Source organism: Muscardinus avellanarius (genome assembly GCF_963383645.1).
Source record: "Muscardinus avellanarius genome assembly, chromosome: 7".
In the NCBI taxonomy this organism is placed as follows: Eukaryota; Metazoa; Chordata; class Mammalia; order Rodentia; family Gliridae; genus Muscardinus; species Muscardinus avellanarius.
In genome coordinates this window covers 67,393,673-67,537,851 of record NC_137793.1, presented here as the reverse complement: position 1 = coordinate 67,537,851, position 144,179 = coordinate 67,393,673, and the positions used below count along the sequence as shown (strand labels likewise).

The 144,179-nt window shown below is 38.7% G+C and overlaps 1 protein-coding gene across 3 annotated transcripts; it reads left to right on the top strand.

The window, feature by feature from the left end:
* Nucleotides 1-38,267: 38,267 nt before the first annotated feature.
* Nucleotides 38,268-111,143, top strand: DISP1 (dispatched RND transporter family member 1; the record flags this gene model as incomplete). Of its 3 annotated transcripts, none has more annotated exons than XM_080699520.1 (8): nucleotides 38,268-38,406; nucleotides 50,334-50,878; nucleotides 87,174-87,203; nucleotides 94,941-95,064; nucleotides 96,225-96,352; nucleotides 96,672-96,769; nucleotides 99,091-99,188; nucleotides 107,529-111,143. In XM_080699520.1, the coding sequence occupies exons 2-8, from the start codon at nucleotides 50,364-50,366 to the stop codon at nucleotides 111,141-111,143; spliced, it is 4,608 nt and encodes a 1,535-aa protein (XP_080555646.1). In that variant the 5' UTR covers nucleotides 38,268-38,406; nucleotides 50,334-50,363. The 3 variants fall into 3 exon arrangements, with proteins under 3 accessions (XP_080555646.1, XP_080555647.1, XP_080555648.1); XM_080699521.1 differs by having other exon boundaries at nucleotides 38,312-38,381; nucleotides 50,347-50,878; XM_080699522.1 differs by having other exon boundaries at nucleotides 38,355-38,406; nucleotides 50,347-50,878.
* Between the last annotated feature and the right edge of the window lie 33,036 nt (nucleotides 111,144-144,179).

Below are 144,179 nucleotides of genomic sequence, written 5' to 3'. Positions count from 1 at the left end.
TCACAGGACTTCTGAAAAATACCACTGGACACTTGGATTGTTGTAAAAATATTTTTTACATTGCAGATCCCTTGCAAAGTTCTATGGGACTCCAGGGGGTTTTCTTCTTCCAACGTTAAGGAAGAAAGAGTTGCCATGACTGTCTGTGGCCTCCCAGAGGCTCATTCTGCTTCTCTGGAGAGGTTTGGCAGGAAAATAGGGGCCGATTTGGGGTATATCCATCCCTTCTCTTACTTTTCCTGATTGTGTAATGCCTGGGATTCTCAAATTAAGCCTTGGTGGCACTCTGGTATTCTGTAAGCTACCTAGGTTGTGTTTCTGCTAACTCCAGAAAAGGTTTTTTTTTCCCCTAAGTGAACTAAAAAATGATAAGAATTTGTTCAGTTTTTAGCTTTTCTCTTATAAATTGTTCATATTATTACTCTCTCATATCAAGACAAATGAACAATTAACAGATTTTTAAATTTTTTTATTGGTGCATTGTAGTCATACATCTTAACAGGGTGTAAGATGGTCGAGACATACATGCATATATCACTTATTTAGCCCTTCCCCAATTCCCACCTCATTCCCTCCCACTCCCTCTTTCTCATGTTTGGCTTAGTGATTGACTTTGATATGTTTATGCATGTATGCCATGTACATTAGGGAATTTCTGTCTTCCCCCCTCCCATCCCATGTATTATTGTTAATAGAAGACTTAGAAATAATCATATAAAATCAGAAGCTTGTTTTTTTTTACTTATTGTGATGCCCAGACCCTTGATTGAGTTTTTTGTTTTTTATTATAGCTGCAGTAATTTTTCCTCTTAAGGAAATTATTTGGAACTTGTATGACAGAATTAAATATACACCTTGTCTTATGGTATAATATCTCATAAAGAACTGGCATGATATTTAATAACGAGTACTATATTTTGACAGTGGCAAAATACCTGAGATAAACAACTTAAAAGAAAGGTTTATTTTGGCTCATGGTTCCTGTTGCCTTGGGCCTGTGGTGGCACAATAAATCATTGTGGGGACACATATTGGAGGCCTGTTCGCCTCTGGGTGGCCAGGAAACAAAGAAAAGAAGGAGCTGGGGTCATTGGGTCTGCCCCTGATGACCCAACTCCTTCACTAGACCCTATCTCCTAAAGGTTCCACAGTCTCCCAATGCCACCACGGGCTTCTCACCATCCCTTCTAACACATGAGCCTTTGGGGGCAGCCAAGATTCAAACACTAAAAAGCGCTATGATTTTATGGTGTTTTGCCATTTGAATAAGTTTGGAAACTCTTACAGAAGGCAACTTGGAAGATGTATAAGGCTTAATCTGGCGTACCCTATATAGCACATAAGATTTTTCTCTATCTCAGCTGTAAGGGAGACAAAGGGAAGGGGGAAGTGCCCTTTCACTGACACCTCTCCAATTCAGAGAATGCAGCTGATACACAGTTCCTTTTACAATTCTCCTCTGTGTTTTTTCTATGCTGATGGCAAGGAGAGCTAGGCTGTGGAATATCTGAATAGTAAATGCTGAGAACTCAAGGGAAAGGAAGAACAACATTCTGAGATTTATTAGGTAACAGTACTAATGATAGGAGCAGCTACCATACCTGTTTGTACTTGTTTGCCGTCAGATGCAGTCATCCATGCATTGAGAAATGTTTATTTAGTACCTACCATGTGCTTCAGAAGCACATTGAAAGTCAGCAAAGCCTCAAAATACACTTTCAGACAAAGCTCCACTGATTGTATAAAGACAAAGTTTAGATCTTGCTAGTAAATAAATACCTGCACTTCCTCCTTTAGGAGGATTAACTTAGTAGAGAAGGCAACTGAGCACAATTGTCACTGGCTGGGGGCCAGTTCTTTGAAGTTCCTTAACTCACACAGACTAAGCCTGTCAATTCCAAAGGTATGGGAAGTCATAGTGTACTTTGATGTCAGAACTGTTGTGAGAGCCCATCTTATGTTGCATTTCCTTTGAAGAAGAGTGATTCAAGGTGGTCACTGCTTATAGAGGACCCGTCTCTTGACCTAGAAAGTCTAGAAAGAAAAATCCTTTCCCAAAAGGGAGTCAAAAGTAAGCTACAAGTGATTTGTGAGAGACCTCATTTGGAGTTAATCTGTTTTACCTAGAGGCAAAGGATTAGTTGTTCAAAACGATTCTGTATGGGAATTTACAATTCTGTATAATGCATCTCTCAGAATTTTGTTGGCACCAACATGTTTAACTGCACACATTTCTGGGAAGGGGGCAGTTTATTAATAAACACACAACTCTGCATAAACTCAAAGTGTGTAGTTGAGACATTTCTGAAAGCCGGCTAAAAAGGATTTTGAGTAGGGGAAAAATAATCACAGAAGCTGACTTTTAGAGATACCAAGTTATCAGGTTTCTTTCCTGATGTCAGATTAATGGGAAACTGGGAACTTAAAGCTGGTATGCGTTATCCCCTTACACCTTAAAATGATGCTTGTTAAGAGAGATGCATTTTTGAAATACTTGTTTGAATACTTGAAGTACAAGCCCTTATTTTCCTGACTGCTTGTTAACCTTCTTGATTGGCTATTCTTCTAATCATAACCAGAATATGTGGACATTTTTCAGACAGCTGAGATTAAAAGTAACTTGTCAAAGTATTTTTTTCTTTCCTTTAAATTCATATTTCAAAATAGTTCTTAGTTTTAGCCATAATAAATTCCTGAATGAGGTAATTTTTATAAATATCACATTGCTTTTTTTTTCTTTTTTTGGTATTGGGGATTGAACTCAAAGGTATTCTACCTCCAAGCTATATCCCCAGACCAATTTTTTACTCTTTATTTTGAAACAAGGTCTCACTAAGTTGTGGAGGGCCTCACTAAGTAGCTGAGGCTGCCCACAAACAGCAATCCTCCTGTCTTAGCCTCTCAAGTACTGGGATTATCATGCCCAGCTTGTTTTTGTTTTTAATGTTTTTTCTTTTTTTTTCCTTTTTTTGTGGTACTGGGGATGGGACCCAGGGACATTGAGCTACACCTCAGCCCTATTTATTTTTTTATTTTTGGTGGCACTGGAGGTGGAACCCATAGGCTTTTTACCTCCGAGTTTATACTCCCAGACTTATTTTATATTTTATTTAGAAACAGGCTTTCACTAAGTAGCTGCGGCTGGCTTCAAACCTATGCGATCCTTCTGTCTCAGCCACCTAAGCACGGGGATTACAAGCGTGCGCCACCATGCCTGGCTCCCAGCCCTATTTTTTATTCTTTATTTTGAAGCAGATTCTCACTGAGTTGCAGAGGGCCCCTCATTAAGTAGCTGAGGCTGTCTGTGAACCACGATCCTCCTGTCTCAGCTTCCCAAATGCGGGGAATACAAGTATGTGTCACCACACCCAGCTTGTTTTTAATGTTTTTGCATCAATTATTGATGTAAGAATAGCCAGCTAAAAAGGATTCCTTTAAAAGGATTCTTTTGATCTAGCTTCTCAGGTTGGAACAAGGTCTGAAGATCACAGTAGCAGAAAAGTGACACTGCTGAATTATCATTTGATTGTTTAGTCATTTATATCAAATTCTGGGTTCAAGTTAGGATTCTTCCGGGTCTATGGCTACAAATCCCTAAAATTCTGATTAAAAATTCCAGGGGTTCAAAATGTTAAATGAATCTGCAAAATGGATCTCTTGTTAGGAGCAAGTTGGTATTTCATACTTTTATTTCACTTAAGACCATTTCTAGGAGATGGTTTAGCTTTGTAGAATTTCTTGAAATCTTACATCACGGCCCTACTAAAGTTTTCCTCATTCATTTCTAAGTGATGGGTGCATATGGAGAGGAACACTAGTGCTTTTTAGTTTTAGATATAACAGCCAATCATAACAAGCATTGCATGAGAACTATAGGCTGTGTACTAACTACATTGATGTGAATGAGATAACAGCAAATCCCTGAGGATAAACACTTCTTTTTAAGTAAACACATTTACTTAAAGCACATACACATACTCCCTCCTTCTCCCCCACACTCCCCAGACTCCAACTCTCTTTAAACATACATTTTATAGTTTGGTGGTGTATGTTGTGTATTTTGGTTATGGAATATTTTGGGAAAAGGTATTGAGATCCTTTTGGGGTCAAGAAGTTGTAAGGTAAGAATAGAAGAAGACAAACCCCTCAAAATCTAAGCAAACCAGCATTAAATAAATTGATGTTTAATCCTTTGAAAGCCAGGGTTTTGTTTAGTATCCAGTTACCCTCTATGGCTTGTCTGTTGAGCTAATTGATAGGCACATCTGTTTTCCCCAGTAAGTGCCTTTCTGCAATTCTTTAAGACCCCTGTTTAAAAGTAGCTTTTTCAAGAGATTCCCTGATTAAGGTGACAGGATGAAAACAGTAGCAATTGGGATAGTATCTTTTGGCTTTTGTGATACTGTTTTTCTACCATATGGAAGTTTTCTACTGGCTTATCATTTTCCCCATGAGGCTATTTTTCCCATGGTCATAGTCACACGTTATTACAGCTATAGTAACTATATATTTTGAGGCAAAGACTATATAAAACAGAAAAGGAAATAGGATAATGGGCCAAAATAATTTTAATTTTTTAATGTTGCTAGCATTACTTCAATAATACATTACATTCAAAGATACTTTTGAGTCATTATCTTGAAAAAATTCCTTTTAAACATTTTCCATTTTACTTTAGAGATCAGAAACCTTAACCAAGAAAGTAAAAGGTTTTATATCTTTGTTCCATTAATTTAAATAATTTTGAGGTCAGTCATAGCTGAGAACTATTCCTTTTAATCTGTCTTGATACAAGTTTTTTTTTTGGATCTGTTCTTAAATATTAAATATTAACTGGAAAGTAGAAGGAAATTGATGATTTTTACTAAAAAGATTTCTTTAGCATCTGAAAGGTCACAATTTCCAGTCTTTTAATATTTTAAGTGATAAACTTCCTTATAATGAAATACCTATTAAGTAGGTTTATTCATTATCTTATTAGTATATATATATAATTATCGATTACATTCTATATAACCTACTTTATGTTAAGTATTGGAGATATAATAATGAACAAAACAGTATAGTTTCTCCTCTTGGAGTTTATTTATGCATTAGCTTATTTAATAATTATTGAAAACCAGTTATGTATCGGGAACTGTTCATAACTGTGGTTATACTCTGTGGAAAGAGAAGCAATAAATACAAAAGTGATTAAGATCACTTCAGATAAGGATCAATACTTCAAAGGGAGAACAGTACCTGGGCTGATCTATTTTGCACTAGTCAAGGAGATAAACATTCATATAATTAATTTTACGTATAAGTAGGATAAGTGCCATAAATGAAAATCAAGGAATGCTGTGATCGCATATAAGTGAGGAGGTGGGAACTAGTCCACTGTGAGGATAGTCAGGGAAGACTTCCTGAAACAGATGGCTTATGAGCAGCGATCTGAGCGATGGCCACATGGATCAGTTTGTTAGGGCTGCTGAAACAAGCACAGCAAACTGTATGGTTTATGTAAAAGCAATGTATTGTCTCTCAGTTGTGGAGGCAGGGACTCCCAGATCAAGGTGTTAGCAAGATTGTTTCCATCTGAAAGGTATGAAGGAGAATCTGTTCTTCTGGTGGTTTGCTGGCAATTTTTGTGTTACCTGGCTTATTGACATACTACCCTGTCATTGCCTTCTGTTTACATCGTGTTTTTCCTATGTGCACATTTTTGTTCATATTTCCACTTTTTCTTACAACATCAATCATCCTAGATGAGGACCCATCTTGGTCCAGTATGAACTCATCTAAACTAATTGTGTCTGCAACACCATTATTTCCAAATAGGATTGCAGTCTGAAGTACTGGGGGTAGAAGGCACACAGTTCAACCCGCAGCACTAGGAGTTTGGCGAAAAAGAGAAGGGGGAAATCTCTCTCTCTCTCTCTCTCTTTTTTTTTTTTTTTTTTTTTTTTGCGGGTCTGGAGATGGAACCCAGAGGCATTTGACCTCTGAGCTGCACCCCCTGCCAAATTTTTATTCTTTAGTTTGAAACAGGGTCTCACTGAGTTGCCGAGGGCCTCACTAAGTAGCTTAGGCTGTCCGCAAACCGCGATCCTCCTGTCTCAGCCTCCCAAATGCTGGGATTTCAAGCCTGTGCCACCACACCTGGCTGGGAAATCTCTTTTGAGGAGGTGAGAACAGTGTGTGTCTTGCATTAGAAAGATGCAAGGCTCATTTAGAGAGTAAAGTGTAGGTGGACAAGAAACCCAGAGGAAGAGTAAAGCAGTGCTATTGTAGAGAGATTTTTGAATGTTGGACTAGATAGGGCCCCATGACCAGCTGAAAGTGATGTGAAGGAAAGATAACTAGCTGTAGCTATGGTATGGTATGCTTTTCACTTCCAAGTAAGGATATCCAGTAGGTAAGAGCCTGAGGCTAGGAATGAGGATTTGGAAGTCAACTGTGTTATAGATCAAAGCTAGCAGAAATCACTAAGGAACAGTGTTTTCAAATGAAAAGACTGGGACTTGGAACCTTAAAAAGCATCTGTACTTGTAGAGAAGACCAGAACAAAAAGCCAACAAAATTCAGAAGGACATGAAAAACAACATGTGTAAGAAAAGCTGGGTGCTTTTGAGAGGTGTTGATGGCCTCAGCACTGTATGGAGGCCACATCGATGAGACTCGGAAAGATACCTCATTTGCGGACCTGAGGTCACCGGGGCCAAGCTCATAGAAGCTGGGGTTTATGTGTCCAGGAGGAAAAGGCAGATGAGAAAGCAGGAGGAGTAAGTGTGAGTAATCTATTAAGACTTGACACTGGTAGAAGGAAACAGGAAGAGGGCATACAAGTTTAAGAAGATGATCTTTAGAAGTAAAGAGTTGGGGGAAGAACTTGAGTGTAATTGAAAGGGAAGAGCAGGAAGTCACTGAGCAGTCAAAAGCAGAGATTACTGATCCAAAGGAATCTATTGACATCAAGTCTAAAGCAAGAGCTGGAAAGCTGACATGGGGCGTCAGGAGCTAAGATAGTCTCTGGGAGCTGGTCAGAAGCACAAGGGAGAGAAGGTGTCTTGGGGACCGTGTCTGTGGCATGGCCATGTGTTTATGTATGTTTCAAGCCCTGTCTCCTGCTAATGGTGAGTCTCTCTTGCAAATAAGCCTTCATAAATGTATTCACATAGTATACTTTGTATTATTCCAGTGGGTGACATTCCAAAAAATAACACATTTTGACAGAAAAAAAAAATTCTTAAATTAGCATTTTTTTTTATACTGGGGATAGAACCCAGGAGCATTCTACCTCTGAGCTACACCCCCAACTTTATTTTTATTTTAATTCTTTTTTTAAAAACAGAGTCTCACTGAATTGCAAAGGGCCTCACTAAGTAGTAGCTGAGTCTTTCTGCAAACCATGATCCTCCCTCTCAGCCTCCCAAATGCTGGGATTACAAACCACCATGCTGGGTTTAAATTAGCAATTTGAACATGTGAGTCTGTGTAATGCTAATTAACCTTGCTAGGATATCCAAAAGTTACATTATTTGAACACTATATTTAATAAAACTCTCTGTGAGTTTTGCTATATGATACAGTTGTATGTAAATAACAGAAAAATGCAAGAGAAGATCAGAATTTAGCTATGGAAAGCTCTGACATGATTGATCTTAATTAGCAAAGCAGTACTAACTTTAATGGCAAACACCAAAATCAGGGTAAGCATACAAAACATTTTCATTGTTAAGAACATGACCTTAAATGAAGCAAAATGTATCCAACTTGGAGATGACACCAACATCTGTGCAGTATATGGGGTTCAGTGTCTGGAATACTTGTCATGTAACAAAATCAAACCTCTCAGATAGGCAATTGATGTTCCATGTTTTAAGTTAAAGAAGGTAGCTTTTAAATATCAATTATTTTTGTAATCCTCTTTCAATTTTTGTATCACTTTTGACATTTGTGTTAATTTTACTTCATTTAATCTCATCTATTATTAAATGTATTCATAAGATAGAGATAATTCTTACATATTATTAATGTATATACTTTTATCCCAATATTCCAGCAAATTGATATAGCCATGCCTTTATTATTAAGTCTTTTGTGTTAAAGAAAACCTCTAAAATTTTGTGTATAACTTTATCATAGAAAAATTATTCACTATATATAAAATTATTGCTTATTATTTAAAACATAAATAAATCTTTAAAATATAGAATAATGCATGGTCTTGAGAATGCCTGCAGATTCCAATTTCTTTTCTAAAAGTTAGAAATATCATCTAAGAAACTGATTTAACCTAAAGGTTAAGATTAAGGACAGAGATGGAAAAATAGCTGTCTGCTGAAGGACACCTTTTTCTCTTCCTTTCTTTCCTAGAAGTGAGCGAAAATATAGATGACTTTTAAAATCTAAAGGGTGGTCTCAATTTTTTCTCTAAAGAAAAAGTAACTCACACCTCTTAAGTGTGGTGGGCAGCAAACTGGGCTGGGGTACTAGGGGTAGGTTGTTATGGCTTGGGGCAGCTGCTGGGTGAGCCTGAGGAAGCACTGTCTAGGCTGAGGTTATGAACAGCTCCTTGGGGACTTTTATAGGGCCAACCTGCTTGTTAAGTAGTTCATTGATCAAGAGTCGACTTAGAAAACGGACACAACATATTTACCATTACCTTGACATATGTTTATTTTTTTAAGAATAATTGATTATTTTTAAAGAATGGTCAAATGCAAAATTCTCCCATTTTTCTAAATCTGTGAAATTTGTTCTTTTATGAACAGGATGCTGGGAATATATCAGCAGTTGCCCTAGTTCTGACTTCTTGTACAGATAAAGAGGAGATAATGTACATTTTGTCTCTTTAAAAAAATATTACTAGCCAGGCTTGGTGCCTCACATTTGTGATCCCAGTACTTGGAAGGTCAAGACAGGACAAATGCAGGTTTAAGACCAATCTTAGAAATTCAGCGAGACCATGTTTCAAAATAAAAAATTAAAATGGTGGAATGTGTAGCTCAGAGGAATGGCAATCCTTACTATCAAAAACAAATAAAAAATTACTAATAGAACAATGGAATAGAGAGCCCAGAAAGACCCCAACATATATGACTACTTAATTTTTCAACAAAGGTGCCAAGATAATTCAGTGGAGAAAGATCAGTCTTTTTAATGCATGATAGGTTACTGAATTTCTTTGGGAGAGGGGGGAAGAATCTTAATCTCTCACAGTAAATATGAAAATGATCTAAAAATAGATCATAGACCTAAATGCTATAAAAACTAAAACTATAAACTTTCTAAGATAAAACAATCTTTGTTAATGCAAAGATTTTTAGGAGCTTTATTCTATAAGAATATTCTGTAAGATGTTTGTTTTAGACTCCATCATAATTATAAATATCTCCTCTTCAAAAGATGCTGTTTAAAACAAAAAAGGGCTGGGTGTGGTGATGCACACTTGTAATCCCTGCACTTGGGAGGCTGAGACAGGAGGATCACACAGATTCAAAGCCAGCCTCAGCTACTTAGTGAGGCTCCCAGCAACTTATTGAGACCCTGTTTCCAAATAAAATATAAAATAGGTCTGGGAGTGTAGCTTGGAGGTAGAAGGTCTCTGGGTTCCATCCCTAGTACCACCACCAAAAAAAAAAAAAAAAAAAAAAAAGGGAAAAAGTAAGAGAAATATTTTAACACAATGTTTAACAAAGAGCTTATATCTAGGATTTAACAAAGAGCTTATATCTAGCACTGCAGTCTGGTTTCTTTCTCGTGTCTCGTTTTTCCAGCCCTCTTTTTCTGAGTCCCTTGTATTTACATTCTTTGTTTCTCTGCTGATGGTATTTTCTGGCTATGAAAGGCACTGATTTTGTGGTAATAGAGATTGGTTGTCAGCGGGGCTCATAAACCCCACTTTTCTCCGTCGCCATCTTCCCGGAAGTCTCCTGATATAGTCATTTAATGAAATACTCCTCAGCAATAAAAATTAATGAAAGACTTATCCATGTAACAGGATAGAATCTCATAGATATGTTTAATTAACACAAAGAGTTCAAAATATATGATTTAATTAATGAAGCACTGGAATAAGCAAAGCTAGTCTATGATGAATAGAAATTAGATCAGTGGTTACCTCGGTAGTATACGGTAGGGAGATTAAATAAAAATGTGTACAAGAAAACTTTCCATGGTGATGGAAATATTCCATAATTTCCTTAGGTTTGTGGTTATTGGATACATCTGTTCATTAGTAAAAACTTATTACTCTGCATGCTTAAACTCTGTATACTTTATTGAAAGTAAATTATACCTCAATAAAGTTGTTTAAAAATAAGAATAGGGGTTTGAGGATATAGCTCAGTGGTAGAGTACCTATTTAACATGTGTTAGGACTGGGTTTAATCCCCAACACTATCAGGAAATAAATAAATATTAATTTGTTAGATAAAGATAGGATAGAATTCTTTTAAAAATAATTAAAAATATTAACAGTTCTGTTTATTTTTAAGTAATTAAATATAAAATATATAAAATAATTAAAATATCATTAACAGTTCTGTTTAATTTTAAGTAAGCATTTATCAGGTAAATTTATGAGGCGTGTTCTATATCTCTGAAATGATTAGACCTAAAAGACAATTCAGTAACCCTGTTATATAATTTTATTTTACATTGAATAGCTCAGGTTAAATCCAGAAATAGTGAGATTAGTGAGATAGTCCTCATTCCTTCATGGAAAGATTTCTTAACATCTATAACTCCACTGTCATCTGAACATTGTATGTTTTTAAAATATAGGCCAGTTTTCTTATATGTATGTTTTTGCATTTACAATTTTAAGGTAGTTGGCATTTTAGTTAAACATACATGTATGTTCTCAACAGCTGCATGCTTACTTTGGGTTTACTTTCAGAATGATGCTACCTCCTCTGAATCCTGCGACTCTTCTTCCATGCTGTCTTCTCTCTGCAGTCAGGCATGCATTTTTACTGTCATCTTTTCCCTTCTGCTTTGTGTCTGGATGTCCTACAAATGAACTGCTGACATCTGATCTTCACTAGCCATGTTCTTTGAGGAAAAACATAAACCTTCTTGTTAAATCCTCTTATTTTTAAAGTTTTGGTCGATTTTTCAGGGATTATAAGTTATACTTTATGGAAGAAAGTTAACTTCAGGGATATAAATGAAGAATGTTCATTCTAGCAAATACATTATAAACATTTAAGCTGGGAGTAAAATATCTCTTTCAAAAGTAGTAAGGAAAATTTTATTTTTAAAATATCAGGGTCATACAGCCTGCCATTGAGGGAGAGAACATAATTGAAGTGTCAGCTTTGGTTTATGGGGCCTAGAGCATTCTTTAAAGAGTAAAGTGGATACTGTTGAAAAACTAACAATTCTTAATTTCTAATTCTTGAAATCCTCTGGTTTTCTGAAATTTTTGGTTTAATAGTAGCATGAATTTTTTCCCCCAATTATAAGATGCCTAAGCTGGGTATGTTGGATTACACTTGTAATCCCAGCATTCAGGAGGCTGAGACAGGAGGATCGTGGTTCACAGCCAGCCTCAGCTACTTAGTGAGGACCTTTGCAACTCAGTGAGACCCTGTTACAAAATAAAGAATTAAAAAAAAAATGGGCTGGGGTGTAGCTCAGACGTAGAATGCTCCTGGGTTTCATTCCCAGTACCGCAATAAATAAATAGATAAATAAATGAATAAATAAATAAATAAAGCCTAATGGTTTAAGACATTTCAAGCCTTTCACTGTATGTGCCCCACATGATGACTGGCTGCACTTAGCAGAGAAGTCCCATCTTCTATGTTAATATATAGTGGTGAGGTTTTGTTTAGGATTTTGTACTTCATTGCTTTCATTCTCTTATACCTCATATATTGGAGCTCAACTTCTTGATTAGTTTAAATTAACTATCTGGTTGGTGTGCTTGGGCCCTGATTTGGTTTACCTAAACACATACCTAAGTTGTCCTAACTTTGTAATATTTTATCTTCAATGTTTCTGGAAAAAAGAAATATCTTTTAGGAAATAAGTTATGAACTACTACTTAAGGAGATTCTATTTGAAATACTTTATATTAATATAAGAATATATATTCTTTTGTGTGTGTGTCTGATAGAACTCAGGGGATTCTACCTCTGAGCTATACCTCCAGCCCTATTTTCTTATTTATTTATTTATTTATTTATTTATTTATTTATTTATTTAGGTACTGGAGATGGAACCCCAGGGCACTATACCTCTGAGCTACACCTTCAGCTCTATTTTTTGGTCTTTTTAAATTGTTGAAACAGGGTCTCACTGAGTTGCAAATGGCCTCGCTAAGTAGCTGAGGCTGTCCAAGAACCTTGATCCTCTAGTCTCAGCTTTACAGATGCTGAGATTACAAGTGTGCGCCACCACACCCGGCTCCTATTTTCTTTTTATTTGGAACAGGTCTTACTAAGTTGCAGAAGCCCTCACTAAATTGCTGAGGCTGGCCTTGAACCTGTGATCCTCCTATCTCAACCTCCCAAGTACTGGGATTACAAACATGCACTACCACTCCTGACTTAAAAATGTATAGCATTATACAAGAATACTTTCTATAAATAGAGTATTTTACTTTTTCAATTTATTCCTCCAAGGCCATGAGTAAAGCAAGGTTCACAGAACTTCTATTTAATACCATCTTCCCATGTCACTGTGATGTTTCTCCAACATTTCAATTTATTGATGTTAGGCATGTGTGTGTATGTGAAAGGGTGTTTAAAAAATCTGAGCCTCAGATTCTAATATAGGGTGTTTAAAACAGTTTTAATAGTTATTTGTTTATCCTACCTACATGAGAGGCTGTGGTAGGAGGATTAAAAGTTTGAGGCCAGCCTGGCAAGTTAGGCCTTATCTCAAAAAAATAAAACGGGTTGGGGATATTGCTCAGTGATAGAACACTGGGTTCAATTCCCAGTACTGGAAGAAAGATTATTTGCTTTCAGTATCTCTCTGAGAAAGAAATAGAATATATCTTTGTAGTTGATAAATTAACATGGGTGATTTCAAGTTGATGAAATGGTTGATAGCAATTATGGGTATTGAATCTCAGCATTTAAGTGCTTTATATAGTAAAAAAAAAAAAATCTCCCTTTTAATTATTTCCAAAGATTGAGGGCCTTATTTTACATTATTTGGCTTATAAAAATGAGATTATTTAGTCAGAACAAGAGGAAATGCAATGTTAAATACTAAGTACAACTTTGTCTAACTTAAAAAGTTCAAATAATTTACTCAGGAAGTTGGGGTGGGAGGATTACTCAAACACAGGAGTTCTGGGCTAGTCGACGCAACACAGAGAGACTGTTCTGGTTTGGATATGAAGTATCACTGAGGACTCATGTGTGGACGCCTTGGTTCCCAGTGCAGCAATGTTTAGAGGTGGAGCTTTGGGGAGGTGATGGATCGACTTCATCAGTGGGTTAACCATTGATGGTGGAGTACTGGGAGGCAGGGGGTACTGGAGGAGGTGGGACCTAATTCAAGGAAGTAGGTCACTGGGATGGGTCCTGGAAGGTTTCTTTGTCCCCAGCATCTGTCTGTCTCTTCCTGTTTCCCTTTCCCTCTTCCTGGCTGCCACCATGCTGCTCAGCCATGCTGTCTTCTCTCATTTCAGGTCCAGTGCAGTGGAGCTGACTGACTTTGGATAGAAACCTCTGAGCCCTCAGCTAAAATAAATCTTTCCTTTTCTAAGTTGTTTATGTCAAGTATTTTGGTTACAGTGACAGAAAGCTGACCTAAACTGAGACCTTGTCTCTCTCACTTTCCCACTCTTTTTTTCCCTTAGTGGTGCTGGGTATCTAACTCAGGGCCTTCTGCATTTTAGGCAAGTACTATACCACTGAACTACATCCCAAGTCTAGCCCCAAGACCCTATTTCTTAAAAAGTATTTAAATAACTTTATTATAAAGTTTTATTAAAATATGATATGCTATATAATTGGATAAGTTAATAATTAAAAATAGAATATGGGTAGCTTAGTTCTTGAAATCATAGCATACATTTTCTTATTAACATTAATCCTTAGAATTGAGATTAAGTACAGTGAAATTGTTAAAAATTTAGGCTCCAGGTTCATACCGTGTAGTTTTAAATGTGAGTTCTGCCACTTTCTCATTTTAACTAGGTATAACCTTTGTAAGCTTAGGCTGCCCATGGATAATGAGGATAATCATAGTACTTGCCTCTTTAGGTAAGAATGAAGATTAAATAAGATATATATTATGAAAATAGTATATGTAAATGTGTATATATATGTGTGTGTGTGTGTATGCCATATATATACACAGTTACTTGGATTATTTCTATTAGTATAGAAGATACATAAAAAAGAAAATCTAGTTGGTGGTTGGTTTTGACTTCACTACATACTTAATTTGTTGATTTTCAGTGCTTCTATTTCCTGGGTTGAAGCTACTATTGAGTAGTAAATTGTGTTTTGGAAAAATTGTGACCCTCAAAAAATGTAAACTGGATGATGATGATGTGTGTGTGTGTGTGTGTGTATATATATGTGTGTGTGTGTGTGTGTGTGTGTGTGTGTGTGTGTGTGTGTGATGGTTTGAAAGACTGCAACTTAACTGTATTTATACTTTAAATTATGTCAGTAACAAATAACTCAGAGCATACTTTTAAGATAGGATAACAACTCATGAGAAAAATTAGAGATAGGAGATGAAGATGAAAGTAAAGATGATAATGTCGGTTGATTGTAGTGCGATCCCATTTAGGTTAATTATGATCTCAATTAATATTTTGTGAAAATAACAATGAGTAGAAGATGAAGTTATATACTTGATTGGGAAATCTGGACAGTTATTTCTAGGACCAGGGAAAATGTTTTGTATATTTTGTTCTTATTTTTAAAATGAGGAAAAATAAAGACATATTTGTAAGCTGATGGGAATGATCCAGTAGAGAAAGAAAATATAAAAAGATAAGAATTATTTGATGATCTTCTTGAGTAGATGAAGGGGGTAGAATCTACTACACAAGAGGAGGGCTACCCTCAGAAGTTAAGATAAGTGGGATGACAGAAAAATAACTTATGTCCAGATGCTGATACATGACTAGGTCTCATGCTGGTAAATGAGATTTTCTGATTGCTTTTTTATTCTTAGCATATTTGGTGGGAGCACTGGGTATTGAACCCAGGGGTGTTCTACCTCTGAGGCAAACTCCCAGCCCTTTTTATTTTTTATTTTGAAGCAGGTCTGTTTAAATTGCTGAGGGCCTTGTTAGGTTGTTGAGGCTGGCCTCAAACCTGCAATTCACCTTCTGAGTACTGGGATTACAGGCATGTACCACTGTGCCTGGCTATTCCTAGTGTATTCTTAATGAAATTGTTTATTAGTCAAATGTGAGGATGGAAAAGGATTTGTGAGAAATTTAAGGAGCCCAGAAAAGGTATGAAGTACTCATCAGAAAGAAAAACAAAGTATTAACAAAAGATAGGTTCTGGGTATCTACCCAAAAGAATGGAAACAAAACTACCAAAGTAATGCATGCGTATTTATGGTCATAGCTGTACAATTCACAATTACCAAACTTTGGAACCAGCCAAGATATCCATCAACAGATAAATGGATTACAAAATTTTGGGATATGTACACAATGGAATTTTTTTTTTTTACTCAGCCATAAAGAACAAAATTATGTCATTTGTGGGGAAATGAATAGAACTGGAGAACATTATGCTAAGTGAGATTAGTCAGTCACAAAAAGTAAAAAATCAGATGTTCTCCCTAATATGTGGAAGCTAGGGAGAAAGTGTGACAGGAGGAATTCTAGATAAAGAAGGAGAAACCATAGATGAGCAAATAAGGTGACCTAACTGAGGGAAATGGGAAGGGGAAGAGGGAAATTCTCTAATGTATATTATGTACATTCATAAACATATCAAAGTCAATCAGTAAGCCAAATGTGAGAAGGAGGGAGAGGGAGAGAATGGGGTGGGAATTAGGTAAGGGCTAATTGGGTGATGTATGCATGTATGCCTCTACGATCTTGTAACCCATTAAGATGTATGACTACAATGCACCAATAAAAAATTTTAAAAAGATAGGTTATCAGGAATGAAAATTAAGAGTGACAGTATTCAGTTCTAGTAGATTCTGAAGGAAGTGAAATGATATATTTAAAGTACTAAGAAAAATGATATAAAAGTTAGAGTGAAAAAGAGATGTTTTGGAAATTGTGGACACTGAGGATGTATACTACTCGTAGATTTTTTTTTTTTTTTCGGTACTGGGGATGGAACACAGGGATATTCAACCCTGAGCTATACCCCCTGCCCTATTTTTTATTCTTTATTTTGAAACAGGGTCTCACTAAGTTGTGGAGGGCCTCACTAAGTAGCTGAGGCTGGCCATGAACCCCGATCCTTCAATCTACACCTCCTAAATTCTAGGATTACAAGCGTGCACCACCACGCCCAGCTATGTTTTTGCTTAAGGAGCTACAAAAGCTTATACTCCAACAGAAGGAATTGAAAGTATGGAAAAGTATGAGATTCAAAAATGCATGTGATCAAATAAATAGATATTTTTGTATGTCTAAGTATTAATTGTGAAAAGTAAGTATTAAAATTGATAGTTATATATTTAACTAAATCTACTAGAATACTGGAGAATTGTAACGTGTGTGTGTGTGTGTGTGTGTGTGTGTGTGTGTGTGTGTGTATTATGTGTGTGTGGGGGGGTGCTGGGGATGGAACCCAGGGTCATTCTACCTCCCAGCTATACCCCAACCCTATTTTTAATTCTTTATTTTGAAACAGGGTCTCACTCAGTTGCAAAGGGCCTACTAAGTAGCTGAGGCTGTCTGCAAACTGCAATCCTCCTGTCTCAGCCTCCCAAATGCTGGGATTACAAATGTGCACCACCACACCCAGCAGAACATATATTTTAATATAAAATTGCTTAAGTTATTTTTTCTTTCCCTTTTCAAAGAGTGAGAAAACAAAAAGGCTTTGCAAGCTATTTTTAAAGAGTTCACATTGTTTAAAGTGGCTTTGTAATCACTGTTTAGTAACTTTAGATGTAGTGTGACCTTATTCTACTCTGTGTAAAATTCAAAGGTACCTGAGATATTTGACATTCCCTTTCAAGTATGCCGAAGATTAAAGCTCCAAATCTTTGATTTATCAGTACCTAAGACAGTACCAGGCTCTGAGGTGTTTGCTCAAAGGCTATGAAAGAGATCTAGTATGTTAGAAGACTTATGGTTGGAGATCTCCACAGGAGACAGTACAGTGAATAAACACCAAACTTGTGTTTATTTTCCTTGTCTGCTTTACTGTTTGTGTGGCAACAGTACTCAGATCACATAAAATCTAGCATATGAGCTGTGTTCTACAGTTCAAAACCCTTTTATGGAATAGAAAAGTAGTCTGCTTATTCATTTTCCTAATCAGGAAGGATGAAGCTAACAGGTATTGGGTGAAATATAAAAAATATTCTCATGTCCATTATGTAACAGTTTAGACATCTTTTAAAATTATTAGAAAAGGAGAAGATATTTGAGTACCTGCCAATGTGAGTTTATTTTTTCTTTTTCTGTTTCTTTTTCTTTCTTTCTTTTTTTTTTTTTTTTTTGTGGGTCTGGGATGGAACCAGGGGCATTTAATCTCTGAGCTACACCCCCTGCCCTATTTTTTTTTTTTTAATTCTTTATTTTGAAACTAGGTTTCACTGAGGTGCAGAGGGCCTCACTAAGTAGTTGAGGCTGTCCATGAATCGCATTCCTCTGGTCTCAGCCTCCCGAATCCTGGGATTACAAGCGTGCACCACCACGCCCGGCTAATGTGAAGTTTTTTTTTTTTTTTTTTTTTTTTTTGTGTGTGTGTGTGTGTGTGGTACTGGGGTTCCTGGAAGCCCTTCTACCTCTGGGCTACACTCCCAGAGCCAGCACGGCTGGCTTCGAACCTGCGCGATCCTCCTGTCTCCTCCAAGCTCGGGGATTACAAGCGTGCGCCACCACGCCCGGCTTTAATGTGAAGTTTTTAATCTGTGTTTTTTTATTTCCAAAACTTGAAAGGAATCTCCCAAGTTTGATGTCTGAATTACTTGTTAGATAGAAAATATATTTGTGTGAGCTTCCTAAGCGTTTTTTGTTTTTGTTTTTGTTTTGTTTGTTTGTTTTGGTGGTACTGGGGTTCCTGGAAACCCTTCTACCTCCAGGCTACACTCCCAGGCCTATTTTCATACTTTTTTATTTGCAAACAGGGTCTCTTAAGCCAGCGAGGCTGGCTTCAAACCTGCGTGATCCTCCTGTCTCTGCCTCCCAAGCGCAGGGATTACAGGCATGTGCCACTACGCCCAGCTTCCTAAGCGTTTTCTCATAAGTGATCATTTAACCCAAGCCATTACTGAGCTATTTGTTCTGAAGGACGCCAATGATGTTACTTACATATTCATCTACTTGTACTTTTTCATATCATTTAACACTTTGGTAGTCATGGTATTCAAAAGTGGCTTAGCTGTTATTTTTAAATTCTTTGTTCTTAATATACTTGATATAAAATACAGAAAACAGTTTGGCTTATTAAGAGACATGGATTTTACCTAATGAAATGAGTTGTCATTTGATTATGTTATTGAAATATTTTACATTTTTAAACTATACTTTGTTATTAGAATAATGTAAAATTTACTCATGCTGCAAGTATGTTTACTAGGAAATGAAAATCAAATAATTTATATTGAAGTTCCTGTTAACTGACATTTTAGATGGCTTTTATTAGTAGTCTAAAATAAAAAAAGAATTAAGTAGCTACCAAAGCACTATTTAAGAACAAGGCAGAAAAGCAAATAAAAATAAGATGGATTATGACATATCAAGTAGTCTGTAGGGTTAGCATTTTATTTTACAAATAATTATATAATTTAAGAAATATTTTCTCTTAAATTTTAGTTCTAAATCAGACTAGTCTGAAATGCATATTAGTAATGCTTAGAATGGAAAATATACACCTGTGGCCGGAGAGTATGTAATGGTAAATATGTTTATACAGCTGTGGTATTATTATTACAGAGAAGATTGACAGAATCATGTAATGAGCCTCATTTTCAAACAATCATTAACCTTGTCTTAGAAATGGCTAATTAAAGAATAACTTCACTTTTCAAAAGTAGAGTGTACAAACAATATATAGCATCACTGTGGCTGCCCTTTTAACTGAATGGATATATTTGATCATAAAAATATGTTGGCTAATTTCTGGAAAAATTCAGACTTCTTGTAAGACTATTTCTTGTTTAATTTATGCTTTCATTACATATAATACCTACTACTTTAGCACCAGTCTGAGCTTTCATTAAACTTTATTGCACTTACACGGACTCTTCTGTCATGCTTTAATAAAATTATAAAATTGACTTAATTTGGTCTGTATGAAAGCTTCCTTTATCATTAATAAATTTCATTTATTCCATGGGGTTATTTTTTGGATAACTTGCATGAGTTCATTTAGACGTACTAGAATATGAATAAATATTATTTAAAAATTAAGCATGACCAATTTTAAGATGTACTCATAGGACTTCAAGGATTAAAAAAAAATTTGACTCAAAACAGTGAGCAAAATGATGTCATTAACTATGTATTGTGAAATGTTATCTGTAAAAATATTTGAACTGCAAATTTTAACAGACAGACTGTGGATGCCTTTATTCTTGTTTAAGTTTTGGACACTTACTGTATGCCATGCACAAAATTAAACTACAGAATACCAGGACATAAGGCCCTTGAGTAAAAGCATCAACTTGTAATTACCAGAATTACCTTTTTTAGAAACTTACTATATGAGAGGAAGAGCAATGGTATCTTTATTGTACCTTTAACTCTTTAGGACTTTCTACAACAGTTACTAAATTTTAAAAGAGCCAGGAAAGAGAATATCATAGATTCACTATATTTTCATTTCTACTCCTGAAAAAAACCAGTTCAGTGTGATTTAGAGGTCAGTATTTTTTGTTTGTTTGAATAAACAATTATTTTTAGAATGAATACATAGCATTGAGTATTTGAAGTTGATTTAAGGAATTTTGGAAGATTTTTGACCTTGGTCTTTTTTACAGCACTTAGCAAGGTGACTATTACATAGCAAGTACTTCATAAATATTTTATTAAATGAATGAATCGATGGCTGGATGGAAGTAAAAATTGATAAAACAGTGGCCATTGGTTTGCAGATAAGATGAGCCTTCTAGCAGAAGGAGTGAGGTGTTGGTGCCAGCTCAAAGAGTAGCAAGGAATGGGCACACCGGAGCAGCAGCTGGTACTCGTGTGATCTCTGTCTGCAGGCGTAAGCAGCCTGTTTTTTGTCTCTGGGATTCCCAGCACTTCCCTACTTTTTTTTCTTTATGCTTTTAATTAAAATCGATGCTTTGAGATTATAAGAAAAAAAAGGAAAGAAAAATAAGGGCTCAGGGTGTAGCTCCATGGTAGAGTCTGTGTTTGGCATGTGAGGCCCTGGGTTTGATCACCAGCACCTTCACTCACACAAACAGTTGGAACTTCAAGTAGAACCACGGTTTGCAAGAGGGATCAGTCATATCCTCACAGTTAAGCTGTAGTTATATGTAGTGTTTAAGCTGTAGTTATATGTAGTGTTTTGGTTTCTCCATTTGTGTTTTTTTTTCTCCCAATAAATTATTTTAGAAGAGATGGTTATTTCATGTAGCATAAAGTTAGTTATAGCACAAAGCACCTGCTTTTCCTTCTGATTTGACTTTTGTTCACGTTGTATTTTTGCCTTCTCCCTCAGTTTACAACCTTTCCTTTACATTGCCTTAGTTTCTGCTGTGCTTCTTTTCTTCCTTATTATTTCATGTGTACGTCATACATTTATCATATTGATACTACTTGTGGCTGTTTCCAATATTCCCTTTAACATTTGCTTTCTGTTATTTTTTCCCCCTCATTATTCTCTCCTCCTGTATTCCTGGTGTGCCTTGGTTTCCTCCTATGTTGAACTCTTTTTCTTAGAGGTTAATTATGTGGAATTGACTTATAGATTAATCAAAGTGTTTCCTTTTAACTTTAATTTATTTTCAGGGCTCACTAGCAGAAAAACAAAAGCCAAGCACAATATATTCTTAAGCTTCAGTAAACTTTTGTTGAACTTATTTGGTTAGTTGAGGTTTCACTAAAGAATGTGGGCTAGAAAAATAGCAGGGTGATTGGGGAGTGCTTTCATGTCTGACTACTGACGTGTGATGCAGCGGGAGCAGTAATGAAGCATAGTTGCCATATGCAGTGATGTGATCTGGGGAGATGGGACAAGTTGTGGGACTCTCGACCTGTAGGATTCGTTGCTTATAGCAGGAAGGATAAAACAACTTGTTCTTAAAAAACGTCTGATTGGACTTGGAATTTAGAAAAAATAAATGACTGGAACTTAGTATATCAAAAAGATTTATTTTGATATGAGAAGTATGGTCCCTACCTCACTCTCTTGGTACTTGGTAGTCACTTATAGTATCTTATATTCTTAGAGAATTTCCTTATGAAATAGTTAGAAATGAACAATACAATTAAAACTGAATTTTTTAGAGAATATTAAAGATTCAGTAAATAAATTAATGAACTAATTTTATTTTTCATGGCTAAATAGTTAGATTTCATACATTAAAATGTTAACTTATCTGTATCAATAAAGTGGAGATGTTGCTATTGGATCCACATTATCTAAAATAACAACTTTTATGGTAAACTTTATTTGAAAAAGAAGTTGATATTTTCTTTGTAATTATTCTTTTATTTACTTAATATGATATTATCTTCACAAATATCCTTCACTTTCCTTTTTCTCTTTCTCTCTGTTTTACTGCTTAGCTTTTCATCTTAAAAAAAGTCACAAGATAGCCCGGTGTGGTGGCGCACGCTTGTAATCCCAGCATTTGGGAGGCTGAAACAGGAGGATCATAGTTTGCGGACAGCCTCAGCTACTTAGTGAGGCCCTTTGCAAGTCAGTGAGACCCTGTTTCAAAATAAATAATAAAAAATAGGGCTTGGAGTGTAGCTTGGAGGTAGAATGCCCCTGGGTTCTATCCCCAGTATTGCAAAAAAAAAAAAAAAAAAAGTTACAAGATATTAGCATGAACATTCAGTAAACGAGTAGATAAAAAATAAAATAAGTGGGTTTGAGAATTTAGTTCAGTGGTAAAGCAATTGTCTGACATGTAGGGGCCTTGGTTTTGATCCCTAGAACTGCAAAAAAAAAAAAAAATATATATATATATATATATATATATATATATATATATATATATATATATATATGGTTCGTGGAATCCTTCTACCTCCTGGCTACACTCCCAGACCTGTATGTGTATATGTATATGTATATGTATATGTATATGTATATGTATATGTATATGTATATGTATGTATTTTTTAATTTGGAAACAGGGTCTCTTAAGCCAGCGGGGCTGGCTTCAAACCAGTGTGATCCTCCTGCCTCTGCCTCCCAAGCACGGGGATTACAAGTGTGCACCACCACGCCCGGCATAAATATACTTTTTAAAAAGGGAATTTCTAGTTAGCGTTTATATTTGGAATAACTTGTAAAATTTGAAATTCAGATGCTCCTTGTTTTTGTACAAATTTTTTATTCAGGCTCCTTATTTGATACACTTTAGATTCAAGTGGGACAAATTGGTTAAGTCCTAAATTTGGACTTGAGAATAAAAATGCTCTATTTTTTTCAAATATATTCTAAATTAAAATATGGGCAAGGTTTGTTTATGTAACTAATAAATACCATTATAAATTGTTCTTACCCAAGTTTACATAAGCTTTTTCTAGTGCCAGGTGATCTAAAAGATTATTAAAAATCTTTGGCTTGCTTAAAATTCCTTGTTCCTTTATTATAAAATTCTTTGCTCCACTTAATCAAATGACACCATTTAAGTTTTTAAAAAGAACTAAAAAAAACTCTTTTAGGGAGACTTGTGCAAATGCTTAGTTTAACTTTTCAAATATGTTACCAGAATCCAGAAATGAAATATGTTACTAGATACAAATTTCATTGCTTTAGAAAATATATTGCACCAAAAGGATATTCATTTTATGCTTTGAAGTTGGGATCAGAACATTTTTTTCTTGTGACCTGATGAGGTCTGAATATTATTGTTTTGGATTGCAAGTTTTGTCTGGAACATCTCAAAGGACTTTTGCCTTCAGAAACAAGACAGCACAGGCACTAAGACCTTACCGTCTCATCTCCCCCTTTCTTTTCACTTAGCCTCTTGAAAAGTGTACAGAGTCATTTATCACTGTGAGAATAGATACTGCGAGTATTGCTAACACTAAGAAATGTGATGAGAGATTCTATAAAACTTTGACAGTATAAAAATATGCGAAGAAATTAAGATCATAGTAACAAAGACTGAGCATCTTTCCTGCACTGACTTTCTAAAATCTGAGTTCAGTTACAGTTGTCCTGAATGAATACTGCATCTGAGTGGCTTTTGTTGGAGAGTTATTATCAGTAATGCTTATAGTTTGGATCTTAAGTAACACTCCCCACAAAGGCACATGTGTTTAAAGCCTTGGTCCCCAGTTTGTGACTGTTGGGAGGTGGTAGACACTTTAAGAGGTAGGGCTAGTAGGAGGACTTCAGAGCACGGGGCCTGCCCTCAAAGGGGAGCGAGAGCCCAGCCCTTGCTTCTTTTGTGTTCCCCAGTCATGACTCGTGCCTTAATGTGCTGCTTTGCCATAGTTCAAAAGCAGTGGGCTAATTGATCTTGCACTAAAAACCTCCAAAACTGTGAGCCAAAATTAATCTTTCCTCTTCATAAATTATCTCAGATACTTGTTTAAATGACAAAAAGATGGCTGACATAGTAACCATCATTGAAGGATAAGCAAAGATTGTGAAAAATAATTGTTTCTAAAAGTTACACTCAAGTTGGGCATGGTGGCACACACTGGTAATCCCAGTACTTGGGAGGCTGAGGCAGGAGGATTATAGGTTTGTGGCCAGCCTCAGCAATTTGTGAGTCTTTCTGTAACTTAGTGAGTCCCTATTTCAAAATGAAGAATAAAATATGTCTGGGGGTACAGTTCAGAGTTAGAATGCCCCTGAGTTCAACTTCCAGTACCACAAAAATAAATAAGTGAATGAATAAATGAATTAAAAACTAAAGTACTTTGATATAAGTAAAAGGGGACATTTTTAGCTCTATAAGACTAGTGATTATTTTAGAGATTTGTGACAATTCTACTTGTTCCTATAAGGGGACCTGAATCTAGTTCTTCATGCTGGATTTGACTCCTTGCAAAGCCAGCAGGGTGTGGGTGTGTATTACCAAAGCATTGCACTTGGCAGTGGAAGGAGTGACTACTGCATTGCCTAATCTCCCATAGGGATGGGAAGGGGGAGTGCATAATGTTCCTTCCCAGTGATTGAGGGCTGTGTTGACTGTGTAATGCATAAGGGAATGTGACTTGAGACTCTTAAGTAGAGTACATTCTCAGGCATTCTTGGACATTGACTGAGATATCCAGGAAAGCAAATACTGTTGGATGACTCAACAAGGCCTTAACTTAAAAACAAAAGAAAGAACTTAATTTGTTTCTGTGACTTCTTGATTTTTTTTTTTTAATCTTTCATGCTCCTGTAGTATAAGGTACTGTCAATGACAGACTTTTGCAGGGTGTAAATACTTAATATTACTGAACAGTATTGAGCTAAATACAGTTTTTTCACTTGCTTTTAAACCAAAGGTTATTTGGGTGGTATCCTGTTGGTAATATAACTTGGAATTATGATATAATAATCTGCATAATAAATAAATTACTTTCTTGGTAGTTGTGTAGGCTTTATTTTTGTTATTATTGCTTTGTAATAAAAATATTATGATGCTCATCTCCTTTGATGTTTCTTTACCTATTCAGTACCTGAGCCAATGCTTGTTACCTGTGTGGTGTGTCATGGTTATTTTCATCATAAGATTATGTTGTGAACTTTGATATAAAATAATAGAAATATTTAAATTCACCTTAAATATTTTCCTCATTTCAATCTTAGGTTATTTGAGCAGTGCCTGCAATAGGTTAACCAAGAAACTTGAGGACTTTTTGTCTCCAAATACTAAGGTTAGGGATATTTCAGATGACTTCTGTAGGCTTTATCTTGTCTTGATTATAGCATTCTGAGTCTTTGGGGGATGACAAATACAGTAACATACCATCACATCACAGTGCACATGTAGATATTAGGGTTTGAGATAGCTGCCTTGTCATGTCTACACTTCACAATTCTGGAGCTGGAGTATTTACCAGTCTTACTTCCAAAAAGTAGATTTTGGCTGAAGACCCAGAAAAGTCCGTCATTCATGGGTGGTAATTTCAACCAGAACTTGCCTCAGTTTTCAGCATCAGGGCTTGCAGTGACTGTGCCAAAGATACCTTGCTGTAGAAGAGCCTGAGTGTAGAGTATCCCAGTCATCTTGATGGCTTTCATTTCAATGTTTTTTATTATGATTTGTTTTTCTGAGATGAGGTCTCACTGTCTGGTCTCACAGGCTGGTCTTGAACTCTTGGGCTCAAGTAATCCTCTTGCTTTAGTCTCCTAAGTAGCTGGGACTTCTGATGTGTACCTGGCTTCATTTTAGGGTTTTTGTTTTTATGTTGTTTTATTTTTTGTGTGGTGTTGGGGATAGAACCCAGGGGTACTCTACCTCCAAGTTATACTCTCAGTCCTATTTAATTTATTATTTGGAAACAGAGTCTTGCTAAGTTGCTAAGAGCCTTGCTTAGTTGCTGAGGCTGGCTTTGAAACTGCAATTCTCCTGTTTCAGCATCCCAAGTTCTGGCATGTGCCACCACACCTGCCTATTTTAGTGTTTTTGAAGTAGCATTTCTGAGCTTAGTGACAGATCACCCTCAAATACATTAAAATTCCCTTTTACCGTATAGGACTTAATCTACCTTCTAATGAATTCAAGTTATAAATGTATTCTTTCAGCCAGGCCTATATTTTGAGCCTAACAACATTACTATGTTGGGATGTTTTAAAAAAAATTTAAGAGTTTAAAGTAAAATATTCAGTGCTATTTTTTATATTATTGAATTCTGGTATAAGTAAGTATTCTCACTCCCATCCCATTTTCTGTTACCTTCTTATCTTTTTATATCCACCTCACAGAATTTTATTTCATATAAACAAATTTCTGAAGCCAGACATAGCATAACTCTCATACTTTTGAACTGTTTGAACTTCTTAACTAATGCATGTGCTTTTAACATATAAAACAACTCCCTCTGCACTCGTGAAATACCCTAACTCTATGTCTTCTACCTTACAGTTTGGGTAGTTTGAGGTTCTTACCTTGCCAAGTATAATATTGCCACAATATTACGATCAAAGAAACAATAAATAAGTAAATAAATAAAAGTTTTCCAATTTTATTTACTTTTTTACATACAACTTTATTTTATATTAGAGAATGTGATGAGGCAGTAAGGCTTTAGCAGTGGTAACTGGTGTTTTATGCATATGACACATTTATTTTCCTGTAGTCTAACTTAGAAAATTAATTTGCTTGTATCTTTATGATACAAGAAAAGTAAATGTAACTTTCTCCATAGATATTCATAGATAGTTTATGTTCACTTTAATAGCCATAACCTTTCTTAATAAATAATGCCATACTTATTTAGATTCCTTTTTTAGAGTTTGTTAACAAAATATAGCTCTAACCATTAAGAGAATGTTTAAATTAGGTTAGACTCAAGACATGGTGATCATTTTAGGAGTAGACCTTCTGTCAGAGATTTTATTATAAAAATAAAATATCACATTTTGAAATCCTATATTGCAAATCAAAACTATTTTGAAAGCTTTCCAGAGCTCATGAGTACATTATACTTTGTTTTTAAATTCTCATGCATCACAAGATTATATTCTTAGATGATATGTCTATGGTCTTATTACCTTGTTATGGCTGAAATGATTCAGCTTGTTTTTGATATAAAGCTATCAAATCTGAGCCACATAACTATGCTTTGTGTGGGAGAAAGGCTCTCATGAAAGATAAATGTTCACCTGAATTCCAGTGTGAAGCCTATGATACACTGGCCTGTCCAAGTTAGTTTTCACATTTGAAACTTTTCAAAAATATTACTTTTTTTGGCTTGATTAAGGGGGGGGGGACTGGAACTTTTGCCTATTTTTTTTTAGCAATTAAAATTTTTCCCTTACTGAAAAATGAAAAACTACCTCTTCTCTGGAATCTACTGATCTCATTGCAGTTTACTTTAAAATATGTACTTATTTCCGATCTGTTAAAAAAAATTTAGATGGTAGATTAATATTAAGTAAATTTCATTCTAGATGACCAAAATACTGTATTATTGGTAAAATGCATGTGGTTTCCTAGTTTTAATTAAATCAAGCAAATGAAATAAGGAATAAAAATCAAGATTTTCCAGAGTCACTATTTCCAAGATACTATTATAGAAATCATATTTGATACATTAAGACTAATTGGCAATTCAGCAAAATGTATGTAGACTATTACTGTTACATGTAAATGGCTTACTATGGAGGGAAACATATGTATATATATGTATGTATATATGTGTATATATATGTATGCATATATATATGGATATATATATATGTATATATATATATATGGAGATATATATATGCATGCATATATATATATGGAGAGAGAGATTGAGAGAGAGAGAGAGAGTGTGTGTGTGTGTGTGTGTGTATCTGTGGGTGTGTGGTGCTTGGGGTAGAACCCAGGGCCCTTCTACCTTCTTCCTATAGAAGTTGCTCAGGCTGACTTCAAACCTGCTATCTTCCTGACTTAGCCTCCTAAGTACTATGATTATAGGAGTGCGCCACCATATCGAGCTTATATTTTTGTTGCTTAAAAATATTTCTGCTAGCCGGGCGAGGTGGTGCACACCTGTAACCCCCATGCTTGGGAGGCAGAGACAAGAGGATCGTGCAGGTTCGAAGCCAGCCTCGCTGGCTTTAGAGACCCTGTTTCCAAATAAAAATATAAAAAATAGGTGTCTGGGAGTGTAACCCGGAGGTAGAAGGGCTTCCAGGAACCCCAGTACCACCAAAAAAAAAAAAAAAAAAAAAAAAATCTGCTAATGTCAAGGAAAATACTGAGAAGAAATGAAATTTTAAGAACTGCCCAAGAATAAGCTTGTGTATTAGTTTCTGAAGCAATTTCTACTGGTTTAGAAAGAAGGGAGCAAAGCCAGCTGTCAGTCCTTATTATTTAGTAGAGGTTTAGTACTCCGAATTTAAAATCAGAGACTAATGCAACATAATGCTGTGAGATTTAAAATATATTGAATCTTGGCTGTTGTTTCTTTCCCACATCCATAGTGGTAATGGTCCCTAGGGTCCATATAAGTGAACAAGAAAATAGGATTTTCTTTGGATTTTCTTTTGCAGACGACATTTCAATAGTACATTTATTTTGCCTAATAAATTATGTATGTAAGAGTTACAAATTGTAAAATGTCATTTCTTTAATAAACATTTGTCAAGTATAAATTTTTGACCTAGTATATGGTAGAATATACTTTATACCTCTTCCTGAAAGGCACAATGATAATAAACATTCTGCCTTTAAGTGTATATTAAGAGCTATAAGAGATATACAAATGATCATGATAAAAACTGAAACTTCAACATTTGCTGAGTGCTCTAAGAGAGATGTCAGGGTCATTTGATCTAGAGTGGAAGGAGAGAGTTTCTGATTTAGGTAATCAGGGTAAAACTCATGAAAAACACATTGTTTGCCATGTGCTGTAAAGAAAGGATAGGGCTGTGGCACTTGGAAATGTGCTCAAAGGCTGACAGCAGGAAGAGCACAAGTGCTGAGAGTATGTGCAAGCTTGTGTTTAGTAAAGTAAATTCTGTTTGCAAATAGGAACTGAAAAGGCCTTGGAAGTGGAGGATCTTGCATGCCTGCTAATATGTTTAATTTTCATTGAGTAGGCATAGGGGAGCCAGTTGTGTTTTCTGGTCTGAGGAACAGCCTTATCAGATCTATATCTTGTGGTGATGGATCCAGAATCCAAAAGCTCTATGTTGCTTAGATGGGAAAGGTAGGAAACCTTAGATAGGGTCCCAACTCTCAGGCTATTACAATAATTCAGGGGACATTAAAGTAAGAAGCAGAGGGAATAAAATGGAAAGGATGGACATGTGTGATAATGGCTGGGATTTGGAAATGAATGAGCAAACTTATAGAGTGGTGTAAAGTTCAAGTTAATTGGTGGCCTGCTAGCTCAGGATGTGGCACAGATCAGGTGTTCCATAAATATTTAAGTGAAAAATTGTGGGCTTACGTGGTTGAGACAGTGGTTAGAAATAGGAAAATAAAAAAGTTCTTTGACCACTTTCAATATGATCCACATTATGAAACAAAATCAATAAAACTGGGATGGTAAAATGTAAAATAAAGTTGTTTGATGCTTTGTTTGATAACTTATCTTTCAGATTATTGAGTTTGAGCTGCTAGCAAGACATATAATTGAAAGCCTTTAGACAGTAGAACCTGCAAAATGGAACTTAGACATTGAATGTGTTGATATAGGCAGGAAAAAGAGGACAAAGAACAAGACCATTTACTACATTGTTAAAGGCTCAGAATAAGGGAATAAAAAGGATCTGTCAGGAAAATGGAATAGAGTTCCCACTTCTCTATATCCTTGTCAGCATATGTTGTTGTTTGTGTTTTTAATTATTGCCATTTTAATTGGAGTTAGGTGAAATCTCACTGTAGTTTTGATTTGCCTCTCTCTGATTGCTAATGATGTTGAACATTAATTCATACATTTATTGGCCATTTGAATTTCTTCTTTGTGAATTGTCTATTTAGTTCACTTGCCTTTTTTTTTTTTTAAGGTACTGGGGATTGATCCCAGGGCATTCTGCCTCCTAGCTACACTCCCAGCCCTATTGTTTATTTATTTTGAAATGGGGTCTCACTGAGATGCAACGGGCCTCATTAAGTAGGTGAGGCTGGTTGTGAACCCAGATTCTCTTGTCTCAGCCTCCCAAATGCTGGGATTACAAGTGTGCTCCACTGCGCCCAGCTACTTGCCTATTTTTTTATTGGGTTATTTGTATTCTTAGTGGTGAGTTTCTTGAGTTTTCTGTATATTCTAGATATTAGTCCTCTATTGGAAGATTAGTTGGCAAAAAATGTTCTCCCATTCTGTCTGCTCTCTGTTGAGGTTCTTAATAGTTTCCTTTGCTGTACAGAAGCTCTTCAGTTTAATGCACTCCCACATACTGATGCTTCTTTTAATTTGTTGTGCCATTGGGATCTTGTTGAGAAAGTTTTTACCTGTGCCTATGTGTTAAAGTGTTGGATCTTTGCCCTCGTCAAGGAGCTGCAAGGTCTTTTATCTGATTTCCAAGTTTTTGATCCATCTTGAATTGAATCTTGTACAGGGCGATAAAGTGAGGTTTATGTTCATATTTCTGCATATGGCTCACCAATTTTTTAAACACTATTTGTTGAAGCAGGTATCTTTTTTCCAGTACATATTTTTGGTTCCTATGTCAAAAATCAATTGGCTGTTAGTGTGCAAATTTGTTTCTGAGTATTTCTGGTCCATTGGTCTACGTGTCTGTTTTTGTGCCAGTACCATGCTGTTTTTATTACAGTGGTTTTGTAGTGTAGTTTGAAGTCAGGTATTGTGATGCCTCCTACATTGTTGGTGGGATTGCAAATTAGTGTAATTGCTTTGGAAAACAGTATGGAGGATCCTCAGAAAAATGGGAACAAACCTACCATATAATCCAGCAATACTACCTCTGGTTATCTACCCAAAAGAATAGAAGAAAACCTACCAAATCAATGCATATATATGTATGGTTATAGCCACACAATCCACATTTGCTAAACTATAGAACCAGCTAAGATGTCCATCAACAGATGAATGGATTACAAAACTATGGATATGTACACAATGAAATTTTACTAAGCCATAAAGAAGAACAAAATTATGTCATTTGCAGAGAAATGGATGGAACTGGAGAACATTATGCTAAGTGAGATTAGTCAGTCACAAAAAGTAAAAAATCAGATGTTCTCTCTAATATGTGAAAGCTAGGGGGAAAAGGCATCATAGGAGGAACTCTAGATGAAGAAGGTAAATAAGGCAAGATGGGAGGGGAAAAGAGGGAAATTCCCTAATGTACATTCAGAAACCTATCAATGTCAATCAGTAAGCCAAACATGAGAACGAAGGAGGGGAGAGTGAATGGGGTGGGCACTGGGGAAGGGCTAAATGAGTGATGTGTACATGTGTGCCTCTACCATCTTGTACTCCATTAAGATACATGACATCAGTACACCAATAAATTTTTAAATAATAAATAAATAAAATATAAAAAGTATAATAGAGATTAACAAGATGAAGAGTATTCAATAGGACTGGAGAATGAAGAAATGTAAAAAACATGAGTATTAAGAAAAGACTTTAATTTTTTTTTTATACTGGAGATTGAACTCAAGGTCATTCTCCCTCTGCGCTACACACAGCTCTATTTTTGCTCTTTCTTTTGAAACAGGGTCTCACTAAGTTGTGGAGGGCCCCACTAAGTAGATGAGGCTGGCTTTGAACCTGCAATTCTCTTGCCTCAGCCTCCTAAGTACTGGGATTACAAGCATGTGCATCCTGGCCTGGATCTGGATTTCATTTTTGAAGAAGCAGTTTAAATAGATGGTAGGTAAGTAGGAAGAAAAAGAAGGACCCAGAGTGAGCCCTGAGTATTGTCTGGCAATGGAAGGAAAAGAGAAGATCGACTATGTAGCCTGAAGACAAACAGGCCACAGGAAGGAATTTTTTTAGGCTGGGGGAAAACTAAACATTTTTGTAAGCAAATGAAGAAGGAATTCAATCAGTACCTATTAGCAGTTACTCCCGTCTCCCGGTCACTACTCATACACTTTTTGTCTGAATGGATTTGCCTATTCTAAATATTTTATATAAATGGAATCATATATTATAGAGCCTTCTGTTTCTGGTTCTCATTGTAATTTTTGTCAAGATTCATCCATATTGTAACATTCATCAGTGTGTGTGTGTGTGTGTGTGTGTTACTAGGATTGAACCCAGGAGTGTTCTACCTTTAAGCTACACCCCCACCCCTATTTTATTTTTTATTTTGAATTTAGAATCTCACCAGGTTGTTGAAGCTGTCCTTTATTCTGCAATCCTCCTGTCTCAGCCTCCCAAGTACTGGAATTACAGGGATGTACACTACACCCAGCTTCAGTCCTTTTTTTTTTTTTTTTTTGTGGTATTAAGGGTGGAACCCAGAGGCCTTCTATCTCTGGGCTATGCTCTCAGCCCTATTTTTTTTTACATTTATTAATAAATTTATTTGAAAATAACAGTTCCAAGCACAATACTTATGTTAATGTGAATGATACATTTAATGAAGAATATAGTTTTAAAAATAAATACATTTAGTACAAAGAGTAGGACTATTTTAGATTTTAGAGAATTTCCTTAATAGTCTTTCAGATAATTATAGGCAATCCTCTGAGACTGCACACAAACTTGACAAAAATAGTTCCCTAAAAATTAGTTGGAGCCAGGCATGGCGGCGCACGCTTGCAATCCCCGCGCTTGGGAGGCTGAGACAGGGGGATCACAAAGGTTTGAAGTCAGCTTCAGCTACTTAGTGAGGCTCTCAGCAACTTAGTGAGACCCTGTTTCCAAATAAAGTATAAAATAGGTCTGGGAGGATAGCCCGGAGGTAGAAAAGCTCCTGGGTTCCACCCCCAGAAACACACACACACACACACACACACACACACACACAAACACAGACACACACACATATACACACACACACATTAATTGGAAATGGAAATTGAAAATGACTGGTCTACTTTGCATTTTGAATTTTTTTTTATAATGCATGCTATTATAACATTTTCAACTGAAAAAAATTGGTTCACTGGGTTATACAGAACTTCCAAATATTAATGTTTCATTTACAATAACAAAAATTGTATTCATTTATTGAATTACATTTTTGTTGCCATGGATCATATTAGAGAGAAGTTTAAGTACTGAGAAGCTGTCAAGGTCACAGCATAGATAAAGTGTTTCCAAATTTTTAATTTTTTTCTTGAAAGCTCTAATTTTATCATCGATAACAGATGTTATTTTTATTGAAGGAACAGGCTTACTTTAATTTGAAAAGGAATCAGCCAAATATCCAACTCTGAATAACCATAGTTTGTCAATTATTCTTCAAGTAAAAATGATTTTATATGACTAGTTAACTTTTAACACAAATAAGTTTTTCTGAGAAAATCATTGTAGTGGAAGTGGTTTATACATACCTTCCATTTCAAAACATAAGATATTAAGAAGACATTTATTCCAAGGTTAAATTTTTAATAAAAGTAACATTTTTTTTTTTTACTAATCTACCAAGAGTATTCTGAAATTAAACTAACTTCTTTTTAAGTGCATGATGGTAATGAACATAATGACTACTAGCAGAGTTGAAAATCACAGCTTTCATTTATGTTAAGGAATGAGTAGTTTTACCTAATATCCCTTTTGAATTATAAATGGTGACATCCACTCAGTGATAAAGATAGAAGAGTTAGTAAACAACGGCTGGAATAGCAGCAAGTAATAAAATATGCTATTTTCTATACTTTATAATGTCTTTGATATTAACTATTTTCTTTCTTTCTTTTTTTTTTTGTGGTACTGGTGTTCCTGGAAACCCTTCTACCTCTGGGCTACACTCCCAGACCTATTTTATATTTTTTATTTGGAAACAGGGTCTCTTAAGCCAGGGAGGCTGGTTTTGTTTTGTTTTGTTTTTCTATACTTCTTTTGTTATTTATTTATATTTTAATTGGTGCATTGTAGTCATATATCTATCACATTGGAGTACAAGACTTGAGAGGATATACAAGCACACATCATCCATTTAGCCCTCATCCAACCCCCATCCCATTCCCTGCCCCACCCCTCGATCCCATGCTTGTTTGGTGATTAACTTCGATACATTTGTTTATGTACCTCCTGCATTTTAAAGAGGCTCCGTCCTCCACTATTCCATACCCTCTGATTGGTCACATTAGTTGTTTCACTATAGGGCCCTTTCTATAGCTCGACCTCTTCCTGTTGATTAGGGGAAGCATCTGAATATATTTTCTGCGATATTTCTCTGTGCATGCCACGTTGCAAGTACTGATCCCACTCTTGACGGCCCCAGTAGTGGCCTGGCTACCCAGTGGACTGATCCAGACCTCGTTGGCTCAAGCAGCGGCCTTGCCTCATGGGAGGCCCCAATTCTGGTCTCGCTGGCCCCAACACCAGCCTAACCCCTCAGCTGGCTCCGATCCCAGCCTCGGAGGCCGCAGTAGTGGCCTTGCCTCACGGCAGGCTCCAATGCCGGCCATTGGCCCAGGCACCAGCCTAACCCCTCAGCAGGCTCTGATCCCAGCCTCGGAGGCCCCAGCACCGGCCTAGCCTCACGGCAGGCTCTGATCCCGGCCTCTCTGGCCCCAGCACCGGCCTAACCCCTCGGCAGGCTCCAATCCCAGCCTCGGAGGCTCCAGTAGCGGCCTTGCCTCATGGCAGGCTCCAATCCCGGCCATTGGCCCCAGCATCGGCCTAACCCCTCGACAAGCTCCGATCCTGGCCTCGGAGGCCCCAGCACCGGCCTAACCCCTCAGCAGTCTCCGATCCTGGCCTTAGAGGCCCCATCACTGGCCTTGCCTCACGGCAGGTTCCGGTGATGGCCTCGTTGGCCCCAGCCCCGGTCTAACCCCTCGGCAGGCTCCGATCCGGCCTCACAGGCCTCAGTAGCAGCCTTGCCTCACGGAAGGCTCCGATGCCGGCTGTTGGTCCTGGCACCGGCTTAACCCCTTGGCAGGCTCCGATCCTGGCCTTGGAGGCCCCAGCACCGGCCTTGCCTCACGGCAGGCTCTGATGCCAGCCATTGGCCATGGAACCAGCCTAATCCCTCGGCTGGCTCTTATCTTGGCCTTGGAGGCCCCAGCACCATCCTTGCCTCACGGCAGGCTCCGATGCCGGCCTCGCTGGCCCCAGCACCAGCCTAGCCCCTCGGCAGGCTCCGATCCTGGCCTCAGAGGCCTCTGTAGTGGCCTGGCCTCACGGAAGGCTCCGATGCCGGCCACTGGCCCTGGCACCGGCATAACCCCTCGGCGGGCTCTTATCCTGGCCTTGGAGGCCCCAGCACTGGCCTTGCCTCACGGCAGGCTCCGATGCCAGCCTTGCTGGCCCCAGCACCAGCCTAACCCCTCGGCAGTCTCCGATCCCGGCCTCAGAGGCCCCAGCCCCAGCCTTGCCTCACAGCAGGCTCCGATGCCGGCCGCTGGCCCCCCCTGGCACTGGCCTTACCCCTCGGCAGGCTCTTATCCTGGCCTCGGAGGCCCCAGTACCGGCCTTGCCTCATGGCAGATTCCGATGTCGGCCTTGTTGGCCCCAGCACCAGCCTAACCCCTCGGCAGGCTCCAATCCCAGCCTTGGAGGCCCCAGCACTGGCCTTGCCTCCTGTCAGGCTCCGATGCTGGCCATTGGCCCCAGCATCGGCCTAACCCCTCGGCAGGCTCTGATCCCAGCCTCAGAGGCCCCAGCACCGGCCTTGCCTTACGGCAGGCTCCGATGCCGGCCTCGCTGGCCCCAGCACCGGTCTAACCCCTCAGCAGGCTCCAATCCCGGCCTCGGAGGCCTCAATAGTGGCCTTGCCTCACAGAAGGCTCCGATGCCAGCCATCCCAGCCCTATTTTATTTGGAAACGGTCTCGCTAAGCTGCTAAGAGCCTCACTAAATTCCTGAGGCTGACTTTTTTTTTTTTTTTTTACTTTTGAGCTGTTACAAATAAGTCTTCTCTGAACATTCATATACAAGTTTTTCTATAAACATAAGTTTTCAACTTTCTTCAGTATGTAGACCCAATTTTCACTATTTGTGTTTACAAAGTCATTGCAAAGTCCGAATTAGTTAATGCAGATCACCTTTTTCTAAGAGAAATACAGGATTAGATTCCTCTGGTAAGATTTTCATCAATCATTGCATAACCTTCTTTTAGGGTATGTTTCTGTTTAAAGACACTTTATCTGATATATATTATTGATTCATTAATATTGAACTCAACATCTAACAGCATTATAACTTAGCACATGTATTTTTCTTCAAAAGGCATATAACACTTCTGTACTACACTTGGGTCCATTTAAAAATGGCAGAAGTCAACAAAAAGAAAAAAAAAATGTAGGGTTTGGGATTTAGCTCAGTGGCAGAGCACTTGCCTAGTATGTTCAAAGTCCTAGATTCAATCCCCAGCAGTGCAAACACACACACACACACACACACACACACACACACACATACACACACACAAATGGCACTTGATAGCTGCAGAAGGGACATTTGTGACATGACACTTATTTACTGTATGAGAGCGAAACACAAGAGTCACTTCATTTGACTTCAGCAAAGAACATATCATGCAACTCTAGTTTTTCATGACTTTGTACGTTAGCATGTCTAAATGGGTGTGAAAGTGCCACAAGGATTATTTGGGGTTATAAATAAATTATAGCAAGTGGGCAAGTTTTCAAATACAGAATTCAAAATATACTTAGGAATGGGCTTGCTAGGTCTATAATAATTCTGTGTTTGTTTTCTTGAGGAATTGCCAAACTGTTTCTTACAGTGGCTACACAGCATTTACATTCCCACTGGCAGTGTTGAAGGGTTCCAGTTTCTCTGTATCCTTGACTGTAATTGTTATTTTCTGGTTTTGTTTTCCTTCATTATGGCTATCATTGGGGATGTGAGGTGGTTTCTTATTATGGCTTTGATTTGTGTTTTTTTAAATCACTAATGATAGTGAGAATCTTTATATGACCATATTATCCATTTGAATATCTTTAGAGAAATGTCCAAATATTTGCCTCTTTTAAATTGGATTGTATTTTTTGGAGAGGAGATTTTTTTGTTGTTGAGTTATGGGATTTTTTTAACATATTCTGGATACTAGATACTTAAAGATATGATTTGAAAATATTTTCTCTCATTCTGTGAATTTTTTACTTTCTTGATAATGTCCTTTTATCTACAAAAGTTCTTATTTTAATGGAGTTCAATTTATCTCTTTCCTTTGTTCTGACATTTTTAAAAGTGTAAACTTCATATAATTAATCAGCATATCTCACTAGAAGAATGGTTTAGCTCTTGTTAGTATTAAAGTCATAAACAGGCCTGGTTGATGCATGCTTGTGATCCCAGCTACTTAGGAGGATTGTAAGGTTGAGACTAGTCCGGGCAACTTGATGAGACCCACTCTTATAAATAAAATTTCTTAAAAATGCTGGCAGTACATCTCAGTGGTAAAGTGCTTGTCTAGGATGCTAGAGGCCTTCGGTTCAATCCTAGTACTACAGGGAAAAAAAAAACAAACTCCTGAAGAGTTAGAGTTCATGGTTTCAATAAATTATCACTTATTTGCTAAGTTGTGTCATTTATAACTTTAAAACATTTGTAGGTATTTGCCAGGTTTTATGTTGTGGTTGTAGAATTTTAAATACTGACCTCATCAGGACCATCCTTTTATTAAAAAGTATCAAATCCTTTTAACAAATTTGTTTTTGTGTAGAAAATGGAAGAAAAACACTTCTGACTGCTTTGACTAATACTTTCCTCTTTAAAAAATAAGACTGTGCCTCTCTTAAAACTGTGAACTTTCTGCCCTGAAAGCAGTCTCAAGAGCCATTTGTGAAAGAACACAAGAATCCCCGGAACTTGGAAATAAACACGGATTGGTGTTTATTTGTCTTAGTTTAAAAGTAGTAGCCCTGTGTGTCAGAAAACTGAATCCCTAACACTTAAGTTAGGCAAAGCAAGCAAATAATATCAACTAGCATGGCTTCAATCTACTAAGTAACTTTAAATCCAAAAGATCAAAGGAAGTTATAACTAAAAACAGTCCTTGGTGCAATTTCCCTGTAGAAGCAGGAAAAGGCTAGAAATTACATGTCACCTTCATATCCTGGCTTGCTGACCTCGCACGCAGATCAAGCTCCTCTGTATGCCAGCTGTTACCATTATTAAGACCTTGCCCCTGAGGGGTTAAGTAAGAGAAAAACTCTCCTGTCCTATAGGAGAGCAAACACCAAAAGTTCCAGCCCCTGACATGCCTAATTCAAAGCAATCTGCATGTGCTTGTCGTTCAGTCAGTCCTGCCTCTCCACCGGCTGCTCCTGCCAACTCTTGCTTTCTGTTGTGCTCGGTTCCTGCAGCCAGCTGTGGCAGTGGCTACTGTAGTCATTTGCAGACCAAACTGAACCAGAGAAGTTTCTTCTTTTAACAGAAAGGTAATATACTTATTCTTGCTTCAATATATAAGCATTTGTTGTTTTGGAAGAATTTATTTTAAAACTGAACTTAGTTTCTAGGATTGTATTTCAAATTCCAGCTCACTATTTTTTTTTTCCAATGTAAACTTTAAACGGCATTTTAATGCATGAAAATCTTGTGAAGATTACTTGAATTTAAAGTCTCGCACAGTAAGGTTAAGTTGGTTATTTCTTACATTTATTAAAATCTACTTCCTTTGTAAGTTGGAAGGAAACCTAAGATTTCAAATAGTGTGTGTTTTATACATTGAGATTTTTGCTTAGCCACAATTTAAACAGAATATTTGAAAATACATGCTTCTGTCATGACCAGTTAATAGAAAATATAGACGTAGAATCATACGAATCACTTTTGTGAATTAAGCATTTTAAGAAAATAGCAAGTGGCATGTGTGAGCTTATAAAGAGAAATTTGATAAAGATATCCACTTGGGAACTAAGCTTCAATAGCAGGTTTAATTTTTACCAGAGTTCATTTGGAATATACAGAATAGTGCACACCCTCAAGCTGTACCTGAGTTGATGCAGTGTTTCTTGCATTGTAGCATTTTAGTTTTAACAATGATAACTATATCATGTCTGTATTTACTATCTAAAGTTAAAGAATATATTTTCTATATTGACTTCTATTTTAAATGATTTATAAGGGAGTGGTAAAAATGCAAACTAGTTTAACTTATGAAATATTTTTATGTTTGCTAATAAAATGCAAAATTAAAAAAATTAAACAGAAAAGTGTAGTAAAAACGGAAGCATTTTATCTTTATTACTAACCAGAAGTGCCTTTCTTCGGTGATAGTGCATGCTTTATATTTGCTAAAAATTTTCTTTAACAGGTAAGTTTCTTGTTGAAAGAGGAATGAAATACGTTCTTTTTCCTCATAAGATGATTGTTGTAGATTGTAGCATTTATAATTAAGAAAACCTCAGTTCCCTTTGATGACTGGGAAATCACTAAGGTATGTAAATAAGCTCTAAACTAATGAGTATTTCACTAGAGGGCAGTGGATTTACTACTTCCCATGGTTTTAATGTCTGCTGATATGTCTGCCTTCAAAATGTTAAAATAGTCTTTTTGTATTATTTTATTTGTATTTTAGTTTTGCATCTCCAGTAGATCATCTTTAAATGTTTTGTTGCCAAAATACCAAATATTTTGTTGAGTTATACTTCATTTGAAACTTTTGTCTTATACAATTAGAGCAGTGTTTTTGTGTGTCTTCCACACTTCATTAGCATACCTCATGGATCTGATTTTGGAATTGTGAACATGAACTATTTGCATTGATTATGAAAAATATAGTGTCTGAAACAAATGAACCACATAGCAGTTTAGAAAATACCTTCTATCCTAACTGCCTTGAGCTCTGGGACTAGATCTGAGCATTTTTACTGTAGATTCTTAAGCCCACTGTGGGCAATGGGTGGCCTTGACATATAGACTATCTAAACATTTTTTGTTTTAAAAAATTATAATTCCTGATCACATCCTAACAGGAAATAAAATTGAGTTACTTAGGATCTAGACAAATGAGCTGCTTACCCTATCAGTCTCTTAAGGGAAAAAAAATCAAAGCAACTAAAGTAAATTATAAAAGCTAGTCTTGGGGAATAGAGCAGCTCTTTGTTCTCTCCATCTTAATTTCTATTCTCTTATTTTAATTACTGTTATATGGGCTGGTGTACTGTAGGCTTACATATTTATATTGCAAGGAAACTATTCACAAGGAACATAATAGATGCTCCCTAAATGACTGTTAAATAAGGATATTTACATACTTAATTAAAAAAGGATTTAATTACCTTTTTGAGCAAACAAGAATCTCACATCAATAGTAAATGCAATTATAGTTCATCTTATACATACAAGAAAGCATATAGCAGAATTCACAAACATTTATAGTGACAATCTAAGTAAAGAATAGAACAAGATTTATGAAGATGGCCCCCAGGCTTTTACTAAAACGTTAATTTACTGGTCCAATTGAAATAAGAAAAAAAGCCTTTATAAATTTTCTCTTTTTCTATCTTAAAAGTAAATCTCAGAGTTCCTTAAATAAAAGAATATCTTTAATTGTGTTTCATTCAGATACTTTGGTGTTTCACAAGTTGCTCAGTAGATTTAAGGATACCTTTGAGACATTGTTTGCTAGACTCTGCAGGGAAGAACACATTTGGAAAAGTGCTCTTAGGAAATTTGATTTCTACTTCTCAAACTTCACTAAACAGCAGGGAGTGAGGCCTGCCATCAGATACTTAACATTTGTGGGGAAAGTTTAGATAATTCTAAGTGTAGTATTAAAACAAAACACATTACCAACTAAATCAAACAATTTTTAAGTGCTTTATGGTGATTGATCTCAGTTTGGGGCTTTATGAAAGACATTTTTAAAATTCTCTCACATTCTTTAGCCTCACAATATGTGGGAAGAGAGTTTTCTTAGTTTCACTTACCCCCGTGATGGTTTTTTTCTTTTGAACTGCTAAGTCTTGAGGTTTCGAGATGTGTGAAACATTAAACATGGTGTCCTTTGATATGCTGTGGTCTGTTCAACAAAATTAGTTAAGCTCAGCAATGTGATCCTGTTTCTACCAAGGAGACATGTAGTGATACAGATAGATTGCTCAGTTGTGATGCTGCCCATTTGTGATTTTACTTGAAATAGATTCAGATGAAATCTTATGACCTAAAGACTTATCACATCTCGATGCTCCTCCTTATTACCAAGGTATCTTGTTTGGCAGGGATATAATGCTAGAGAGTACGCCTGTCATCCGGAGGCTGCCTCACCCTTGAAGCAAAAGTTTAAGATGCTCAAAATGCAACCAGATTTTCTTTTTTCTTCTCTTCTGCATGTGAAGCATTAAAGAACTATACTCTTCTATTAGAGGAGCTTAAGACTTCATTTTAGAAACTGACCAGAAATTAGGGCTATGCTATTTTTTGGTGGGGGTTAAATAAACTCATTAGTCAGATTAGCTATTTCCTAAACTTTCTGGAAAAGATCCGTAAGAAGGTGAGACTATGTGACATTCATTTCATGTCTCCACATACTATTTAATGTGAACGCTGGAGTTCTCACTTGAGCTAATGTATCATCAGACACTTTTTCCTTACTGCATCCTTTCCCTGCCCTCCCAGCATAAGAAGCAGATGAAGCTGTAGATCACCGTTACCAAGAAAGCAAACTGGACAGAGTGTGAATACTAGGAAGCACATGTAACAAAGAATACTTGCCACGTCCAAATGTTTTAAATAGGCAGCAGTATTTTGTGTTTTGAGCAGTATTTTCCCGAATGCTTAATATTTTGAGTGGTAATTGCTTGCTCTTAGAAATTGATGAGGATTAGTTATATAAAGTATAAACCAGTGGTTTTCAGCCATGGCTGTACATTAGAATCACCTAGAGCTGGACGTGGTGGCGCACACTTGTAATCCCCACGCTTGGGAGGCTGAGACAGGAGGATTGTGCAGGTTCAAAGCCAGCCTCAGTTACTTAGTGAGGCTTTCAGCAACTTAGTGAGACCCTGTTTCTAAATAAAATATAAAAAAGGTCTGGGAGTATAGCCCGGAGGTAGAAAGCCTCTGGGTTCTACCCCCAGGACCACCAAAAACCAAAACAAAACAAAACAAAAAAAACATTAGAATCACCTAGGGAGCTGTTTAAAAAAATACTAATATCCACACTATTACAATATGAATTAAATCAGAGTCTCTGGCCAAAGCCTTGTTTCTATAAAATTTAAAAAAAAATCACCAAAGTGATTCTAATGTGTACTTCCAGTATTAAGGCTAAGGCTACTATAATAGATTTGTGTCATTGTGAATATTTGTTGTATTTATTGCTTTTTCTTCAAGACTTGTATTTGAGTTCAGATAAATGTCTTGGCTGGCTCTTGGGTTAGACAACTACTGATAGGAGGACTTTGTAGAACTTTTTAAAATGACCATTGTTTGATCTTTCTGAGTATAGAAAGCTTCTTTTTTTATTTTATGTATTTTGGCTATACAAATTGGCATAATTCTTCAGACTCAAGATTGAAAAACAACTAATGTAAGCTGGCGTGGTGGCACACGCTTATAATCCCAGCACTCAGGAGACAGAGACCAGAGGATCGTGGTTTGAGGACAGCCTCAGCTACTTAGCAAGGCCCTTCACAACTCAGCAAGACCCTGTTTCAAAAAATAAAAAGACCAATAAATAGGGCTAGTGGTGTAGCTCGGAGGTAGAATGCCCCTGGGTTTCATTCTCAGTACCGCAAAAAAAAAAAAAAAAAGTAGTAGAATTTAAACTCATCTGAAATACAAACTCAAAGATATTAAACCTCTTGTCTTTTTTCTTCTCTCTCTCTTGCTTATAGATACAACATTTATAACAAGTGTGGAGAGAAGTAGTGAGTATTGTATGTAATGATTATTTCTATGGATAAACTTGGAAAATAGGCCTTTGAGAACTGCTTTCATCATTGCAGTACAGTAATAGCACACTTGAAATACATATGGATAAGTTAGGAATTGATCCTAAATAAAAATGTTATTGATATCATTTATCCTAGATTATAAAAGATAAACTTTCTTTTACTCCCAATAGACCTGCTACCAAGAGTACATTAGATATAAAACAAAAAGAAAAATGAGAATGACATTTCTATAACCCTGAAGTTCTTTTCACTCTTTTGCCCTACATGTCTAAATTTCTGCTTTAACAGCCTAATTCATTTCTAACAATAGTGCTGCTTTCCAAATTCAGGATTTTCAGATTTACTCTGCTGTATACACTATATCTTCCTAAGGTTTTTTACTTTTATAACTTTTTATTGTAAATATGGATGAGGGATTTTACCTAGCAATTTCAATTTTTCTTTTGTATCATTAAGCTATTTTAAATGCCATAAGCAAATATTTAATAAAAATGAAACAATATTTATAGTTCATTCTTTTTGATACTTTTATCATTATATCATATATATATTAAAAGACGTTATAGAAAAATGTTAGATGTATTTAATTTTCTTTCTTTTCTTTCTTTCTTTCTTTTTTTTTTTTTTTTTTTTTTTTTGCTGGTATTGGGAGTGAAAGCCAGGGGCTTTCTAAGAAACCTCCGGGCTATACTCCCAGACCTATTTTATACTTTATTTGGAAACAGGGTCTCTCTAAGTTGCTGAGAGCCTCACTAAGTATCTAAGTATCTGAGGCTGGCTTTGAACCTGTGCGATCCTCCTGTCTCAGCCTCCCAAGCACGAGGATTACAAGTTTACACCACCACGCCTGGCTAGGTGTATTTAATTTTTGATGGTGGTATTCATCATCATAAGTTGAAACTACTTACTTGATTAATTTAAAAGTCAAACAATTAGATATAATTATAAAAGTATTAAAATCTTTTACTTTCAGAGTTCCTAGAGTTCAGTTACTTTGTTTTTCTATGATACAATGGAAAGTATACTAGTATCTAATAGGCTACATTATGAAATGTAGATTTAGTCATATAGATCTTTAAAAGTGTAATGTATTTTTTGGAAAATATTTAATATTTTGTTGCACCTTACTTTTATGAAGAATAATAGCAGAAATGCTTTATTTTTGTATAGTTCTTTGCAACATATAAAATGTTTATATGTGATTAGGTAAAGACATAATTGCTATTATTGAAGGAGAGTTTAATGGTAGAAAGTTCATGAACTCAAAGAAAAATAAAAAAATTTTACTTGTTTCAGAAGGAAAGATTAAATTTCTCTGTTTAAGAGTATCCTTTTTAGTTCCCTTAAGTGCATGTTTCTTTGATTAAAGATATATATTTTTCTTCCTTCACAATTACATTATTCTGAAATAAGCCAGATACTACATAACAACAATGATCAATCCATTGCCTTTCTTCTTCAGGTTTGCATAATATAATACATGGATGGAGAGCATCTCCTTAATTTAGTGAAATATGTCTCTGACACTCTTGAATGCAGAATCATAACCTTTTAAAGCTGTCTTGGGAAATATTGAATTCAGAGGCTATTTTTCGTGTGGACCTTTAGACAGAAATTTATATAAGTAGTCTCTAGTGACCCTATAAATACTAGTTAAACTTGGTATCTCCCTGGAGGCCTCTTGAGGTAGTGGAAAACCTTTCCCTTTAGACTCATGCTGGTCTGGGATTGAATCTCAACTATGTGATTTGGGTCAGTCCCTTTAATATTTTTGATCCCTCACTTTCCTCTGTAACAGGTTTAATGTCTTCATAGAGATGTTGTGAGGGAAGTGCTTGACATAATATGATGATAAAAAGGATTTTAATAGTTTCTATAAAACTATTAAAATATTCCTTGTGACTTTTTAAATAAAATATTTCTAGTGCAGTATTACTAGTGACTTTTTGTTATTCTAGCTGTTGTTGTTGTTGTTGTTGTTGTTGTTGTTGTTGTTGTTGTACTGGGGATTGAACCCAGGGACATTCTACCTCCAAGCTACATCCTCAGCTCTATTTTTTATTTTTATTTTAAAACAGGGTTTTGCTAAGTTTGCGGAGGGCCTCACTAAGTAGCTGAGGCTGTCAGCAAACATGCCATACTCCTGTCTCAGTCTCCCAAGTATTGGGATGGCAAGTGTGAGCCACCATACCCAGCTTCTATCCAGCTTTACTAACCCCATTGCAGAAAATCCCCGATGTACAGTTCTTTGTCAGTCTTTTTTGTCATTCAGAGAAGCTATGTATTTCTCTGGCCATAGCATTAAATTTCAATAGGTCAACTTTGTTCAAGTGGTCAGAAATACCACCATCATTTTGAAATAAACATCCATTCCAAGAGTAGCAATTTTATATTAAATCAAGTTTGGTCCTTCCAAAACTGCCTTCATGCCTGATGTGAAAAAAAAATGACTTGAGGTCTCATTATATATGCATCTTCTTATATTTAGTACCATTTGTGAGAACAGCAAAGTACCTCACCCTGTTAACTGGGCAAGGTGCTTCATCCTTATGTATAGATTGCACTAAAAAGATTACAATCCCATGACATGTTATTTCCATGCACAAAACCTGGGGTCATCAGTTAAGCCATAATTACACTTGATTGTCAGAACTTCTGGTAAAGCCTGTCATTTTTCTCTGCCCTAACTTGAAAAATAGGTCTTTTTCTGTCAACTATTGTTATTCCCCCACATGTTTTTGTTCATCCTACATGAATTGTGCATCATCTTGCCATTACTTAGGTCTAGTTTCCTCCTAGCCTCCCCACCTAGTTTTGCAGTTTCACATTGCTATGAAAAGTGTGTGCCAGGGATCAGCAGCACAGATGTGTTGTTGGTTTATCCCTCTCCAGATAGATATATCAGAATCTGCATTGTAACTTCATCCCCAGGATATCTTTATGTTTGGAAGCACTGGGTTAGTGTTTTGTGTTTTAATTTAGTCATCAAACTGTGATCTAAGGAACATCATTTTTCTGAAAAAGATGGTTACCTACTACATGGAGTCTTGGTGGTGATCCAGTCTTGCCATTTGTTCTTAAGTGATCTGAATTTGGTGAGGCAAAGTATTATTCTAAAATATACAATCTGAGTTTATGGAAAGTAGTTTAGCAGAAAGCTCTCAGCCTTGGCATCAGGCTTCCTGGCCTCACCATTTGTCATTGGTATGTGACCTTGGGCACCTTACTTAGAGGCTCTCTCAAAATTTCTTTTGCAAAATGGAGTGATAATGCCTGCCACTTTTTTTTTTTTTTTAAGGCTTTTCGGAGGATCAACCCAAGTGAGATCATGTGTGCAAAAGTGCTTTGGCAATACCAAAGAGGTGTACAATTATAGCTGTTGAAGGGGATGAAGATGCTGTTCCTTCAGGCTATGTGAACCCTGCATTTGTTAAGATAGTGATGGCTTTGCTAAGTGGTTACCTTAGGGATTTAAACAAGTCTGTGTATTCTCTTCAACATTACACTTACATTTTAACTTGGCAGTTTTCTGGCCAAGCTAGCAGTTCTGATTTCCAATTCTCTGTAGCTGCAATCAAGTTTTCTTAATGGTCTTTAGATGTTTTTGTACAATGAGAACTCCCTAAATAATCTGATTGCATCTTAATGGAAAGATGACATGTTAATAGCATAGTTTAGTATATACTATTTTGATGAATAACACTTCCAAATTCAAAGAGATCCTATTATGAGTATATGATGACATTTTCAATAACAAGCTATTTTTTTTGTTTTCAAAGCATGATGATCCTGTATATTTATCAGTGTAAATTTTTTTGAGTTTCAATGAAAGTGGAATTCAATTTTAATCACATGAACAAAAACTGGTGATTTTACAACACAGACACAAACATGGCTTTTTCTTTAACCACATGGATTCATATCATATAGGTCATTCTGTAGCTACTTTATTTGTACATAATGATATTCCTTGGACTTCCATGTATTACATCTGAATCTCATTCGTGTGTGTGTGTGTGTGTGTGTGTGTGTGTGTGTGTGTTACTGGAGATTGAACCCAGGTGCATTCTACCTCTGAGCTATATTCCTAGCTCTTTTTATTTTTTGTTCTGAAACAGGTTCTCTCTAGTCTGCAGAGAGTTTTGCTGAAGCTGCCTGAAATTCTCCTGTCTCAACCTTCCAGATACTGGAATTACAGGCATGGCATCATGCCTAGCTTAACACATCCTTTTTATTGTGCAGAATACATAAATTTGGGTATGATATAATTCAAGGATGATCATTTGTTCTTGGTTTTCACAGTTATAGTGCTGCAGTCAACATCTTAATGCATGGTTCAAGTATATCTATAAAATAAATCTCTAGTAGAATTATGGGTCAAAGGATAAAAGTATTTTAAATTTTGATAAGCAGTGCCCTGTTGCTCTATTAGAAGATTTCACTAATTTGCATTTCACATGAATTTAAGTATGAGAAGAAATCAAGACTTAGAGGCAAGACTCAGACATACTCATACTATTTCTTCTCAGGCATGGATATCTCAGTTGACACTTTAAATATAAATTAGGCTTTTTAACCAGAAGTATCATCCCATGTCTTTTTATAGTCTTGTCACTAAATTAAAATATAATCAATAGATGTTTCTAATTAAACATGATGTTACATACCTGTAATCTCAGTTATTCCAGTAATTTGTGAAGCTGAGGCAGGACAGTGCTAAGTTTGAGACCAGCCTGGACAATTTAGCAAGACTCTATTGCAAAATAAAAAATAAAGGGCTGAGGATATATCTCAGTGATAGAGCGCCCCCTAGGTTCAATCTCCAAGATGAATGAATTAATGGATGGATGGATGGATAGATGAATGGAAGGAGGGAAGGAAGGAGGGAAGAAAAAAGGGAGGGAAAGCAAGCACATTGGTACTTGGCCAAAGACCTAGTAAACTCCAACTTGTTAAGTCATTCAGGATATAAAAATTTCACCTGTGAAATGGATATGAGATTAGTGGCTTTGAATATAATGATATTGGCACATTATATTCATGAACAGCAGGAAGTAAACTAAAACATGTGATTTAATCAACTCACACTTCAAGCCAGTGTCTGAAGAATAGCTTTTCTTTGTCATCCCCTGTGTCAGGGTCTTTGAGAGAACAGGTGGTTTCAACATAGCTGTCTTGAAAAGTTATTCATTATATTTGGTCCCAAAATATTAGTTCCATTATAAACACTGTTGTCACTGCATTTATAATGGCATACCATTATACTTATTACAATAGTTTGGCATAATTAAAAGGTATTAAAATTTTATTTCAGGAACTCCTTATATCATTTCTTTTTATTATGTTTATTCTTCCTTTATCTTGTCCATTTTCCTGTTAATATTCTCCATTCTAGATCTGGACCAGATTTTTTCTCCATTTGTCTCAGTTCTAAAGAAAAAAGATGTTTCTCTCTCTGGGCCTTAGGATCAACTTTTAAGCAGTTGTGTTCTGGTTTTGTTTTTTATTTTTTACTTACATTTTTTTTTTTTTACTTAGGAAGTCAAATTTATTATATCTATTTTATGATCAAAGAAACTGAATCAGAGAATGCTCATATGACTTGCTTCAAATATAAGCCAAAGTTCAAATTTTTCTCAACTATTCACTAATTCCTGCTTCATGACAAAAAGTATCCAAGTTACAAAACAGGTTGTATTTCAGAAATCCATTTGTAGTCAGTTATTTGGCACTTGAACTGCATTTTACCATTTGGGGGTAAAATATTTTAAATGGTAATTAAGTTCCTCAGCTGGCCCACAAGAATCTTTTTAACTCTTGTGTGACTTCAAAATGTATATTTGCATGAAAGTAAAAGGGCATGGTAGTTGTGATTCTGGCTACAAAGAAAAAGAAAAACCATTTTCCCTAAGGACAAGCAGGTTTAATTAGAAGACAGAGTGGTTGGAATTTTTGGAGATGCAAGGGGACTTCGGGGGACTTTGAAGGATGTTAGAAGTTGGTAACACTCTATTCAGCCTTACTTTACAACTCTGAAGATGTTTTGTTGTTTTTGGATGTGACTCACTAACATAACTCACTGAATTGACTGAATTAAATTTGAAAAAATAGATTCTGAGTTAGTGCATTTGCCAACCTGAGATGGTAAAAACCAACTAGCAAACCTTCCTTCCTTCTGTCCTCCTACTAGAAAAGAGCAAGAAGAGTTGGCAGACTGCTCTAAAAAGTAATGGTAAAATTGATTTAAAAAAAGGAACATTTATTTTATTTTATTTTTGTGGTACTTGGGATGGAACCTAGGGCATTCTATCTCTGATCTATACCCCCAACCCAATTTTTATTCTTTATTTTGAAACAGGGGCTTACTTCCTTTGTGAAGGACCTCCCTGAATAGCTGAAGCTGGCCACAAACCTGCAATAGTCCTGTCTCAACCTCCCAAGTACTGGGATTACAAGTGTGTGTCACCATACCCAGCTCTTCTTTTTAAAATATAAGTAAAATATAAGTAAAGAGATTTATCTTACTTATCATATATCAGTAAATTTTGACTTTTAAGAAAATCTCTTTGTACAATATAATTATATATGATAGTGAGATTCATAGTTATGTGAAAAAATGTTCAGTGCTTTTAGCAAGTAGAGAAATGGAAATCAGAATACACTGATTCCATCTTACTCCAATTAGAATGGCACTCACTAAAATTACAGACAATAATAAATGCTGGTGAGGATGTAGAGTAATAGTGACACACTGTAGGGACTGAAAATTCTACATTTCTTATTGGGTGATGTTTATTTAACTGAGTGTGTGTTTGAGGATTTTTATCAGAAAGGTAAATAAATAATGCTAAATTTGATAAATTAATAATGTTAATAATGCATCTTAGTACAGTGACTATCTTCTAGGTACCAGTATTGAAAAGTTGGAGGATAATGTTGGTGTCATCTTTCTTTCCATTCCCAGGATATTTTTGTTTTTAATTGATTCTTATACATTGAGGAGGGGGGAGGAAGAAAGGCACTGAGAGGAGAGAATGGTTGAGGATAGGAGACAGTTCTTAGAGTGTGTGGTACATGAAGTAACTGGAGGAAAGAAGAGAGCCTATGTGTTGACTGGTTCAGTTCCAAATGCTTCTGGGTTCCCACCACTTCCGCATAACTCCTATAAGAACCTTCATGTTCAAAGAATTGTTTTCTTATTGTAAGTTTAAATTTATTTTGACTGATACATAAAAATTATAACTACTTATAGGTACTATGTAATGTTTTAAGACAGGTATATGTTGCATGATTTTTTGTTCATTACTGGCACATTATAATTATGCATAATAGTGGGATTGGTTGTTACATATTTGTACATGTGTATAACAATCTGGTCAATTTTCAAAGAGCCATTTTTTAATATCTTACTTGTATGTCTTAAGTATTTGCCTGCCTGATTATAACTGGTTGACTTTATATAATTTTGTCTCCTAGGGTCAAGACATTGGAGCATGGCTGTGAGCAATGGAAACAGTGACTTTGTGGTTCTCAGCAATGGCAGCATCTCAACCAGTGCTACCAGCCCTAGTCCCCTCACCCTCCCCGATGGAGACCTTGCAGCCCCACAGCTCACACCCAAAGAAGCAGAAAGAGCAAAAGTGAGTCCAAATGGATGCCTGCACCTTAATGGCACAGTTAAATCATCCTTTCTGCCTGTAGACAACCAAAGAACGCCTCAGATGTTATCCCAGTGCTGCCATCCTTGCCCATACCATCACCCTTTGACCAGCCACAGCAGTCATCAGGAGTGCCATCCCCATCCCGAGGCTGGCCTTGCAGCACCCTCTGCTTTGGCCTTGTGTTGCATGCAGCCACATTCAGAGTATTCTGCATCACTATGTCCAAACCATTCACCTATATATCAGGCTACATGCTGTCTTCAGCCTTCGCCATCCTTCTGCCTACATCATCCGTGGCCTGACCATTTTCAGCATCAGCCTGTGCAGCAGCACATAGCCAACACCAGGTGAGTTGTTGTAAGTTTTGCTGTCCTTTAGCATTCAACTAATTTCACGTGTGTGACTACTTGTATTTATTACCCCCAAAGGAGGGGAGAAAAATGTGTCAGGAATAAAAATACTTCTTTGGTGGACTGTGTGAACACTACTAAGATGCAATATATATATATATATATATATATATATATATATATATATATATATATATATATATATATATATATATTATCCATTGACTTTCTAGTCCATTAACTCTCCCCCCTTTTTGTGGTCTACAAAATGATTAGAAATTTCTGCTAGACCTTAAGGTACTAAGGAGATATATTTGTGATGAGGCTACCAGAAGTCCTTTGTTTGCTACAAACAAAGGTCATCTCTTATGAAAAAGAATAAAACTAGTTGGTTCAGTATGCTTTTTTATGGCCATATCCACAATTTCTATTCATGTGGTTTGGGTGACTAATATATTAAGATTAGATTAAAGCAATGGTTGGTCTCATAGCAGATAAAAGCTGAAAATCTGTAGCATAGGGCTTAGGAAAAATATTTTTAAATATCTACAGATCTAGTGCATTGAAAAATATTAGAAAAAATACATTATTGCCAGTTATTATCTCTCCCTCAGCTCATAGGGTTTTGTTTTTTTAACATGATCTTCAGCAAATTTTTCATACTCTGTCACATTCGCTGCAGGTAAACAATGATAATGTATTTTATAAAATTATAAGTATTTTTTAGAGGCCAAGTCTTTCACATTTTAAGGTAGTAATTTTTTAGTTAAAATATTATTTTATTTTTTAAGTTAGGGTATAATTTACATATACATTTACAAAATGCATCTTCAGTATGTAGTTTGATCATTTTTGACAAATGTGTATACTGGTTTAATTCAAAACCTCAGTCTGACAGTAGCACAGTTCTCTCACCCTGGGAAGTTTCCTCTTGCCTTTTCTCAGTCATCCACACTCTCTGCACCGGAAGTCATCACTATTCTGAGTTCTAGTATCATTGATTTGTTTGGCCGGCACCTAGGACTTCATACAATTGCAAACATACAGTAAGTGTTCTTTTGTGTCTGGCAATTTTTGCTCATAAACTTTTTGAGGTTCATCTAATTGCTGTATGTATTCATTTTTATTTTTATTATTGGGTTGTAATCCACTTCACACATATAGCAAATTCCCTCTTAATTAGAGACAGATCCAGAAAGAGATTAGGTTATAAATTCTTTTCACCTTTATCAGGTTTTAACACCTGGTTTTACTCTCTTAGAGATAAGGAGTAAAAGATGAGAGAAAGGGGAAAGAGAAGGTGGGAGAGGGTGAAAGAGAAAGAGTCAATGATAAGAAATTCACCAAGTTCATCAAAGCCACATCCTAAAAGATTCATCCCAACAGCGTTGTGCTACTGTATGACCAGTTTTTTACTCACTCCATTTTTAATTAAACTGTAAATAGTTGATTCTAAAATTATATAATCATAAGTATTGATGTTTCTTAATCATAAATCATGATTGTAGAGTGAGATGAGATGAATAGTTCTGCATTTTGAAACTGAACCCTCCTTTTATAAGGTCTTAAAGTATTAAAACTATAGGCAATAATCAATTCTTTCAGTTTGCCAGGTTTTTTACTTAGCATTTCCTAATAATCTAAATTGAAACAACTGAGAGTATGTATACTGTAAGTAGAATGACATTGGAAAACAAAACTGGTAGGTGGGAGGCTGAGCCATTTTGCCTGTTTTTGGCAGTAGGGCTTCAGCAGTAATAGTGGACTTACTTAAGAGTGTGCATGACTACCAGCTTCATATACTTGTCCTTGTGGGATTTGTTTATAGATGTTAACTAGAGAGAAAGAATGAAGAAAAACTGCCTTCTGGAATAAAATTATGTTACTTAAAATGCAAATGAGAGCCAATGAAGAAGTTCTCTGGAAGTAAAAGGCTGTGACTAAATTACAGACTGTTCACATTTTAAAAGGAGAAATAAACTACTTACTTTTTTACAAATTAAAAAAAAATAGAGCTGGGCATATAGCTATATAGCTTGAAGGTAGAATATCCTTCCATTCAATCCCTAGCATCACCGAGAGAGAGAGAGAGAGAGAGAGAGAGAGAGAGAGAGAGAGAGAGAGAGAGAGAGAGAAGAGTCTAGTATTTAATTTGAATGAAAAAATACTGCTGTATTTGTCCAGCAAGAAAAATTTGTAAAAGTGGTATAAGATGTAGGATATTTTTATATTTGAATTTTTTTCTGAATTTAGGCCTTTTGATTATTTGTTATAAAAACATAGGTTTTTGAAGTTACCTGAAAAAGAGTATGTTCAGTTGTATATTTCACATACTCTGTGATTCAAACATTACTTCCCTAGTTTCTGCATGTATTTATATATTCAGTGGTACTTAACTGAATACTCCTATGTGCTAGGCACTGAGAATATAATTTGAAACATGTTGAGAATTTTGAGAATTTTTTTTTTTTTTTGCCTTCATCAAACTATGAGCTGGTAGGAAAGGAGACAGTAAATCAAACAGACAGCTATTCTGATAAATACCACCAAAAAAGAACACACAGTGCTGAAGATGAATGGAAGTCACAAACGAAGAGAGAATGAAGTGATTGTCTTGCAGATAATGGGAATAGTTTATGCAAAGATTTATAAGGTAGTGTGAGCCTAGGTCCAGCAGAGTTCAGTGTGGCTAGACCATGGAGGAAAAAGAATAGTAGTGAGGAATTACTGGGACTGAGTCCAAAAAGGCATTGGAAACTACATTAAATAATTTTTAGGTTTTATCCTGAGACCAGTAAGGACCTGTTATAGGTGTGTGTGTGTGTGTGTGTGTGTGTGTGTGTGTGTATGATGTGTTTTTTTTAATAGTTGTAAATATACATTACATAAAATTTACCATTTTAACCATTTTTAAATGTATATTTCAGTGGCATTAAGTGCACTCATATTGCTATGCATCCATCACCAGAATCCATGGCCAGAACTTTTATCATCTTCTCAAACTGAAACTCTGCACCCATTAAACCCTCAGCCCCTGGCAGCCACCATTCTGCTTCTCCCTCCACGAATTTGAAAGTTCCAAGTATCGCATATAAGTGAAGTCATATAGTGTATGTCCTTTGGTGACTGTCTTATTTTTCTTAGCATAATATCTCCATAGACATGTTGTTCCATGATTAAGAATTTCTTCCTCTTTAAAGCTGAATAATGTCTTTGTATGTATATGCCGCATTTTGTTTATCCAGTCCACCCCCATGTTTTGTCTACTATGATGAATATGGGTGTACAAATCTCTGTATGAACCTCAGCTTCCAGTTCTTTTGGGTATATGTATAGATCAGAGATGGAATTCCTGGATCATATAGTAATTCTGTGTTTAACTTGTTGAGGAACTGCCATACTGTTTTCCACAGCAACAGCAACATTTCATATTCCCCCAGCAGTGCATAAAGCTCTAGTTTTTCTACATCCTCACCCACACTTGTTACATGCTTTACTTGAAAAGAGCCATCCTGATGGGTGTGGCACTACAGACAAAATGAGCATGGTAAGATTTGCATTTTAGAAAGATCTTACCTCGGTGTAGTGGCACAGACCTGTAATCCCAGTACTTGGGAGGCTGAAACAAGAGGATTTCAGGTTCAAGGATAGCCTCAGCAACTTAGGGAGACTCTCAGCAACCTAGTGAGACCCTTTTTGAAAATAAAAAATTAAGCGGGGTGTGGTGGCGCACGCTTGTAATTCCCGCGCTTGGGAGGCTGAGACAGGAGAAAGAATTAGTTTTCTGGCCTAAGCTTCTGGTGGGGGGAGTGGTAATGCCATACCCTAAAATGGGGACAACAGGAAAGGATCCTAAGTGAACAGTGCAGAGGCATTGGGGAGGATGGGATTTGATGATAAATGGTATTAAATAGGATAAACTGTTATAACAGTAACAGTGAATGAGTCATGTCCCTTGAACTTCCTTGAAAAAATGAGGACATTGGGTAATGCATGACAGTTTCAGGGTGATCTCTCAATGAACAGTGAGGCATTTAGACTTGGCCAGCAGGTATTTATTTAATCTGTTTTGTGGACAAAAGCCTGAACCAGGTGCTGGCATTCTTTGTGCAACCCATAAGATAGCCAGAGTGTGGATATTGACAAAGCTGCTAGAAGGACTCACCCACATTGCTCTCTCCTCTCTTCTAGCAGCTTTGTCAAGGAAGTTCAAGGGAAGAAATTCTGAAAATGAGACTGTCATGTGATGCTTTCTGTCTTTTATGCTACCCAACACTTAAGAACTCATTGAAACAAAGGCTCTAGAAACTAATCTCTATTAGGCACTTTAACTCTCTAAATCTTTTTATTTTCTTTATTATGGTTTGCTTCATGTTGCCTTTTTAAGTCAATAGCATCAAGTACTTAATGAAGTATTGCTCAGTTACTATTTCAGGTGCATTCGTGACCTCGTGTTATTTTAAAGGTTGATCTTACAGTAAAATGCAGAGATGGAGGATCCTGAATGGTTTCAGTTGTTATTGCTACTATTTTTACCTATTCCCAGTAGGCTCACTTGTTTGTTATTTTATTTTATTTTTAACGATTTTATTTATTTATAAGGCACTTAAACCATGGATAATGTTTTAAAGAGTCAGACAAATCGAAATGTAATTTTAACCTAGCCCATTTGCTCCCTACTTTAATATGTTTATATTTCTCTTTCTCCCCCAGTAACACAGTAAGTTCTATTTGTTCCTTGTTGATTCTTTAAGCTCTAATATTTCTAAAAGTTTTATTACTTTCAATCACTATGTGATTTTTTGCTTTATAACATTATCTTTTTAGTCAGGCGTGGTGGCGCACGCTTGTAATCCCCGCGCTTGGGAGGCGGAGACAGGAGGATTGTGCTGGTTCAGAGCCAGCCTTGCTGGCTTAAGAGACCCTGTTTCCAAATAAAAATATAAAATTGGTCTGGGAGTGTAGCCCAGAGGTAGAAGGGCTTCCAGGAACCCCAGTACTTAAAATATATATATATTTTATTTTTTTCCTGCTGGATAAAATTAAGATCATTATAAGATCACATTTATTTTAATACATCACCAACTCTAAAAGAGCATATGTAAATTTTGTTTTAAAGCCTAAAATTTTTTATTTTTACATTTCCATCCTTATATTCACTGCTCAGCCATTAAAGAACATTACTAATTGAGAACAGGAAGTAATTCAAAATGGCAGTCTTTTTCTACCATGAGACTATAGTAGAGAGAGGTACTAAATACAAAGAGATGCTAAATCTAGTTGCCCATCAGAATCATCTGGGGCGTCAAGTAACAAAATAATTAAAATAAGAAGAAGAAATTTATTTTGCAGTAGAAGCAATATGGAATTCTATGAGGTGGAAGAGGATAATGTAGGGTAATGAGGTTTAGGACATTCAGTCTGAAAAGGATGAAATGTTTGTGATCCTTGAAGGATGAGTAGAAAGTAGTAAAGGGACTAGAGGGGAAATTTTAAGGAGAGATCTTGCACACACACAAAAAAAATTTTAGGAAGGAATAAAGAAAACAGAATTGTTGAGGTGGAAGGTCATTTGAGATGGTCATGAAACAGAAAAGGCATATTCTAATTCTACATCCTGAACATGGTCCAGCTGTCTGTCTAAAAGGCTACATGACAGTGATCTGCCTGCTATTCTCTAGAGAGTTGGAAAAAACCTCTCAGGAGCCAGTCACATTCCATGTCTGCTGATTGAAGCAAGTTTTGAATTGCTTCAAAAAATCTTCATTTGAGATCATCTTGCTATATTAAAGTGAGAGGATAATAATATTATTACACAATTTACAAGGAGTTCTACATCCAAAAATAGCATACAAGATTTTTAATCTAAACTGTACTTACTTTTAAATTTAGTGTTGCAAAGAAATGTTCTTGATTGTAACCGAGGACTCCATAAGTGGTACTTGGCAGTGCCACAGACTCATTATCATAATAGGAAACCTGTAGTATTTTGGGGTACCTGCCAAATGCATTTTTATTTCTCTTAAGTGATCTCATAGATAGCTGGTCACTTTAAATATTTCTTGTGGCATACTGGAAAAATTAAACCTATACAGAGTTAGGAATGCTGAGCATAGATGAAACCATGGAACCCTTTTATGAGCTTAACCCCTTAAAGTTAACTGAACATTGTCTCTGCCTTCCCGTACATTGAACTGCATAACTAGTAACTATATTTATTTTCTTTTAAATTTCTTTATTTTTTACTCTTTTCAGAGAAGTGTTTTTTTTATCCCCCTTAGAATAGTAATTTATTTTCCATGAAAGGACATCTTTTTCTTAAAAAGTAACAAGTGAGAATTCACTTGTTATGTTAGAAGAAACAGAATCCACTACTTGAACTCTTGGTTTTTTGTGTGTGTAAATTATACCTTTCAGAGGTAAAATTTTAGCTCTGAGCATCATTTCCCAGCATCTAACTTCCTGCACCTGGTCTATAATGACCTGCCCTTTCCTTATCCCCAGTGATAGCATTGTTTTGTTTAGTCAGGATATTTGAATGAAGAATCACTCTGAACACATTTCATCAGCATGTGTCATGAATATGGGCATTGACATAGATCCCAGATTCTCTGCTTTTCCCACATAGTCCAGAGTCAACCCAGATGCTTAAGATGTTGGAGAAATGCAAGATGATTTATTCACTATTTAACACATACTGTTACGTGCTGGAGACAGAGAAGAAAACTGCATGCCTCATCCACAGCTTCAAAGATGAAGAGTTGAAGTGGTCAGGGTAAAACACAGGTTTGTTTCAGCATGAGCTCACCACAGGTCAATTGTCATCTTTGATCAATACAAATTTACTGAATCACTGATGTATTCTTTGGAGCACAGAAGTTAAATCCCAGTGCTTTTGCAGAGGGACAGGCCAGGTTTTATATTACAAATATAAATTGTATAGACTGTACAATTGTACAAATGCATATCCTCTTCTTTCCTCATCTTGCCATTAAAAGATTACTAATAGTGAAATAATCATTTGTCTTTATTTCTTGATATAAATAAATTATTACTACTTAAGGATTGTTGGGCAGATATCTTCTGTAAGAAAGATCAAACTGCATTTCTCTAGACCTTTGCTGTTCAGTAGCATTCAATAAAATTAAAACTTCAATTCTTGCCAGGTGTTGTGTACACACCTATAATTTCAGTTCTTGGGAGGCTGAAACAGGAGGATTGCAGATTCAAGGACAGCCTCAGCAAGGTAGTGAGCCTTTTAGCAATGTAGTGAGACCCTGTTTCAAAATAAAAAAATATAAAGGGTTGGGGGGTTATCTCAGAAATAGAATACCCCTGAGTTTAATCTTCAATACACACACACAATAACACACACACACACACACACACACATTCATTCACACTAGCCATATTTCATATACTCAATATGTGACTAGTGGCTGCCATATTGAACAGCACACATATAGCACCTTCCTATCATTGTAAAAAGATGTATTGGACAAGGCTACCTTTCTTGATTCTATAAAGCAACTGAGATCCCTTTCAGCCTTCTTGGGATCAAGTGGAATTCATATAATGCAGACTAACAGCAAGATTTGACATTGAATGCCCTTTGTGTCAACATAATTTCAGTTAATTGGGTCTTGATTGCTTTGATTTTATTAAGTATACAACAAATAACAAAAAGTAAAAATCTCTGTTCTTCCAAAATTTGAAGGACTAAAATCCTGTGATAGCAAACATGTATCATGTAGGCCGTATCTTTCAAAATCTTCTAGAGGCCACAGTTACATCCCACAAAAACCACCAGACAACATTACATAGATCTCTCAGCAGTCAAAAGTACTGGCTTATTCTTCTTCTAATTGCATGGGCTTTGGGTAAGTAGAGCAAATTAAGTTACAGTTTTTCTTACGGGTAGATAAATACAGGTAGCCTCTAAAAGCAGTCAGTGGTACTACATTGCAACTCTCCTTTTTCTTTCTCCATCCCTCCTCCTTTCCTCGCTGCACAGTATGATCTAGTAGGAGCCTGGACCTTGGAAGATAAGCTGTGTTTGAATCCTGGCTCTGCCAGGTATTAGCTTTTTGACTGTAGGTAAATATTTAATCTCTCTCAGCCTTAGTTTCCATCTCTATAAAAATGGGAGTAGTAGTGATCTTGCACTTAGCACGATACCTTGTACCATGTATTCATCTCACTTTTCTTTTCTACTTTAGTTTCTTTTATTTTGTTCTTCTAATTTGTTATTGCTGTTTCCTACCTGTGCTTAACCCTGTTGGAATTGTTTCAGAAACAAAGCTGTTACCGAGACTTAACTTAAATAAATATATGGGGCTTCCCTTTTCATTCTTATAAAATGACACACTTCATTCACCCTATCAACATAGAGGAGAACCAATGTAAAAGAGGGTCACTAATTTGCCTTGTGGAAGAGGAAAAAGGGTGTTCAGAAGGCTCTCCAGCCCCAAAGACTCAGAGACAGTATACTTTATATCAGTGGCATAACCTGATTATGATCATTCTGTTTTTATTTTAGAAGTCTGGTAAGACTTAATCTTGGTTTTACTGAAAGCAAGGTTTATTTTTACATTTCTTAAAGTAGTCAAATTAACTTTTTAAAAAGCAATAATGTTTGTAAAATTTTAAATGTTCCAAATATGCTTGCCAAAGTCAGTTTGGCAGTGAGATTGAGTGAAGGCCTATTTTATTAGGAGGACTTTTTTTTAGAGAGTTCTTTATGTTTTAAGTGAGATTTTAGAGTGTTCTGCCTCATGTAATGCACTGCATAGTCTAATACCTTTCAGATTATGAGCCTTGGTCATCTTTTACCTTAAGAATAAATGTCAAGAAACAATGCCTTTTTATTTCCTAAAATTAATTAATAGAACATTTTGGAATGATGCAAATATTTTAATTACCCCATTTCATATTACTAATGGTTGTTTAGTACTGGAGAGTGAATGGGAAAAAAGAAATAAATGGTTTAAACGTTTTTTTCTTTTTGTTTAAAAAATAGTTTTGAAAGGTTGTAACATATTTGGTGAATAGTGAGAATTAATAAAAAAAAAGACATTACAGATCAGTTACATTTCTAATTCCAGGAAAAAGGCAATTTTTATCTATTGCAACTTCTTTCCAAACTTAAGTGGATTGTTAGGTGTAATTTAAAAGAATTTCTAGAACTTAACATTTAGAGGACAATTTTGATTATTGTATTATTTTGTGCTTTTTTCAGCAAAATTATACCAAATTATGCCCCTTTATAAAAATTACAAACCAGGTATTGAACTGATTGTGTGATATTTTGAAATTTCAAACATAGCCTAGCACCTGAGGCATATTTGTACCTCAATAAATATTTGTTGAATGAATGAGTGATTACAAAAAAGTATTTCTCAAGACATCTTTTTAATGAAAAAATTTACAAAACCTTTAAACATATATGAAGTTATATCACTCACTGTGATAAACCAGCTTACAGTCTAGTAGTAGCATGTGTGGGCAAAAAAAAAAAAGAGTAAGTGTTTGAAAGGTTGTATGAGCCCCAAAAAGGGCGATGGAGTTATGGGAAGCCCTAGAGAAAGCATCATGGGAGAAGAGGTGGTTTTTCAACAATGGACAAGAGTCCAACTGGATGAAAGCTGGGAGCAAGAGACCTGGAGGAGCCCTGGGTGTGCCGGGTTCAAAGGAACAGCCTCCTTTGTCTAGAGAATGAGGCGCTGGCTGCCACAGCCTCATCTCATTCAGCCTCTAAAGAATAGTCGCCACAGTTAGTCTAAAGCATTTGCTCCCCTGAAGTGGATTCTGAATGCTATGCAGTAGTCATCATAAAGCGTTGTCTACTTCTTTATTTACAGTAATTGTGTTCTAATACCTTTGACTCATAGATGTTGCCCTGAATTTGCTAAACCATTTTTTCCTTGTACTGTTGTATATCCCAGGACCTAGCAAAGTACCTGGCATTTGGAAGACCCTCAGAAATTAGGTGTTGAATGAACTGAATAGATTATTGAGTATCAATCAAGTTCTTATTTTATGGCATTGATTTGAGATCTTGATTTTATGGCATGATAATTTGATAATAAAAAACCAGGCACAGTTGGTTTCATGCTAATAATGACATATTCCCCAAACAATGAGAGAAGCTATAAAAAGCTTTTTTGTTGTTGATCATTATTGTTGTTTGAGTCTATCTTGGGGATACCTCCTCCTGTTCTTAAAATGTCCTTACCCCAAGTGCATTGACTTTTTAGAAATTGTAGCCTTATTGGTGAAGAGAAAAATAAAAGTAGATGTGCAGTCTACTTCTTCTAGATTCTTCTGTGTTTGATTTCTGGATCCAGTTTGAGGGGATAAATGGAGAAGGGCTAGGAGACTATGTACCCCCAGGGAGAGCCAGCCTGGTAATAACCTTTCTGTTTGCTCAACTCTGGCCACCTGTAGGATATTTGCAAATCTGATGTAAGTGACTTTATAAGATGTCTATAAATTATGAAACTGGGGATTAACCCTAAATTCCTCAATAAAGCATGGGCTTTTCTTTGCTTTAAGTATTCTTTTGAATTTAGAAAGAATAAATTGAGAGAATCCAAAACTAAATATGATGCTTTTTTCTATGTGAATTTGCAGTTAGTTGGTTTAGTTAAAACATTTCCTTTCCATTTGAATGATACAGAGCTTTGATAGTCACCAAGTAGTCTGAGATTCAAGCATGGTGTTTGCTATAGAAATGTAAGCAATTTACTCTCTCTAAGCACCATTTTGTTGTGTCTAGTAAGAAGCAGGGATGGACAGTTAGCACATTCATTCCTTTAGACTCTATTTATGTGTCTGTGGTCACTTGGGCCTGCCCACTGCCCCCTTCTTAAAACACTGCCTTCATTATGTAATTCTGTTCAGAAATCTTCCACAGTTCCCCCCAAGCTCTTGACCTGGCATTGAAAGTTTTCCTTTTAGAGATGGAGTGTGTTTTGAAGCAGAAAGAAAGGTAATTCAGGAAAGAAGAGTCTTCTAGCCCTGGATAGGAACAAGATGACAGATGTCAGTGAATAGATTACTCTTAACAGACTTTTTTTTCACTTGCAATTTAGAAATTTAAACAGAAAAATGACTCTCTCTTAATGTATATATATGTAGATAAGAGACTATATAATTGGTAGTTCTTTCATCACAGACAATAATAAATATTTTGATCTTTGGTTTTGGAGTATTAGTTTGGAACTTTATTTTTGAGCTGTCAGCCATAATCTATTCTATAGACTTCCACAAACTAAAACTGTACATAATTATAAAACAATCCCTAGGAAAGATTTATTTAAAAGTATTGTTTGATTATTAAAAGTTCTCCCTCTAATGCAGAGTTAAACTCTCCATTAAGCTCCAAATCATACTGATTTTCTTTTTTACCTCCTTACCCCTGAACCTCCTCCTCCTTCACGTTTTCAGTGAGAAACTTTGGTGTCTGGTGAGTGTTTTGGCTTGTGGACTGTAGAATTCATTCCAGCATTTCATGCTCTTAAGTTAGTTAAGTTTAATAAGGGTTTTCTGGATTTCTTATGAGTTTTTCTTGGATCTCTCATTAATGATTATTATTCTCATCTTATTAAGAAAACTATATTATACTCTCATTAAGCATGTTTTGTACAGGGCTCACAGCAGCAGTCTGGCATGGAAAGGCTTGAGTTTCAGGGTAAGTACTTTATAATTTAGTGTAACTTTAAAATATAACACATGGGGCTGTTTGCTTTATAACCTCCAACTAAACCATGCAAATTTAATTCATGGGCTGAGGAAGACTGTTTTCTTTTAACCAAAGCTCCTTTCAACCCTTCAAAAATATTTTTAATTAACCAATTGCCCTTTTTAGAATTCTAATTGCTTTAAGCTATAAGAAGGGCATTCTTAGATTCCTCTTTTGGGGTGTGCATTGTACCACCAAATGGTAGTTTAATCTTTTCATAATGCCCTTCCTCTGTCCTCGCTCCCAATAAGTGGTAGAGACAAAATGTGTTTGAAAGTGAATTTCCCATGCCCCACATCTTTCACCTGTCAGTGAAAAGCAGAATAGCCACCTTTTAACTAGTGGGCTGCTAGGCCTTGACACTCATCTGGAGAGTAATTAATAGTGTAGGAGGAAATGACACCCCAAGACTGCCATTCCTGCCATGCCCATCCTGTTTTATATAACACAATTGTTTCTAGTTGGCTTAAATAGTAAACAGCATCGCTTCTTGCTTTCTACTTAGGACCTTGTTATTTGGTAAAAGTTTCTTTTTCATCTAAATTGGAACTGAAGCTGTTACATGAATGAATGTAAAATTGCTTCTGTCCCTTGGAGTGGTTTTGAGTCTGTGTGGGGCAAGAAGAGGTCATGTACAGTTGTGCACAAAACATTTTTCTATTGGAACATCAGGTAGAAATTTCTTCCTGGGCTGCCAGGCTTGGGTGCTAATTGAGATAACTGTTAAGCACGTCTGACGAATGTGCACTTTTGCTCTGTGGCATTTCCATCACACAGACATCCTTCAGTTTTTGGTATTTGTCTTTTTCAGAAAGTTTTGATTGAGTTGGCATGGGGACTGTGTGTACACTGCAGTCCTGTCATTGTTTGCTGCAGCCTTTTAGCATATCTTTTCAGCATCGTTCTTATTGTCTTTAGGGGAAATCTTACAAATTGTTTAACTTAAATTGTAGATGATTTTTCCCACTTAATTAGTAGCCATTGAATGCTTAAGTGGGTGTCAAAGTAGGCAGAGATAAGAAACAGCAAAGTAAATTCAACAATAGGACTGCCAATAATTCAAAAACACTTCAGCAATTACTAACATTTGAAACACATGCTTTATTTTGTTTTAGACTGACATATCTTATCAGTTACAAAGAGAATATAGACTTGTTTAAAGTGTAGACATTGGCTACTAAAGTTAGGTATGGTCATAATTCATGGGTCTAGCTACGTCTTAAGAGGTAAATTCAACCAAGTTTTAAATATGATTTTAGTATCATGTAGTGTAGAAGTTATTTTACTTTCCTTAATTAAAGTAACTAACCTAACTTCTGTTTACAAGTCATGATTTAAAAGAAAAGCAATAATTACTTATTATTATTAAGTCTAAAATTTTAATCGTATTACAGAATACACTTCAGTAGAACATTTTAAGTGTCTAAGTGTCCCATCAGGGCTTCAAAATGGGAAGAGATGGGCATTTTGAAATGACATATCTCCTACTTACTTTTTTGTTTGTTTATCTTTTGTGGTACTGGGGATAGACCAGGGACATTCTCCCTCTGAGCTACTCACCCAGTCCCCATTTTTTAATTGGAAACAAGGTCTTACTAAGTTGCTGAAGCTGATTTTAAACCTGTGTTCTGCCTATCTCAGACTCCCAAGTACTGCAATTACAGACATGTGCCACCACACCTGGCTATATATCTCTTCTTACTTCCAGACAATATTTTTTGCATAAAAAAGCTATAAATGGCTTTGATGTTCATGATGAGCTTGTATCTGGTTATATAAGTAGTTAAGAATATTTAGGTTTACACCAGCATTGCAATTGAGGTTATATAACATTCAAATTATTTCATGTTTTACAATCACATGACTATTTCTTTATGTAACTTGAGATTTTTTTATAAAAAATGACCTAAGAATTTTAATAATAAATTTTATTGTTACTAAAAATGTTCCATAAATATGTATAATAGTCTCTGACTTAAAAGATCTTTTAAAAATTATGATATGGAACTTTGTCAGACACCATACTTGTATTCTTGGTAAAGAAAACAGACGCTAATAGCAAAAAATTACAATTAAAATTTATAATGACAGTATTACTTATTCTAATGAACCCTTGCTACAGGCCAGGCATTGTGCTATATTTTACATAGTTTACATGGGAAACCAGAAATTAAACTTTCTGGTTTCATTTTTTAAACATCCCAAGGAATACAGTGCTATTGTTATCTCCATTTTTAGAAGAAGAAGTAGTGTTTAGAGTATGAACTAATGTAGAAGTGTTTCTCTTAATCATGTCTATATGTTGCTCAAATGTTAGAGAATTATTTTTGCTATACTTTTTTAGTTTTAAGAGATGTTAAATAATATTGAATGCTTACTATATGGTAGGCATTATGCAAGTTTGTTCTTAAAATCATCGAACTGAAGTCATCCTAATCATATTGTACAGATAATCATGAGAACACAGATGACATATCTTTGGCTGCTGTAGTAATTTTTGATTATGGAGACAGTGTATTCACAGTACCACCTTACACAATGAGGAAAAATCCTACCTGATTTCTGTAACCTAATTGTATCATTTCCCTCTCATGCTTAAACATTCCCTGATGTGGAGTGCATGGAGGATTTTTAAAAGTGCTTGTAGTAATAACTAGATTTTCCACATTTAAAATGAAGTTTTGTTGCTCATCAGAGGCCTTTTATAAGAAATTTGAGAGCTATATCTTATATGTTTGAACATATGTTTCTAAAACTACAATAGACCAATTAAGTCTTCCTAAATTACCCTTTTAAAACATCACTGGGATTTCATTTTTATGTATTTTTCTAAACTTAAGCTAAACTGAATTTTAACTGTTTGAGGTTCTACTTAAATTTTTATCTTTAGCTTTCTTGAAAAGGTGATGCTTCAGGCAAACTAATCTGTGGTGCTAGAATCCTGAATGTTGATTGCTTCTGAAGAGCAAGATACAATTGGTTAGGAAGACGCTCAAGGAATCTTTTGGAGTGCTGGGAAATGTATATCTTGATCTGAGCAGTACTTACTTGGACGGATGTATACATCTGTAAAATCCCATTGTATCACACACTTCAACTTTGTGCCTTTAACTGAAGAGTTGAGTAGTTTAAAAGAAGGACAAAAAGGATTTAAGAGCCTCACCCTACCCCAGCATAAAACTTCCTTTTTGGCCATTCCATATATATTTGAAAAGCAAGGACAATACTACATTAATTTTTATACTTCTGGTGGGAAAGGATAGGGGACAGTAGAGGGAGAGGGGGATAACACCCCTTCACGATCTGCATACTCACCTCTTAGTAGTGTCATCATAAACCCAGCCACTCTTCAATTGCCACCTCCACGTGTGTGTGTGTGTGTGTGTGTGTGTGTGTGTGTGTGTGTTTCCCCTGAGTGATGTGACATGACCATATTCATGCATGTGCCTTGCCTTGCTTGCTTTCCCACTTACATCTGTTAGTCTCTCATCTTTCTATTTTGGCACTTGAGACCAAAAAGTGTATCTTTTACTTTTTCAGGGAAAGTAGTTACGTATATCTTTCCTATCTCTCTGTCAAAGATAATATGATAGAGATAAGCCAAGATTATAGAAAGATTTAAATTTTCCATAGAGAGGAGCCAGACTTACGGTTAGGAAGAAGGAAAAGAAAGAATGATTTAAGCATTTATGACAAGAGAGAGCACTTGGAGTCTCCACTGTAAGCCTTTTTTTCTCCCACATACCTCAAGCTATGACATAAGTGGAAAAACTTAGTGTGTTCAGTTGACTTGGGATTACATGTGAATTTACTTTGTAAGAAATGTCTCTGCACAAGGAAAGCAAACGGGAGTTAATGCAGTTGTCCTGTTAGGAAGTTGAGCTGAGTAGCTTTTGAAAGTTCCTTTAGAACCTTTTTGCTCTAAACTATAATTTAGCATGCAAATGACACGGAGAATTAAGGTTCTTATATTAGGTCAGGGGCCCACTTAATAATCGCTTCTGGTCTTTCATTAACTGAAATTATTTCCAAGTTATAAATGTAAGAATATCACAGTAAACTCATTAATTCTATTGCAATTAGAATTTTCTAAATGTATTCTGGGACTTCCCTATTTTGAAGCAAAAATAAAACAATATGATTCTGTAAAAGGAATTGATAGACAGATAGATAGATGCACCAGGACATATGAAACTGACCTAGTATGAATAAAAATGTACTAAAGTAAAATTCCTGGACAACTAAACGAGTTCTTGACCTCTACCCAGCTCCTGTTGTCAGATGGGGCCCAGTTAAAATTCTTCTCTTTTGACAAGCCGGGAAATTGTAGGCCAATTCCCTTTCAGGAAGTAAGGCTGCCTGTCTTCAGATCCTCAAGTTCCCATTACTCTCCAAGACCATTCTCAAAATCTTGCTAACAAAACAGGCACAAGTAACTGAGAGGTTTTTGTTACCATTATTGTAGTCCTGGAAAAAACAGTCTCCAAATCTACGTTTGTCCCACTGCTAATTAAAACCTAGTGAATAGCTGTTACTTGATGGCACCACACCACAGCCTGTTCCAGGACAGATTTGGATGGTTTAGCCAGACCCTGGATATCCAAGCTCCCAGCTGCACAAATGTGCCACAATTCCCTCATTATTCTCACAATATTGGATTCCATATATTTTGTAGAAATGGATTTTTGGATTCTACCCCCCCCCCTTAAAACAAGGCTTTATAGAAGATGGCAACTGAAACATTACAAATAGGGATAGCCTGGATTATTCAGTAAGTAAATGGGGAAAACTGACAACGTCTGGATCTAGGCATGAAAATGCTCATAGAAATTACAAAGGAAAATTATAACTACTGAAAATTATAAATGCACATCAAAAAATTAGTGTAAAAAAACACATATCAGCTGGGTATAGTTGTCCATGCCTGTTGTTCCAGTACTTCAGAGACTAAGATAGGAGATCATAGGTTCACAGCCAGCCCTCTACAACTTAGTGAGACCTTGTTTCCAAATAAAAAATTTAAAAAATAGAGGTGAGGATGTAGCTCAGAGGTAGAATGCCCTGGCTTTAATCCCTAGGACTACATACATTAAAAAAAAAAACTAGGAAACCTACTAGGAAAAGTATTTACCACATTATAATGATTTATAGCTTTAATATAAGGCTTTTATAGCTAAATAAAAAAGATATATAAATTGAGACAAAAAATAATGTAGTAGTGGGATTCCAATTGTGTGATTATAAATAAATTATAGCAAATATAATGGAACAATATATGACTACCAAAAATTATGTTTCTGGAAGATTTCAATTATACAAAAAAATTCATAATTCAAAGTGATGACACGTTATTCATCCAGTATGAGCCTAATTGTATGTATATTTTGTGTCTGTATTTAAGGACAAAAGAAAAAAAAATCCTGAAAGATAATAGAGATGAGAGGTTTTATCTGTAGAGTACATGATTATTTCTTTCCTTCATAATATTTTTCATTTTTAACCTTTAAGTAAATGAACATGTTTGTTTTATAATCAGAATATAAAATGATCATTAAAACAAATATTTCTCCTCAGTAAAGATTTGCTCCTTCTTTAAAAATTAAAGATCACAGTTTAGAATGAACAAGACATAAATGAAAAGCCCATCAAAGGTAAAGTTTTAGAATAAAAAAAGATAGTCATATACTTTCTTTCTGAGCTAGTAGATCAAGACATCTACTAGCTTTTGGAGATTTAAAATAACCCTTTCAACTTGAGTGTTCGTTCATGTTTATGCTCCTGGCAAAAGCCATGCAGTTGGCAAACTAGATCCCTTGTTGCTCCTCACCATGGCGGTCTCTGATAGCCTGGAATGTTTCCACAGCGTTCTGCCTCTGACAAGCACCAGCACAGATGTGTTATTGGCATCATCAATTGATCAGGTCCAGGTTCATGTAAAGTTAACAGATGGGGAGCTCTGCCCATCTTCTTACCCAGCATTTATTTAGCACCATTTTCATTAAACCATCTAATTACTTAAACTTTTTCTGCCTGTTTTCAGAGAAATCTAGCACTATGTTTCAAAGCATTTTAAACTGCTGGTTCTTACCTATATTATGAGGTGATCCTTTTTATTGACTACTCACATAAAGTGTTTTAACACAGAATTTTGATTAGAGGAGCCTGGTTCACCAGCTTTCACCATGGCAGAGTGCTGAAATTCTCCCCAGGAGGCTAAAGTATGTGGTGATTTAAATTATCTAAAATTCCACAGGAAAATTCAATAGCATTTCACAGCAGGAAAGGACCTGAGAAATAACTTAATCTAACTCTATTTTACAGATGAGGAAATTGAAGCCAGAGAGGTTAAAACCCAAGATTTAAAACCCAGTAGGAAGCAGGTCTTTTTATATGTCATCCTTAGAATAAGCTGCTAAGCATTGCACTGTGGGATTCCGGTGTCACTGGCATGTCTGACAGATTTTAGAGTTGCAGATGAACACAATGAATTCAAAGTTTTAGCTGAACTGAGATGTAACTCCGTGGAAGAGTGCACACTTAACATGTTTTAGGCCCAGGGTTCCATCCCCAGCACCGTAAAAGAAAAAGAAATAAAGTTTGAGCCCAATTACTGTCGTGGGAAAGTAGAACAAGGACAGCACTACAGCTTGAGAACATGTGGTCTCAGCAGAGTGAGATCTTCTCATTTTTTTCTGCAGAAAATTCTCATATGTCCTCAGTCTAATTCTTTTAAGTTACTTGATTTTTTTGTCTTGTGTTAGTCTTAGACTGAGAAGAAAACCCTTTTCTATCGATATTATTTTATTAAAACCATGTTAGAGTTTTACTTGGACCTTTATTTAGTAAAACTTTTGACAGTTATATGAGTTACAGAAATATAATATTTAAATTAGAGGATAAACTCAGTAAAGCTAGTGAAGGAAGAAAAATCAGTTTCACAACATACTGTTGTTCTGAAAAGCATAACTAAGAAATTTCTCTAGACGCTTGAGGACATAGTCTGTCCTTCTGGGCAATAAAATGAAGACATCGCAGCAGCTGCAAGGTATTGCTTACACTGCTGGAATTCATTTTGATACAGTGGAGTTTTATTGTTTTTTAACTCCCTCCCCAAAGCTTTTTTTTGTAACAGGTGTGACTTGTAACCCTCCAAACTCAACCCTATATATAATACTGAGTAATTTTGTAAAGGAAAAATAATCCAAAATATGTGGGAAATGAATTTAAGAACTATTAATGTTTTTCTTAAACTCAAACAATAGTTCTTATGTTGAACAAAATATAGAATTAAAGATGAATGTTGGATTAGGAGATAATTGGTAGATTTAGAAAGTATGATTATGTTTATCTCTTGATCTCTGAACTAATTGATTAAAGACCTTGTCCTGCTAATGAATAAGCAAATTTGAGATTAAATCTTAGATATAAAATACACAATTTGAACTTACTGGAAAATACAATACTTTTACTGAGGTTATACTTAACACACAAATTTCTGATTTAGTAACATGTATAGTTTGTAATGGAAGCTCAGTTCTTTAATGAATTACGATTCATTAAATTTTGAAACTGAGTAGTGTTTATATGTTTTTGTTGTTGTTGTTCTGTGTGCTACTGAGGATTGAACACAGGGGCATTCAACCTCTGAGCTACACCCCCAATCTTTTTTGTTTATTTGTTGCTATAGCTAATCTTGAACTTGTGATCCTCCTGTCTTAGCCTCCAAAGTACTGGGATTTTGGCCATGCACCACCAGGCCCAGCTTGTGTCTTTCTTATCTTAATGAAAATACAGAAATGTATTTTTTAACTAGGATTAGTGTAAGCCCTAGATACACTTATAAACTGTGCCCTCAACCTCCAGAGGAGTCTTCTGGATAGCCCATGTGTGCTGTGGTCCAGAGTATCACTAATGCCATTTTAGCGAGCACTGCTACAATTTTTATTCATATATAAACCTTAGGTATGTTAAGCATAATTTTAGGCTTGCTTTTTTATGGTAGTATTGGGGATTGAACCCAGAGGCATTCTGCCTCTGAGCCATACTCCCAGCCTTATTTTTTATTTTGAAGCAGGGTCTCACTTAAGTTGTGGAGGGCCTCGGTACACTTCTCAGACTGTCCTCCAACCTACCATCCTCCTGTACCAGCCTCTGTTGTTCTAGAATTACAGGTGTGAGCAACATACCCCACTAGTTTTAGGTAGTTTAAGCTTTGTGTAGGACCTTGAACCACTGAATCAGATTTCTGAGGAGGGAAATCTCTAATAAACTACCCCAGTGGCTTAAGTGATGATCAGATTATTTGACATCACTTAAACTGTGTAGTAAATATTTGAATTGAGCAGAATCAATTATAGGTTTGTTATTAAATGTATTTTGCTTGAAATTCTTTGAGAATTTATTATCTGGTTGTAATGATACTTTATTTTACCTGCATGGTTAGCCAGCATGTCCCATTCTTAGTTTCTCTTTCAGTGAGAGAAGTTTTAAAATATTTTAGTCTTATGTACATAAATGAATATATATATACAATTACCCTTTCTAAAAATTTTTTTTTCACTCAGCCAGATGTAGTGGCACACACTTATAATTGAAGTATTTGGGAGGCTGAAACAATAGGTTCACAAGTTTGAGGCTAGCCTCAGCAATTTAGCAAGGGCCTTAGCAACTTAGTGAGACCCTATTTCAAAATAAAAAAAATTAAATAGGGCTAGGGTGTAGCTCAAGGGTAGAATGCACCTGGGTTCAAGTCCCAGTGTACGTACACACACACACACACACACACACACACACACACACACACCTCCCTATACAAATTCCTTTTACTCTTTAATTCAACAACTAGTTTGTGAACTACAAAGTAAAACTCACTCAATTCTTTTCCTACACCTTTCCCTTCCATTTTGGTAGACAGGTCTGTCAATTTGCCACATTCTATGCTGAATTTTTAAAATACATTTATGTGTTTTATGTTTAGGCTTTTTTATGTAAATATGATAGGAATTATTGTGACAGTTTATCTTAGCGTGCTCTCCGTTATCCATGTAAATATATGTAGATGTGTGTTATGTTCATGTATTCATTTTGTATAGTGTCCCATAGTGTGGCTATATCATCACTTATTAAAACATCCTCCTACTGATAGATGAACATTGCACTCATTTTTTTCCTTGTTGTAGGCCACACCCACTGGACATCTTTGCATATGCCTCTCATGCACATGTACCATTTGCTATTGAATAAGAAGCTCTTCCCACTCTGCCCTCCTGTTTTCAGTTTACAAGCAATGGCTTATAGCCTATATCACTGGGTAGCTTACCCTTTTTTTAGGGAATAACAAAAAAATAAAAGGAAGGAAGGAAAATGAAGGAGAGAGAGAGAGAGAGAGAGAGAGAGAGAGAGAGAGAGAGAGAGAGAAGGAAGCAAGGAAGGAACAAGGGAAGGAAAGAAAGAAAAGATGGGCACAGACTCAATCGTGGAATTTGGGTTCTAGACCCAGATTTACCATTGAAATGCTCGGTGATCTTGTGTCTTCTTGGTTTATGAAAATGTTAAATGGAATGACTTTCAGGATCTCTTAATTCTAAGGTTTTTACAATTGTAATTAGGATTGTAGGTGCAAGGCCATCAATGTTTATTTTATATTTTGTGGTGTTGGGAATTGAACCTAAGGCCTTAACAAATGCTAGGCAGTAACTCTTATCACTGAGCTCCAGCCTCAAACCCATCAAACTTTTGTTTTGTATTTAGCTGCTAATATCACTTGATTGTACAGTAAATTATGACTGCTCACCATGCTTACAAATAAAGGGGCATTACACTTTAGTCTGCATGAGTCTTCTGCATTACTCTGTGTGTGTGTGTGTGTGTGTGTGTGTGTGTGTGTGTGTGTGTGTACCAGCGATTGAACCCAGGGACATTCTACCTCTGAGCTACATCCCCAGCTCTATTTTTAAATTATTATTATTATTATTATTATTATTATTATTATTATTATTATTATTTTGGTGGTACTGGGGGTGGAACCCAGAGGCTTTCTACCTCTGGGCTATACTCCCAGACCCATTTTATATTTTATTTGGAAACAGGGTCCCACTAAGTTGCTGAGAGTCTCACTAAGTAGCTGAGGCTGGCTTCAAACCTGTGTGATCCTCCTGTCTCAGCCTCCCAAGCACGGGGATTACAAGTGTGTGCCCAGCCTTTTAATCTTTATTTTGAAACAGGGTCTCACTAAATCATGGAGGGCCTCACTAAGTAGCTGGGGCTGGCCGAGGACCTGCAGTCCTCCTGTCTCAGCCTCCCAAGTACTGGTATGACAAGTGAGTGCCACCACCATACCCAGCTTTGTATTACTTTTTAACTGATGCCCAAATACCATTCCAGAAAAAAAAGTAGTAGTAATAAATTTTTTCTTTTGAATAAATGTTCTGTAGTTTGCAGAAAGGTGTTACCCATACCAGCTCATTTTAAAGTATTATTCTTCTCTCACAAATTCTGATAATTAAATGACTTACTCAAGACCATTCAACTAGTGAGTTGTAGAGCCCAGACTTTGCCTCACATCTTTCAGTATTCTCTTAAAGACAATTGCCTCATACTCACAATATTTACTGACCATGTGATAAGTTTTTAAAATATTTATAAAGGGCTTAGTATTTATCTGGTGCTCTTTAAATGTTAACCCTCCACTTCCAACCTTACCCTCCTGCCTTTGAGTTTATTTTGTGTATTGGTTGGGACTCTATTCAGTTGCTTCTAGACATTAAGATGACCAATACTTTTGAGTTAACTTCTCCTAAGCATTCAGGAAATGCATTACACAAATAGTTGTGGTTATTGTTCTCCTTCAAATCACTTGACACAGACTATAAACATTTAGTTCTGGTGCATGAAGAATAGTTGGAGCCAGGCTTAACTTGTCTTAGGGTATCTGTTTCATCTTCACGATAAAACCCGAGTGTGCCAGTGATGATTCATGGAAATACTTCATGATGAATTGCTTTGTTTTTGTTGGAAATCTTTTAAAGAATGCTCATCAAAGTGTAGATTCTGTATTTTCAGATACTTTTTTTCCTAATGAACCAGTACTGAAGTTGTTACTTGCAGAGTACCCTCTTATAAAAAGTCAGTATGACACAATCCAGTGTGACTATTTGAGTTAAAATATGTTACTTTAGGCACTTTCTTGATTAAATTTGGTTAGTACCATAAAGCTCAACGTGTATTTCCTTCATAACATTTTTTTTTTTTTGGTGGTACTGGGGGTGGAACCCAGGGGTTTTCACCTCTGGGCTATACTCCCAGCCCTTTTTTAATATTTTATTTGGAAACAGGGTCTCACTAAGTTGCTGAGAGCATCACTAAGTAGCTGAGGCTGGCTTTGAACCTGCGCGTTCCTCCTGTCTCAGCCTCCCAAGCACGGGGATTACAGGCGTGCATCACCACACCCGGCTCCTTCATAACATTTTAGTTGTTCAGAAATACGTCTTTTTATATGTTTGGTTTTCCTGAAAGATAAAAACTAGTTGAAATTTGTAAAGCTGACACTGTTCCTTTGTAAGTTGTAATATTAATTCTGCAGCTATGTCAAGAATAGAATTCTCCTGACTGATGGAAAGGTACCATATTACATTATTCCCATTTTCTTTCCTTCCAAAAGTTACTAGGAGAGAGAAAAAGTGAGGGAAACAAACACATCATTTTTCTCCAGTTTCTTGTTAACTTTTCTCCTCCTGTATGTTTTTTCTGTTAACATTTTAAAATGTTCCCCTTGCCTCTATATCTCCCTCATTATCTCAGTTGGTGTGCACTTCCCCTGTTCCTTCTTCTGAGGACTTTACAATCTCATTAGTTGTTCCCTTGACCAATATTGCACACATACCACAATTCACTGGTCACCAGAATACGGAGCCAAGATTCTCAGCTGCTATTACTGTTCCAAGTATGAGGTGCCAGGGGCAATTTATTACTAATTATACATACTTGAGTTCATAAGTGCTTTATTTTTTTAGGCAGATTTGAAGTTAGACCTAAAATAATGTCATTGTAAGCCAGTTGCATACAGAAACACTTCATTGAGTGGGAGAGAATGACACTGCAGCTAGCTGACTGTCAGGGAACTGTGGACAACCCAGATTATTTGTCACACCCTCTGAGAGTGTGTTAGGGAACATGCAAACACCATCTCTCATTGTGCATTTTCTCAGCAGAGAAAAAGGCTAAAGCCCCAACAAAAGAGCAGGCAAATGTTCCCACTTAAGATTATTATGCCCGGTGTGGTGGTGCACACTTGTAATCCCAATACTTGGGAGGCTGAGACACGAGAATCACAGGTTTGCGGCCAGCCTCAGCACTTAGGAAGGCTCTCCACAATTTAGTGAAATCCTGTTTCAAAATAAAAAATAAAACAGGGCTAGGGATGTAGCTCAGAGTTAGAATGCCACTGGGTTCAATCCTTAGTACTATACCCCCCAAAATAGACTATTATTGCTTGTGTGAGTTGGTTTATTTGTTTGGCTGGTTTGCTGGCTAGTGTTTTGCTCTTATGATATTAAAATATTAAAAGATGAATGAATCCTTGGAAAAAGAAAGTTCTCTAATAGAGGTTAGATTTGTTTGTTTTTACTAGTTCTTTTTTTAATCAATACAAAACTCTGAAGTTTGGGTAAAAAAAAAAAAAAAACCATCCTGCAAGGTTTTTACTAGGGAAAAAAAAGGAGCAAATCTGAAAGGCTTTACAAATAGAGGAAGATTGGTTTGTATCTCTGAAAGTTTAGGGTGGGTTTCCTTCCTGCCCTCTTTACAAAGTATATTCTGGCAGATGCACAGGCAGAATTAAAGAAGCAACACTCCAAATCAAACAGGCTTTACTTGTAGTATGGTTTGGGTATTCCCAGCATTTGCTTGTCATGTCCACTAGTACCAAAACTTCAAAGGGATTCAGTGTTCTCCCAGGAGGCATCTTTGTAGGAACCTCAATATTTATTTTTCAGCCAATATTGACAATCTCTAGTTATTATCTCAAATTTAACATAAAATGTAAAGTCTTTACTCAAGCAGAAGGGATGTGATGAATCCAAATCCATTTCTATCTCTAGGAAGTAGATTAGTCATAGTCCTATGAATTTCTTAGTTAAAAGAAAAAAGTTGGTGGAAGTGAATGGGAGGAAGGAGAATGTTTACATTTCTTACAACCCAAAATGTATGCAACAAAATCTCATTTTTTTGCTTGTACCAAGTATGATATATCCCAGAATTGTGGCTCTGGGGATCATTTTAGGTCAAAAGATAGCAAAATCTATTAGCTTCTCTTGGAATTCAAGAGATACTCTTAAGGATTGTGTAATTGGAGAAGTAGGGGTGAAAATTAGATTATATGTATAGGTGATTTGCTTCTTTGTTCAGTGCTTACTCTCCCTCTGTAAAAACCCAATTGCTCCTATAGTTTATGAATAGCTTAATCCTTAGAGTTCAGATAACGTGTTCTTTAAAAAGCCAGCGTGTGGTTGCTGGTGCTCTCTGTCCCTCTCTGTACAGCCAATGGGCCTGGCAGCCAGGTGCTTTAGGTTGAGAGGCTGCTGTCTCCTCTAGCCACACTTTTGCCCTAAGCATTTGACGTTTGTACTTACCACACCCATGTGTGGCATTTTGGCTTTTTTTTTTTTGTAATTATGTTATCTAATTAAATTTTTTTAATGTAATCCATTTTATATAGTTACTAATAGAAAGTTGTTTAGGAAAAAAATGTAGCCTTAGGAAAACTAGATAAAGGTAAGTTACTCCCAAAATTACATTGTTGAATTAGGCATGAGAGAAACAACAGTAAAAAATTGTGGAAGAAATTATCAAAATGTAAATGGTATTTGTAGTCAGTATACCCATAATACTCACAAGTATCTTAAGTCCTCTGAAACCAGAAATCAGAGATGATGCAGCACAGGTATGGTTTATTTAAGAAAAAATTGCTAGCTAAGTATATATTCATATTTAAACGATATTTATATGTTTAAGGAATAGCATCTTTTTGTAGAATTTCTCACTTTAACCTTTCCTTTTTAAATTAATTTTTTATTTTTATGTGGAACATATTGAAAATGACATACATTCAGACTATGCTTGGTACCCTTTCCCTACTATTTCTCCTTCCCCCCTCCCAACAATGAATATTGAGGTTAACCATGGTATTTATATTTTAACACAAATTCAGATGTAACTCCTTCATTAATCAACCTCAGCCTTCTTCCTAGGACTTCTATCCTTCTATTCTAGCTTTGGTGAGGTTTCTCCTCCATTGTCTGGAGTCCCTCTGGTATCCCTAATACTCCCTAGTTTGAGCATATTAGAGAAAACATAATTCCCTTCTCTTTCTGTGCTTGGCTGATCTCACTTAACATAATGTTCTCCAGGTCTTTCCATCATCTTGCAAATGACATGATTTTGTTCTTCTTTATAGCTGAGTAGAATTCCATTGTGTATATTTCCCATAATTTTGCAATCCATTCATCTGTTGATGGAGATCTGGGTTGGTTCCATATTTTGGCTAATACAAATTGTGCTGCTATGGACATGGGTATGCATATGTTACTGTAGTTCTCTGATTTCAATCATTGTAGACAAATACCCAGAAGAGGTATAGCCAGATCATATGGTGGATCTATTCCCAGTTTTCTAAGGAATCTCCACACTGACCTCCATAGTAGCTGAACTAGTTTGTACTCTCACCAACAGTGTAAAAGAGTTCTTCTTTCCCACATCCTTGCCAGCATTTGTTATTATTTGATTTCTTTATGTTTGCCACTCTGATTGGGGATAGATGGAATCTTTTTTTTTTTTTTTTTGGTTTGCATCTCCCTGATGGCTAATGATGTTGAACATCTTTTCATGTATCTATTGGCCATTTATATCTCTTCTTTTATGAAGTGTCTATTCAGTTCAGTTGCCCATTTCTTGATTGGGTTATTTGTTTTGCTAGTGTAGAGTCTTTTAAGCTCTTTGTATATTCTGGATATTAGCCCTCTATCAGAGTGGTGGCTGGTAAAGATCTTCTCCCATTCTGTAGGCTTTTTCTTTAGGTTCTTGATGGTTTCCTTTGAAGAGAAGAAACTTTTTAGTTTGATGCCATCCCACTTATTAATTCTTGCTTTAATTTCCTGCGCTTTGGAGGTCTTGTTGAGAAAGTTACTGCCTATTCCTATATGTTGGAGTGTTGAGCCTATGTCCTCCTCTAATAACTTCATAGTTTCTGGTCAAATTTCTGAGTCTTTGATCCATCTCGAGTTGATTCCTGTGCATGGTAAGAGGTAAGGATTTAGTTCAATCTTTCTACAAATAGATAGCCAGTTATCCCAGCACCATTTGTTGAAGAGGTTGTCATTTCTCTAGTGTACAAGTTTGGCCCCTTTGTCAAAGATCAATTGACGATAGATGTGTAGATTTGTTTCTGTATCTTCTGTTCTATTCCACTGGTCAGTCTGCCTGTTGTTGTGCCAATACCATGCTGTTTTTTACTACTGTTGCTCTATCGTATAATTTAAAGTCTGGGATTGTGATGCCTCCTGCCTCGTTTTTATTGCTGAAGATTGCTTTGGCTATTCTGTGTATTTTCTTTCTCCATATAAAATTCATGACTGATTTTTCTAGGTTTATGAAAAATTCATTGGTATTTTAATAGGAATTGCATCGAATCTATAGATCACTTTTGGCAGAATGACCATTTTGATGATATTTATTCTGCCTATCCATGAGCAAGGGAGATCTTTCCATCTTCCAAGGTCCTCTTCAATTTCTTTCTTTAATGTTTTATAGTTTTCATTATAGAGGTCTTTTATGTCTTTGATTAGGTTTATTCCTTGGTATTTTATTAGTTTTGAGATTATAGTGAATGGAATAGTTTTCTTTATTTCTTTCATTGTGGATTCAGTGTTGGCATAAAAAAAAAGCAACTGATTTCTTTAGGTTGATTTTGTATCCTGCTATTTTGCTGAATTGGTTTATCAGCTCCAGTAGTCTTTTGGTTGAGTTCATTGGGTCTTCTAGATAAAGGATCATGTCATCTGCAAATAAGGATAGTTTTAATTCTTCTCTTCCTATTCGAATTCCTTTCATTTCCTTCTCTTGTCTTATTGATGTGGCAAGTGTTTCAAGGACTATATTGAAAAGGAGTGGTGATAGTGGGCCTCCTTGTCTTGTTCCGAATTTTAGAGGAAATTCTTGCAGTTTTTCCCCATTAAGTATGATGTTGGCTTTGGGTTTATTGTATATTGCCTTAATGATGTTGAAATGCGTTCCTTCTGTTCCAATTTTCTGCAGTGTTTTTAATATAAATGGGTGTTGGATTTGTCAAATGCTTGTTCAGCATCTATTGATATGATCATGTGGTTTTTGTTCTCAGTTCTATTTGTGTGGTGAATAACGTGTATTGATTTGTGTATGTTGAACCAGCCTTGCTTTTCTGGGATGAAACTGACTAGGTTGTGGTGTATAATTCTCTTCATACAGTTTTGAATGTGTATAGCTAGTATTTTGTTTAGAATTTTTGCATCTATGTTCATTAAGGATATTGATCTGTAATTTTCCTTTCTTGAGGAATCTTTATTTGGTTGAGGATTATTGTGATACTGACCTCATAGAAGGAATTTGGGAGAATTTCATCTCTTTCAGTTTCCCAGAACTATTTGTGAAGTATTGGGATTTGTTCTTCACTGAAGGTTTTGTAGAATTCAGCTGGAAACCCATCTGGGCCTGGGCTTTTCTTTGATGGCAGAATTTGTATTTCTGTTTCTATTTTTTTGCTTGCTATTGGTTGGTTTAGGCTTGCTATGTCCTCTTGGTTCAGTTTAGGTAGGTTATATGTGCTTAGAAATCTATCTATTTCTTCCATGTTTCCCAGTCTATTGCAGTATATATTTTCAAAATAGTTTCTGATAATCCTTTTAATTTCCTCACTGTCTGTGGTGATGTCTTCTTTTTCATTTCTGATTTTAATAATTTGAGTTGATTCTTTCTTTGGTTAGGTTGGCCAGGGGTTTGTCAATTTTATTAATCTTTTCAAAGAACCAGCTTTTTGTTTTGTTGATTCTTTGAATTTTTTTTGTTGTTGTCGTTGTTCTCTATTTCATTTATTTATGCTCTGATTTTAATAATTTCTTGCCTTCTGCTGGCTTTGGGATTGCACTGTTGCAGTCTTTCTAGGTCCTTGAGATGTGTCATTAGGTTGTTTACTTGGCGACTCTGTTCTTTTCTTTTTCCATATATGGTCAGGTTATTTTTTACAAAGTTTCTAAGAACATTTGGTGAAGGAAATAATAATATTTTCACTAAATACTGTTGAAAAATTATAATTACATGAAAAAGAATAAAATTGGACCCTTACCTAACATCATATACAAGTATTAACTCAAAATAGATAAAAGACCTAAATGTAAATCTTACTATAAACTTTTAGAAGAAAACCTGGGTCATAACACTTCACAACATTGAAATTGGCAGTGATTTTTTGGATATGATTTTAAAGGCACAGACAACAAAAGAATAAACAAACTTCCTAAAAAATAAAAAAAATTTGTACATCCAAAGACAATGTAAACAGAGTTAAAAGTTACTGATAGAGTGGGATAAAATATTTCCAAATGCTATATCTGAAGGAATATTAATATTCCAAATAGAAATCCTAAAAATTAGCAACAATAAAAGCAAACAATACAATTTAGAAATACAATTTAGAAATAGGTAAAAGACTGAAATAAATAATGAATCTCCAAATATTTTAACCTATAAACACATGAATATATTCTTCTTTGCTTAGTTGTCTTCTGGATGGAAAATCTTGTTTCTCTGGTTTTGGTGTGTATTACCTATTTCTTCTTTGTAGTTAATCTCTTTGAGTATTTTCTCTAGCATTGGTTTTGAAGACATAAATTCCTTCAGTTTCTGTTTGTTACGGAAGATTCTTATTTCCCCACATACTTTGATAGGAAGTTTTGCTGGGTAGGAAATTTTGGCTGGAAGTTGTTTTCTTTCAGAGTTTGGAATATGTTACTCCAAGCCCATCTGGCTTTCATGACTTGGTTTAAGAAGTCTGGAGTGATTCTAATTTGTTTGCCCCTGAATGTCACTTGGCCTTTTGTTTTTGTTGCCTTTAAGATTCTCTGCTTGGCTTCCATATTGGTCATTTTGACAATTATGTGGCGTGGGGATCCTCTTTTCTTATCCTGTCTAAAGGGAATTCTATAAGTTCCCTGGACCTGCGTATCGACCTCTTGCTCTATGTTTGGAAATTTTTCTGCTATTATTTCTTTGAAGAGATTATTGATCTCTTTGGTTTCACCTTCTTTTCCTTCCTCTATTCCGATTAGCCTCAGGTTAGCTCTCTTAAAATGGGCCTATATTTCTTCAATGTCAGATTCCTGCTGTCTGATTTTTTTTTTCTAAGTTAGAAATTATGCATTTGGTTTTGGAGTGATCATCCTCTAGGAGCGAGATTCTATTCTCCATGTGGTCTAACTGATTGTTTATACTTTGAATTGAGGCCTTTACCTCAATGATTGCTTTCTTTATTTCTTTTAGACTCTCTCTAAATTCTTTTCCAAAGTCCTGTATTATTTTTACAGTTATATTCCTGATTTGATCTTCTGGAGATCTCTGAATTTCTGAGTTATCAGGTTCTGATAATATGGGGTTGTGGGCATTGTTCCTGTTTCCCATGATTGCAGAATTTTGTGCCTTCCCTGAGTCACTATGACTTCACTTAGGGTGCTCTGTATCTCGAGTCTGTTGTAATCTCAGCCACCACTACTCCTTTACTGGGTTGTATCACAACATCTCATGCCCTGGAAGTTAATCGAGGCTCTGTGATACCGTGGGGGTGACGGGCTGGGCCTTTTCCCTCGGGGAGCTGCAACTAGGGTGTGGTATCTCTACCACTGCTACTCCTTCACTGGATTGGACTGCAAAATATCCAACCCAAGGAGATTATCAAAGCTACGCAAGTCGCTGGGAGTGCAGTACAGAGATTTCTCTTTTAGGGGCTGCAATTTCGCTCACTGTTATTGTACGTGCTGATCTGGAGCTGTGGAGGGGCGTGGTGAACTCACTGTCGCTACTGGCAATATGGTGCCACTGCCACGCCCTTGGCCGTGAGGCTGGCGTATTTCTTTTCTGGTTTTGAGCTCTGTTCTGAGTCCCTGGAAGGTGTGATGAGCTTGGCCACTGGTACTTTTAGACATTCTTTGTGCTGAAAGAACTGCTGAATTACACCCGAATGATCCACAGCTGCTCACTTCAGCTCTATGTTTACCTTTCCTCTCTGGAGCCTGGTGCTGTGAGGGAAGATGGCACCGGTGCAGCTTAGCTGCCGCATTGTGGGCTCGATTTCTGGTCTCTGGTTATTCTTCTAGTCTTTTTTTTTCTCTGTCCCTTGTGTTTACATTTTTTATTTCTCTGCTGATGGTGTTTTCTGGCTATGAAAATTGCTGATTTTGTGGCAACAGAGATCGAGTTTTAGCAGGACTCGTAAACGCTGATTTTCTTGGTCGCCATCTTCCCGGAAGTTTTCGACTCTGTTCTTATGTGGGTACTCAATGCTATAAAATTTCCTCTTAAACTGCCTTCAAAGTATCCCATAAATATTGGTAAGTTGTTTCTCTATTTTCTTTTAATTCCAGAAGTTTATTTATTTCTCCCCTGATTTCTGATCTTACTCACTCGTCGTTCAATAGTGTATCATTCAATTTTCATGTATTTAAATAGTTTATTTTGGGTTTCCTGTTTTTTAATTCTACTTTCATTCCATTATGGTCTGAAAAGATTCAGGGAATTATAATAAGTCTTTTGAATTTGCTAGTTTGCTTTGTGGCCCAGGATGTGATCTATTTTAGAAAAGGTGTGTGGACTGCTGAGATGAATGTGTATTCTGTTGTTCCTAGTTGAAATATTCTTTATATGTCTATTAGGTCTATTTGGTTTATAGTTTTCTATAATTCTGAAGAGTCTTTACTCATCTTTTGCCTTTCAGATCGATCTAGTGGTGTGAGAGGTGTGTGAAGTCTCCCAATGTTATTGTATTTGGGTCTATTTGAGATCTGATGTCCCAGAAGGGTTTGTTTTACAAATGTGGCTGCCTCCACATTTGGAGCATAAACATTTGCTGTCGTTATATCCTCTTGGTAGATTGTTCCTTTTAACAAAAGAAAGTGCCCTGCTTTGTCTCTTCTGATGTGTTTCAGCTGAAAGTCTGTTTTGTTGGATATCAGCGTTACTGCCCCTGCTCATTTTTGGTCTCCATTAGCATGATATATCTTTTTCCATCCTTTTACTTTCAGTCTGTGAATGTCTTTGACTGTAAGGTGAGTTTCTTGCAAACAGCATATATTTGGATTATGTTTTTTAATCCACATTGCCAGTCTATGTCTTTTGATTGGTGAGTTAAGTCCTTTGACGTTCAGAGTTATTATTGAAATATGATTTTTGTTTCCTGTCGTTTTGTGTTCTGTCTTCTGTTTTGTATCCTGTTATTTCTTCTTTACTTAGATGCCCTGCTGATCAGTTTCATCTTTTCTTTGGTTCTGAAGTCTGCTTCTTTTTTCTTCTTTATAGTTTATTTCTTTAAGTATTTTCTCTAGTGTTGCTTTGAATTCATGATTCTTTTTGAGATTCTGCTTATCTTGAAACACTTTTGTTTCTCCATCAATTTTGAATATTGGTTTTGCTTGATATATGAGTTTTGGTTAGAAGTTGTTTTCTTCCAGGGTCTGGATCACATCAGTCTCTCCTAGTATTCATGACTTGGGTTGTATAGTCTGGGGTGCTTTTTATTCTTTTCCCCCTAGATGTCACCTCTCTTTTTTGTTCTCACTGCTTTTAATATTCTTTCCTTGGCCTCTGTGTTGGTCATTTTGATTATTACATGGCGTGGGGAGGTCCTTCTTTGATTTTGTCTTAATGGTGTTCTGTATGTCTCCTGAACATGTAAGTCCAAGTCGCTTTCCATGTTTGAGAAATTCTCTGAAATTATTTCTCTGAAGAGATTACGAGTGCCCTTAGTCTGTATCTCTATCTTTTATTCAGTGCCTTTTATCTGTAAGTTAGGATGTTTCATATTGTCCCATAGTTGTTGGATGTTTAGGTTTTGTTGCTTTAATGACATATATGCTGTTGAATGTGTTTTCGGTTTTGAATGAACTGTTTTCTAACAGTGATATTCTACTTTCCATTTCATCTATTTCTTTCTATTGCTATTTTCATTTCATTTATTGACTCTTTCATTTCATTCCAGACCTCTTTCTGATTCTTTCTTAGTGTTTCTGTTTCTTCTTTCATTTCCTCTAGACTTGTTTTAAAGCCTTTTATCATTTTGTAGATCAGGATTTGGAATTCCCCTTCTTGCATTTCTTGTAGGTCATTATGCATGATTTTCATTGTCTCTTCATTATTCCTAGTTCTCAGGCCTATATATTTTCAAGGTTCTCAGGCCTGTTTTTCTGTTGTCTTTCCATCGTTTGTGGCTATTATGTCTAATCCAATCTTAGTAGTAGGAATTCAGAGGTATCAGCAGGTAAGCAGTGCTTTTTCCAGTGGTAAGGATTGGGTAATGGGGAAGGAGCTGGGGTGATGGGTACAGGATTTGGGTAAGGTAGAAGATATGATTAGGTTGAATAATAATTTAAATATAATAATGTAGTATCTGGATGAGAATGAGAGAAGGTTCGATAATAGAACTCTTGTAGTTAGTAGAGTATTTAAGTATGGAGATATGAAATACCTTGAATATTAAACATGGAGAAACAGTAAGGGAAAATAAAGTTTTGAGGGAAGAGAGTAGATAGGCTAGTGTGAGGAATTTTTTTAAAGGAATGGGGGGAAGGAGCAAATAAACATGAATAAATTAGCAAAACAAGATACAAAAGCTAACAATTATACTTTGAAGGCAAAAAATAAAAGAAAAAAGGACTAAGAAAGAGAAGAGTAAAGAAAAATATAAAGGACTAAAATAAAAAGAACTAGCGACTATGTTAGACAACAAAATAAAACAAACAACCAAGCCAACAAAAAACCATAATAAAAGAAAGAAAAGAGAAAAAACAAAAACAGAACAAAGACAACAAACAAAAAATTTCTACTAATTTATAAATATGGGGCTGGGCCCATATAATATTTGTTTATCTGATTACTGGTAGATTCTGGAATATATTCCAATGTCTCTTATTTGCTCTGTACTCTATCGTCAGCTTTTAAACCCAGTCTCTGCATGATTTCCTCTCTTGCCTTTGACAGCTTTGTGCAGAGGGCATCTAATAGACTTGGCACACACCCCTGTGACTTTGTGCAGGTACCGCACCTTGAACACCTTTCCTGTGTCTCTGGAGGTTCTATCTGGACTAGCCCACTGGTTCCCTTCTCTGAGCACACACGATTACCTGGATGCCTTGGTCTGGGAAGGCTTGCTGTGTTGTGCTACTGGATCCCGAGGCTTTTCTGGGCGTACATGGTTACCTGGTCCTCTTCTGGGTCTCTGGAGGGCTGTGCCACTGTGAGTGCCACCTTTGGTGAGCACATGGGATTTTGGCTTGGGCGTCACTCGCCACTTAAGATGTTGGAGGTCTGTGGCCACTTTCAAGCACTTGTATTATATACCTGGATTTCTTGAGGCTGTCACACTTCGGCTCATGGTTTGGGCCTGCAGCCCGTAGCCCACGATGGCATCAGCAGCCAGTCCACAGCAGGTCAGTCACATGCTTGGGCTTTTTGAACTGTATCTTGCATTTCAGAATTATTCGATTCCTTCTGCCATGGTTCCTGTTTCTGTTTTGGTTCATAAGCTGTATTTATTTTGCTTGTATAGATGCTGCCTTTTCAATAGTTGAACCTTATTTGTTTCAGCTACTGAGATGTGCTGTGTCCTGCAGTCACTATTTTGCTACACTCCTCACTTTAACCTTTCTGATTAACCATCTAAACTAATGGCTCCCATAGCACTGAGCCAGAGGGCCTTTACCATAGGATTCAGAGGAACACATGAAAGGGGAAAATGTTTAGTAAATGGTAAAGGAGATTAGGATTGATGAGAGTGGGCTGAAACCTGTGTGTGCATGTGCGCACTTGCATATATGTGACAGAGAAACAAAGAGAAAATAAAAATAAATTTACTTGTGTTGATGTTTATGCCTCTAGCTTCTTGCTGTTTTTATTCATTCTCTAGTGCTTTCAAAGCTGTCAAGCATGGGGAGCAAAATAACATGATCATTTATTAATCCAGCAAAACTAATTTGACATCGATGGAGGACCATACATTATACTAAGTTGTAAAATATGAACACAAATGAGTTCTCATTTCTCTTTCTACATATATTAGAAATGGAAGTGGAGAGGAGAAATAAGAAAAATAACTTTAGATTTTTAAGAAATTCCAAAGGATGGTTTGGACTACTAAAAGAGTAAGAGCTTGAGGTAAAAAAGCTAGGAGACAGATGCTTGCATTTTGTTTCCTCTACATATGGTCCAGCTGACAGAAAACTTCCAGTGAGGAGAAGGTATGTAGCTAGGAAAACCATCTTTTCAGTCAGCAAATACTCTCATACCCTCTATATGTTGTTAAAGTGCTTCTCAAGCTTTATGATCTCATAAATCCTTTACACATTCAGAAATTGAGAAACTCCAAAGAGCTCTCATTTATATGGGTTATAGATAATTTATACCACATCGGAATTGAAACTGAGAAATTTTAAATTACTTATTTAACTCACTAAAGATAATATTAAATCTATTGTATATTAATTAATGATATTTTCTTGAAAATAAATACATTTTAAGAAGTTTAGCAAAATGAGTATCATTTCACATCTTTGTAAATCTCTTTGAATTTTGACTTACCAGAAGATAGCAGACAGAATGTGCAACCTTTTGCAGTGAAAAGGGCGGCCCTCATAGATCCCCATGAAAGAGTCTCAGGACCTCTCATGAGGTCTTTGGACTACAAGTGGGAACCACTGTACATGGGAATACTGAAACGTGAGCAGTAGATTTTGTTCATTCATCAAATATTAAAAACTTAACTATGGGCTGGTAGATAGAAAAAAATTACCTGGTAGAAATGAAGGCTTTAGAAGTTGTGACTGAGTTTGAAGCTTCTTTAGCAAATTTTCCTTTTATATTTAGGTGGCAGGGTGAAAAGGATGAGAGGGAATAATAACACAAGGTATGGGGAAGACAGGATTCAAAATACAAGCTCATTCTTGTTAGAGTGGGTTGTGAAGTAGATACTAAGAAATTGAAAGAAGAGCAGCTGGTGTCTTAAAGAGAAAATAGAATATTTCTAGTACAAGAAGTATTGATGTCATGTTTTTTGAAAAGTGTTGGGGAGGGGGAATATTAATAAGTAAAGAAACAGTTTCTTTTGGAGAGTTGAGGATGAGGATCCTACTGTGAGGCAGCTTAGGAACTCTGGTAACTATAGATTCTGGACCCCACTGTGCAGTGACCAGGATTTCATCAGGAAAATGGGACTCAGGAGTGGTAAAGCCTGTTTCTGATCATTTTTCTTTCCTTTTGTTTCAGACCATCCAGACCTTTCAAGTTACCAAAAAGGTAAAGTAATTTTGTTATCTTATTAAATAATAAACTTAGCTGCAAGATTTTTCCTTCTAGTTGTCCATTTTCCTTTCTAAAAATTGCATTACCAAGAGTAAGATAGTATTACCTTATATGTAGAAATGTTTTAAGGTTTATCTTTTCAGTACAGAAAATTTTAAATGAATAACAGTTTTTTTTACAAAAGCATTATCTCATCAGATGGCCTTTACACTGTGATTCCACATTTAAGAAACACTTTTTGTGACTGACTAATCTCAGCATAATGGAGAAACTCTAGACGAAGAAGGAGAATCCATAGATGAGCAAATAAGGCAACCTAACTGAGGGGAACGAGAGGAGGAAGAGGGAAAAACATATCAAACGAACATATCAAAGTCAATCACTAAGCCAAACATATGAAGGAAGGAGAGGGGAGGGAACGGGATGGGAATTGGGGAAGGGCTAAATGAGTGATGTGTGCATGTATGCCTCTACCATCTTGTATCCCATTAAGATGTATGACTATAATGCACCAATAAAAAATAAAAAATAAGAGAAACCTGACAAAAAGAAACTCCTATGCCAAAGGAGCTCAAACATTGATAATTTCAAACTCTGAAGTTCTCATCTCTTTAGAATAAAAATACTGCATAAAAACTAGTAAACTCCCATTCCATGTAAAACAATTTTTATTTTTAAATGTGGTAAAAATATATAAAATATAATTTAAGACAAAATATTTTAGATTGTAGAAAAATGTAAAATTGTATTTTAGAGCCAGGTGTGGTGGTGCATGCTTGTAATCCCAGCATTTGGGAGGCTGAGACAGGAGGATTGTGGTTCAAAAATAGCCTTAGTTCCTACTTAGTGAAGCTCTTTTTAACTCAGTGAGACTCTGTTTCAAAATAAAGGATAAAAAGAAAATAGGGCTGGGAGTATATCTTGGAGGTCAAATTCCCCTGAGTTCCATCCCCAGTACCACAAACTCACAAAAAATTACATTTTAAACTTTGTGTGTGTGGTACTGGGGACTGAATCCAGGGGCATTCTTCCTCCGAGCTACATACCCAGCCCTATTTTATTTTTTTATTTTGAAGCAAGGTCCCACTAAGTAAGTTGTGGAGGGCCTTGCTAAGTTGCTGAGGCTGGTGACAAATCTGTGATTCTCCTGTCTCAGCCTCCCAAGCTTTGGATTACAGGCCTGTGCCACCAAGCCCAGCTCATTTGAACCATTTTTTGTTTTTTGAAGCATTGGGAATTGAACCCAGGGGCATTCTACCTCTGAGCTACATGCCAGCCCTATATTTTATTCTCACTATGTTGCAAAGGGCTTAAGTATCTGAGACTGTCCTAGAAAACACAATCCTCCTGTCTCAGCCTCCCAAGTACTGGATTACAAACTGCACCATTTTAACTGTTTTTTTAAGAGTACAATACTGTGACATTAGGTATATTCACATTGCTGCAGCCATCACCTTGTCTATTTCTATGAAAAGATGAGCTTTTTTTTTTCTTATAAAACAAACTCAGCAGGGCATGGTGGCACATGCTTGTAATCCCAATACTTGGGAGGCTGAGACAGAAGGAGCAGGTTTGTACACAGCCTTAGCTACTAGTGAAGCCTTCCACAACTTAGTGAGACCCTGTTTCAAAATAAAGAATAAAAAAAAAAAATAGGGCTAGGGGTATAGATCAGAGATAGAATGTCCCTGGGTTCAATCCTCGGTACCAACAAAACAAAACAAAACAAAACAAAACAAAACTTGAAACTCTGCTTATTAAACTCACTCCTCATTTTCTTTTCCCATAGCCCTTGGTAACTCATTCTGATTCTATGAATTTGACCATTCTACATACCTCTTGTGGGTAGAATTATATAGTTTTTGTTTTTATTGTGACTGACTTATTTCACTTAACATAATGTGTTCAAGTACTGATACATGTCAGAATTTCCTTTCTTACTAAGGCTAAATAATATTCTACTCTATTCTATGTACATAGTAATCTTTATCTAGTTCTATTTTCATTTTTGTGGGGAAAAATTAGGAAAAAAGATAAAAGGAAGATATATGCAAGTAAGTGTGTCAATTAAGAAGAAAATTCCTCATGTCTAGAAATAATAAGGACTTTCTCTGATAACTAAAACTTGTATATTTGGAAGATTCACTGAGCATAGTGTCACATGCCTATAATCCCAGTACTTAGGAGACTGAGACAGGAGGCTCTCATGTTTGAGATCATGTTCAACAATTTAGCAAGGCCCTTGGCAGCTTAGCAAAACCCTGTTTCAAAATAAAAGTAAAATAGGACTGTAGCTCAACATAGAATGAATGCCCCTGAGTTCAATCCTCTCTACCACTTAGAAAGTAAGTAAATTCAATCCCGAGTACTGCTAGTTATTTAGTTAGTAAGTAAATAAATATATATTAAAAATCTCTTTTTTTCTCTCTCTGATATTAGATTGGTATATTTAAGAAGTCTTAGCCAGGCATAGTAGCACAAACCTGTAATACCAGTACTTGGGAGTCTGAGACAGGAGGAACACAGGTTCAAGGCCAGACCCTCAGCAACTTAGTGAGACCTTATTCTATTTATTTTGGTACTAGGGATTGAACCCAGAGGCATTCTATCTTTGAGCTACACCTCCAGATCAATTTTATTTATTTGAAAACAGGGTCTTGCTAGTTTGATTAAGTCTCACTACTTGCTGAGGCTATCCTCAAACCTCTCAGCCTCCTGTCTCAGACTCCCAAGTACAGGGATTCCAGGTGTGCACCACCACCACACCCAGCTGTGTGTGTGTGTGTGTGTGTGTGTGTGTGTGAGAGAGAGAGAGAGAGAGAGAGAGAGAGAGAGAGAGAGAGAGAGAGAGAGAGAGTGAGTGAGTTTTAGGAAAGAAGGGAGGATAGCTAAAAGTTAAATATTGCTCAAGTTAAGAAGGTGCGAACCAGAAAGAGATGGTTGATATGGGCAGTGCAGAGGAATCCTGAGGCAAGGGTGACAGGTGACCCAGAGAGTTGAGGTTTAGGTGATTGATCAGGAGAAGGAGGCTTCAGGTTCGTGACACTTAACCTTTGTAAGGCATGGCTCTCTGCTCAGGGAGAAAGAAGAAAGTTTTCAGACAGGTAGCAAAGAGGGAGGAAAAGTTTTTGTATGCTAAAAGAGGGATATTTATGGTAGAAATGTTACTGAATATAAATGACCCATTTAAAATAGACCTCCATTTAATGTCACTTGAGCATAAGTTGGCCTTGTAAGACAGTTTGCCTTAACAGTTATTTCTGATTTTTTTTTCTGAAGTAAACCAATAGTAAGGTGGCCGAGAATCTCTGAGTTTAGTGAGGGGCTCCCCCTCGGATACCAGCCAGCACAGCAGTTAACAGCCTGGACCAGGGTGCCCCGCAGTATGGCTACTAACTCACACCACAGCATACCCAGTGTCTTCAAGCTCCCCACAGCTGCTGCATTCTATAGAAAGCTGGGTCCCTCAGATATCTGCTGTCTGCAGCCTAACTGTTGGAAAGCTGAAGTGCACACTAACACAGCAGTATCCTAGATGTGCCTCTGGCCCTCATCTCAGCAGCTGCCAGAGCAGCAGGGCCTCAGGGGCAACTGCCATCCAGGCCCTCACTGCGCACTTACTCCATGCTGTAAGCCAGGTGTTATAGAGGTAGACTGAATTTACAATTATATTTATGTACTACCTATTGCCAAAATTAGAACAGGTGGGTAAAACACAAGTATCATTTGGTGTGCAGAAGGACATCTTACAGTAGGAGTATTCTTTTTGAAAAGTCTAATGCACATGTGGTTCCCTTTTCAATGAAAATAGTATTTTATTATTTATTCTCTAAAATACCTTGAACCCAGACTCACCAGAAGTGAAATTAGTGGGAGAATATATATATATATATATGAGTGGTGAGATTTATAGGCCATTTTAAATTTCCTTTTACTTCTCCCAATTTTATTAGATGTTTATCTTGCTGTTACAGCCATTGTCTGGATTTCATATTATACATGAAATTTTTCTTTCCATGTAAAGCCCAAAGTGATGCTATATCTTAGCAAGAGGAGCAGAAATACTCTTAGCAATTTTGTGATGTTTAAGAAAAATACTTGTCTGGGTAAAATTTACTTAAAATAGTTGGGTTTCCCCTCAGAGTGCTTTATATATTCAAGGTGGCGATTCCATTTCTTAAGTGTGAGCAGTTGTCTGTAGGAAAGGCCAGCATGTGAAACATCTGCTGGGTGAGGAAATGAAATTGTAATATAGTCAGGTTAAATGTGTTTGGAAGAAATGTAAAGTCACTAATGCCATGAAATTTCCATATGGAGTCACTGCACATATTTGGTATATAGCAGCACTGTAAAATGAAAACCAAATGTTTTCAAAGGGTAGAAAAGCAATTATTGAAAGAGGATTTTAAGGTTTCTATGCATATGTGTGCAGCTTTTTCAAGAACACAAAATAAAAATTATAAGGGTAAATTAAGCCCCATTATGAAACTAAGCAATTTGGGGCCCTCTGCTCTCTATTGCTAATATGTTTGAAGGTTAAAAATGCAGAACTTTTGCTTCATTTGATAAAAATAATGATCCATTTAAAATTAACTATAATGAATTATTATATAAGCCCGAAGCCTTTTCATTTTGCAGGGCTGATATTTTAAAGGTCTAAAATGAGTCTGGTGTGGTGGTGCACACCTGTAATCCCAGTATTTGAGAGACTGAGACAGGAGGATCTCAGGTTTACCCGCCAGCCTCAGCAACTTACTGGGGCCCTCTGCAACTTAGTGAGACCCTGTTTCAAAATAGAAAAATAAAATAGGGCTGAGGGTATAGCTCAGAAGTAGAATGCCTCTGGGTTCCCAGTAGAAGAAGGAGAAGGAGAAGGAGAAGGTGGTCGAAATATAATTTTTAAGTCGAAGCAATGAGCAGAAAGTCTCAAATGTGCTACTGAAACAAAGCATTTATTGCTTCATCTTAGTTGGCATTTGGCGGAGGAGGAAATTAAGCAGAATATTTATTGCATGAGGTGTGTTCTAGAAATGTTAAAGTTTCTGGCCACTTGGTATTTACATTTGAACAACTCTAGTCAGCATATTGTGATTTTTTTTGCATTCAGAATTATTTTTATCTTACCTAGCATAATCTTTCCTTAATAATTTTTAAATCTAGAATTTACAGTCAGGTGAATAATGTATAAACTTAGGGTCCTGTGGGTCGGTATGGCTTTGCATAGAGAAATATAGTCTTGGTGGGGCTAGAAATTTTTAATTGTAAATTTGTGGAAATAAGGTTACTTATTACTAATGTCTTTAGTTTCTCTTGTGTTTAAAGAAATAACATTCTGGGGGTTAAGAGCCAGACTGTAGAATCAGAATAGGTTCCAAGTTTTATGATTTTGAGCAAGTTCTTTTGCCTGGCTGTGCCTCAGTTTTACCTCATGAAATGGATGTAAGAATTAATGAAATGATATTCTGTGTAAGTCATAAGAGCAACCAGCACTTCAATAAGTGTAGCCTATTACCATTTATTTATTTTTGTAAAATTACTTTAAAAGAATAGCAGTGAAAATGCCTATGTGAGTCACTTAAAGCATATTATGTTATATTGCAATTCCCTTATTAAAATTAGAATTTGAAATAAATACCACAAATCTATAAAGTTAAGAGAACAGAATTAAAAAATCAGCAGTCTATTCTTAGTACTTTTTTTCAGACATATAGAGCCACCAGCTTAACTGCTAGCATTATTTTGAAAAAATAGTTCACAAACATGAGTAAAAAACCTATTTCAGATGAACCAGAAGTAGCCATCACAACAGAAAAAGAGCCATCATTGTTGAGAATTTGAGAGCAATAGTTTGCAAATTAAATGCTTTAGGTTTTCTCCTCCTCCTCCTCCTCCTCGATTCAAGAAAATAGAACTTTGCTGGGTGTGGTTTGTATGTGTGTTTGGGGTGGGGAAGTGCTGGAGATTGAACCCAGGGACATTCTACCTCTGAGATATACCTCTGAACCCCCAGCTGTATTTTATTTTTTATTTGAAACAGGGTCCACCAAGTTGTTGAGAGTCTTGCTAGATTGCTGAGGCCAGCTTCAAACTTACAATCCTCTTGTCTCCACCTACCAAGTAATGGGATTACAGACATGTGCCATCATGCCCAGGGAGCTGGGTGGATTTTGCAGTTTAGGAAAAGGTTAGGTTAGTCAGCTCTTATTGAATATTCAGTTCATATTCAAACCTGAAATTGTAAAGAAAATAAGGCGTGGACCTGTACATTACAGAAGAGATACAGAAATGGTTCTTTCAGTCAAAGACGTGGGAAGGGTGTCTGGGAGAAAGGGATTGGGTGGAATTGGTGATGGAGAGACCTTTCTGAGGCCTGGGAAGAGAATGAAGCCAAGCCTCAGCTGAAGAGTGGAAGGGTGAGAGATACCCAGTAAATATTTCCCCAGTACCTTCTACCAGGCACTGTGTTAGGGACTAAGACTTCACTAAGTAGGGCAGACATCTGCCCTAAATACACTCCCAGACGTATTTTATTATTTATTTTATTTATTTATTTATTTATTTATTTATTTATTTATTTATTTATTTATTTATTTTGGTGGTACTGGTGTTCCTGGAAACCCTTCTACCTCTGGGCTACACTTCCACACCTATTTTTATACTTTTTATTTGGAAACAGGGTCTCGTAAGCCAGTGCGGCTGGCTTCGAACCTGCACAATCCTCCTGTCTCCACCTCCCAAGCGTGGGGATTACAAGTGTGCACCACCACCCCCGGCATGTTCATTGTAGTTTTCTTTTTTTTCTTTTCTTTTTTTTTTTTTTTTGGTGGTACTGGGGTTCCTGGAAGCCCTTCTACCTCCAGGCTATACTCCCAGACCTATTTTTATATTTTTGAAACAGGGTCTCTTACGCCAGTGCGGCTGGCTTCGAACCTGTGCTATCCTCCTGTCTCTGCCTCCCAAGCGCAGGGATTACAAGCATGCGCCACCACGCCCGGTTTTGTTGTAGTTTTAGAGGAAAGCTTCAGGCTTTTAGGAAGTGCTTGGTTTGGTTGTTTTTCAGATTTATACTGCATAAACCTGATTTTTTTCTTTTTTTTTTTTTTTGTGGTACTGGGGGTGGAGCCCAGGGGCTTTATACCTCCGGGCTATACTCCCAGACCTATTTTATACTTTATTTGGAAACAGGGTCTCACTGAGTTGCCAAGAGCCTCACTAAGTAGCTGAGGCTGGCTTCGAACCTGTGCGATCCTCCTGTCTCAGCCTCCCAAGTGCGGGGATTACAAGCATGCGCCACCACGCCCAGCTTTGATTTCTTTAAAAGAACTGATAAAGATACAGCAAAAGAAAATAATACAGGAACAAGAGTTCTTGAAGGGACTTCAAGGAGGCTGGAGAAGATTCTTAACCATTTTTTAAATTTATAAAATGTGGCTTTTTAACCTTCTCTTTTCAGACCTAGATATAAAATATAATTTTTCATATACAGACATTATTCTGACTCTCAGTAGTCTGTGGCATATGACCACTGCTACTTCATCACAAAAATGATATTTTTGTGATAATGATATTTTAACTTTCTACAACAATTACATATAAGTACTTACAATCCCATTAAATCTTTTATTGGTAAATATTTATAGTACATCTAAAATATGAAGAATTACATATTGTTCTCTTAGGTGGCAAAAACACTCTGCATTGCTCTAAGAGGCCTTCTTTGTGTTTTCCTAGTTATGCAGCCCTGCTAGCCGACTGGCCCGTGGTGGTCTTGGGTATGTGCACCGTGCTCATTGTGGTCTGTGCCTTGGTGGGAGTGTTAGTACCAGAGCTTCCTGACTTCTCTGACCCACTGCTGGTAAGGAGAACTGAGCCTGTAGAATTTATCTGCTTTCTTTACCCTAAAATTGCCACCATGAGTTAAGTATTTTATTGCATGCTGTATTGTTATTTAATATCCCATTTATTTAAAAACCTTTTTCAGCCACAAGTAAGTATGTAACTCTCTTTTTGAAAAGTAAAGGTATGTTTTATCTGGTTTTTAAAAAGTCAAAAAACTTCCTCACCCTTAAAAATCTGGAAAATTTTTTCTCCATGTTTAAGATAAAAAGCAATATATTATAAAAACATTTCCATAAAGCCTCTAAGACTAGGAGTCTTTTTTCTTTTTCAAAAGAAGTTAAAAGAATTTCAGTATTACTAACAAATAGCAGGGTCTGTTTTTAATGTAGTAGTAGTAGTAGTAGTAGTAGTAGTAGTAGTAGTAGTAGTAGTAGTAGCAGCAGCAGCAGCAGCAGCAGCAGCAGCAGCAGCAGCAGCAGCAGTAGTAGTGGGGATTGGACCCAAGAGCATTCTGCCTCTGAGCTATATCCCCAGCCCTTTTTTTTTTTTTTTTTTTTTTTGAAACATGGTCTTGTTATGTCGCTGAGGCTAACTTCAAGCTTCTCAATCTCCCAAATACTGGGATTTTAAGTGTGTATCATCATCCCTGGCTAGTGTCTGTTTTTAAGTAAGTATTCCTTCTACAGTAGAATAGAGAAGAATGTAATTAAAAATAATTATATGTTATTTGTAAAATACTAACATTCATGACATAATTTAATTTGGTCATAATTTTATAAGATAAAAATAAATGTTTACTAAATGCTTAAGCATGAATTAGAAAGATAGGTGTGTGTGTATGTGTGTGAGGCATTCTACCTCCAAACTATACCCCCAGCCCTTTTTATTTTTTGTTTTAACATAGAGTCTCACCATTGTTGCAAGTTCTTTCTTTCCTTTGTGGGATGTTCAACATAGTTTGCAAAAAGAATCATACTATTTTGTCACAGTAAATAGGTGATCATTATCATGTCATCTTGTTTTAATGCCGTTTACCTCTAGAGTAGCTGTGAGGAATGTCTGCATTTTCTGTTGAAAACCATATATCACTTTGACATTACTTTCCCAAGCTGTTATTATAACTATATTTAGCCTGAAATGAAATACACTAATGGGAACTTAAATATTTTGCCCTAGGGTTTTGAACCAAGAGGGACTGCAATAGGACAGAGGCTGGTCACATGGAATAACATGGTGAAAAATACAGGATACAAAGCCACGCTAGCAAACTATCCTTTTAAATATGCAGATGAACAAGCCAAAAGGTAACCATTTACTTTATAAACTTAGACAAACTGTGCTAAGTGAATTCTTTAAATATTATGTAAGCAAATAGGTAAAAGGTAAAAATTTTATGCCACAGATTTTAGGATTATTTTATATTATTTCATTTTAATAGGATGAAATGTGAGGTTTTCTTTTTTTCAGAAGTGAAAAAACAATGTTGATTGTTTATATTAATTCTTCCAACCTAACACCCAGTGCTAAATAGGTTATACATTGAGAATCTACAATTACCAGTATGTTTATCAGCCTTGAAATAGCTAGAATGTTACTGAAGATGAAATTGTTATTCCATTTCAGCCACCGAGATGATAGGTGGTCAGATGACCATTTTGAAAGAGAGAAAAGAGAAGTGGACTGGAACTTCCATAAAGACAGCTTTTTCTGCGATGTTCCAAGTGAGTGGCCTCCTCTATGAACAAACCCCTGAGAAGTTTCCTAGTATTCAAGGTAGAAAATGATAACATAATAAAAACAGTGTGTGGCCAGTCACACAACCTCACTATTCCTTTTGTAGTTAAATAGATTCTAGCTAAAACATATTTTTATTTTCTAGATTAGTCAACTACTAGTCAGAATTCATCTGCAATAAAAATTAAGAAAAGATTTAATTCATCTTTAAGGAAGAGATGACTCTAATAAAATTCTTGACCTTTCCCAAATTTTCAAATTCTGCATACTATTTCTAGACCAAATTATGAGTATATATTTTTATTAAGCCCTGAAACAATCATATTTTCAAAAAATTTAAGCTTTAATTTATTCAAAAAGCATATTAAGAACCTTCTGTATAAGGTTAGCAATAAAAATAGAGAAGAACTTAGCAATAAAAATAGAGAGATGAGCAAGATAAAGTCCAGAGGTTCAAAGTGTGAATGCTCAGGGCCTGGCAAGTAGTATGAGTGAAGAAGAAGATTGGTTGATGGTGATAGTGGAGCACTGAAGAGCACCCGTTCCATCGAAAGAAGCCAGCTGCAGCCTAACTACAGCAGAATGTGGCCTTGAGGAAGCAAGGGCCCTGATGTCTCAAGAGCCTCCCATAGGTCAGAAATCCTGATTTTAGTATGGAATAACAGATCTCTAAATATTGGCAGCAAACTCATTAAACTAAATTCACTATAACATAGTAAGGTTGGGTACAGGTGCCAGGGAAGAAGGAGCACAAGGTGTAGAGGAAATGAAGATGACTATGGAAGACATTGATCTCCTGCCATGATTAGGACTGAGGAGTTGTAGAGAACTACAGCTTCTGATTGGGTATTAACATTAAATCTCTTTAGTTTTAGCCTTTTTTGTTGTTCTTAAAATGCCCTCTTCAATATGAGTTTTCTTGTCTTATTAGAAGATCTGATGGGATCTTTAATATTTCTAGATCTTGCCAAGTCTCAGGGTCTTTATTTTGTACACTGTTTTCACTATATAGTAGTAGAAAGTAAGTGCTTAGGAAGAATCTTATACTGATCTCAAGAAGCAAAATGAGTTTTATTTTCTGTCTCTTCTTTTGAAAACATATTAGAAAAATTGAACTCTGGTTAGTTGCATGTTCTGGATACATTATTTCTCTCAAGGCATTATATTATCACTTAACTAATACCTATTAGTTAATATCTTAAACCAGGAAGAGAAGTCACAAATTAAGTAATTAGTCTTCAGTACATTTCTATCTTGGCTAAAGCCACTATGGCTCTTTGTGAATGAAATGTTTGTTTTCACAAGGCAGATTTTGTTCCCCAAATAAGACAATAGCTTTCTGATAAAGACAATAATTTACTAAAGAAATTTTCAGATCATGAGTAAGAAAATTCTTTGTAATAAGGCTTTTTAAAGTGAATTTGTCAAATAATTTCATTAGTACAATTGGGCATTTTAGGTAACAAAATAAATCTACTTTGATACATACTAAATATTTTAATGACTGAGGACACAAAGCCAATACTTTCTGAGCATGTGTTTTTCATTATCTCATTTAATTTCCACAACTGTTGAAGATAAATGCTGCTATCATTTTACAAATGAGGAAGCAGACTCAGAGAAGATGTCACTTGCATAAGGTCACACAGAAAATAAATGGCAAGACCTGGATACAAAAAGATTAGACTCCAAAAATCATGCATGCTCCTTCCAGCATATCACATACCTCCCTTATTGAGAAACATAGTTTATATTAATCTGATTTCAAAATACTTTTCCCAACTCCAGCATACCACAAAGGCCATACATTTAACCAGAATATGGCATGCATCTGTGGCAGCATCCTGCACTTAGTTGTACTGTGTTTTTTAAGGACTTTTAAATTGACCACCTGTCATCTCTACTCTATAGTTAGCTACCAGAGATTATCCTTATCATATGTTCTTGATACCCCCTAATAGATCATTCTTCAACTTTATATACCATTATGGAGATGTGTTTTGAAATTACGAGTGGCATTCAGTTAATTTCCTGCTGAAAGTTCTTACATATTTTTTTTCTTAATTACAATCAGATCAGAAATAGATTTGTTATAGATTTATTATTATTTTAATATGTAGTGAATAGACAAAGGATTTAAGCTAAAACAATATTATAGCTTTAAAAAAAATTCATCCTGGAAAGAACCCTCTTCCACTAATGAATTCTCTGTGGTTTTCCACTTTGAATTGTTTCTAAATTCTGAGTCTTATGAACTAAGTGAATAATTCATAAACCTTTTTCTTTTCTTTTTTTTTTATATTACCAGGTGACCGATATTCCAGAATAGTATTTACTTCAGCAGGAGGGGAGACATTATGGAATTTACCTGCAATTAAATCAATGTGCAATGTAGATAATTCCAGGGTATGTAAAATAAAACTAAAATTTGTTTAGCACAAATAAGGTTGTATTATTGAAGCTTCTTTTACCGCTGCCCCCAGTGTCTAATCAGAGGCTTACCTACTGAAAAGTAAACAGTAGCAGGCCAGCTTTGCATTCTATCAGATCCCAGGATCAGAGTGTCCTCATGTTTCTTTATCTTTAAAATGTACTCTCTTTCTTAATAAAGAACTCTTTCTCCTTGCCATTCATGTTCTCTTCATGTTGGTCTTTTCTGTCATTTCACAGCTTTTTAGGAAAACAGTTAAAATTACACTGCATTTTCTCCCTGTTCTAATCTAGTTTTATTGTTTTCTACATTCCCTTCTTTCCTCAGGCAGTTGTTAGCATCTTAATTTTGCAATTAGGTATCTGTGCCTCTGACAGCCAATGGGTCATTTAAACCAGTGATCTCAAAGGAGAGTTTAGGGAACAGGCCAGGGAAGGAGACATCAAAGGGTATAAATATAGTGATCCAATCCAGACTGCCGAAACTCCAAATACCTTGCTGTGTTAGAAGATACCAGGATGCAAGAAGATAGGCACTTCCTCTTTTAATCTTCTCCAGTGCCAAAAAGATGTCAACATTAAAAGGCATTAAGTCAGCCCCTGGGCTTAGAAGAACTGTCAATTTTATGTATTCAGAGGCAGTTTCTCCAAGTAGAAACTGCTGTCTGATATCACTGATGGACCTATCCAAGCATAGCAACCAGACAGACAAGGAGCTCATTATGTTCTTAGCATAACTCTAAAATGTAAAATCACTGGTTAGTTAAGAATCAAATCATCTGCCCTGCTGAGAGCTAGCCTGCTGACCCAATGCAACTCCCCCATTCTTCAATGGGGTCTTAATGGAATAGAATTAGCAAGGACTCTTAGAAGTCACCCAGACTTCTCATTGTGATGACATGAGTACCTTCCAAGAACTAAGGAGCTTACCCACATCAACTAGTCAGTTGGTCTCAGGTCTCCTGAGTACTACATTTTTTATTCTAAGAGGATTTTGTGTGTGTGTGTATGTGTGTGTGTGTGTGTGTGTGTGTGTGTGTGTGTGTGTGTGTATACATATACACATACACATACAGCTAGGAGAAATGCATTCTCCTATATATATAAATATAAATATATATTTAATATATGTAAATATATTAAATATATAACTATATATTAAACCATAAACTATATATATAACTAAATATATTAAATATATAACTATATATATTACTATATACTATATATATTATATATATAACTATATATAAATATATAGTTATATATATATATTTTTGTGTGTGTGTGTGTGTGTGTGGTACTGGGGTTCCTGGAAGCCCTTCTACCTCCGGGCTACACTCTCAGACCTATTTTTACATTTTATTTGGAAATAGGGTCTCCTAAGCCAGCGCACGCGGCTGGCTTCAAACCTGCGCGATCCTCCTATCTCTGCCTCCCAAGTGCAGGGATTACAAGCGTGCGCCACCACGCCCGGCGTGGATTTTGTATATTTTAAAAATGACTTTCCCATTGGTTAGACTGTCGTTGCCACCTTTTCTCTATCCAACTCTAAATAGACCAAAGTCACAAGCAACCAAAGCTTCTCCATCAGTGGACAGTTTTTATTAACCATGTTTTCTTCTCTTCCACAGCTGTTAGGTCTTTAAATGGAGGCTGTGAATGCATTTCTCCTAGCTGTATGTTTCAACACTTCTCATATAGAAAGTTAACTCTAAAGTAGTAGATATGTATGACACTATGTGTGAGAATTTATGCTCGGTACTATGCATGACTCACAATGGGCCTGTGACTTTGGGATTTATAACACCTACGAACAGGAGTAGTGTAGCTCAGGGAAGCTAAGCAGTCTGCTTACTTTCTTGTCACTCCCTGGGTGAGAGCACTTCATTGACTTCTACAGTTTTTACCCCTCATCCCACCTATGATTGGTCTTCAGAGCTGCCCTGCCCTGTAGGTTCCAAAGAAATGGAATTCACTGAAATAATTAATAGTTCATATTTGTCAGGCATTGATCAAAATGTTCTAGATACTTTGATGAATTGTTTTATTTAATCCATATAACATTGGTATGAACTAAATACCAATATTTATCCATTTGTAGATGAGGAACGTTCACACACTTGGTATGTGGCAGATCCAGGATTTAAACCCAACCAAGTCAAAGTTCAGAGTCTGCCCCTACCCGCCACATGCCTCTATGATGAAGATACCCCTTGCCTCATTTTTACTTTGTTTTGTTTTATATATGCCATTTCCCTCTCAGAGAACTCAGTCAACATGGCCTGGAATAAGTATCTGGTTGTTGTTTTAAACAGGTAGCAATTCCATGAGTATGTGTTAGATTCTGGATGGCCTCAAAGATTCAAAAACCAGTAAACAGTACTGTATCATGATAACTTTCATCAGTGAAAACATCATATTATTTCATCTATTTGTATATGGGTGTCAGGTGATAAAAATCAACATACTGAGATAGTTTACAAAAAGGTAGATACAAATGATAAGATAAACAAATTGAACAAATTACATAAGGAGAAAATAATGAAGAAAAAATAATAATGCTTAAGATGAGATTTAAGATACAAGAATGCATACCCTATAATCTTCTATATTTGCTGGTGGTAAGTTGCAAATATGTCTCTAACATCCCAGCAGCTAGAGGGAGTGGGCTAAGAACTTTACAATCAGTGGCAAGTCACTGATAGTGTAATAAATTAAAAACAATCCCTGCTTTTCCTCATTCTAGGGCAGGAGGACTTTCTCCATAGTCTTTGTAAAAGAAATGTAATGTTATATACAGTTATAGCAATATTGAATTTCAACTGATTTGTAAAACAAACCTTATGTAGGCTAATAACAGTGTTATAGCAAAAACGTTTCTATCAAAGGATTAAAACAATGAATCTAAATATGTGGCTTCCTAATGGTTTGGCTTGGTGCATTTGAAGTGTTTTTGCACTTGTCTGAATATTTCTCTCCACTGGATTCACAATATAGGATCAGACAGTTATGAGTTCAAGTTTATAATCCCTGACAAGAACAGGACAAAATATTTTCTAGTTCATCAACTAAGATCATATCAGTACACTTTGCCAATTATTTGGGAAGAGAAGTCATGTCGTGGTCTTCTTGTAAGAATCTGAGAAAAGACCCAAGACATGTGTCTGAATGAATGGTTGGTTTGGCTAGTTATAGATCCTCACCAACAAGGGCAATCAAGACCCTTATGATCTGCCTTAAAATGTATCAGCTTATATGGCTAGGTATTGTGAGCTACTCCTGAGACTCTGGTAAGGAGAATTGTGAGTTTGAGGCCAGCCTGACTTTAAAAAAAAGTGTGGTTATAATTTTAACTTTCTAAATTAACACTGTTTTACAAATTGTGAACATCTTTCTTTTCTAGGAACAATAATAATAAATGTTTCTCATAATGATAATATATTATTCACCTGGTAATTCAACCTAAGTAATAACTTGGCTTGACAGGTCAGCTTTCAGATTACTATTACACCTTTTTCATGTTTCCCATCTCAAGCCTCTTTTAGGATTTTTATGTGTTTTGGTGATTTGAGCAGTGTTCTGAGACCCCTTGACAGTACCCCCATAATCCTGGTTGTTGTACTTAAACACTTGATTATTAACTCCTCTTAAGTTCAGTGACACACAACCAAATGAGGCAGAGCAAAAGAGCTAAATTGTAGGTCTACGCCAGAAAACACCTGGTAATCAGCCTAGTAGCTCAGTGGGGCCAGATGTTTCACTTGTCTCTTGCCTGTGTTACAGGACATTTAGTTAAAACTCCAGATTCCATTTAAATTACATGCCACTTGTACTCATGATTCAGAGAGACATAGGTCTTCAAAGTGTATGGCTTCTGCTTCTGACGCTGTTTTCTGCCTCCTAACAAATGCTCATCTTCTTAGGTGCTCAGCAGGAGCCTCAGTCGATTCCCCTGATCCTCTTCATTACTTTCTTCTGTCTGTCCTTTGATATCCCACAGGACACACTGGCATTAGCAACCAGAAGAGTGTTTCTCTAATCCTGACTCTGCTGGAAACCCTTTATTTATTTATTTATTTATTCATTCATTCATTCATTCATTCATTCCTTTTTGTGATACTGAGGGTAGAACACAGGGGCTTTTCTACCTCTAGGCTATACTCCCAGACCTATTTTATAATTTATTTGGAAACAGGGTCTCACTAAGTTGCTGAGAGCCTCACTAAGTAGCTGAGGCTGGCTTTGAACCTGTGCAATCCTCCTGTCTCAGCCTCCCAAGCAGTGGGATTACAAGTGTGCGCCACCACGCCCAGCTTTGCAGGAAACCCTTTACCCATATTATTCTTCAGAGGACTCAACTTGTAAAAAGGATTTGGAATTTGGTGCCTGAGACTCCCCAGGCTTATCAGAGTAATTTTTGTGGACAGAATATTCCTGAAGCTTAGAGAAGCCCAGAAATACATATTCTGATCCCTGCTTTTAAAATCTCTGTGGAGACATTACCTCTTCTTTTCTGCTGAACCTCCCCCTCAGCTTTTAAAACGTGAGGAACTTTGTTACAGGGAAGAAAAGTCCAGCAGTCTGCTGAATCTGGTATTAAGGGCTTAGTCTTTCTCTCTTTATTCTTTTCTTAGCTTCTTAAAATATCTCTAACAGCCAGTATTTTTTAAAGTTAGGGTATCATTTAAACTCTGCTGGTTCTTTCTTTCTTTTCTTTCTTTACCCCCTACTTTAAGACTACTCCACCCCTGTGACTATCTAACTAGGGAAGTGTGCAAAGATATGTTATAACCACATAAGCAACATGATTCTTCAAAACATCTAATTTGTGAAGAACTAGAATTAAAAGAGCTTCATTCTTTATGAAAGTTATAAGAAATTGCTTTCACAAACTTCATTTTTATTTTTATAAACTTCAAAGATTTTGAAATTACTCTAGTGAATTCCTCTTCCAAAAAATGTGACAAAATATAACCCCTTTCCACATGAAGAGATCTCTACTTGCCAATCTCTTTAACCCTACCATATGAAAATGCCTCTGTAATTATCTATTTCAGTCACAAATGACCTCAATGTCCCTGACATGCCACACTGACGTACTTTAACACTCCTTCTGCAGGTCTCTGTAAGTCCTCACACATAATTCAGTAAATTATGATTATTTATCTTTTGTTGCTGCTGCTGTTGTTGTTGTTGTTGTTAGTAGTAGTGATTGAACCCAAGACCTCTTACATTCTAGGTAAGTGCTCTACCATTGAGCTACACCCCAACCCATTTTGTTTTATTTATTTTGACAGGGCCTTGCTAAGTGTCTCAGGCTAGCCTCAAATCTGTGATCCTCCTGCCTCGGCTTCCCAAGAAGCTGGGATTACAGTCCTGTGCCACAACTCCTGGCTATAACTTGCCTTTTGTGTCATTTCCCTGCTGCCCTGTGAGTAGCTTGAGGACAAGGGCCATATTGTGTAGGTACTCAGTGACTGTTTTTTTTTTTTTTTTTTTTTGAATGGATGGACAGATGGGAACATATGACCTCACTCCTTGGAAGTATAGACAATCCCTTGAGCTCCATTCCTTTAAATTCAGGATGCCAGTATCCAACTGAGAGTAGGTAGAGAGTACCAATCCTGATGTCTTCTTTTTTTTTTTTTTTTTTTGGCCTTATTTCTTACCCTTAAGTCCTTGAAAACAGTTTTCCAAAGGTTGTACATCAAACAATACCAACTTTGGATTTCAGGACTGGATCCCCAGTGCCCACTAACTAGCATTTATTTTTTATAATAGCTATCAAAGTAGTAGTTGACTTGTATTTATAATGTCCAACCTTTTTTTTTTTTTGGTGGTACTGGGGTTCCTGGAAACCCTTCTACGTCTGCGCTACACTCCAAGACACCTGTTTTTTATATTTATATCTGGAAACAGGGTATTTTAAGCCAGCGTAGTTGGCTTTGAATCTGCGCAATCCTCCTGTCTCTGTCTCCCAAGCACAGGGATGACAAGATGCGCCACCACGCCCAGCTTTGTCCAACCTTTTAATCTTTGGTCAGATATACACATGTTTTAAAAGCCTCTGTTATCAGAAAAAATTATTTAAGGACAGAATTCTGTGCACTCTTTTCCAATCTTACCTGGCAATCATATTCTCTATCTCTAGCATTCAATTATTTCAGCAACTACAGAGATGTTTCTTCTCGCTAATGGTGGGTTTTATAATGGATACAACTTGTTTTCTTCCTTGGAAAACTTTCAGACAGTAGGGTTGCATTACCTTTCTTTCCCTTCACCAGAGTGACCTCAGGGGCTTTCATGTTATTTTATTGTTGTGTAAAACTGATTATCTGCCATGAAAGCAAGAGAGATGCTATTCCAAGCTTCCTTGTTATTTATTAAGTGATTTGGTTTTCTCAAAGTTGGCAAATGATTTTACTTGAAAAAAAATCAAAATGAATTTTAGTGTTTGAATAATAACCCTTTTGGCTCATTTTTCTTTATTCTCATAAAGCCTCTTTAAAAATAAAAAACAATGACTTTTTATTATGAAAACTTTCAAACATATGCAGAAGTAAAGAAAACTGTATAACAAGTCTCCACATACAGGTCACACAATTTGGAAAGTTCCCAGCACAAAGTGAGTCTTGTTTCATCTACACCTTGTCACACAGATGAGTCCCAGCAGTATCACAGATGATAACCAGGGTTTAGGGTTATCATAAGTAATTTGGTTCTCAGAGAAGTCCAAGTTCCAAAGAAGTAAATCTATGCCAAGTTTTCTACTTAAAAAAACATTTCAGTGGAAGCTTAGTTTAATCAAGGCAAAGAGTATTTTTAATCCTACTAGAAAAAAATATATATTCACACCCTCTTTGAACTTTGGAGTTTCTTCCCCGGGGACAGCCTTTGGTAAACAGAGATGAGGAAAAATAGGGCTGGGACATCTTTAGCTCTGGTTCTTCATAGAGAAGTCTCTAGTCAGGCTCAAGAGAAGGGAGATGTTTCTTCTTTTTACTCAGGGAAGAGGGACTTTCATCTGATTTATGGAATGAAAATGTGTGTGTGTGTGTGTGTGTGTGTGTGTGTGTGTGTGTGTGTGTGTGTTGCTGGGGATTGAGCCCAGGGGCATTCTACCACAGAGCCATACCTCCAGCCCATTTCCCCTTTTTACCCATATTTCAGGAAACAATTTTAGCCCAAATCTTTTTTTTTTTTTTATGGTACTAGGGATGGAACCCAGGGGCATTCTATCTCCAAGCTACACCCCTGCCCTATATTTAAGTCTATTTAGTTTTGAAACAGGGTCTCATTGAGTTGTGAAGGACCTCACTAAGTAGCTGAGGCTGTCCACAAACCATGATCCTCTGGTCTCCACCTCCCAAATGCTGGGATTACAAGTGTGTGCCACTACCCCCGGCCAGTCCGAATCTTTCATAACTTTTGACATCAGTGCTTTTGATATCAGGGTCACTTTTTATTCACTAGACAGTTTGTATGTTAGTCTGTTTGGACTGCTATAATCATATACTTTAGACTGAGTAAGGTATAAACAACAAACTTATTTCTATGGTTCTGGGGTCTAGGAAGTCCAAGATCAATGAGCCAGCAGATTTAGTGCCTGATGAAGACAGGATGCTACCTTCTGTATATTCTTATACAGTAAAAGGCTATAAAATTGAGGGATAAACAAGTGCCCTCACGTTGTATTTAGAAGAGAATCAATTCCATTAATCACCTCCCAAAAGACCCTGCTAGTGCTGTCACACTGGGGATTAGATTTTAACATGAATTTGGGTACAGAAGTATTGAGACCCTACCAGTTTTCTAGGGAAGAGCATCCTTGCTTCCAACGATGTTAGTTGAGATATACTACTTTTGTCACCAAAATTTCCATGCTGGTAATCAGAAATTTTAGGAAAAGCCACAAATCTTTCCAAGTATCAGTTGGACAGTGTTTTTCTTAATCCTGTATATACATCAGTTTTACAATCTATCCGCTTCATTGCTTTTTACAGTGACTTTGAAATAGCTTGTTTACTAAGTAGCTGTTTTTATTTCCCTTCTTGAACTAAGCTTCCATTGGCCAACAATGCATCACGACCTGTGTGTAATTCCCAAGCAGGGGTTTTCTGTTCAAAATAAAGTACCCTGTAATATGAAATAGTTTGGTGGAGGTTTGGGAGCTCTCACCTCATGTGTAAACTGATACCTAATTTTAAGAGGATGATTTATGTACCTTCTGTAACTTTCCTATCCCTCAGGGCAATAGTGAGCCTCTCTATAGAGAACCAGTTTAAATCACCCCTTCTGTGTATCTCACTGCAGATCAGATCTCATCCCCAGTTTGGTCATCTCTGCCAGGGGACCACCGCTGCTTCCTGCTGCCCCAGCTGGACTCTGGGAAACTACATTGCCATTCTGAACAACAGGTCATCTTGCCAGAAAATTGTTGAGCGAGATGTTTCTCACACCTTGAAGCTGCTTCGGACCTGTGCCAAACACTATCAAAACGGCACTCTGGGACCAGACTGCTGGGACATGGCAGCCAGGAGAAAGGATCAGCTTAAGTGCACCAATGTGCCACGCAGATGTACCAAGTACAACGCCGTGTACCAGATCCTCCATTACTTGGTGGACAAAGACTTTATGAGCCCAAAGACGGCTGACTCTGCTGTGCCAGCTTTAAAATACAGCATGCTCTTCTCTCCCACAGAGAAAGGGGAGAGCATGATGAACATTTACTTGGACAACTTCGAAAACTGGAACTCTTCAGACGGCGTGACGACCATCACTGGGATCGAGTTTGGTATCAAACACAGTTTGTTTCAAGATTATCTTCTCATGGATACTGTGTATCCCGCCATAGCCATTGTGATTGTTCTTTTAGTCATGTGTGTCTACACCAAGTCCATATTTATCACTCTGATGACAATGTTTGCAATAATCAGCTCCTTGATCGTCTCCTATTTTCTCTATCGTGTAGTATTTAACTTTGAATTTTTTCCTTTTATGAATCTCACCGCCCTCATTATTTTGGTTGGAATTGGAGCAGATGATGCTTTTGTCCTGTGTGACGTTTGGAACTACACCAAATTTGACAAACCTCATGCTGAGACTTCAGAAACAGTAAGCGTCACCTTGCAGCATGCTGCCCTCTCCATGTTCGTCACCAGTTTTACCACTGCTGCAGCCTTTTATGCCAACTATGTTAGCAACATCACAGCAATCAGATGCTTCGGGGTTTATGCAGGGACAGCTATCTTGGTGAATTATGTTTTGATGATCACCTGGCTTCCAGCCGTCGTCGTGCTGCACGAGCGATACCTCCTCAATATATTCAGTTGCTTCAAAAAGCCCCAGCAGCAAATATATGATAACAAAAGCTGCTGGACCGTCGCTTGTCAGAAGTGCCACAAAGTTCTTTTTGCTGTTTCAGAAGCATCTCGGATTTTTTTCGAAAAGGTATTGCCATGCATTGTCATTAAGTTTCGCTACCTTTGGCTCTTCTGGTTCCTGGCCTTAACTGTAGGTGGGGCCTACATCGTATGCATAAATCCAATGATGAAACTGCCCTCCTTGGAGTTGTCCGAGTTCCAAGTGTTTAGGTCGTCGCATCCTTTTGAACGTTATGATGCTGAGTACAAAAAGCTTTTCATGTTTGAGCGTGTTCACCATGGAGAGGAGCTTCACATGCCCATCACTGTAATTTGGGGTGTGTCCCCAGAAGACAATGGCAATCCACTAAATCCCAAGAGTAAAGGGAAGTTGACATTAGATAGCAGCTTCAACATTGCTAGCCCAGCTTCTCAGGCCTGGATTTTGCACTTCTGTCAAAAACTGAGAAACCAGACGTTTTTCTACCAGACTGATGAACAAGACTTCACCAGCTGCTTCATTGAGACATTCAAACAGTGGATGGAAAACCAGGACTGTGATGAGCCTGCCCTGTACCCATGCTGCAGCCACTGGAGCTTCCCCTATAAGCAAGAGATCTTTGAACTGTGCATCAAAAGGGCTATCATGGAGCTGGAAAGGAGTACAGGGTACCATTTGGATAGCAAGACTCCAGGGCCAAGGTTTGATATCAATGATACCATCAGGGCAGTAGTGCTTGAGTTCCAAAGTACCTACCTCTTCACACTGGCTTATGAGAAGATGCATCAGTTTTATAAAGAGGTGGACTCATGGATTTCCAGTGAGCTGAGTTCTGCACCTGAGGGCCTCAGCAATGGTTGGTTTGTGAGCAATCTGGAATTCTATGACCTCCAGGACAGCCTCTCTGACGGCACCCTCATTGCCATGGGGCTGTCTGTTGCTGTGGCGTTCAGTGTGATGCTGCTGACAACCTGGAACATCATCATAAGCCTGTATGCAATCATCTCAATAGCTGGAACCATATTTGTTACCGTGGGTTCTCTTGTCCTGCTGGGCTGGGAGCTAAATGTTTTGGAATCTGTCACCATTTCAGTTGCAGTTGGCTTGTCTGTGGACTTTGCCGTCCATTACGGGGTGGCATACCGCTTGGCTCCAGACCCAGACCGAGAAGGCAAAGTGATCTTCTCTCTGAGCCGAATGGGCTCTGCCATCGCCATGGCTGCTCTCACCACCTTTGTGGCCGGGGCCATGATGATGCCCTCCACAGTCCTGGCTTACACCCAGCTGGGCACCTTCATGATGCTCATCATGTGCATCAGCTGGGCTTTTGCAACCTTCTTCTTCCAGTGCATGTGTCGGTGCCTTGGACCGCAGGGAACCTGTGGTCAGATTCCTTTACCTAAAAAACTACAGTGCAGTGCCTTTTCCCATGCCTTGCCTACCAGTCCTGGTGACAAGGGACCGGGCAAAACACATACTATGAATGCTTATCATTTAGATCCCAGAGGCCACAGATCTGAACTGGAGCATGAGTTTTATGAATTAGAGCCTCTGGCATCCCACAGCTGTACTGCCTCAGAGAAGACCACTTATGAAGAAACACACATTTGCTCTGAGTTTTTCAACAGCCAAGCAAAGAATTTAGGGATGCCTGTGCACACTGCCTACAACAGCGAACTCAACAAAAGCACCAGATCTGAAGCCAGCTCTGCCTTGTTAAAGCCCTCTCTTGAACAGCACACCATGTGTCACTTCTTTTCTCTGAACCAGAGATGCAGCTGCCCAAATGCCTACAAACACTTGACACATGGCCCGCACTCTTGCCAGCAGATGGACGACTCCTTGTGCCACCAGTGTGCTGCGACTGCTAGCAGCTTTGTGCGGATCCAAAATGGTGTGGCACCTCCAAAGGCCACACACCAAGCCGCTGAAGGTTTCATGCACCGCATGCCACACATCCACCCCTGTCCCTGCCTGCAGGGCAGAGGGAAGACACCTGGAATGCAGAATTCTCTGCCTAGGAATTTTTTCCTCCACCCAGTGCAGTGCATTCAGGCCCAAGAAAAAATCGCGAAGACCAGTGTACACAGTCTTCAGAGCATAGAAGAGCATCTTCCAATGATGGCAGACCCATCATCATCTGTCTGTAGAAGCACTGGATCTTTACTAAAAGCATGTTGTGATCCTGAGAATAACCAAAGGGGACTCTGTAAAAATAGAGACACAGGAAATGTGGAGGGCAGTGGAGGGATTGAAACCAAAGTCCTTAGTTTACCGAATCAGACCGACAAGGCAGAGAAGAAAGTGGAACTTAGCTTGTCACAAACTGATGTAATGGTGAAGTCAGAACATTTAAATCCAAATGAACCAAAACTTATATTTAACCATTTAATAGAAGAGGCTGGTTGTAGGTCCTGCCCAAACAACCCACAAAGTTGTGGCAGAATTGTGAGAGTGAAGTGCAATTCTATGGACTGTCAGATGCCAAACCTTGAAGCCAATGTGCCTGCTGTATTAACACATTCAGAACTTTCTGGTGAAAATTTGTTAATAAAAACACTATAATAAATATAGCATTAAATCCAGAACCAGTGCTTCAGTCATTCTTTTGAAATGGAAATAAAATTCACCACCTTAGAAAGAGAGTCCAAAAATATAGGAACAAATATGGTTCACTTTGTTAAAAATTATGGAATACTTTTATATCTCATTTGAACAGTAAGCAACTCCACAAGTCTAGCAATTACCTGATTACTATATTTTTTTTATTTCAAAAAGTATAATATTTTACATTTATACCCAGCTTGAAAAATAATTGTCTCTCCATCCACCAACAGCAATGAGTCAGAGACTTAAGTTTGAATACCTAGAGGTTTCTGTTCTCTCATATTTAACTGGGCAATCATGCTTACCTAGTATTTTTAGTCTAGTGTATTTGGTTGAAGTAATTAAGGCTTTTTATTGCTCAACATAAATACTAGGAATTGTCCTCATATTGATAGAGGATTCCAGGAAGTAACACCATTAAAATTTATAATATTGGCCCAGCATAATGGTGAACACCTATAACCCTAGCTATTTGGGAGGCTGAGACAGGAGAATAACAAGTTCAGGGCCAGCCTGGGCAACTTAGCAAGACCCTGTCTCAAAGTAAAGTTAAAACATGGTTGGGTTTGTAGCTCATATGGCATATGTAGCATGTGCAAGATTATGAGTTTAATTTCCAGTACTGCCCCCACACCCCCAAAAATTGCATTTTTGCCAAAACCTCATTTAAAAACCAAATTTCAAGCACTTTATTATTGCTTTTCACTTGTTTGAATGAGTAGACTATACAGGAAGCCAGTGACAGATACTTTAGTCAACTCTTGTTGCTTTGAACAAAATACCTGGCGAGCACTACTTAGAGGAAGAAGGGTTTATTTGGGGCTCATGTTTCAGAGGTGAGTTCACAATCACCCATTCTAAGACAGGAACTATGGAAGTAACACTTCAGGGCATGGAAGAGGAAGAAAAAACTGCTCCTACTAGGAAGCAAAAGGTCAAAGAGGAGGGGTTAAGGGACACATACTGTCCCCAACGCTACCTCTAGCCATGTACTGTTTCCAAACCCAGCTGTATTGCCTACATATGAGGTTTAGAGAATATTCTTTATTGTTGTTACCAAGGATCGAACCCAAGTAGTCTACCTCCAAGATACCGCCTCCCTTGAACCCCTGGCCCTTTTTATTTTTTATTTTGAAACAGTCTTGCTAAGTTGATGAAGCTTGCCTCAAACCCACAATCTTCCTATCTTAGCTTCCCAAGTATTGGGATTACAGGTGTGCACCACTACCCTGGCTGTGGGGGCATTTTAAAATCCAAACCTAATGAGGTTTATACCCAAATTGGTATCTCTCCCACATTAGCTAAAATGTCCAATTGCTCAGTTTTTACCTCTACTAACCTCGGGATCTTGAACATCATCTTGTGTCAGACCACGGTTATGTTGCTAGCACAGAAGGAAGAGCCTGAGTGGAGAGATGCGGTCACTCAGTACTGCACTCCTAGGATAACTTGAATGGTGAATGATGGACTCAGGTCAGATGCATCCTACCTCTTGAACCATTCAGAGAGAGGGAGTCATGTGTGAAGTTTTGCTTCTGTCTCTAAGGGGCCATGTCCAGAAGGCTTCCTTCTACTTTAAGCTGCATCTTGAGATCTACAGCTTACACCTGGAAATGCTAAGCCTTCAGGCAGAGTCTTAAGTGGCACTGTGTGTCTCACAGTAGATGAGTCTGGGGTAATTGAGCTGTTGAGCATGCTTTTTGAGTAATGCTTCAGATGACAGCCCCTGTCACAGTGTGTCATCTGATACCACATGCATTCCAGCTCCAGATAGAGCTCATGGCATCCTGCTTCCTCCTGGGAGTCTACCTCCAGTTTTGTCCTCTGAAGAATCTAGAAAGAATAAATTCTAAATACTCTTCAAAAGATATGCTAGTTATTTTTAAAGAGTAAGTTTCCAAATTAGATCTACTTATTATCACCAGGCCTAAAAAAAAATGCTCAGGAGCTGGACAGGATCTACAGGTGGTTGGCTCCAGGCCTCCTCCACCAAACTGCAAATTGGTAAGTAGCTTCCCACCATTTTCTGGGGTACTTCAGTGACAAGTCATTTACTCTGTCTACCTTGGTTGAACCGAATTCCATTGTATATCGACCAGTTGATCCACATTCTGTTCTCTGACATGAAAGCAAATGTCTCTGATCGTTCTGCCATACGGTCTCCCTTCAGATACCTGAAAACAGAGATCACATCCTCCCACATGCATCTCCAGTTCCTCAGTTGTTCTTCCAGTTACCAGGGGTTTAAGCAATTAAACCAGTAATGGAGTAATTATGGTCTCCTTTGGCTAGATTTGTCAGATTCCTTGTGCAAGTGTAGTACCCAAAACAGACACTTGATAGCACCACAAAGAGGAAGACCAGTCCCTGGGAGACTGCATGGTACTCCTCTGAGTTCACTTAGAGATGAAAATAACTTTTGGCTCAAGTACTACAGCCAGTTGTCAGGGAGCTTAAAGAAAACAGCCCACTAGGTTGCTCTCACTTATACTACCACTAAACTGCCTCTTCAAACTTTTTTTTTTTACAATGAAGGTTGGAAATTTACCTCCATTACCATTGCATTTAATTCTGTTAGATAAATAAGAGAAAGTGGGAAGAAGGGAACATTTTGAAAATAGAACCAGTGATACCCAATTCTAGATTCTTTGCTCTCCTTCTGAGATGTGTAACCATCAAGTTGGCTAGTGAAAATCTAGTAGTCCAAAAGCACCTTTTTTGTTGGGTGTGGATCCAGATTGACTTGAAGAGCAATCGAAGACACAGATTTCTTTACAGGTGGTCTAGCCTTTAAGACTTTATGGGAGTCAGGTGTCATCTGATTTTTGCGTGTGTGTGGATGTGTGTGGCACTGGGATTGAATTTAGGGAAATTCTACTTATGAGCTACACACCCAGCCCTATTTTATTTTTATTTTGAAACAGGGCCTCAATAGGTAAAAATAATCTACTTGCTAAGGCTTTTCTCGAACCTGTGAGCCTCCTGTCTCAGCCTCCCAAGTACTGGGATTACAAGTGTGTGTCACCATGTCCAGCTGTGTCATCTGACTTGTTCATCTTTTATTTTTATTGGTGCATTGTTGTCATACACTTTAATAGGGTACAAGATGGCAGAGGGATACATGCACACCTCACTCATTTAGTCCTTCCTCAAATTCCCATCCCATTCCCTCCCTCCTCCCTCCTCATGTTTGGCTTACTGATTGACTTTGATGTGTTTGTGAATGTACATCATATACATTAAGGAATTTCCCTCTTGCCCCCTCCCATCCCCCTCAGGTCACCTTATTTGTTCATCTATGGATTCTCCTTCTTCATCTAGAATCCTCCTATGACCCTTTTTCTCCCTAGCTTCTGCATATTAGGGACTCTCCAATCCAATTTTTTACTTTTTGTGACTGACTTATCTCACTTAGCATAATGTTCTCCAGTTTCATCCATTTCCCTGTAAATGATATAATTTTACCTTTCTTTATGGCTGAGTAAAATTCCATTGTGTACATATCCCATAGTTTTGTAATCCACTCATCTGATGATGAACATCTTGGCTGGTTCCATAGTTTGGCAATTGTGAATTGTGTGGCTATGAACATAGATATGCATGCATTAGTTTGATTTTCATTCTTTTAGGTAGATACCTAGAAGTGGTATTGCTGAATCATATGATAGGTTCATTATCATTCTCCTGCGGATCCTCCATACTTTTTTCCAAAATGGTTGCACTAATTTGCAATCCCACCAACAATGTACTAGAATTTTCACTTCTCCACACCCTCTCCACCATTTATTGTTGTTTGTGTTTTGAATAATTACCATTCTAATTGGAGTTAGGTGAAATCTCAGAGTAGTTTTGATTTGCATCTCTCTGATTGCTAATGATGTTGAACATTTTTTCATACATTCATTGGCCATTCGAATTTCTTCTTTTGTAAAGTGTCTATTTAGTTCACTTGCCCTTTTTTATCGGGTTATTTGTTTTCTAAGCAGTAAATTTCTTCAGTTATGTCTATATTCTAGATATTGGTCTTCTATCAGAGTAGATGGCAAAAATGATCTCCCATTCTGTGGACTGTCTATTGAGGTTCTTGATAGTTACCGTTGCTGTACAGAAGCTCTTCAGTTTCATGCAATCCCAAGTATTGATCCTTCTTTTAGTTTCTTGTGCCTTTGGGGTCTTATTGAGAAAGTTTTTACCTGTGCCTATGTGTTGAAGTATTGGACCTATGCCTTCTTCAAGGAGCTTCAAGGTCTCTGGTCTGATTTCCAAGTCTTTGATCTATCTTGAATTGACTCTTACACAGGGTGAGAAAGTAGGGTTTATGTCCATTTTTCTGCATCTGGTTAGCTAGTTTTGCGAACACCATTTATTGAAGAGGCTATCTTTTTTCCAGTGTATGTTTTTGGCCCCTTTGTCAAAAATCAATTGGCTGTAAATGTGCAGATTTGTTTCTGAGTCTTCTATTCTGCTCCATTGGTCTATGTGTCTGTTTTTGTGCCGATACCATGCTTTTTTTTTTTTTTAATATGGCTTTGAGTATAGTTTGAAGTCAGGTTTTGTGATGTCATCTGCATGGTTTTTGTTATCTGATTTAAATAATGGAAACTAGGGTGAAAGGAGACAAGAACTCTACTTCTCCCTGAACCCTCCATTGGACCTTGCTGTTGTCTTCTACCCATGCCCCCAGGGATCTTTTGTTTGTGCTACCCTGACTTGCTTAATTACCTCAACCTTGAATGTGTCACGGAACACTTTTCACTTTTTATTTCACCTTTGGGCTTTGAACTTTGACTTTTTTCATGAGGATTTTTTTAAGAATTCATTTACTAGGGCTAGAAAGCTTTTTGATTTTTTTTCTTTTTTAAATTCCTCATTACTGGCAACAAAAGACCAGTATTTTAGTTCTATTTCACATCTATTATCCTCTTCTAGATAATTCGTAAAGCAGAGAAGAGGATGACTTGCATCTAGGGGAAAGCCCTTTTCCTCACTGTGAAATCCTTGTTAAGTTGGGAGGTATTTGATGATGGAGAGGATTGGTGTACTGTCTTGTTAATTATGACAGAAAACATTTTTCAAGTTTGAGTCCATGTTACTGAATTTGTTCCCTACCTCTTCCTTACAAGGTCACTTTTTAAATTTGTTTGTTTGAGAAGTAGATGAGACAAAAGCAAATTTTTAATAGGGAGAAGTTATATTGTTTTAAATAATTATACTTCATCAGTGTGTGTTTATTTTTTATGTGTAATTGCTATAAAATGCACAATTCTCCTAAAACAGCATCCTATAAAGGTATGTTAAACTGTTACTATATCACATTACAGTGATCTATGCCCTAGCCTCAATAATTCTAAATTTTAAAACATTGGCAAGGGGTGATGTGAAGATCTGTTTAACAAATGTGGTCTATAGGAGATGGTTCCCAGTGTCTCACATGGAATCCATCTTTCCACCAACCGTTAGTGTAGTTTCTGAATGAAATAGGAGGAAATAGTGAAAACAGATGTATCTTTTCACTTTAATGAGGGAAAGTTGTTTCAAAAGAAAAAAGCTAGACTTGTGTAAAATAAAAAACATCCAAAGACTCATGTGTTTTTTTCATATGTTTCAGACATAGCAAAAAATAGAAATTTGTTGAAATTATGAGTTTTTTATTAATGTGGTAGCAGCTATCATGTCCATATGTTCTTTATATCATATGTTTCCAAAATGTTTGCTGGTATTTAATTGATCTTCAATTTTTTTACAGTATTTTTTAACCACTTTTATTAAGTGTTTGGTTTTGTACATTAAGAGGTTTCATATCTTTGCATTAAATATTTAGGGAAAAGATAACTAATAAGTAATTGGAATTGATTAGTAGAATCTTAGGCGTTTTACTATAACAATAATTCAACCACCATAAATTTTCTATTTTTAAAAAAAGTCACTTTTCATTAATCTTATAAATCAAAGGGTATATGCCCCAAATCAATTCACTGAATAGCCAGAATCAACATGTTGTTTCTCCATCAGTTCTCCTAAGCCATCAGTTTGAACAGGAAGTTGGAATACAAGTGTCAGCTAGGACACAGTGGAGCCTGATGGACTTCTGTGCACTAAGCATGCTTCCAGAGCTTAAGGGAGTGAATACGCTGTGAGTTTTGGGGAGCAAACATGGAATAAAGCAAGATGTTCTGCATCCAAAAGTCCTCATTCAAGAACAGGCTCTTCCTGGCAAGGGTTTTATTGTATTGTATTGTGTTCTGCGAGGGTTTTATTGTAGCTAACCTTGAGAATCGTATACTAATTTTTTCTTTTGAGTAAGCTTAGTCAGTGGCCCAACTTGTTCAGAGTGATGTTGCATACATACCCATGTTTACAGCAGCACAATTCACACAGCCAAATAACAAGTATCCATCAGCAGATGGATGGATAAAGAAATGTGGTATATACACACAGTAGTGTTTTACTTAACCGTGAAAAACAAATTATGTCATTTGCAGAAAAATAGATGGAACTAGACAATATTTTGCTAAGTGAGATTTAGTCAGTCTCAGAAAGTCAAGAGTGGTATATTTTCTCTCCTTTGTGGGAGCTAAAGATAAAATAAGAAATATAAGGGCTTTTAGATAGTTATCTGAAGGGGGTTAGGAAGAGTTAGGGAGGGGAAGAAGAAAGGCTGAGGAAGGAAACAGTTCAAATAACACTCCCACAAATCAGGCATGGTGGAGCACACCTGTAATCCCAGTGCTTGGGAAGCTGAGACAGGAGGATGCCAGGTATGAGTCCATCCTTAGCAACTTAGCAAGACCCTGCTTCAAAATAAAATAAGTAAACAAAGAGCTGGGGGGTTAGATTATAGGTAGAATGTTCTGGGTTCAATCCCCAATACCACACACACAAAAAGGACTATGGCAATACAGGGAGGTATTATTACCAACTTCACTAACTCCTGTGGTGGGATGCAAACAGATTTACACAAAGAACTATGTACATGTGGTGGTGGGGGGGGGTTGTGTGTTTTTGTTTCTGTTTTTGTTTTATACAGATCACCAAGAGCCTACTTAGCCTGCCTAAGAAAACAAATCTTTAGAATTAAAAAATAAAACTACTATGTTGTAGTATGCAATATTATATCATTACAAATCTCCTTAATAAAATAATTCTGGTCCAGTAGGAATACCTTTTGGCAAACCTTACCAGATGTTCTATTTTTCCTGTGTGCTTTTATTGGTGCATTATAGTCTCACATCATAATATAAATCGTTGACATACAGGCACAGGCTTTTGGTGCCTCCCTCCCCATTTCCCTCCTTCCCAATAAAGAGTACCCAGATTGATGTTGGTATATATTCACATGTATATACATGGTCTGTGGTAGTATTTCTATTAATTAACCTAAGTCTTCCTCCACCCCTTCCCTTTTATCTCCTTCCTGGCTCCCCTGAAGTTTCTTCTCATCATCCACATGTTTTAAGTACTCAACAAGAATGATAAAATAGCATCTCTTTGGGGGTTTTTTTTGTTTTTTTTTTTGTTTTTGTTTTTGTTTTGGTGGTACTGGGCATGGAACCCAGGGGTTTTTCTACCTCTGGGCTATACTCTCAGCCCTACTTTATACTTTATTTAGAAGCAGGGTCTCACTAAGTTGCCGAAAGCCTCACTAAGTAGCTGAGGCTGGCTTTGAACCTATGCAATCTTCCTGTCTCAGCCTCTCAAGCGCTGGGATTACAAACGTGCACCACCACACCTGGCTAAAATAGCATTTCTTTTTAAATAGTCATAACTGAGCCAGGTATGGTGGCTCACACTTGTAATCCCAGCATTTGGGAGGCTGAGACAGGAGGATCACACAGGTTCAAAGCCAGCCTCAGCTACTTAGTGAGGCTCTCAGCAACTTAGGAAGACCCTGTTTCCAAATAAAGTATAAAATAGGTCTGAGAGTATAGCCTGGAGGTAGAAAGCCCCTGGGTTCCACCCCAAGTACCACAAAAATTTTTAAAAAATAGTCATAATTGTGTGATCTCTTAGTTGCTCCCCATTCCTTGGGAAGCTTTCTGGTCTACAGGGTGACTTTTGTTTCTCTGTATTCTGGCAGCAGTCAAGTGCTTAATTCTCTATAAGTTTATAGGATGGGGTGTAGAAAGCCACAAAATGTAGCCTCCAGCTAATTTTTTTTCTTGTAAAGAGATTTGAGGAAAGGCTTTAGAGAAACAAGCAAATCCCTGACAAGAGCCTCATGGAGATTGAAGTTTACCTGTGTTTGGCTTTTCTAGAACTTGGTCTCTTCTCTTTACCTTTAGTTTTCTAAATAATATTTGTTATTAGTTGTACATATCAGGAATAGATACATATTGAATAACCTGGAACTGCTAAATTATTCTATCAAAGATCTCAACTTGAATTTCTCTGCCCTATCCTGAGAAGGACCCTGGACTCTGATTGACAGATAGGGGGACTTTTCTTCAGTGAATGTCTTTGCTGCCAGTGATGACAAATTATATAACACTCTGGTAGATATCTACATGTTACCATAAGAGAGGTTAGAAAAGCCAACTTTGAGACAAAACCCAACCATTCCTATAAATTAGTGTGAATCAATTTAGATACATCCTGTACTGGAAGCAAAATTGACTTTTTCATTAGATTGGTTGCTGTAAACCACACGGGGGTAGGAGAATTCATCTCAAACCCTCTCAAAGGTGAGAGAGGTTTTTATATTCTCCATATACTAATGCCATATTCAGTCCTGTGACAATCAGCTGATGAGTCTGTTTTAAAAGTTTATTTTACTCATCCTAGAGGGAACAACATATAAGACCACTTGCTCCATTTCCACAGTTCCATTAGTGAGGGCAGAGGTACGCTATCTGTCTTTTACCCTGACACCAGCGTTCACCATCGGCATCTATTGCCCTGTTAAATTTTCTTTTTTTTTCTTTTTTAATTTTTTATTGGTGCATTGTAATCATACATCTTAATGGTATACAAGATGGTGGAGACATACATGCCCATATCACCCAATTAGCCCTTACCCAATTCCCACCCCATTCACTCCCCCTCCCTCCTTCTCATGTTTGGCTTGGTGATTGACGTTGTTATGTTTGTTAATGTACATTATGTGCTTTAGAGCATTTCCCTCTTCCCCCTTCCCATCCCCTCAGTTAGGTCGCTTTATTTGCCTATCTATACAATCTCCTTCTTCATCTAGAGTTTCTCCTAAATTTTCTAGTCATTTATCTTTCCCCCTCACTAGACTAATTCCTGGAGAGCAGGTATACACCTCAGCGCCTTGCTGCCCTGAAATGGCCAAACTAGACTGAAAGTCCATTGCACTCAGAGCCCAGAGGCAAGGCCACCAAAAGCCAAGAGCCTCCTGCCTCCAACAAGGCCAATGTCCTGAAAATGCAAAATCTGTTCCCTCAAGATGAAATTTGCAAAACAAGTAATCACACAAGATAGATTCAAATTTTTTTAAAAAAAATAAAATATGATACGGTGGTGTATACCTATAGCCTTCTCCAGAGGCTGAGGCAGGAAGATCTTTTGAGCCAAGGAGTTCCAGGCCAGTGTTGAAAACATAGTGAGACTCTGTCTCAAAATAAATTTAAAAAAGAGATATGAAAAAGTTGAAAGTAGGGTTAAGAAAGTCCTAAGGATTTTACAATTATACCTATATGGGGAAAATAAATAAATAAAATCAGTCCGAGTGCTGTGCCATACACCTGTACTCCCAGTGACTCAGAAGGCTGATGCTGGAGGATCTAAAGTTAGAGGCCAGCCTGGGCAACTTGGCCAGACTTTGTCTCAAAATTTAAAAAAAATAATAAAAATCATCGTGGATATAGCTCAGCAATAGATCATCCCTGGTTTTTATTTCCCAGTACCACAACAAAACAACAACAAGCCAAGATATTTGGAGTTTTGAAAACACCTCTGTTGACAAACAAGACCAGCCACTTCCTAGTACTTCAACTTCTTTATCTATAAATTGAAGTTGGTGACACCTACAGTACGGTCGTGAAGGTTGGGAGAGATGAGGTATATTGAAGATGCTACTGTGTGGACATTATGGTTCCAGTAGTTGTAATGCTCATTGGATCACCCCATTTACTCATGAAAGCACATCCTGCAATAGTCTAAGCAGGCCATCGTTTGTTAGCTGTTTCACTGTCACACAGATGCTATGTCTACATCTGCCTATATTGCAAGTATTGTATATTTCACATAGTATAGAAATGTACATATGTGGTTCAGTGTACGTATTGGGTTCAAATACTTCAAAATAATAAAACTTTATCCCATTAATATCTGACTCGCTGAGACCACCACTGCGTTTAATTTTGCTTTAGTTTTTGTTAGTTTGTTTTGTTTTGTTGCAGTCTAGGAATCAAACCCAGGGCCTGGCACATGTTCTGCAAGTGTTCTGCCACTGAGCACCACCTCTAGCCCACCATTTGTTTTAAATAAGCTCCAGAAGTTGTAGGAAGACTTTTATTCACTGTGTTCACTGAGTACCACACAGATATTTTCTACTCCAATGTTATAAACTAAGTAATTTTAAGATTATTCTTCGTAGGAGAGTTGTAGGGTGTTTTTCATACCCCACAAATCTTTACATATTAAATCAGACTCTATTGTATGCGGTCTGCTAGTAAGTTTGGAATGAATGAATGAACAAGTAAATGGATGAAAGGATAAATGGAAGGATGGTTGAAGAAGCATGGACAGATATTTTCACTATTCCTAGATGATGAAATTGAGATTCATGATCTTACTTGACTACTTACCTGATAAATGTCAGGGGTTTTCCTATGATATAAACTTATCATGACTACAGCATTTGGGGAGATACTAGCAATTGAACCAGAGAAATTTTACCTCTGAGGTACATCCCCAGCCATTCTTTTTAAAACAGAGTCGGTCTCACTAAGTTCCTGAAGGCCTTGCTAAGTTGCCAAGGCCATGATGGCTTTACCATCATGCAGAGCCATGATCAAAGTACTCTTAAAAGTGGTTCACGTCAGGCATGGTGGCACACGCCTATAATCCCAGTACTTGGGAGCTGAGACAGAAGGATTGCAGGTTTGACACCAGCCCCAGGAACTCAGTGAGACCCTATTTCAAAATAAAAAATAAGGTAGGACTGGGACTGTAGCTCAGGTAGAATTCCCCTGGGTTCAATCCCATGTAACAAAACAAGAATTAGGATTTCTTGTATCATCTTAAATCTGTGACCACTCTTCCTATGCAATCCTCTCTCTCTCTCTCTCTCTCTCTCTCTCTCTCTCTCTCTCTCTCTCTCTCTCTCTCTCTCTCTCTTTTGGAACTGGAGATGGAACCCAGGGGTATTGTACCTCCAAGCTACATCCCCAGTCCTGTTTTTTTAGCCTTTTTTAATTTTTATTTATTTTTTATTTATTTATTTATTTTGGTGGTACTGGGGTTCCTGGAAGCCCTTCTACCTCCGGGATACACTCCCAGACCTATTTTTACATTTTTATTTGGAAACAGGGTCTCCTAAGCTAGCGTGCGCGGCTGGCTTCGAACCTGCACGATCCTCCTGTCTCTGCCTCCCAAGCGCGGGGATTACAAGTGTGCGCCACCATGCCCGTCTTATTTTTTCTTTTGAAATAGGGTCTCACTAAGGGTCTCACTAAGTTGCCAAGGGCCTCTGTAAGTTACTGAGGCTGGCTTTCAATCTGTGATCCTCCTGTTTCAGCCTCTCAAGTACTCTGGTAACAGATGTGCACCACCATTCCTGGATGTTGTATATTCTTTTATGGTAGAATTGTGTGTGTTGGGGGTATTAAGGATCAAACCCAGGGCTTTACACGTGCTAGGCATTCACTCTACCACTGAGCTACACTCTCAGCAACTGGTAGAAAGATTGGTCTTAGTTATAGGCTTGAGGAAAAGAACAGAGAGGGAGAGAGAAAGAAAGAGAGAGAGAGAGGGAGAGAGAGTGTGTTTAAAAATATAGGGGAGAGAAGATAATATAATTGGTGGAACAAAATTTCCTAGGAGCTGGTCAGTGATGGGTACTCACAGGGATGGGAACAAATACAAAGCTTAGCGTAGCTATGGATAAGTGGGCAGGCAGAGGACAGGCAGACCGGCTAGTCTTTTTTTTTTTTTTAAACAGGATCTCACTGAGTCATGAAGGGCCTCACTAAGTAGCTGAGGCTGTCTGTGAACCAGGATTCTCTGGTTTCTACCTCCCAAATGCTGGGATTACAGCATGTGCCACCACGCCTGGCCCCTATGTGGTTTTTCACTGGCCTGCTTCTCTTCATTTAATTTCTCTCTTTCTCTATATATTTCTAGATTATATTTTATACATAAAATTCTAGATTTTTGGTATTATACATGTGGATATTGCTATATAATATGTGTTTTATAGTATTTGTTTCATGTTTATTTTGAGGATCTTATTCAAGAATTGAAAAGCAAACCTGGAGATCTACAGTTGTTTCCACTACAATGAACTGAAGATGAACTCAGAAAATGGATAGACACCCCTAACATTTTCTAGAGTATATGCTTTATTTGAAAATCCTCTAACTCAGAGTTTTTGCTAATGCCAACCATTTGCATACTTACTCATTTATTGAGCAGATATTGCTGGGAGCTTACACTGTTGTCTTCTGTTGGTGCCTGAACAAGTCAAGGCCCTGCCTTCCAAGAGCCTGGAGTGGTAAACAAATCATCCTCAAAGACAAATGACTGCCTGGAAGAATAAACAATTTGACAATACCTATCACACAGGATTAATATCTCTATCATAAAAATCTAGAAAAAGGAAACCAATAGGAAAGTGGGCAAATGATATAGTCACTCTACAACTAGATGATTTACCATTTTAACCTATCAGATGGGCTAGGATTGTAAAGAATGACAGCATCCAGTGTTAGAACCAGAGGGCACTGCTGGGATAAGGCAAAATGTACACAGCCTTGGGAAGGACAGTTTCTGACAGCATTGTGGATGTGTACAGTGTATGATAGAAGACTCCCATTTCTAGAACTCTTTCCTCCAGAAATGACTGTGCTAATAAGTATGGGATATTCTTCCAAAAATTTGAAACAAATGTTGTACATCAATAGAGTCCTGGTTAAATAAAACTACAGAATTCCTTATTGATCTTAAAAAGAAGGATGGATGAGCTAACCTACAGATATCCATGGCAGAATGTTAAGTGAAAAGATGAGTTGTAAAGAAAATATTTAGGATAATATACACAAAACTTTTAGCAAGGCTCCCTCTGGGGGAAAAAAATTGGATATGGGATGAATTACTAATGAAGCTGTAATTTCACAGTATTTATATACTTTTTCAAATGTGCTTGGAAAGCAAGTGAATTAACTTTTCCCTATATGTTTTCAATATTTTTAAATTAAAAACATTGTTGAGCTAAGCAATCAATGGTGGTGGGCGCCTGAAGTCCCAGCTACTTGGGAGGCTGAAGCAGGAGGTTCTCTTGAGCCTAGGAGTTCAAGGCCAGTCTGGGCCACACAGCGAGACCCCGCCTCAAATAATTTGTTTTTGTTGTTGTTAAATGCCTAAATGGCACAGTGCTGAAGTAGAGGAGTGAATGAAATGTCATAGGAAAATAGAAGAGAAGGGGGAAGAATCCTGATTACATTCTACCTATCCATTGTAGTGTCTTCTCCTGCCATCCACGATTCCCTTGATAACCTTATGAAGTCACCAATGGTATCCTTGTTTTATAAATGCACAAACTGAGCACAAGAAAAATAAGGTAACTATCCTGAAAGTAAAGACTCTGAGATTAGGGAGACAGGGGGCTTGTGGGTAGGCGGGCACTGGGCTGGAGGGGATTGCTGTTGTGGGAGACCCGGCTTGTGGGGAGGCAGACACTGGGCTGCCCGGGACTGCTGTTGTGGGAGACCTCACAGTGCCACCCCCAGGTCTTGGTGCATCCAGGAAACTTGACATGTCGGTGTTCAACTTGTGGTCTACTGCAGAGAGAAGCCAGCAGTCTTGTGGAAAGGCCAGGGGCTTGTGCACATTCCCCAGGGCCCATCCCAGGCAGGCGGGCCCCTTCTGCTGAGGCTACTCCAGTTCTGCCTCTCCTTTCGGAGTCTCACAGGCTGAAGGCCCCCCGCCATCCATCCCCAGCCCCTGGAAGAAAGCCCGGCTGGGAAGCGGAGATTGCCTGTATGTCATCTAGCAGGAAATACGCACTGGTGTGAGGAAGAGAATGGAGGCTTTTCCGCATCTGCTGGGATGGAACAGGATGGGATGGGTAAACAGGAAGCTGACCCAGCCCTGGGAATTCCTGGATGAGGTATTTCTTTTTAAAGGAAGGAAGGGATATCCTGAAATTGATCATGGAGATGGTCCTTGCTTGGAATACTTCCAGACCCACAGTAGGAAGGGCTGGACAGGCTTTGTCCAGTGAACCCAGGGCCAGGACACTGTCAGAACCAGAGCAAAGACCCAAATCTCTGCTAGTCCATGCTTTGAGGGACAGAGCAGAGGGAAATCATGGTCCTTGGAGCACTGGCTCAGAAGCTGGCAAGACCTGAACTCAAATCCAGACTTGCTCTTCACCAGCTTGGGCCGACGCAGGTCCTGTTTCTCCTCTTTCATCCTCTCTCCTCTCTCTCTCCTCTCTCTCTCCTCCCTCTCTCTTCTCTATCTCTCCTCTTCCCTTCTCCCCTCTCTCATCTGTCCTTTCTTTCTTTGTAGGATTGAAGCATTCCAGGGCATTTTACTTCTAAGCCACACCTCCAGCCCTATTATGTTCTTTATTTGGCCACAGGGCCTCACTAAGTTTCTGAGACTGGTTCCGAACCTGTGATCCTCCTGTCTCAGTCTTCCAAGTATTGGGATTACAGGTGTGTGCCGCCATGAGTGACCTTGTTTCCTCTCTGAGTCTCATTCACCAGTAGAATCACACTGCTCAGCCACGGAGCCACGATGAGGAGGAGCCACAGCTGTCAGATGTCACAGGTGGGCCTCAGGTAGACCATCTCAAGGGAACTGCACAGGCTGGCTCTGTGTGGTCCTTCTGAAGCTCATAGCTTGCTTTTGAGGGTAGCATCAGAATCGGAGATGACCTGTCCTGATACACTTTGCAGTGAGCCTGGAGGTCAGGTACCGAGGGGCAACCTGATGATTTGCCTTCCCTGTAGGTGATCAGGGACCACAGGTCAGAGGGCGGGTGGAGCTGGGGATGCCATAGAGTGTCTGGCCCACATGGCCCACCACTGTTAGACACATGCAAGACTGCCACCAAATCCACAGCTGGGCCTCCAGGATGCAGGGAGGACTGCCTGTCACAGGGCTCTGGGCCAGGGGGCAGGCACCTCTCCATTTGCCTAGGCAACAGGACAGGTCTGGGCACTGACACCACAAGTGATCAGCAAGATCTGATTGGCACCAGCCTTGTGTGCCCATTGGTGCTTCAAGCCTGGATTTTGTGAGTGAACAAGTGGCCACACCTAGCTAGAGGCTGCCACGTAGGATGGCCCAGTGTAGGCTGCGGTGCTTCTCAAACTCTGGGGACTAAAGAGGAACTTGCTGAGAAGTAGACTCAAAGCTCTGGTTGCAGCAGGGAGAGGCCCCGGAGTCACATACTATGAGCAGTCCAGACGCTGATTTGGGGGCCACCTGGCCAGCTGTGCCCTCCTCCTGCTTTCTTCTTCCCAGGCCCAGCCTTCTCTTCTACTCCTTTTTTAATTTTTTCTATGCACCACTTGTTTCCATTCTTCTCTCTATACAAATCTTATTGAATACATGAGCGGAGCTGAACGACTTTAGCTCAGGGCTGATGGCTGAGGGGTGGAGGAGGGAGGCTGGACCAGGGCATGTCAGCCTGGGAGGGTAGAGTCAGAAGGACCTGTAAACATGGACATGTGACTCAGTTTCTTGAGCCTTAATGTCCTCATCTAAAAAGGAATATAGAAGCTGGGCATGGTGGCGCACGCTTGTTATCCCACCGTTTGGGAGGCTGAGGCAGGAGGATCATGGTTTGAAGACAGCCTCAGCTACTTAGTGAGTCCCTTTGAAACTCAGTGAGACCCTGTTTTAAAATAAAGAATGAAAAATAGGGCTGGGGGAGTTTCTCAGAAGTAGAATGCCCCCGGGTTTCATCCCCAATACTGCAAAATGAACAAACAAATAAATACATAGGAGTATAGAGACCCTTTATAAGAAAACAGCAGTAAATGGCACCGAGTAGGAACCCAGTAAAGACAAGGAAAGTATTACCTGCATCCTTCAACCCCTCACCCTCTTCTGTCCCTCCCACTAGCCTCCTGAGGCTGGGCTGCAAATGAGCCATCCCACCTCATTTCTATAATGGAAACCCCAGGCCCTCCACCTAGATTCCATTTTGGCCTCTTTTAAACACTTTCTCAATTTGCCCCTCAACATCCTTGAATTCTGACCTTTTGAAATTTCATAAGTAAGTGCTTGGCAGGTAAGTTGAGATTTGGGCTTGGATAAGTTCTGACTAGGTCCTTCTCTGGGAGTCTGACCCCCCGCCCCCCCCCAGTCATGATCGTGGTGATCAAGGGAGCTAATGTTCAAAGATCCCAGGAAGGCCCAGCATCTCAGGTATGTAATGTGAGTAAAGTCAGGGACAAGGGTTCTTGGGATCCATCACCAGCCAACTGGCACCCCAGGACCTCTGAAACAGCCATCGGCTCAGAAGCTGTTTGTGGAGTCTGGACCAAGCCTGTTGGAAACACAAACTTGTGAAGTCTGGCAGCCATCCGTCTCTTGCACCCAGCCCCTCGGATCTAGGTTCCCTAAGTGAGAAAGAATTACTTTAATCTCAGCCCCCACCCCTCCCAACACATCTCGCTGGGATACCATAGAGGGCTGCCGTCTGTGTCTGCAAAGCTCTTCTCCATAAATTATAGGCTTCTTAGTTTTCCCAGACTGATCTGATTACCCTGGTATGTTTCAAGTTCAAATAATGTAATCCACCTTTCCTGGAAACTGGATATTGGGCCATTCCATGGTCAAGACACAATTGTTCCCTGATGTTGGGAAGGAGCCAGGGACGGGGCTGGGCAGCTGGCCTGACCTCTTGCCACTCCTCTGATTGCCGCGAGCAGGGATGAGGGTCAGGGGGCTGAAAGAAAGCATGGTCCTGAGGGAGGAGGCAGCCTGCAGACTCATCACGCCAGAGCGGTAGAGACCAGCCTGAGCCCTTTGTGCTCCCCTCAGCTCTCAGGACTCCATCCTGAGGCAGGGCCCACCATTCAGGCTGGACACTCCAGAGCCGGCCTGGGCTCCAGACACACACTGACCCTGAAGAAGGGGGCAGTAAGATACCATGTCTCTTAAGGCCCTCTTTTGGTTCCCCAAATCTAGCCAAGTTAAGTGAACGATGAGAGCGACCTGGGCCGGAAAGTCCAGAGTCATATGCTCCTGAAGGCCATGGCTTTCTCTTATGCACCCTGGGAACTAAAGCAAGTCAGTGTTATCTGTAGAAAGCTAAATTCCTGCATCATGCCAGGACAGCTGCTCCTTGGGATTCTGATGATGTCACAGCTTCTGCAGCCTAATGTTGAACACCCCTCTCCGAGTGGGGACAGGTGCCCAGCTGAGGGCACTGTTACTATCTCGCCGGCCACCACTGGGCAAAATGCCATGGGGGTGGGAAGAGATGCTGCTTGGGGAGGCACTATGAGGAACGGAGCTGCCGCCTGTCAACTTGTCACCTCTGAAGTCTTCTTAGAACAGTCACTGATTTTTTGTAAGCCTTCCTCAAAAAAACTGTATGTCTCCCATGCTGTCTCTGTGCACTTTCTTTGGCCTGTCTTCAACCCACCCTACTGCCTTATCACAACTGGACTGAGGACAAGAAAAGTGGGCAGTTCTGCGGCCTGGCCTTGGCCAGATCATAGGTAAACCTTAACTTGAATGATGTTCATAGAACAGAACTCAACTCTGTCCATTTTGAATACAGTAATAAGATTTTTTTGGTGCAAAGAATTTGGATTTCTAGGGTTGGCTGCCTATAGGGCAGGACCCAAGAAAACTTCTCTCCTCTAGAATCAGTCTGTCTCTGGGGTGACAAGGTCTCTCCTTCCCATCCATTTCTATCAACTTCTGTCTGTTTCTGTCTGTGGACTGATGCCCCCTACTCAGTTTTCACAGGGTCTGTGGAGACTGCTCTAAATTACCTTCTTCAGCTGTGCATTCATATTACTCACCCCCAGCAGCTAACCAACCCAGAGTCTCAGATACGAATTTCAAGAGCAATAATGTGGCTGGTCTCTGAGCGGGTCCTGCTGGGTCAGGTCTCAGCAGGATGAGATTCAATCATGGCTGCCATGGAGGAGCAGGGCCTCAGAGATCACGGATCTGGCTTCTCACTGGACAACACAGGAGGGGTGTGGCAGGAGGAGGGCTGGGGAGGCAGCTCCAAAAGCCACCAATCACAGGAAGCTACCAACCTCCCTTTCAGCTCTAAACCACATGGTGTGTACCTATAATTACCTGTCAGTACCTGGCTAGGCCTGAACAGAGCTGGAGGTAAGACAAACAAAGAGTGAGGCACTCTCCTTACAGGCAGAGGAAGCTGTCTTGCCCTGGCCTGTTGCTCCTTTGCTCCATCCCAGGCCCCTATTCAAGAAGCAAATCCGAGCAAGGCTAGCAAGGAGCCCTGGCCAGCTCAGAGAGGTTCTGACGCAGTTGCCAGCAGGCATTCCTCCTATGCCTCCAGCCCAAGTGCTCCCTTCCTTGGGAGCAAGTCTGTGGATTAACAGGCCCGGTCCATTTCAAATGCTTGATAATCCCCTGAAGCGGCCTGCCTTCCAGTCTCCTCTTGCTAATCTCTCCCCAAGAATAAAGCTGTCCTGAGCCAATCTCCTGGCCTGTTGCTTTAGCTGGGCTGCAGTTCGTTTCAGATCTTAGAGTAGCTGAGGCTGGCCTGCTGGACAACCCTGGGATCCCAGCTTCCCACCAAGACAGCTGCTTCTGCTCATCCCCTTCCTGCCCGCCAACGGACATTCCATAGGGCCCAAAACAAAGGTAGGACTGGGGAAGGGGGGTCCCCAGAGCACACCTGGAACCATGGTGGCAACTAGGCTGGAAAAACCAGGCCAGGGTCCCAGCATGCATCCCCCCAGCCAGTGGTATCCCTTCCCTCATTTTGCAGGGGTGAGGTCCCAGCCCTGCAGCTTCCAAGCAGGGCTTCTCTCTGACAGGTTGGGATGGCGGCTTGATATGAAAAGCAGCTGGCGCTCCAGGCATTCACACTTGCTCAGATTTCACACTGTTGTGATTTAGGATTAGCAAGAACTTGGAGAGACAGATCAGATGTTGCCATCATTAGAGGATTTTCTCCCCCAGGGATTAGCCCGGCCCTGCCCTTTCCTCCCCTCTCAGCAGCCTTCCGGCTCCACTCCTCTCTATATGGGTTGAGCCCACCCTTTCTTAGGAAGCTTGGGGCAGCCCTGCTGGTTTATGTTTCAGCACACTGGATGTGCCTTTCTGAGCAATAATAGTAGTCTAGATCTCTGGCAACACTGCCAGGTAGACTTGGGTCTGTCCCTCGGACAGCATGTGGAGTGGCCAGCAATAGTGATGGGCTCCTGTTCATTGGAGGCAGGAGCCTTGAACCAAGAGGTGCTGGGGCATTTTGAGATGCATTCTACTCATGTAGTCACTTTGTTCATACATGCATATGTGCTTGTGCTATCAAGAGGGGATACAGTGGTGAGGAACACTTACCTTCCACAACTCGCAAGAAGGCAATCCAGCAGTCACAAAAATAATAAGAGGACCAAGATGGGGTGCTATGTAGGACAGCTCCAAGCATAACCTAGTGTCTTCCTATCAAAGTGATGCCCATGGACCACTACTAGTGCTGCAGCAGCAGTAATTATTATGGTTTTGGACTGTGACTGTTACTGTCTGGGGGAACTGTCCCCAGGGACCTTTGCTAGACCCCTGGGAATAATTCTCTTCAAATACAAAAACTGCGGGTTCTTGTCCTGAGCTAAGGATAGATATGCAATAGCCTGGACTCTTGCTGAAGATTTAAAGGAATTTGTTAAAAATATAGAAATACAGAAGATAGTTACAGCCTCATGTGACCCAGGGTCACTTGAGGGGATGCTTCGAACGAAATCACTGAAATACAAAGCACGGAACAGACTTTTTATACACATGATATCCTCCATCTTGTCTCACATAATTCTGACGTAGTAAAAAGTCCCTGTAAAGTTCCTCCCCGTACTTTTCCCGTGGGACTGAGTTTATGCCCATATTTCTCCTTTCGCAAAGGTCGACCCCTCCTCCCATTCAAACTAGATTATCCAATTATTATGTAAGTCTGTCTTCAGAATGAGGAAGTCCTAGCTTCCCTCTCCTATGAACTTGCTAATTACTTTCAGCTAAGTCAATTTTAAGTTTCAATAGCTGTTTGCTTCCTGATCGAAACCAAAACCAAGTCTTTCCCCAGGTCTGCCCTTTTTACACAATGATTCTTGAAATATAATAATCAGAGCTTTCTCAAATCTTCCTAGGCCATTCCCAATACTGGTACAGTAATACTGCTAGCACTTGCTTGAAATGCAGAGTTTCAGGCCCCATTTCCTTCTGCAAAACCAAAATCTTCCTTTTAATAAGAAATGTAATGCCACAGACACCAGCATGTTTGAGAAGCACAGGCCTCCTGGGCTGATTCTCAGTCTTGGTGCCCCTCCCCACCCCCAAACACAGATTTTTATTTCATTGGTCAGGATGTGCCCTGGACCTCAGAGAATTTAAAAGTTCTGGGGTGCCAAGCATGGCGGTATATGCCTTAATCCCAGTAACTTGTGAGGCTGAGGCAAGAGGATCATAAATTCCAAATCAGCCTGAGAAACTTAGTGAGACTTTTCTCTAAATTAAAATTTTACAAAGGATTGGGGATACAACTTGTGGCAGAGTGCCCCTGGGTTCAATCCCCAATACCATAAAATAAAAGTTCTAGGGTGGCTCTAACAGTAGCCAAGGAAAGAACCATCCGTCGAGAGGAAGAACCTCTAGGAGATAACTCAACGCTTTTTTGGACTGAGGATTGAACCCAGGGGTGTGCTACACCCAATCTACACCCTCCATTACTTTTAATTGTTTGTTTGTTTGTTTGTTTGTTTGTGTTTGGTGGTACTGGGGTTCCTGGAAGCCCTTCTACCTCCGGGTTACACTCCCAGACCTATTTTATACTTTTTTAAATTTAGAAACAGGATCTCTTAAGCCAGTGTATCTGGCTTCAAACCTGCATGATCCTCCTGTCTCAGCCTCCCAAGCATGGGAATTACAAGCGTGCACCACCATGCCTGGCATTAATTTTTTTTTTTAAACCAGGTCTTGCCAAGTTGCTGAGACTCACCTTGAACCTGTGATTCTTCTTAGCCTCCCAAGTACTAGAATTATAGGCATGTGCCACCATATTTCACTCCAACCCTTCACTTCTCACACATCTAAAGTGATACAACCAGAAACAACTAGAGAACGGAAGCAAGTGGCTGATGGCTTGGCTCCGTTTATACATGAGTTAGAACACCAAAGCAGTGCGGCAGGCCTGTGGGTTGAGGGTGTTCAGGAGCGAGGTCAGGGACTGGCCAAAAAGCGTGGACTAGGAGAGGCACAACAGCATAAGCAAAGCGCTAGATTTGGGGGCTGGGGAGCTAGGAGCTGGAGGAAATTGATAATACTCCTTCTGGGCTTGGTGAATGGGAAATGGGCACCAGAATAGAACTTCCTGTGGCGAATGGCTTGGGTCCCAGCCAAGAGCAAATTGGGCTGTGGGATTCACGGCTCATTTCTCTCAAGAAGTTTATTTTTCACACCCAAGATATTCCATCTGGTTGGTAAAGAGCAGGACAGAGGGGAGTGGAACTGCCCTCAGATTGAACAGCCTCCTCTGGCCAAGGTCTTCCCTAGACTCTGACTTATGTCTGTGTGTGCTTGTTTCCTTCATCAGTTCTGGGTGGAGGTTATTAGAAGTGAGTCACTTAGAACATACCCTCCCTTGCTCCTAGGGCAGACTCACCCCTGCTCCAGGGCGGGTGGATGTGTGTGCTCAGAAGGCTGGAGAGTGCACGGGTACCCTGGGAAATGAATAAGCCCTATCTGTGACAGTTGTTGAAAAACCCAAGTGGCCAACAGGGCCCGATCATCTCTCTTCCTGTCATTCCCTTGCGACTTTCTTGTATCCCTGGGGATGAGAGGAAAGGCTTTCACATTGTTAAGGCCCCATGCTAGTGATCCTTGCTTCCTGGAGGGAAATGTGCTCACCCTATTTGAAAGGTGAAAGTCAGGCTCAGCAAACTACAGGCTTCCCAGCCTAGTATTCCTCAGGCTTTCCCCTTTTCTGTCCTCTGGGGCCTGTGGATTCCAGTGCAGGCTTTGGAGTGTGGCTCACACCTGGCAATTCCACTCACAGGGTAACCTCTCTGGGCCTCAGTTTCCTTATCTATAAATGGGAATGGTGACAGCGTCTACCTCATAGGCTTGTTGATAAGATGCCATGAGTTTAAGTGCTGTCTTGGGGCCTTGGTTCCTGGCCTTCTATGGTGTCAATACCTAGGGGTTCTATAATCCCTTAGAAAGGCCCGTGTGCCCTGCCAAGGGACATTACCAGACCTCACTGAGTGATTGCCTTCAGGAGGTCACTCAACTGATCTTATAAACAAAGAAACACTGATATGTTTTATTATTAACAGGAATTGAATATTCAAGTGGCATGAGCTTATTTGATTATAAGGGAGTATTTCTGAGTCTGAGCATTGGCTATTTGAAGTATTCACCAATGAGGGAAAAAAATTAAATATCCAAAGTAATTAAATTGTATTGGTCTTGAGATAGTTAAAATATGCAATAGCAATTGGTTCCTTCTGTAGCAACAGGTGGGACATCTTTCCCTAAGAAAATAAGGCCTCAGGTACCTTGTAGTCTAAAATAGTCACTTGTTCCCACTGAAACAGGGCAGGGGTCTCTGTGATAGGTGCTGGTTGTTCCTTGTTAGGAAGCCACAATCTGAAACAAGGACAGGCCTAATGTGTGGCATTTGCCAATTTCCCTAGTCTAAATGCTCCCACCAAGGCTATTGCAGGTTACTAGCCTGACATCACTGGCCTGGAATTGGGAACAGATACACACACCAGGCCTCCCTAAGCCTGGGCCACCGAGACTCCAGCCTGTGAGCCACATCTCCTGCAGGGAATTCAGTGGCCTCCCTTGCCTATTCAGGAAGCTGACACCAATTGTCTTCAAGTCCCAGGGCCCAAGTGCCAAGTGTCTAAGTAGAGAGAGATGAGAGGATTCGCAAGTGGCAGTGGAGTATAAGGTGGCTCTGGGCACACTCCTGTTAGCTTCTCCCCAACTCAGCCACGTGGTGGAGGGGAAGAGAAACCTGCTGTGCGCAGAAGTTGGGCAGCAGACCTCACTTCCTGTAGGAAATTGAGTCCAGGTTGGTTGGGAATATAAGAAATGAGGACATAGGGCAGGCGACATGCATATTAGAGTATTGTTTCTGCAGAGGAGGGCTTGGTACAGAGAGAAAATGGAAGGGTAACTTGGCTCATTGATGACCCAAAGTTGTGGGATTGAAGGACAAGACAAGGAGAATGAAGTTGTGTACAGATCCCAGAGGGAAACATTTCAACTTTGAGAAGTCATCGTTGACCCCAGTGAGCCACTACGTGATCAGTGGTGTGTCCACGGGACGGTGTGGCCAAGATGGAACAAGATGGTTCTTAACGATGAAGAAATTAAGAGACTGAGGAAAGGCTGGTTTCATGGATCATCCATCGCCTTGGGCTACCATCCCAAGATGACCCAAGCAACAAAGACTTTGATAAACAAGAAAGTGAAACGAAATGATGTAATAAGGAGAGCTAGTGTTCAAGAGAAGAGGTTGTTTAAGGTGAGCAGAATATTCTGGAAAAGAAAGCAAACCAGGTAAGCACTAACTGTGCTCTAAGCACAGTGGCTTGCAGGGCTGTGGGAAGAGTTATTTTGTTCTGTGAGGGAAACAGAGGTGTTCAAAGAGAAATGTGTTTCATGTACAGCTAAAATGAGCAGAAGGTGCCCCTTCCCTCTGGCTGTGGGCTTGGCTTCCTTTTCCCAGTGGGCGCTAGCTCTCCCAGGTAGATCCTCTGGCTGAACACATCCCCTGTTCTCACATGGATTTTCCAGGATCAGAGTGTATGTCACTAATTGCTGGTTTATTCTTTCCTCCTCCAGGGAACCTTGGATGTCTGGAGAGATTCTCTTCAATATTTTAGAAGAACATAATAATTATTTGGAGGGGAGGATGCATGTAGAAGTTCAAATTAGATGCTATATCAGGAAATTATAGGTGCTGCCGCCAAGAGGAACCAACAAGAGCTGTTAGTTAGAGAAGCTGTGCTCAGCGGAGACATGAAGGAACCTGCTGTGGACCAGTGAGGGCAGGCACAGTCAGAGAAAACCTGGGGCTTCTGCAGAAACCGCTGCAGGAGTCCTGGCCTTCCCAATGGTGGCCATGGAGTGAGGGCGGGCCAGCCTGATGACAGGGACCCATTAATGATGCCCCTTAGAGAGCTATTCCCCACCACAAATGTTTTCACCTCCTTTTTCCTACCTTCTAGCCAGGGAATTGCCTTCTCCTGAGACCTCTGGGCTGGGAGAGACACTGCATCTGCCATGGCCCAAGCAGGCTCTAGCTTGGCATCCAGGGTGTGTTGTGATCTGCAGTTTTGGAATTCTCAGGTGAGTAGAATAGTGCTTGGGGTTTGGGAGAATGGTTATATGCTCTCTCTCCCCTCTCACTCCAGCTCGAGGGTGTTAGAGGTAGGCACCCCCTCACATTGAGGTCATTCCTTCTCTCCCAGGTGGGCTGTCCCCACCTGGTTTCCTCTCCCCCAGATTATTCTCATTTTCTGTGCTCACCAGGTTTTCCAGAAGGAGCTCTGTGAACACAGTGGTTTACCCCCAAAAGGTCCACTGCAGGAAAAATAACTATTGCCCTCACACCTGGTTGAAAAGAGTGGAGGATCTGGGACCCTGCAGCTCCCCACTAACAGTTTATTCAACCCTCCAGGCCTTTTCTCCACATCTGGCCAGCTCTGCTCAAACTTCTGTCCCAGAGGCCTGGGCCCAAGGCCTGGGCCAGGCAAGAGCCTTTGAGAGAAGGGATGGCCTGGGTGTTCATGTGTCTTGCTCATCGCAAAGCAATCAGTAGCACCCCAACAATAAACACCCCAACAATGCCCACTGCATCCTGGGCTCTCTATACACATTGCTTCTGGTTATTCAATCTTGCAACAGCATTTTTTTTTTTTTTTTGCAGGTCTGAAGATAGAACCCAGGGACATTCAACCTCCGAGCAACATCCCCTGCCCTATTTTTTATTTTTTATCTTGAAACAGGTTCTCACTAAGTTGCAAAGAGCCTCACTAAGTATCTGAGGCTGTCTGAAAACCGTGATCCTCCAGTCTCAGCCTCCCAAATGCTGGGATTACAAGCATACGCTACCATGCCTGGCTTCAATCTTGCAATAGTAATTCTATCTCCAGAGAAACTCAGAGAGCTTAAAGGATCCCTTTAAAAGCCAGAAACAGTGAGTGGTGCTGGGTTTCCAACTTAGCTTTGTCTATCTTCATTATCCATCTGCTTTCCGCTCATTTTTTTTTTTACATATTAAAGCCATCAGGGGCTGCTCCTCACCGTCCCCACCTGGTTTCCTCTCCCCCAGATTATTCTCATTTTCTGTGCTCACCAGGTTTTCCAGAAAGAGCTCTGTGAACACAGTGGTTTACCCCCAAAAGGCCCACTGCAGGAAAAACAACCATTGCCCTCACACCTGGTTGAAAAGAGTGGAGGATCTGGGACCCTGCAGCTCCCCACTAACAGTTTCTTCAACCCTCATGACTAAAGTCCCCATGCTTAGCAAATAAAATATGGAACCCACCATTGTCTATATGGCATTCAGAATTCACCGATCATCCTGCAATTCATCTGGTCACATGCCCTGATCCCTGTGGGCTGCAGTCCTGGTGGGGTGTGAACTAAAGGATAGGCAGAGAAGAAGAGGAGAGGTGGCCAGGGAGAGATTTGGGGAGGCAGGAGGGAAGAGAGGGGTAAGATTGGAGAGAGTGCGAGATGGCCCGCCCCCATGCCCTCCTGACCCCAGCCCTCCAGTGTGGTGACAGCCCTCCTTCTTTGTTTATCCCATGTGCAAATCACAGGAAGGGAGGGACAAGGGCTGCTGGACTTCCCTACGAGCTGTTTGCAGGTGCTGGTGGTGAGAAGATCCAAGGTAAATGACAGATTGGGTCCCTCCCCACAGGGGCATGACCCTAAAAAAGAGGAGGAGACTCTGCTGGGCGATATCGCAGGTGATGTCGCGAGGCAGGTGATGTTGCGAGAGGGGCGGTGTTCCCATGCGTAGCCCCACCCACAAGATGTTAACCTTAAAAGGAAGGGCATTTCCTTTCCAGTGGTGGAGGAGCTCGGAGGTCTCCAGGAGTGGTCCCGCACCTATTCCCGAGAGAAGGCCACACTAAAACTCTTTTCAGCGCACCCAGTCTCTCTCACCTTTTTACTGCACCAAAAACCTAACATCTGGTGCCGAAACCCAGGACGATTATTTTATTTTAATTTAATTTTAAAATCTTTTTAAAATTTCCTGCTGCTGCTGCTGTGGTTTGCTCTAGGCGGCCTTGGCGGAAACCTCTGCCTGGATCCACCAGGGTGCTCATCCCCTGAGACCACTCCCACTCCGCCCGCTGCTCCAGGACTGCGCTGCTCCGTTGCCTTCTGCTTGCCCAGACCGGAGACCATAAGCCACCTTCCCCGGCCCCGTGCTCTCCAGCCATCTTCCTGGCCCCAAACTCTGCTGAGAGCCGGCAGCCATCTTCCCCAGACCCAGCCCTGTGCTCTCCAGGAGAGCCAGTGGCCATCTTCCCAGCCCCAGGCTCTGCTGAGAGCTGGCGGCCATCTTCCCCAGCTCCAGCCCCGCGCTCTCCGGGAGTCAGTGGCCATCTTCCTGGCCCCGGCCTCTGCTGAGAGCCAGCGGCCATCTTCCCCAGCCCCAGCCCCAGCTCCAGCGCTCTCCGGGAGAGCCAGCGGCCATCTTCCCAGGCCCAGGCTCTGCTGAGAGCCAGCGGCCATCTTCCCCCACCCCCGTGCTCTCTTCCGGAGGGCCGGTGGCCATCTTCCCAGCCCCAAGCTCTGCTGAGAGCCGGTGGCTATCTTCCCGAGCCCAGGCTCTGCTGAGAGCCGGCGGTCATCTCCCCAGCCCCGCACTTTCCAGGAGAGTCCGCAGCCACCTCCCCAGCCCCGGGCTCTGCTGAGAGCCAGTAGCCATCTTCCCCTACCCCCGCACTCTCTTAGGGAGGGCCGGTGGCCATCTTACCAGCCCCACACTCTCTTCTGGAGATCCGGCGGTCCAGCCCTGAGCTCTGCTGAGAGCTGGCGGCCAGCTTCCCCCAACACACCCGACACACGCTCAGAACTGGTGGCCATCTCACCAAAGGCCATCTTAAACCTCATCCAGCCCTGATTCCACCCAACAGTTCCACAGTGTTCCCTCCTGGCTCTGCAGCCTCTCAGTGCTTCGGTTTCAGTCAGCATTGGCTGATAACACTACACTGGTAAGCTTCCCCTTCCTTGGACAAGTGGGTTCTGGCTTTTAAACTCTTCCGGACTTGGGCTCACGGCTGCTAAATAAACCTAAATATTTGGTGCCCAAGTTCTCCGAGGGTAGCCAGGCTGCCCTACGGTTGTGTAAAGGGAATGGAGACGTCCTTCTCTATCACAACCATGCTGTTTCCAGACAGTAGGCTGGATCTTGGGATGACAAATTCCTGTTTTCATCCTCACCCACTGACCAGTCATGGGGGGAAGCCAGTCATCTAAAATAGACTCCCAATCTGCACTAGGCCATGTTCTGGTTAATCTCCAGACTCTAGGTTTATCTAGGTTTTCATTATATGAAATATGCCCTAAGCAGCTCATATTTTTCTGCACAAAGTCTGGCCCACTTATGAGTTGGGTAATGGTTCTTGGTGGCCTGAGATGGGTACATTAGATCTTAAAATATTGACTGATCTTAGTAACTTTTGCAAACTGGCATGTAAATGGTCGGAGTTTCTGTACATACAGGCTTTTCTGTGTATGCATTCCTGGCTTTCCCTTTCCACTCCTCCTGACTCTACTGCTCGAGTCATGCTGGCTAGGGATTCCCGCCAGCTTCAGCTGCCATCTTGGTCACCATGTGGCAACTCACAGGCACCACATGGTGGCCTTTCTGGGTCACAGGCCTGCTATTCTGCTAACTCAAGGTCCCCATTCTGCGATGACACGTGGATGCCGGAGTCTGACCCAGCTGAGTTGCAGACCCCTTTTCCTGATGACCCTGACCCACAACACCTCTCCTTACCACCACAGTCCTCATCTTATTCCAGGGCAGCCTCCCATTCTAACCCATTCCTTTCTCCCCCACCTTTCTCCCTTAAAGGACCAACCCTTACCTCCCCCTCGCTTACCCCTGTAGGTCACCCTACCCATTCCAGAGACCCCCCCCATTCTCTCTTGGCCCCACTTCATGAGGTAGCTGGTGCAGAAGGTGCGGCTGGTGCAGAAGGCATGGTCTGGGTCCATGTTCCTTTTACCCTTCCTGACCTTGCTCAACTTCAAAAGAGACTGGGTTCTTTTTCTGCCAATTCCTCTGGTTTTATTAAGAAATTCCAACATATTGTACAAGCATATGATTTAACTTGGTGGGATCTTCATGTCATTTTAACCTCCTCTTTAACTGCAGACGAACGAGATCATATTCTTAAGGCTGCCAGGGAATGGGCCGATCAGGATCACCTAACCAATCCACAGCTTCCTACCGGAACAGCTGCAATTCCTTCTAAAAATCCCCACTGGGATTAAAATGACAGGGGTGAAGGAATAAAAAATAAAAATTACATGATACTATGCCTTCAAGCTGAGCCCAGGGTAACTCTCCAGGTAGCAGGTAAGCCAATCTCCTTCTTGATTGATACAGTAGCTACCTACTCTGCTCTCCCTTCCTTCTCAGGATCTAGTTTCCCTTCCCAAATCGAGGTTCAGGGGATTGAGGGCATGCTCTCTTGCCCACGTACTATAGGCCCCCTTTTATGCCATTTAGAGACATTTATGGTTAACCATCCATTCCTGATTATCCCTTCATGTTCTACCCCCCTTTTAGGTAGAGATTTTTTAACCAAAATTGGGGCAGAACTCTCATTTAATTTCCCCACAGCTTCTGTTTCCTCTAATATACTTCTAATGGCTGCAGCTACAGTTGATGACTAGGAAGCCAAACCTCCACTTCCAATAGATTTGGTTGACCCTATAGTATGGGATACCAGCACCCCAGTTGTGGCAACACATTACACTCTGGTCCGGATTGTCCTACGTGAACCCACTATTTTCCCTGCCCGCTCCCAGTTTCCCATATCCCTCCTTCACCAAATGGTACACTGCCCATCTCCTTCATTTTCTTGGAAGCAGGGGTTACCTAGTGGCCCCACATAAAGCCCAGTTATCAGTGCTTGAGGTGCGGTACCTAGGCCTACATCTCACCTCAAACACCCGAGGACTAACTGTTGACTGGCCTTACAAGATTTGTAGCCGCCTATCTCAGCTGACCAGGTTCAAGAGCTGCGAGTATCATGGCCTGAACTCCTGCCAATAGCTCTGGCCCGTGTAAGGGCCACCCCTCAAAGCCCCACCTTTATGAGCCCCTTTGAATTGCTATATGGTCTCCCTTTCCTGCTTAATCACGCTTTCCCTTCGGATAGCCCTCCTTTGTCTTCCTATCTTCCTTACTTGTCGTTTCTCAGGCACCTTCTTAGGGAACATGCTGACCTGACCAGTATCTCCCCCAACCTGGGACTGAAAAAGCAGCTCCACACCCTGCAGTCAAGGCCCTTAAGCCAGGGGATCAAATCCTCCTCAAGTCATTTCAATCCAAACATCTCCAACCATGGTGGACTGGGCCCTTCACAGTGATCCTCACCACACCTATCACAGCCAAACTGCTGGGGGATCCCAACTGGCATCCTCTTACCTGGCTAAAAAGGGCTCTGTTACAACAGTCCCATGACAAATTCTCTTGCACAGTGTTGGGGCCTACTAAGCTTCGTTTTTCTCGGCATAATTCTCTTTGATGTTTTATTTTAGCAGGTCCACTTGTTCACATACTACGGTGCTCTCCCTCTTCGGATGCCATACTGTCATATCTCCTCGTCTGCTAAAGTCTCCTCGAGCACACATCACCAAGCTGTCCAGGGTAACCTCCGACTCACGCTGCAGCCATACTCCCACCTGCCCACCTCTCCCAGCTGAGGGGCCCCCTTACGATGCCCCTTGACAGCAGGAAGTAGTTTAAGATTTGAATCTCTGCCCATGATCACCAAAAGGCCGGGATGACAGATTGGTCCCTCCCCGCAGGGGTGGGACCCTAAAAAAGAGGAGACTCTGCTGGGCAATATCACAGGTGATATAGTGAGGCAGGTGATGTTGTGAGAGGGGCGGCCTTCCCATGCGTAGCCCCACCAACAAGATGTTAACCTTAAAAGGAAGGGCATTTCCTTTCCAGCCACGGAGGAGCTTGGAGGTCTCCTGGAGCAGTCCAGCCCCTATCCCCGAGAGAAGACCACATTAAAATTCTTTTCAGCGAGCCAGGCGTGGTGGCGCAAGCTTGTAATCCCTGCGCTTGGGAGGCGGAGACAGGAGGATCACACAGGTTTGAAGCCAGCCGCACTGGCATAAGAGACCCTGTTTCAAAAATATAAAAAAATTAGGCCTGGGAGTGTAGCCCGGAGGTAGAAGGGCTTCCAGGAACCCCAGTACCACCAAAAAAAAAAAAAAATCCTTTTCAGCGCACCCGGTCTTTCTCGCCTTTTTACTGCGCCAAAACTTAACAGTAAAATATTGCTGCCTCTCTCCTCGGGCAGGCCATCCTCCAGGAGAGAGGACTGGGAGGGGGAGGTTCCCGGGTGCCCTCTGGTGTGTGGGCTCCCAAGTGTGCGCAGGGCACTTGGCACACAAAGAAAGGCCTAAAGATGCTGTGGGCCCCACTTCTGCCTGAGAAGCAGTTCTGGGGACAGAGAAGTGCTGTGTGACTGAGTCTTATCACATCTGGCCTGTAGGCATTGGCCAGTCTATCTTTACCCCTGTCTGCACTGTACCCACAAAGATGGTACCCACACCCTGGGGCAGACACACCCTTGGTGGTCCCCAGGGATGTGCAGTGGGGGAGGCCTCACCAGGCATTACCAGAGTCTCCACTGTATCTCTCTGAAACCCCTGCATGCTCACCTTCTCAGTGAAGCAAGTCCCTGTGCCGTTCAAAGAGGGGATGGCATGTTTTTCTCTATGGCTTTGGGATGTTTCTACTTTCAAACAAAATTTGGATGCTTCCACATCTTCTGACCTGCGCCTTGATGTGTTTATGGGATTCCTGTAGCCAAATTCTGGGAATGATGGCAGGCAGCCTATGAAAATGTCATCCTTGCATGACATGGATTGGTGCTGAGGCCAGATGGAGGCTCCAGGGCTCAGCTTGGCATCAGCTGCCTCTGACCTTCTTTCTGTGACATTCACAGAAGGACTTTGTCCAGCTAGTGGCCTTCACAGAGTCTAGGCTGGGATGGTGGTGTGGGCAGATCTGAGTGAGGCCCAGGCAGCAGCAAGAGCCCGTCCATGGGGCCCAGAGGAGAAGATGGCATCCTGGAGGGAGCCGCAAAGTCCAGGTTGCTTAGTAAAGATCAGGCTGGTGTAGCTGTATGTGGTGGCACACTCCTGTAATCCCAGTACTTGGAGGTTGAGACAGGAGGATAGAAGGTTCAAGAAGGATAGAAGGCCTCAGCAACACAATAAGCCCCTTTTTAAAAATAAAATAGGGCTGGGGGTACAGCTCAGGAGTAGAATGCCCCTGGGTTCCCTTGGGTTCTATCCCTAGTACTAAAAAAAAATCAGGCTGGTGGACACAGGAATGCAGATGGTACAACCTCAGAGTCAGATGAAGTAGCCACTGGGAAAGATGTGGAAGGTAAATCTGACCAGCAGGGAGGGGTCAGTATCCAGCCACCGCCATTAGATGGGAATCCTGAAAAGAATGAGTCTGACTACAGGTGCAGAAGACAGAAATCTGAGCCATGGTCAAGGCTGAGATTACAGCTGGCAGGGCTGAGGGGGAATGGATGTCAGGACTGATGGAGGTGTCACTCCCAGGGCCGGACCTGCCTTTGCATGGCCCGGGGACATCTCCAGCTCTGCCTGGGCATCTTGCTGGCTTTGCTCCAATCCTAGCCTTGTTGGTCTTGTCTTCACCGGCCTGGTCAGCTGCTATTTGGCTCCACATAATATCACATGTGGGCTGAGTTCTAGGCTGGTCTAGGCACTTGTCCTTGTGCAGCTTCTTAGCAGATCTGCTTCCCCATGTCTCCATTACAAGAAAGGTCACCTTCATTCACCTTGGACCCAAAAGAGTGTCAAACCCACTTCCTTCCTTCTTTCTTCTCTCCTGGACAGCGATGCCAGGTTTCTCACTGATGTTCTGGCCTCTGGCTCTGTCTCCTCTGGTCCATTCCCCCTACATGGACCTTACTAGAAAGCAAATTTGATGGCACTCCCACTCCAGATCTTATGCTTGAAAACCAAAGAAGATAGAGCCTTCCAGAATCTTCTGCATGAGAATGCAGCATCATAGAGTATTTTAATCTAATATAGCTTTGTTTTTCTGACTCTGACAGTAATACATAGTGAACATAGGGAAATAAAAGAATAAAAAGAGGATTGTTTATTTGGACCTATGAAGCCAGGCATAGCCATGTGACTTGCTTTAGCTAATGATTAGTCAGTGGAAGTAAGGAGGGTCACTGGGACAGAAGCTTCCAGAACCAAGTGGGATGTCCCACACTTTCTTTTCCTACTGTGAGGATATATTTATGGCTTAATGCTACAGCATCTCATGCAGATCTTGAGAAAGCTCGATCAGGGGATTCGCAATGGCAT